The 138,514-nt window shown below is 41.2% G+C and overlaps 5 protein-coding genes across 6 annotated transcripts; 2 read left to right on the forward strand and 3 right to left on the reverse strand.

Annotated features, from left to right (window-relative positions):
- Positions 1 to 223: 223 nt before the first annotated feature.
- LOC121192928 (low-density lipoprotein receptor-related protein 8-like) lies at positions 224 to 69,884 on the reverse strand. The gene is made up of 18 exons (XM_041054947.1): positions 69,818 to 69,884; positions 68,965 to 69,081; positions 42,868 to 42,990; positions 32,084 to 32,212; positions 23,785 to 24,174; positions 21,628 to 21,750; positions 19,941 to 20,063; positions 16,423 to 16,542; positions 15,694 to 15,819; positions 12,263 to 12,434; positions 10,848 to 11,075; positions 8,757 to 8,875; positions 8,123 to 8,262; positions 5,291 to 5,432; positions 4,350 to 4,502; positions 2,884 to 3,174; positions 1,829 to 1,897; positions 224 to 564 (listed from the first exon to the last, which is right to left on the reverse strand). The coding sequence occupies exons 1-18, from the start codon at positions 69,882 to 69,884 to the stop codon at positions 224 to 226; spliced, it is 2,973 nt and encodes a 990-aa protein (XP_040910881.1).
- Positions 69,885 to 79,019: 9,135 nt separating this feature from the next.
- Positions 79,020 to 79,724, forward strand: LOC121193532 (transmembrane protein 125-like). The gene has a single exon (XM_041055880.1). It carries the CDS (start codon positions 79,020 to 79,022, stop codon positions 79,722 to 79,724), a length of 705 nt encoding a protein of 234 aa, XP_040911814.1.
- A 1,363-nt stretch (positions 79,725 to 81,087) lies between these two features.
- On the reverse strand, positions 81,088 to 81,435 carry LOC121193709 (leucine-rich repeat-containing protein 19-like). Its single transcript, XM_041056154.1, has one exon. The coding sequence runs from the start codon at positions 81,433 to 81,435 to the stop codon at positions 81,088 to 81,090; it is 348 nt and encodes a 115-aa protein (XP_040912088.1).
- A 7,236-nt stretch (positions 81,436 to 88,671) lies between these two features.
- LOC121193422 (protein shisa-like-2A) lies at positions 88,672 to 93,603 on the reverse strand. Its single transcript, XM_041055701.1, has 3 exons — positions 93,422 to 93,603; positions 91,624 to 91,760; positions 88,672 to 88,856 (listed from the first exon to the last, which is right to left on the reverse strand). Exons 1-3 carry the CDS (start codon positions 93,601 to 93,603, stop codon positions 88,672 to 88,674), a joined length of 504 nt encoding a protein of 167 aa, XP_040911635.1.
- Positions 93,604 to 107,094: 13,491 nt separating this feature from the next.
- On the forward strand, positions 107,095 to 134,004 carry slc1a7a (solute carrier family 1 member 7a). Of its 2 annotated transcripts, XM_041054678.1 has the most exons (11): positions 107,095 to 107,235; positions 114,465 to 114,544; positions 123,792 to 124,007; positions 127,406 to 127,448; positions 127,970 to 128,201; positions 128,519 to 128,618; positions 129,581 to 129,814; positions 131,050 to 131,244; positions 132,900 to 133,034; positions 133,220 to 133,319; positions 133,738 to 134,004. In XM_041054678.1, exons 1-11 carry the CDS (start codon positions 107,095 to 107,097, stop codon positions 134,002 to 134,004), a joined length of 1,743 nt encoding a protein of 580 aa, XP_040910612.1. The 2 variants fall into 2 exon arrangements, with proteins under 2 accessions (XP_040910612.1, XP_040910614.1); XM_041054680.1 differs by lacking the exon at positions 107,095 to 107,235 and having other exon boundaries at positions 114,486 to 114,544; positions 133,220 to 133,325.
- The last annotated feature ends 4,510 nt before the right edge of the window (positions 134,005 to 138,514 follow it).

Raw genomic sequence — 138,514 nt, forward strand, 5'->3', positions numbered from 1 at the left:
AAAAGGTATGAAATTACTTTTAAATATTAAGAATCATGTTCGTCTTGTTTGATACTGGTTCAAATGGAAATTGGCATAGTACACGGCTGTGAATGGCTGCATGTAACACGTGATGATATGTTGTTTGTCCCTTCAGCAAATTCAGTCCCAAGTCACCCCTGGCCTCACTGTGTGTGCGTGTGCCTGAGCGGCCATCTTCTCCAGGAAGTCGCCCGTCTGTGGGTCACTTCGCAGTGGAGAGCATGGGCTGCTCCGTGTACCAGTGAGTCCCCGGATCGGGCATGCTGCCCCCGAGAGGCAAGGCGATGAACTGCGGGCAAGTCCCACCTCCTGCCCCCACAACTCCCATGCCGACGCCCTGCGGGTAGGGGTGATGGTGCGCGTGGTGTCCCATGCCGTCCGTCCGCCCGATGTGGATCTCGTCCTCCTCGCCTTCACCGGTGGTCTTGCGGTAGACGGGGTTGTCAAAATTCATGCTCTTGGTGGAGTTGCGCCGCCAGTTACGCCAAACCAGGTAGACTCCGGCACAGACGAGGCCGAACACCACTGTGGCAACGATAGGAACTGCATGCGTTTAACACACAGCGGCAGGGAAATGGGAAGGGGGGAGCGTTAACGAGGCATAACGAGTCCATGGCATGAAATGACAGGCACGGAGAGGAGCAACACAGGCATGCGGGGGACAGAGGGGGCAGGGGGCAGCGATACCGAGGTTGTGTGAGTGTGTGTGTGTGTGTCGCTCAGCCAAACGTCGGGTCAAAGTTGGGTCAAACGCCAACAAAAAGGTCTTTAACACAGACAGTAAATCTGCTTTGCAAAGCACCATTAGGAGCCCAGGCTTTGGCGTAAAGCAGTTTTAAACCATCCTAAGGGAGAAAAAATTTTAACTATCACATTACATCACAATCTCCTGGCACCTCACCCTCAGCAAATCTGTCCTTGAATAAGAAATGTAATTTAATAATGCTTTTTTTAAAAATTACTCCAATAAAGGACTAATAAAGCTTTTTTTTGGTCCTGTACTGTCTGTCCAGCTAATGAAGAGCATAATGAGAAGAGTCCATCAGAACCAACTGGCTGAGTCATTTTATTCAGGTTAATTTACTTCAGTATTTTGTATTGGTGTTGCATTAGTTTTGCTTGTGTACGTGTCATAACTGTCTAAGAACAGAAGAAGAGTCTGAAATTGGTTATGGTTCCAAAGCATGACCATCTTTCCTCACAAGAAAATAAATGATCATTTTAACTGAACTGTATTCTTCTTTGAAAGGTGGTTTTGTTTTGACTTTTTGTCTTGGGAATTCAAGTTTAGCCTCAGTCCATTTGCAAAATATCATGCATATAGCTATTGTCCATTTAAGACCTTTAACAGGATTCTCATTTTAAAACAAGTCACCTGGAAACTACAGTGTTTCAGCCAACTAATGTGGCTGATGTTTGCTGAATTCGCAAGCTAGCTACATTTTTAGGGGGAGATCTGCCCCCGTTAACAGTGTTAACTAGAAAAAGTATTGCACTATAGAATAATAAACTACAGAGACACAAAATGTCTCCTGACAAGGAATCCTCTGGCTGTAGCAGAACCCAACACAACAACACAGTGTGAAGTGAATAATGCGGTGTGGCAGAAATGTCAGACGCACGGAAAATGATCCATGGGAAACCTGAGCGAGGAAGACCTGTGGGCCAGGTTTCTCTCATCCTGCCACAGCAGGGTCAGTGTGAATGGACTACAAACAGAGTGGCCATAGGCAGCGGGTAGACAGCGCCTTCACGCAGCCCTGTGAGGCTTTAGTGTGGACAGACGAACACAGACAAGGAAGCTTACCGATGGGGATGACCACTCCCAAAACAGCCACTGTCAAGTTCTCGCCCAGGAGGAAATGCTCACCTCCAGCTGTAGGGAAGGATGAAACGAGAAAGAGGAGTTAGAGCAAGGGGATGAAAACACAGCGGAGCGAGAGAGGGTAAGAGTAGGAAAGTGTACGGGATAGAGAGAAAAAAAATGTGTGAGAAATAGAGTAAGAGATAAGCAGGAAGAGAAAGTCGGCGGAAGAGAAGGGAGATAAAACAGAGAGGAGGGGAGCGAGTGATCATGCATGCGAGGCCGTGAGTGTTTTACAAAGAGAGAGACAGATAGTGAAAAAGAGGTTGGAATAAATATGAAAGAGGGACGGGAAAAAAAAATGATGAGTTGGTTGGCATTTGCCGGAGTGCGACCTTGACACTGCCTCCCGACCTTCTACACTTCATCCATCTCTTGCTCCATCGGGCTCCAGCTCACGCTCATTTAAATACCACACACTTATTAACACTATGCACACTTACACAAGAGCACACATGCCCTCACAAGTCACGCAACACCCGGCAGCCCACACAGAAGTACAATTTATGGAGGGAGCGGAGGCATTTCCTAGGCAACAAGGTATCCATCCATCACTTGTATTAAAGTCGGTCGAGCGTGGTTGTTGGGTCCTGCAGATATCTCAATTTAATGTCATCATTACAGTGAGGGTGAGGTTGTTAGCTACATTACGAGTGTGAGCAGGACGAGAGGATGTGGTACTTGGCAGGAGATATGGGCGCTCAGGTCAAAGTGGCGCTTCATCAGAAGACTGGGCTCCATCTCTTGTTAACTACTGAATGGCCCGCTCTGCCCTTTTCAAGTCATACAGAGGATCTCGGAGGTCATATTAGAAATGTTAATCGCAGAGGGCGGCAGATTTTAAAGTGATAAAATCTTAAAATCTGAATGTACAAATGTGACATCATATCCGTTTTAAAAACTCTAAATGAGACTTATTTTCAGTATGTGTAATAGTATTTTCATCAATTACACAGGCAGACTTGGTTAAAATGATTTTAAATTCACAGTCCACTTACAGTGTTGTGACACGCTGCTATCCCCTGCAGGTGTGGTGGAGATGACCATAGCGGTGGCCGTAGAGTGGGAGCCCAAAGCCTTTGACTCCTGTGAAGACATGGGTTTGAGTGTGGACAGAGGTGTGAGGGGCTCTGGGGAGCCAGAGGGGGCTGTGGTCAAGTGGGGAGTGGCGTCCGCCTGTGATACGCCCCCCGAAGGCAGCAGGAAGTCTTCAGCAACAGTTGCACTGGTGCCAGGAGTAAGCCCAGTGGGAGGTGTGGACGTCGGTGGCATCTCCTTTCTTGGTGCTGCTACGAAGAAAGGAAGAAGGAGACGAAAACTTCAGCTCAAGAAAATGAATTATAAATGCAGTTTCAAGTCTGAAGTATTTCTCTAAACCTTAGCAGTACTTTGAGATTTTGGGAAAAATATTTATTCACGTTCTTAAGTTCAGGGAAAAAAAACATCCTTAGAAATAACCAAAAACATTCACTGCTCAAATGACCTTGTTGGACACAATAATATGAACATTAACTCACAATACAGCAGTGCACTTCATGTCATGCGCTAAATACTTCTAAATGCTTCTAAATGAAGTTTACAATGCTTCTTTCAGTCAAAATATTCTGGTTCCTAACACAACTGATCTTGGGTCTGTTCAAACAGCTGCCCTTTCCCTGACCAGGGTGACAAGACAGCATGAACATCACACAGTCACAGTGTGTAACAGAGCAATGTGAAACAAAGGTGGTATTCATTCCAGAGACCTTGTGTTAGATTGCATTACATTGTATAGTAGTCCATGTTATCGTATTCACCCCCTGTATGTGTTGCTTAGCAACCACCTTTATTAGTTCAACAATGTTTGGAGGGAGCATATCTAATAATTTATTTTCAATAATTACCTTAATCAATATTTATTGATTTATTACGTGTTGTACTGTAATAAAATGCATAAAGTCACTTAGTATAGTCATTTTGAGTTTTTGCTCTTTCAGAACAATATGTAAAAAAAACAGCTAAATGACTTTGTCTCCTTATTAAACATGAACATTATGTTACTTTTACTGAGCTGGTAATAAAACAATATAGCAGACATGTCAGTTTACCATTTCATACATATTAAGGTTCTGCCAGATTAACCTTGAACATAATTCAACTCATTACTGTTTATTTTGTTAATATTCTGTGTGTAGTTCTGTATAATAAAAAAGTTTATTATTTTTATTATAAAACTATCTCCATATTCAGCATTTGTCAGCTCTAGCCTTAAGTCTCTTTTTAATCCAGTAGGCTACTGCCCAAAATCCCTCTAGTTTTCCCTCTGAAAAAAAAAAAGAAAGAAAAAAACAGAAGCAAGTGTTTCCATAAGTGAGGCAAAATCTGATTATCTGCACAGTAAGCACTGTGGCACTCTGCCCAACAAATCCCTTTAGGTGCTATTGATTACTGAATACTCTCTCTTACCACTCATTAACACACTCACCTGGCACACAGGCTCTCATATCGGGCCCCAGGTCCTGTCCATCGGGGCAGGCGCAGGTGTATTTGGGAGAGTGTTCGGTTATCTGTGGAGCCTTAAGACACAAGTACTCACAGCCTCCATTGGCCACGCTGCCCAGATTACAGCTGTCTGGGCCTGGAACCAGTGACAGGGAGAAAGAGAAGCAAGATGAAGAATTACACGGTTATGGTTACATAAATAAGATTATCACTTATTCAGCTTGGGGAGATAGCAGAGAGTCAGAGAGAGACACAAGAAGTTGCTGTACTCCATTGTTCCCCACTGTGAACAATGTTGAATACCCCTTCAGCAAAGCCCATTTCTTTGCGTAAACAAAATCTAAAAGAATACAAAGAATAACATCTGGCAACGTACAGAAACTTGCTGTAAATATTAATCCTCTTCTGTGCTACTGTGCCAGGTACAGCTCCTCTCTGTTCATGCCTTGTTTAAATACAAACTAGGAAAGACAGGAATGTGTGAAGATCAATCTGGAAAGACGGTGATGAAATACAGAGAAAGATTCAAATAAAAATGGGCATGGATTATGCACCGGGAGGTGAGAATAAAAAGGCAGGCGGAGATAGATATGGAAAGTGACACACACACAGAGAAAACACAACCAGCTATCACATTCGTGATTGACTCAAGTCTGGATTGTCCTGTTAGAGAAACCCGGGTTGGTGGCAGGGATTTGACAGACGAGCGAATGTACTGCTGCTCCCACAGCTTTGATCACTCTACTACAGTCACAAGATTCGCCATCATTTATTCATGTGCCTGGGTCGACACAGACCCACGGAGGAAACTTGGTCACAGAGATACGACTCAGCTCGTGCAACCACAGTGAGACGAGGTGCGACGGCTCACGAACAGACCTGCAGACGCACAGACAAAGTCCATCACTCATACTGTACACGCACCTTGTGGCTGCCGGAGTTGGTGGAAGACCACAATGTCGTGGGGGTCGTTGAGGTTTTCAGCCAGCGTGTGGATGTCTTGACCGGTCAGCCTGTTGGCCATGAAGACCGCTGCCCTGTCTCTGTCTGTCCAGTAGATCCGATCCTGAGAAGCAGAGAAAAATGTCTTAACATCAGGAATAAACAACACAAGTTCATCAGGGTTGTGTTGGGCTTGAAACCAAGAGCACATATTGGCAAACAGGAGCTAATCTTTACTTCTTTATTTTTTTACTTGATGTTTGACTTCACGTCTATCGTGGGTTGTATGATGTCACCCTGGCACCTGGGCTGGTGCATCTTTGCTATTTTTAGCCATGCTAACGGCATGGCTCTAGGACTGGCAATGCCGGTCTGTTGGTGACTTAGGTCATCCTCAGATTTTTCAACATTTGTGGTTTTAAGTGGGTCAACAAATGCAGGATGGACTGCTATAAAACTGCCATCATCAGATCTACACTCAGTTCATCCAGCTCCAACTTATCTTTTTCTTCTTTATGGATAAACCGTTGCATTTCTAGCGACAATCCTATCAGCCTCAGCTGTGTTTCCGTGTTTGGAGCTAATTAGCATATGTCAGTGTGCTAACGCACTAAACTAAGAGGGTGAACAAGGGAAACATTACACCTACTTAGAATCAGCATGTTAGCTTTGTCACTGTGAGCATGTTAGTGTGGTGATGTTAGCATTTATCGCAAAACACCACAGTGCCAATGCACAGCCTCACAGAGCTGTTAGCTGGGATGTAGCCTCTTAGGCTTGTTACATCAAGAACCACAACGGAAGTAAGTGATACTGTCAAAGAAACTAAAGTAAAACTAAAACAACACATATTTGATAACATTTTACAGTTAACAGTATAAAAACGTTCAGGATGACAGAAAAAAGGTTGAATGAATCAGAGGAACAATAAAATAAAACATGAGCACAGACGACTGAAAAGAAACGGAGGGACAAACGACCTAAACAGAGAGAGCAGAGAAAGAAGAGCCATGCGGAGGGGAGATTACAGTGGGATAGATGCTGTCAGTACGTGGCTTACAGCATTCACAAGTCTAATTTACTGCAGGAAAAATAATAGAGGGAAAATGAGGGCGAGTGAAATATGCACTGATACATATTTGCTGCCACACAGAGTCTAATTCATTATCTTTTGTAGAAGAGAGAGGATGTTAATTTGGCTTTTGCTGCAAACATTATGAGGGAACGAATGCATCAAGGAAATGCACATGTGGGTTTAGTGACAACTAAGGCAGGTTTTTATTGAGCTGAAGCAGCAGTGCAAGTGTGACAGCACGTGATAAATGGGATAGTCAAATGTTGTAGAGGAAGATTCAATCGATCATTGGTTTTCTTTTTGTAGGTTTTAAGTGTCCGGGATATCCTTTGTGGTTCGTTACAGCGTTAAGGTCTTAATTTATTAAAACATATTATATTTAGATCATAGTACAGTAGCTTAAAGGGAAATTTGAACCATCCTTGTTGTTTATTAATTGATTTGTTTGCTTTGTTTTCCCCTAGTTCACTCCCTCAGCAGTTTCAACAGACAGTTTTAGACAGGAGCTGATTTCTTTTTTTTTTTTTTTTGGTTGCCTTAGAAACTACTAGGCTAATCTCCAGTGAGTGGCGAGACAATACGCCTCACTACACGAGTGTGTACATGTGTGTGTTTGTGTTGAGTCAGTCGTTGAGTCACGTGATGATGTGACACTACAGCTAGCTCCACTCAATAACACTGAGCTGGTGTGTGTGTTCAACTTCCTGAACAAGAAGGTCACCTTGTAGTCACAACAGGGCAGAGAGCAGAGAATCCCCAGATCGATTATGTATTATACCAGACGGGGTTAATCATCACTGCTCTGAGTTACGCTAGTGTTGACTGCAGGATGGACAAACAGTCCAGAGTACAGTAAAACAAGAAATCTCAAGGTTATGCTTTGGACAACTATTTTCATTTGGTTTACAAGGTCAGAAATTATGGGAAAAACAAGAGAAACAAGAGATCTTTACTTGAGAATTTCCATTTTAAGCTATAAGCAGCTCCCGGGCAAGTTTCATGACCCCTGAGCTCACAAATGCTCATGTTTTCAATTATTCATTCTTGTAAATTTGCACTGCTGCTGAATGACATCTGTATCTCTGTTCCCACTGAGACCAGTTCCCCTTGAGAGGAGTTGTCCCAGTGGGGACCACGGCGGTGATGTTATTACCACCCGTGTGAAACTGGCAGGGAGGCTGCTGCAGTGGCAACATCAGGGTCATCCCGGACTAAAGTTTGCAAGCAAAAGGATGCCTGCACACAAGCACAAACAGAGCACAGAGGGAAACGAAGCAGCGGGATTTGCTGGACTGCTTGGCACCAAATCTGATTTAAGCTCTCTGAATGCCCTGACATATCACACACCGGGAAGCTGGCTGATGACCAAAAGCACAGTGTGTGTTTGCGTGTTGCGTTAGGCTGCTCTCTGTTCCGTATAGCTGTCCTCGTTTTAGTATGCTCGGGCTGTCAATCCCACAAGGGAAAACAGACAGCCTAAAGGGACATATACACACACACACACAGACGGAGCATACAATAAATTGAATTCAACAGTCATTACATTCAAATTCCCAGTTACACTGCAGGCCCCTGAGAGGCTAATGAGAGAGATGTAGATATGATGAGTTGTGGGAGGCTGGATGATATCATGGGCAACGGCCCAAAATCCTAGTAGTCTACTGCTGAGTGTTACAACATGAGAGACTGAGATAGAGGCACACACACATACACAAATACACACAAACACACACACAAACCTCAAAAACAGCCAGTGCGTAGGGGTGTCCCAGTCTCTCTGCAGACGACATGTGTGTTCTGCGGTGAGCTCCGTTCAGGTCCACACTGGCAATGAGGTGAAGCTTCGAATCCACCCAGTACAGACGCCTGTTGGCTACATCTGAGACACACACGCACACGCACACGCACACACACACACACACACACACACACACACACACACACACACACACACACACACACACACACACATAGAGATAGGACCTTCCCGGCCTGAGCAGAAATTGATTGTCTTCACGGTAAGCACTCTTGCACTCTGTCCAACAAATCCCTTTAGGTGATATTGATTACATTTTAAAATGTCAGATTCTCACGATTACATCGCGTCAACTTTTCCTGTGTCGATCCATAACTTCTGAAACACGTCAAATATCACTCCAAGGCAAACGTGATAACTCATAAATCCATTATCGCTAAACATCTACCTTTTCTATTTCAGTTCCTTCTGACCTTTACCTTCAGTGAGTTCACTTAGTGCATTAGCTCCTTTCAGGACTGTGATTCAGGCACATTTAGCTAAAAGAGTGTATAACATAGCTCCGTGTAATTCTTCAGGTAAGAGCATGGGTTGAAAAGCAGCTGTTCTCTTCTCACCTAGAGTGATGCCATTGGGCCATTCAATGTTATCAGCCACCAGCACCTGTCGGTCCACTCCATTCATCCCGGCCTTCTCTATCTTGGCTCGAGTGCCCCAGTCTGACCAGTACATAAAGCTGGATCGAACAAAAAACACAAAGGAAACTTTTATTAAATTTACTTAAATTACAGTGCTCATGTAGTGCTGCTGTGCTCAGACAGAGAGGTGAAAATAATAATGTTGTAGTGTACAACATTATTATAGTGTGTGTGTGTGTGTGGTTTTTATTTTATTGTGTTTAACAATGCATTTATTACTCTGGTGACATTGGTCTGCCAACTAGTCGCTGTTGTGTTGGTTTTGCTCTTGAATTTTTTTTTATGATGAAGCTTTGAGTTCTTGTACAGTAGGTCGTGTTCTTTGTTTCAATTCTACCAGCAACCAGCAAAGTTTTTTTTAGGTAAAAGTCAGATTAGCATGACTATCTGCAACACAATGTTTGCACTAGCAAGATGACATAAAGCCATGATGCTAAAAAAAAAAAAAACGCTGGTGCAGCCCATTGTAGGACAATCCTACAGTAGACTGCAAAATACAGAACAGAGAACAAATATTTTTAGAAATGGCAGCTGAAAAGGAAAGAGAGATTTTGGTGTTGTGTTGCAGAGGTAATGCAGTCTGGGATTTAACATCTGGGAACACCACCTGTAAAAGTTGCGGAACTTCCTGCGTTTTATTAAAGAGAGACACAGAAAGGGACAAATTTCTGTTAACAGCTGCTGGTATATAATAAAACCACTTCTGATGACAGAAGTAGAGCCAGAATATTAGATTACTGCAGCAAAGTGGAAGATCTGTAGAAGGTGCCCTTTAAGGGAGCTGTCCGTTCAGCTCCACGAAACCACAGCACCAGTCGACTTATCTCCCGCAGGCTTTCTGCTTCATTTTTCCAGGCATTTTACTACTTGTAGTAGTTTGGTGAATTGTTATTAGGACTGAAGCAGCTTTTTTAAAGCCTTCTGACATGATGGTTTGCATCTTATTACTTCATAATACTTTACTTTTTACATTATTTTTAATGACCACAAAAATCTCCCAGATTGATCTTTTATAACTCCAGGAGGCCTCTGACAGTAATATTTAATGATTTCCTTACAGCTCCTGTCCTTGCTGCTGGAGTATGTGATCACAGTGAAAATATGTTTATTACTTCATTCCTTCCACACAACATTTCAAGCTTATTAGGAGGCAACTTACATTTTCCTGTGCAACTTTTCGCTTTGTGTGAGACAAACAGCCATTTATGCCATAAACAGGAACCTTGCTCATGTTTGTAAATACTCTGCTAAACCAGCCAATAGAAATGTTGTTACTGTATGAGTTCAGTGTAGGTTGAATGGTTATTGGTCAATCAGTCAGAGATCATCGCAGCAAAGTACACAGTGACTTACACATCATTTCCATGTAAACGATTATTGCTAACATCAAGTGAATTTTCCCGCAAAGACAGAACTGTCACTTGGCGTCACAGTAGGCGCTCTGCGTGTGCTGGATTCCCGTCGGGCAGTTGTGTTTGGCTCTGTGATGTGCAGAACATCTCAGTGTGTACATGCCTCTGTTTAGGCTGTGTCCCTGTTTATTTTAGGTGGTTTTTGTGCATGTTTGTTTTCATCTGGGTTTGGATCACCGGAAAACACAAAAGCTGCAGACGCACACGCTGGCACAAATTCATAAAGCTTCCCAGATTAGGAGCGATCATCTAGGACAGAATTTCTAAAAAAAATTATTGAGTCAGGATGCAAAATGGGTCACAGGCTTGTTACTCTGGATTCCCATGTATGGCAACGAGAGTTCTCTTATGTTTGTCATTAGACATGGTCCCAGAAGAGGATTATGTTTATTCAATTTCTGGGTCCCAAGCTGAAATCACTTTATCTGGGGTCATCGACCACCATCTTCAATAGTATAGATGAGGAATAAACAAGCCCAGTACAGTGACTGCCAGCATATTCATATCCAAGCTTGATTTGTAAGCCTGGTTTCAAGGCATTTGACACTGTGTGTCTAAACAAAGAAATACCCTCACACACTCCACGCATCCTTCTTACCCGTGGTGGGGATCCAGCGCTATGGCTCGGGGCTCACTAAGGTCAGTGTTGATGAGGACACGTCTCTTGGTGCCGTCCACTGAGGCCACAGAGATGGATTTGTCTCCAGAGTCGGTCCAGTACAGGTTGTGTTGGAGCCAGTCCAGAGCCAGGCCCACAGGGGTCTGCAGAGACGAATCCACCAGCGGCACCTGCTGGGAGGGGTCACTGGCCTCGTGGATGAAGGCGCTGCAGGGGAAGGAGGAGGCAGTAAAGGGGGGGGGCAGGGAAGAAATAGGAGAGAAGGGGGGAAAGCGAGGGGACATAGATTGTTTTGAGGGGAGGGGAATAAGTAAGCCAGCCATTATTGCAAAATCGATGTGAAGTGGAGGGATGCCGACGGCCTGGTGGGCTCTATTTTGTGATAATGAGTCTCTATAAACTATCCTCCTTATTACATGGCAGCCTACCAAAATCATTGATCATTGTAAAATATTGACTTTAGTGATTTAATTACAAACTTTTCCTTAAAAATAATTAGACTGTAAAAGTAACTATAGAAAAACAACTGCAACCACAGACGTGAAAGCAAATCTAGCGATAGCCACAGGGATAAGGAATGACTGAACAAATGAATGGATGATAACAGAATTAAAAAGCTTTCATATTTGTCTACAGCAAGCAAAGATTAAAGTCTGTTTGCTGCATTAATTTGATCAATTGTAAGTGGATATAAAGTGGATGTATGAACACACAGAGGAAAATCACGGGACAAGTGGATACCATACAGATTATGTACGATCACTGCTGACATGTAAACTAATTCTCCCTCCTCCACTGTGCTGTAAAGCAACGACTGCAGAGCGGAGAGTGGGACTGGTGTATGAGCCGTAGCCTTGGGCCACGCGCCGAGCAGGTTCATCCTGGGGTTAGCGTCCTTCTTAGGTGCACCACTTATGAGAATAGACAAGGCCTCACTCAGGGGTTGCCCTGCGTGCTAATGACTTGGCCCCGGCAGAGGTGTGAGGTGAGGGCCAGGCAGCTGTGCTCCCGAACAGGATTTTCAATTTTAGTTTCCCCAGAGATCTTTTCTCTTAACATCCATTTCATGAAGAGAACACAGTGCTCCAATTAGAATACGCTCCGGGCAGAAAACGTAGTTAGGATAACAATAGGAAGGGTGGAATTCATCTGGAATAACAGCAGGTCCCAGCCATCGACTCAGCTGATTACATTTCAAAAACATTTGTAATTCAAGATACAAGCATTTTGATTGAATTCATACTGAAAATTGAACTGAATTCATATATAGACATAACATTTGTTGCATTCATGGTCCGTGATGCACATTACGACTGTGATCTGCTAACCTCATTTAAAAGACTTGTTATTTTGTGAAAAGGACTGTGTTAAAATCAAAAAAAATTTCCGTTTACCTGTAGATTTTCCGGTGAAAGCGATCGCACCAGAAAACACGGTTGTTGGCCACGTCCAGATCCAGAGCCACTGCATTCTTCTGGGTGGACACCACCTGGCTGTAGTCCCTCTTCACCAGGTCGATGCGTCGGATCTCATGCCGGTTGGTGAACAGTAGGTAAGGGCTCTTCCCTGCACGCAAAGCAAAGGATATTCAGGGCGCCATTTTGGTGATGATGGGCACAAAAGCAAGAAGTCAGGGTCAAAGTGCAGATGAGTGCACGCAGCTACACTTCACAGTGCAGGGCAGTTTGTAAAAGGGGCTGAAGCAGGACGAATACATTGTTAGAAAGAGGAATACATTGGATGCCCAGTCATATCAGCTCTGACAGTTTGATAATGGACCAAAAAAAAAGGTTCAAGCTGGTATCACTTATTATAGAAAAATGCTGTGGTCCAGGAGCTCCACAGATCATCTACGCACAGCACCGCTAATATGATTTAAATTCAGCAGCAAGTGCAGTGTATTAAAATAATTCTAACCTTTATCCAGTGAAATCACGTTCCAAACACATTCTGAGCAAACTGGATTTAGATTGGATAAGACATAATGGCTGTACCAGCACTTGTGTCAATAATTAAGCACAAAGCACAGAGCGCTATTCTGTGGGTAGAGGTAGGACATAAAAAAAAAAAAGAAGACACCAATAAGCCTGAGCCTTCGAGATCGGCTTTTCAGCACAGCATCAAAACGTGCTGGACTCAAGACCGCTAACCCTGATGGGAAAGGCTGCGTGTCAGGGAATGATGTGGACATTCCCCTACAGTAATAACAGCGAGACTTCACCGCTGTGTCAAAAAGCACTGCAGCTGAATGTGCAGCTGCACATTTGTAGCACCAAAGTCAATACTCTGAATGTGATCTTTTAACACAGATTAATAACACAACAAAGCTTGCGTGATACAGCTCAATATCCTCCTCTAACAAGAGTGCAGGGACAATAATCTTTCATTAAAAACTGCTGAATAGTCGGAGTATTGATCAGTGCGTCTGTATGCTTCATTAAGTTGTACGCGCCTTATTATTTTCTCCTTGCAAACATGGATCAGGAGCACCTACGCCTTCGACCGCGCCTCTTTAAGCAGCAAACTGCCATCTTTCACACAGGCAGTGGAACTGAACAGACATGAATGAAAACACACTCACACACAGAAAACGAGTCACTTCCTCTGAGGGCAGATAAACAACCTTGGACAAAGCTAAATCAGACACTTGTCCTCCCCTTATCTTAGCCAGCTGACACAAAACAAGAAGGATCAGTTACTGAGTCCCTGGATGCACACTGTACAAAACTCCACAGAAAAACACAAAAGACAAATTTGTCATCAAAGATGTGACACGACAGTGTGGAGTGATGTCGTCATAGAGACGTGCGCAGACTGAATCGGCTGTGTGATGCTATAATCGCGCTAAAGACTTGACTTTCCATTTCCTTGCACCTCAGCGCCTACACGCCAGTGTGTCCTTGTCTCATTTTGGGTGCATTCACGCCTATTTTTAGAGCCGTTCACTTGTGTTAAGGTCACCCAGGATGCATTTTAATTAGAGTCAGATCTGCACAGGGGCCCTTACACACATTTATATAATCATTTCTCTATATTGATTCTGTTTTAATTCTAACAGGAAAAAGCCAAGCGGGTAACAGACACAGCGTGAGTCTGCAGGGAAGGTTTTATCACTGCAGCTAGCAACTACAGCCCACCTTTGTCTTGTAACATCTATATTGAGCCTATATCTTTCTGACACTGTATGGTAATAGGGTGGCAGCTGCAGCCAGTTATCTCTAGAGGCAGATATGAACATTTCTCATTAATGGCTCGCTTGCCTCAGTTTCCCTTCTGACAGTCTGTGTCGTAGCCTCATTGTAGTATTGTACTCCTGCATGTTCCCTCTTTCTGTCCTTTCCTTCCTCTTGGAGCCCAAAGTCTGAATGATGACAGTACTGTTCAGGACTAAGTGTTCTCCAAAACTGGCCATTACAATGACAACATTTCCAACCCCTCTAAAGCGGCAAATGGTCCCCTGTTGGTTTTATGGGCTGTCACGGCAGCAGCGGTTTTCATTGCCTCAAAACCAAGCGGTGGAACTGCTGCATTCACACTGCAATTCTGCTTTGGCGGCTTCTGACACACAGCCAGACACACACGGTTCTCTCCTGGCTCATGATAAACTGATAGCAAACACACTGGACAGTCATGCACAGAGAAATACACGAGTGCAGACAGAGGCAAGGCAGGGGGGCAGATACAAGCCACACACACACACACATATACAGTGCATGCAAACGCAAACACACACACACACACACACACACACAGACAGACGTGAGTGCTGAGCTTTGATATCAGCTCAGTTTAATTGAGGGAAATAAAATCACAGCGTTTGACAGCCACAGGGACCAAACCACCACATTTCATTTGACTCACTGTTTCCTGCCAATTAAATAATGAACATTTTGGGGGAAATGAAGTGTAAACATATAAACTGGCCTCTCTCTGTAATCCTCTTGCTAATAGCTTTTGGCCATAGATGGAGGTCAAGGAAAAATGAATTGGCCTCTTAGCAGTTCACTTTGTTCTCCACTAGTCTGACAACTGTTGTCAACAAGCCTAACGGGAGACAAGATTAAAGTGATGTAATTAGAGTCCGCCGTGTCTCAGCCAGGTACCCCTGAAGAGTTGATATACCTAATTATAAGTGTTCAGCATGGCTAAACACATCAGTCTGTCACTCATGAAACTGTCTAATGGGATGGGACAGTAGAGGACACGTTTGGCCTGAGAGAAAGTGAGTGGTTGCCTTGGTGATGCTTACGTTTTTTTTTTTTCTTCCTGTTTTTTTTTTTTTTTTTGTGATTCAGCAATTATGTGAAGTACAGAAGAGAGTGCAGAGCAATGATAAGAACCTAACAACAGAAAGATGTTTGTGATTATGAGATGAGGAGGGTTTGACACTGAGGCAGAAAAGCTGCGAGAGAGAGAGAGAGAGAGAGAGAGAGAGAGAGAGAGAGAGAGAGAGAGAGAGAGGAGCTGCACTATGAGGCAGCGCAATATCTGAGAGACTGTCTTGTTATCAACAGCGCAACACAGCTTTTTAAACTTTCAGCGTAGGCGAATTTTTCTAAACAAACCAAGCTTGTTTTTCCAGCAACTTTTTGGGTTAGATTGACTTGTAAACTTCTTAAAAATAAAATAGACAAAACACAGTATTTGTGCACTCATGAAATCATCCACAAAGCTCAGACTTTCAGTAGAGTTTGACTAAACACAGACTTTTATTCTTGCAGTATTCTCGCTTTCAGCTTCAAAATAAGAGCCCCTTACTTCAGCTGTACTATCTCAGCCACCCTGGATGTGATTGCACTGTTGATCATTGATCATTTTAACTCACCCTCTGCTTTGCAGGTCTTAGTCACGGGGTCCATCTCATAACCTTCATAGCATTCGCATTTAAAATCCCCCTTGTAGTTGATGCAGATCTGGCTGCACGCGTCAGGGTTCTCACACTCATCAATGTCTGCAGAAAGAAGTGGGAAGAGAGCTTATCAATCAGCTGACAGAGAGAGACAGAGGCAATCAGAGACAGACAGTGACAGGGAGTGACTAATTCACCCTCCTGAGCTGCAACAGATTCTCGGCAAGTGAACTCTGAACATAACATGAATATTTTACTGCTTTTTCGTAAAAGTAACAGCTATAATGGGCGAGCAAAATCACACATCTGTGGCTGTAAGTGCTGCAGAAACACACACAGATATGTTGTCATCAAGAAGAAGGAAGTCGACCGGGAGACAGGGTGTGTCCCTGTCCACTTCACTGATCTGTTTCCTTCCAGCAGATCTCAGGCTTGTTCCTTGGGTGTGATGAGGAAATGTTAGTGTTAAAAGGATGGGGAAGGGTGTGAAGGACATAGTGTATATGTGTGTGTGAGTGTGTGTGTGTTTGAGTGTGAGAGAGAGCAGTGTGACTGTGCTAGGTTCCCTGTGGGAATGACAGGCTGGGTACATTAAACAAAGACACACACACAGACTCCTACTAGCTTGGTCAGCAGCCAGTCTGCAGCTCTCTTCATTATCTATCCATCTATCTGAAATGTATGTTTTTGTTTTGTTTTTTTTACCTCCGCAAGTCTTTTTGTCCAGCAGCTGGTAGCCGGTGGGGCACTGGCACTCAAAGCCGATTGGTTGGTCCATGCAGACATGAGAGCAGCCGCCATTGTTGATCATACACTCGTTCAGCCCTGGGAAACAAAGGAAAGGAGCCAGCGGTCAAATGCAGCCAATCACAGAAGAGGTGGGGACATTATGGTCGTCCAGTAGGTCGTCTAAAGGTCAATATCTGCTTTAGAAAAGGCCCCCAGCTTCATTTACTGTAAAATGTGAGGGGAGGAACAGTGGGTACGCCTTGTGATCTTTGAAAAAGGTGTTTAAATATGTGTGGCACACAGGTTGGGAAATTGGATATCATACTCATAATCTTCATTTTATCTCAGCTCTTGTGCTCAGCTCTTTTCCATCCTTTTTGAATCCTTATCAGATGCTCTCAAAAGTGGAGAAGGAATCAAAGAGACACCTACATCACACGCGCAGTAAGCTCTTAAACTGAGAATCAGGTCCATCTGCAGGGGTATGAAATATGTGTGTGTAAGAGGGGATTAATGCTGTGAACTGGGATTCTGCGATGTCCCATAAGGATATATCACAGGAGTGAGGATGAGTGAGGATATTTAAATTTAACAGACACACTGAATCGAGGCAAAAGCATCATGAAAATGACAGAAGCTAAAAAAAAAGAAAGGCAACACAAGATGTAAGAGCACATCCACTCTCATTTAAAACTAGGTCAAAGCAGCTCACACAACGTTTGCACACAATAAAGAAAGCAGAAGCATTTATATTTGATTGTGCTACACACAATGGGTTTATGAAACACACGATAGCTCAGAAGTCACGGGCTGAAATTTTAGGGTCACTTTTTCAATCTCCTCCACACACGTGTCCGGTATAGCTTAGGATATAATATCATCACAAACTGGTACATACAGTATTTTTTGTTTCATTTCACTGTTGCAATGAAAGCCATTCTCAGGAGTGTGTATATTTTATTATTTATAAAGCTCTTTGATACACTTTTCTGGAAAAAAAAAATAGAGTAAAAAAAGCCTGTTGTCTGAATGAATCAACGAAGGTAAAGCCAAATGAGTGAAAACTAAGATCAGCGGAAAAAAACACATTCTCTCCAGCTTTTCATTCAGCAGCATACAGGCTTCGCTTTTCACACACAACAATTAAGCATGGCCACATGATGAACAAACTGGAAAGGGGCGATAAAGAGAAAAATGGATTAAACTGCGAGAGAAATCCTATCACTCCTCGATACAACAGTGCTTATTTCTGTCAGTGGTATCCTACCCAATCTAGTGAAACACATTATTGTCAATAGCCAGTGAGCTTTACACCGTCAGTCACTGAGACCAAGGTTACTGTGTGCGTGTGAGTTAGAGAGCGAGCACAGTCGGCCAAAAGCAAAGAGCAGCGTCACTGCATTAAATATATAAACCACAAACAAAACCTTTTGCATATCATCACTTCAGTTTTCACATTTTCACACCTCGTAAATCTGTAATGCTGTGCTTTTGCGGACGTTTGTCTGAGTTTGTGTAATAGTGTGTGTTTGTGTTATAGTGTTAAATAATGAACAGGCCATTATAAATTCTTTAAAAAAAAATCCTTTGTGGAGCTTGCAAAGACTTTTATTTTGAAAGGGTAGCGGCTCACACTTTTTTAGTAGATAAAAATAAAAATATTTTCATACAGCTGTTTTATTTTACAAACTGTATGTGTGCAGTTCTGCTAGCTTCACTTTACTTTGATGATGATGACCAGTCCACCTCACCCACGGAGCATTGAGGAAAGACAACGTAAAATATTTTTTACATAACAATATTCTTTATTTATTGTAGCAATAATAACGACACAGAAAGACTGAAGGTTGATTTTGTGGGAAAATTCTCATCTTTCCTTTGTGGAGGTGCCAGCCGACTCCGAGCGCTGTTAACCGTCGGCACTAAATTCTCATCTCTAATTCTGCTGGATGGGTGACAGCAATCTGCCACTCACAGAAGCTCCCTCTACTTTCTCTCTGTCAGCTCAGAATTAACTGCAGACAGAGGAAAAGCTGTATTTGAGGACTCACTCATTCCTATTTTTTTTTTTTCTTTCCTGAGAAGAGCGGTGTGGACAATCATGACACCCCAGAAGAAGCCCTGCGTGAAAACATGAACTGCTTTTTCCAGACTTCTTCTACAAGGACAGCCATGATTTAGAGGTCACTTCTCCTCTCCCATGGGCAAACAAACGCGATGTCTCTCCTCTCTCTACCCCACCTTCGTCTCTCTTTCTCGCTCATCATGACAACCCATTATGTACTACCTATTTTCAGCTGTTTCTCTGTATGAAAACAGAGAGCGATGGTGCAGTGAATGGTGTGGCGAATCAGTGCCGTGGTAATATGCCATTATTTCTAATGAGATGGGAAACAGAAAAAAACATTTTGCTTGAGCGCAGAGACTAATGGATTGTCTTTATTTTCCCTGATGAGGTTGATGCAGCAAATACAATCACACTGTACATCTATGTTTACGTGTGTTTCAGTGCATTTCTCTATGTGTGGGTTTTTTTTGTGTTTGTGTGTGTGTGTGTTGCAGTTGGGGAACATCTTGTCAGTAAACGGTTGAGCGAGCAGAGCGATGAGCTAGGTGTGTGTGGACACGCTTTTAATGAGCTGAGAACAAGACCTGAGTTGAAGGAGAGAGAGAGAGAGAGAGAGAGAGGAAGAGTGGAGGAGGAAGACGAGGGAGAGAAGGAGGAGAGCTACTCTCTGGAATACCTTTTTCGGTCCTGTAATTTCCGTCCCTGGCAGAGGTCAGTCTACTCTGCCAGCTGTCACTTCTCCCCTCTCAACTTCATGTTCCTCGGAGGAAATGTCATTTTATGAGTACGCGTCTGCTTCTCGCTATCTCTGACGCCAGAAACTTTCTGAGACACATCTTCAACACGGAGGGAAATTAATACTCACACTCCATGTTGTGTTTCTTTAACTGAGACATCACTTTCATTTATTCATGGTCAATAAATAGGTTAAGAGACGAAGATATGTGGAGACAGGAGGAGAGATGGAGAACAGAGAGATTATCGCGGAGCAGGAGAAGCCTTTTTCTACCGTTTGATGGTAATTAGTACATGCAGGCTCTTGTTCCCATCAACAGAAGCTGCTGCTAATTTGAGTGAGCCTCCAAAGCCTTTGAAATGCAAGGTAATAGGAGGGAGGTAGACGTGTTTTGTTATGGCAAACACGATTACGTCGCTACATTAACTGCTGGAATCCCATTTGCAAAAGAGCATATGTATATGCTCTCTCACTGCACGAGGTTTAAAACAAAAGCTCTGCTGACGCACACGTGACAGCTGATTCTGTCATTTCACAGCTGAGCATCTCATACTACTGGGAAACAGGCAGAGCAGACGAAAAGCAATAAACTTTATTTAAGCCAAGGGTGAAAGAGCTTTCGGTAACAGCTGACAGAAGATTACAAGCAAGTAAGTGTGTGCACAAAAAAAAAAATACATGTCCTCTTACCGCACTCTTTCTTGGGCTCATCTGATCGGTCCTTGCAGTCCTTGACAGAGTCGCACACCTTAGAGCTATCAATACACTCTCCGTTCTTACACAGGAACTTCAGCGGTCCCTCACATTTGGTGGCTGTGTCCCAAAAAAAAAAACATAAATAAATAAATAAGAAGCAGGCAACATATCAGCATCTACATCATCAAACTTCATGAGCATTTATTTGCATAAGCTACTGCAAAAGCATTCAGAACGTCATGCATCAAAAAGCGTGTGAAGTGAAATTGAATATCTCCAGTGGTTTTCGCCGAATTACTGAAGCCTCAAATGAAACAAGTGACAGAAAAAAAAAAAAAAAAAAAAAACTTCCCACTCAGATATTCATATCATCCCACATAAAAAAAAGCTTAGTGCAATAAAAACTGAAATTTAATTTGGTCCAGTTTCACAGTGTTAGGGCTTAATTTCCTGCAAAATAATTTGGAACTACGCTGGTAAATTATGCATCACAGTCAGGAGAGGGAGAAGGAATAAAAAGTGGCTTACAAAAAGCACTGGGCTGGATCCACACAACATAACATCAATGGGCATCATAACAAATGATTCAAGAACAATATGTGTGCAGAAAATCCCACGTAGTTTGCTTTAAAGGAAGCTGAAGGGTTATTTTTTCCTATTCATCGATTAGTTAGATGTAGACTCAAAGACCCCAAAAACTTAAATTGAGCACAGACAACAAAGCAGATATAAATATACAAGCATACAAGGTGCTGTATCATGCAATATTAACCATGTTGTTTTTATAAATTCCTTTTAAATATGGCCAAAGATTACAAAGATCAAACAGCTCTTATAGCAGGACAGACATACCTTGGAAACACAAACTCTCTTGTTTAAAACAGGCAAAAAAAAAATCAATGTTTTTATACTAATATTGCATCACATGGCTGTTTTCTTTACTTTTGGTCACATCCGGCAGCTGTTCTTGGCTAAAAATCTACTCTACGCTAACTCCCCAGCATCGAACAACAAGAAGACAAAGCTCGCGGCTAGCTGTTGTGGCTGAGCAGCTAAAGAACCAGGTATTTCCCTCAGGTGTTTGTAAAGACAGAGCTAAAAGAAGAGGGAATTCTGGACTAAAATCATCATCATCACATGGCTGGAAATGAGACTGAATGAATGCTAATGTTGAATGCACCTGCTGGATGCGCAAATAGGCCACTTAAAAAGTGATAATATATCAGTGTTGTTTTCACGGCTTGTTTCCATTGCCCCCAAGTGGCCATAAAGTTAGAATAATAGGACAAAATATAGAGCAAACGAGAAAGCAAACAGAGGGATGTGTTATGTAATATAAGCCATGTTACTCATGTCTTCTCAAATTCCCTTTACAGCCCCAACAAATAGAGCTGGGAGACTTTTTTTGGTCAGCCATATTATACAGATGACACAGGCCCTGTCAGAGAAAATCATCGCTGGCTCTTACAGGACAAAATAATATCAGCAGAGTTACACAGGTAGACATGTACAAAAGGCAGAGACACACCGGATCAAATATAAACACACAGACAAAAGAATGAAACAGGGTAGAAGATTGAAACAGACGCATCCATAAAAGAAGGAGACGGGTGAACAGGCAGAGAGGATCAGACAGATCGGAGCAGCCAGACACGCAGACGGCCATGACAGCCGTACCCACCGTTGACGCAGCCAGATTCGTCGCTGTGGTCAGGACAGTCGTGGACCTTGTTACACTGCTTGGTGCCATGGATGCAGGAACCGTCACCACACTGGAACTCATCGGGACGACACGTCAACAGGGCTGTAAGAGACAAACACACACACACACACAACATTTAAATCCCCTTTAATCCCTACAAGGGGAACACAGCATCCCGTGGTCAAAACCAAGTCAAGACCTTTTGTTGCGTTCGGTTTTTATCAAGTCACTTCACTTTCACCTGTTTAGTAAAGGCAAGAAATCCATTCACAGCCTGTGTCAGATGCAGCCGAGGACAGAGACTGTTAACCTGGGGGCGTATGATAAATGACTTTCAATATAGTAATGCAGCCACACCAAATTTCATTAATATCTGAAGCGCAGAAAAGCTTTTCATCAACAGGGCACAGTATGCTCATATAACTCCTCTCTAAACCACACTAGAAGGCAATATATGTGCCTGAGGGGGATATGATTTAGTGTTATCACAAGATGAGCAGGACACAGGGAACGTAACGGAGACGCTGTAGCCTCGACACACACGTGCACACATGTAAGCACATACATATACACAACGTCATCTTCTCTATATAGTGTTTCTCTCTATCTGGGAGATCAATCTAGAGATCTGACTGGCCAATAACCTACTGCTGCATACAGACATGTGCACATTCAGGTTACCTGGACAAGCAGCAAATTCTGAAATATACTGATGAAACGCAGCAATAGCATTTGCTTTTGGCTGAAGAGTTGGTTGAGAATTGAATTTTTATAGCGTGATCGTCACATAGACATGAAGGTATGAGAATATAGAAAAGGTGGTGAAGGTAGCGTACACATGGCTTCTATAGTAACCTAGTAACTTAATGCAGGGATCCAGTTGGTTAACAAAACATCAATCTCTTGTAAGGGCTGTTTATATGACACCACAGAGTGTGAGCGGTGGGTTTGATGTGTGCACCGCACATCTTGATAATGAATAGTGGGACTATCTGGGCTTCACACTCTGGCTTAGCGAGACAAGAGCTTGGGGGGCTCTACCATCCATGACCAGCTAATAGGAAAACCTGTTTTATCACAAAGCCTCATCTTCACAATGTGTTTATCAACAGAAACACATTCTTTACCCAACACATTTAGAAAAAGAAAAAAGACCGACCCCAACTCCCAGCAGAGTGGAAATGTGCTAAATGACAAAGTAACACCTCAGAAGAGGAAGGAAATATTGTTTGTCGAGATTTTTTTTTTCCCACTCTACAGCCCGAAAGGAAAACAGATCTCTTACCGATGCGCACACTTCCCACGCAAAGATAATGCAAAATAAAACTGACCTCCAGTGTAGCTACTTCTGAATGTGTGGGAATTTGACTGGTCTGCAGTCATCCACCCAACATGACCTGTTAGATTTACAGTAAATGAGATGAAAACCCACTGAAACTGGAACAAAACCACCCCTTGAAAACAAGAACAGAAGGTGGTGTATGTAACCACGGTTCTACGAGGAACCTCCAGCTGGAGTTTATTAATTGTAAACAGAATGTTCCACATGCTAATTGCAGCAGTACGCTGTAGTTTCTCTTTTTGGTTAATACTAATAATATATGTGCAAACAGAAAGAGCAAACAAAATGTTTTTTCTTCTGTTGTTTTCCAGGATCTTCGTCATGCTGTTTCACCGCCACCTGCGGTTTGATTTAATGCTTTGAAACTATAAACAGCTCCTTCATTTTCTTTGAGAACTGCGTTGCTGTGTGATACTGAACATCAACAGCACATTCAAAATACAAGCATTTTTTGTATATATACTGACCTGCTTAGAATTAGTGTGCAGTATGAAATTGGGACACAGTTATAGCCTCCTCATGTAACCATGGTTACAAATGTCAAATTTTATATCGTAATGAAACTATCCCTCAACCCAGTTACATATTCCATATGTGTATAAGCCTTTCAGACACAGCAGCATTTCCTTGTGTCAGTGTAAGCTGAGAACACAGCCTTCTGAATAAATAGAGTTGTACAACAGTGAACATGTATAATGTAGGAGTTCTTTCCAGCTAAAAAAAGAGGGGAGGAGAAAGCTGCACGGGTGAGAACAGTATATGAGGAAAGAAGAGAGGCAGAAAGAGAAACTCACGACAGTCAGACTCGTCAGACTTGTCCTTGCAGTCTGGATCTCCATCACATTTCCAGGTCAGTCGCACGCACTCCCCGTTGGCACATCGAAACTCTCCAGCGGTGCAGTTTGCCCTGCGGTTAGGCAGGTACGGGACCCCGTCCCCGCCGCAGCGCTCTGGCCCCTCATCCGAACTGTCGGAGCAGTCGGGGTCTCCGTCACAGCTCCACATGAGCGGCACGCACTCCGAGGTGTTACAGCGGAGATGGTTGGGCCCGCAGGTGAGAGGGGAGGTGCACTTGAGCTCATCGCTGCCGTCCCCGCAGTCGTCGTCCCCGTCGCATACGTAGACGGTGGCCAAGCACTTGCGGTTGGCACACATGAACTCACCGTCGGGGCAGGCCTTGGCATCTGGGGAACCAACAGACAGAACAAAAACCTTAAAGTTTGAGGAGGCAGGGAAGCTGTAGCATTTACTGCAAATTTACATTTTTGTAAGTTGAAGTTACCTTCGATGACCTAATTGCTGAAAAGCGGGATCTGGTGAACATGATTAAAGGCCTGTACTTTAAAATGAGAAGTTACTCAACCATCATTGCATTTGAGGCAGACTGAAAGTCAATGTTGGCCACCGAGGAAGAGACAGAGAGAGAGAGATGAAGAGGGAGGAGAGGGGATGACGATGGTTATCATCACATGAAGATGGTGAGAGGGTTCCTCTCTCTGCCATCAGCTGGTCTTTCTCTTCCCTCTGGGATGGATCATTAGCACAAATGCCAACATACTATAGGTTACGGTTGACGATAAATGCTATTCTGCCTTACAGAGGCGGAGAGCAGTAACTTGCACTGGCCTCGTTCCTTCCCACATGATTGAAAATGTTTCTAAGCATGGGGGGAAAGTTTGTTCTTTGCCTCTCCTCCTCTCCACAAAGCCGACCTCGAGGCTTCTATAAATCCTTTTCTCTCCCTCTCTCGCTCTCTCGCTCCCTACCTTTTCCAGCTTTCTCTGTCTCTAGTCGTGTCTGGCCAAGAGCACTCAGGCTGTGAGGAGAGTCAGGATTCCCACTGTGAGCCCACAGCAACTCCGAGGCCAGCATAGGGAGAAGCACAATCTGGTATTTACACAGACCACAGGGAGTTCAGCTTCAACGCTGCTGCCTTTGGCTGTCAGGGCTGTTAAGGAAGGGATTCCAGTTTATTTTATTTTATTTTATTTTTTCAAAACACAGAATCCGCACATTATAAAGCCATAGCACATTGTCAGAGACCTGCAGCAGAAAGTTCACATCTCCTAAATATTCAAGTGTTGGTTTGATCCCATACGCACATACTATTAACAGATACTGATACATAGACCAAAACAGGGATATGTATTTAAATACTACAGAACAAACCAGTTTGAGCTTCTCTGAATAGAAATTCAAAGCGCCGCCATTTAAGCATCAGTTAAAAGTGATGACAAGGTGAGTGGTCGTCCCCATCAGGCTGTTTAAACCACGAAAAGCAAACGGGATAAAAACAGCTTGTTGAAAGAAAAAAAGAGAAAATAATTATCATAGTAGGGCGGAAAATCACGATCATTCCCATACACTGAGCTAAACTGGGTGAACATAGCGTGCTAATTACTATCCTATGTAATTATACCATATGTTGATGTCACTATCTGTTTTTTTTTTCTTTTTCTAACATCAGTGTTTAATTAATTCACTTCTACCATCGTGATTGCCAAAGGAGCACGGTGAAAGCAAGTGAAACGAAAAACAAGTGCTGTGGATTCAGTTCAGTGAAAGGGTTTATATTCATTAATATTAAACAAGCTCCATCTGATTCTGATGTGTGTTATAACTACTGTCCCTGTTATGCCCCTACCCTCACTCCATGCTAATTTGGCACTAAATAATTAAGGAGATTCAATAGACATGTACATTATTACACAAGGGGAAGAACCATTAGTAATGTACATGAGTGGCCTGGTTACACTTGAAAGAGAATTTGTTTTCCAGTGGGGGCACTGTGGAAATGAATTTCAAGACATTTTGAGCAACTCTGAGCCCACGGACCGTCCTGCGCATGATGTTGTACAAGTCAGTGGGTTTTAAATGATAAATAAACCGCAGTGGGACACAGCATTTCACTCAGTGGGTTGTTTTGTCAGACCTATTATGCTTTTATTGACATAATTTGTTATGGCTGCTTGAACAAAACCAGGAAAATAACATACTAAAAAAATGGATCTGCACTGTGGCTTCACAAAGTATTCAGACCCCTTCATGTTTTGCACAGAGCTTCAGAAGTCATGTGGGGAGAGATGGGAGAATCTGCTGCACTGCACCTCAGCTCTACTCCATCAATCAGGCCTTTATGGTAGAGTGGCTAGCCTGGCTGATACCGTTCCTATGGTGGTAACGCAGTATAGTGGTGGCAGCATCATGCTACTTGGGAGGGGGGCGTCTCAGTGGCAGGGACAGGGAGAGTGGTGAAGGATTAAATGTAGCCCAATACAAAGAGGTCCTTGAAGAAAACCTGCTTGAGTGGCCCAAAACAACCAGACTGTGATGGAGCATGTTAGCATGTTGACTAGTTATCATTTAGCTCAAAGCACCGCTGTGCCCAAGAAAGGGCCTCACAGAGCCGCTGGCGAGGCTGTGGAGTTTTACTCTTGTTCTTGTAACAGCCAACTAGAGACATATTTCTGAATGAAAACAAAACATTATTCTGACTCAATTTACTTTTGGAATAATGTAACACATTGCACAGGGGGCACACACGAAAGTGATAATACAAAAAGGAATGGGGCACAGCAGACATCTCATTACTGTTGTAGCTATGACTTCTGACTGTGCTGTTTACTTCTTCATTTACTCTAATATAGCCAACCAATGCAACTTTCTGCAACTGTTGATAGACTCACCACTTTTCTGGTCCTCAGTTTTATTTCTAAGCGCGCTTTGACTATTTAGTACCAAAAAGAGTTCAATCAACTTAGAAAATTTCTACAAACGAGATGGCTACTCTGGATCTTTTTGTTATCAAGGCAAACACAACTTTTGTTTGCTAACTATGATGAATCATATATAATTAAACATAAAATATACCATCTATATGCTGAACCTCACCAGGTGGTTTACACTGGTGGCACACAGTCATATACTGCCCCTTACTTTTTAATTTCTTGGGTATGAGGACCTTTTCTTTGACTTCCGCCCATGGTAGTCAGAAGAAGGCACCGTAACCCGGTTTAACTTTTTCTGGCAGCTTTGATGATGAGAGATTGTTGCCAACAGCAACCAGTGGCTCAGATGTAGCGGCAAGAGATGACTGGTTGTTCTACTCAGATTAGCATTTCAGCTGATGACAGTATGCTGTGTGTATGTGTGTGTGTGATGAGTCAGGATGCAGGAAGGAAAAGTGTGAAATATAAGGAAATAGTTTTTTTGCTCAAAAGGAGAAATGAGATGAAAAGAAAGACATGCAGATTGTGTGCAAGCCTGCAAAATACAGCCATTTATTCACAAATTCACAAACCTCCAAGCATATCAGTCACTGCCTGTGCAGCTTAACGTCCTCTCAGCTTTCTCTTAGGTATTCACAGATTTAAACAGAAGGGACAGTCCAGACCTGTCCGCTCTGTGCAGAAAGCTGAGGTCTGCTGCAGCTACAGCCACTGCAGCAAGGTCAATGGAACATACGCACATACACAACATCCACAACAGACAAACCCAGTAAGGTAGACACACACACACACACACACACACACACACAACCACACACACACACGCTGCTGGCCACTTCAGACAGGTCACACGGTCTCACCAGGGTCATACCAAACATACATTTAAAGAGCAAACACAGGTGTAATAGAGTAGAGACAAGTACTCCAGTAACAACCAAGAGAAGATGATGGAGGACATGATGGGAGTCAAAGTGAAGGGAGTGTTTAACCTCCTCTCTGATATCATTACTGACTGAGGAGGTAAGATAATCAAGGGCCAGTGGGAAATGGCAAAGGAGACACAGGATGAGCACTGAGACAAAATGCACACCCTTTAGCTAAATTGAAAACCTGCCCAGAGTTCTATTAAACACATTTTGTCAGTGGAAGCACTGCAGTCCTGTAAAATGGTCCTACGTGAAAGCTTCATCGCTGGGGATCCACAGTATCTGCCAGTTCAGTTTCACCACAGAAACAGGGAAATAACTGTGAGGAGTAACAAAGAAGTAACTGTTTGCCTCATACAATCCAAGTATCGTTAAATATGAATAAAGAAAACAAGCAAAACTAAAACCACACTGGAATATCATATGCACACACCAGGCAGTCAACTCCACCTGACGCTGAGTGCAAATGCAAACATACATGAAAACACACAAATCCAGACTCCTGTGCCCCCGCAGCACATCCCAGCAGACAGCCGTGCTCACGAGAGATGCCCGGCAAGTGAGTGCGCATTAATCTCCACATCGCTGAGGGTTGAGGACACGGTTCAACTTTCTCTCTCTCTCGAGCTGCTGCTTAATGTAATGTTGATCAAGGAAAGCTTCCTCTGGTAAGGGCTAGATTCCACTTAATGCATAATTCAACATGGATGACTCAATTAGCGGGATGCCTCTGCAAGATTTACTTTTTCAAGTTTGCAGGCGGGCTATGCACTCTGTAAATTTCTACTAACAGCAGAGCGCGCCGAGGCTAACGCTCGCGCTCAGTCAGTTTTGGGAGTGCAACCTTCTCTGCTCACGCTCGGGTAAATGCAAGTGGAAGTGTAAAGTGTGTTGAGCACGACTAAGCATGAGCATGCTCGCAAAAGCATGAGTGCGAGAGGCAGCTAAAACAAGACTCACTGTGATGCTTTCACAACTTACAGTTAAACTAAATCCAGTCATTTTAATTCTTTTGGTTTGTTTAGGCTGGTGTGAACACAGATATTTAAACTCTGGTGTGGAACTAACAAGTTGGTGGAAGAGGACCAACTAAACAGTAGTGTGATAGTGGATTTGTGGCATGTGTGAGTCCAAAGGCTAAACTAAATAAATGTATGCATGATAAATGAACAATAAATGGTAATATAGATGGTATATCCATTGCTTTTTTGACGACCGGAGAGAATAAATAAAGCCACAAGGTTCAGTGAGGGGGAGCTTAACTTGATGTGGCAGTCACTGGAATAAACTTTGTCCCGACTTCCCCCCGGTGGGTCCACACGGAGCTGCAGGACACCAGGTCACCAAAACTGTCCAGTAAATTATTTATCAGTCAGTCCGTGTGAATTCATGTCTACAACTCTTGGTTTGCAAATAATAGGTCATATATGAAGCTAGCTGGCTACATGCGCTATGAGATGTTCATTCAAAAACGTGGAGGTGGAAGCGTTTTGTTCACATTCTTTGAACAGCACAATGTGACACCACGCAGAGGCAGTGAGGTGTTATAGGTGTTCAGCACAACTATCTAACAGGAAAACGAGGGGGAAAGTTCGCTGAATCCTTATGACTCTGGCCATTTTTACTCCCATACACATCTGGCCAATCACTTGTGTTGTGTTGACCGTTTCAGGAACGTACTAAAATCAGGAACCTCATCTGGCCTCATCTGAAAGGGGCTTTTCACAGGCTGTCTAAACATGGCGTGTCAGGGATCGTGTACCCACCCTTGCATGGAAGTCTTCATAAAGAGAAAAGGTGAAGATGCCACTGTTTTATCTCAAAAAACGCTGGTTCTGCTGTGAAGGTTTTACTGGACAGGGACAGACACTGTAGTAGAATTTTTTATTTCTTGTTTACACTCGGGGATTCCCCCCTTCAACATTCAATTCTCGGTGGTGCCGCTGTGTTAGCAGACTTTTAATTTATGCTTCATCATTTTGAATTAACTGCGCCTAGACACTGTCACTTGGAACTACATTTCCAGCTGCACAGGCTGGGGTTTGCTGCTGAGCCTTTGCTGGCAGGAGCGAAATGCGATAGTAAACACATACTGTTCTTTAAAAAGCTTGTAGGACTGTAACCTTGTACGACTGCTGCCGCATAATTTTACACATCTTCATCCATTCATCTTCTCCCTCTAAACCCAAACATACAGCAGAGTTAATGCTGCTTTGAAGTCAATTCTCCAGCTGCCCTTGTGCCAACAGCTAGCCCGCAACGAACAGACACAGTGAGACGTACTCAAACCAATTGGTAATTTCCATCACTCCTCCCTCGCCTCGTGTCCTGACTGTAAATGTGAAAGATCTAAAGCCTTCAGTCTGCAGCACTAAAGAGCAATACAGAGCTCAGTGTTTTTGAATAAGGCAATTATAGCAAGTGATGAGTTCTGTTCCGAACTATAACTTCTTTTAGGCTTGCATTCACACAGGTTATGTGTCATTTTACCACACTTTTGACACCACAATAGGTTTACCATTGAGAATGCTGATTTGACAAGTCTGCAAAACATGGATTATGAATAAGGACAATAATTTGACTGTTCACTCAATGGTTTTTTCTTCCGTTTATAGCCAGGAATGGCAGCTATACTACTCTGCTGTCAAAGTGAATGTGTTATGCTCACCTCTTCTTGTAGATCTTTATGAACATCAGCTTTCTGCACAGACATGACCCTTGGTATTAGACATAAATTGCTTGTTGCAAAACTGTCCACTACAAACATCATTCCTTAAGTTAATGGGCTGAAAAACAAACATAACACTGAAGAATCAATGCTCCGTACCTACAGACTAATCTGCAGTGAGGCAGCATTAAAAAAGCTTCTTGCCCTTGATTTAAACATCATCTTTCGGTCTGGCATTGAGCCCAATCAGTCCTCAGATAAACTGGCCAGAGTAGCACTTAATAGACCTAATTTGTGATGCTATCCAGCACTGGGCTGGTGATGGAGTCAGCCTCTTCCTGCTGGTCCACGCTGAGCAGCGTTTACCTCTGAAGGGATTTCGGCCTTTGCCTGGGTGGGCGGCAGCCTGCTGCCCGCACTCGTGTCACCACTGAGAAGCTTAAGGCTGCCGTATCAATACACACATTAGAATGAGAAAAGGATTAGCACAGGCTAGACTGGGTCTCAATGGACAGCGCAGTGAAAAGCCATCTAAGCTAAGAAGGCATTAGATCTAAAGTCGATGGAATCACTACCACTCGCTTTGGCACGAGTGTGTGGGGGCCACTTTAAGACAGGGATTCATTGACAGGCCACTTGCAGGCTGATCTGGCAAAAAGTATCTTTATAGCACAACAAATTAAAAGCACCTGTGTTGTTTGCTTTTCAAGAAGAAGAAGGTAAATATCTATTCAAGGAGACAGTTTCTCTGATTTCTGTTTTAATTTTATGGCAAATTGATTTGGTTTCCTCTCTAAATAAAAACTCTAAAATTGAGTATATTCTTAACAAATAAACATGAATTGCTTAGATGGCAAGCAGTCACAATCTCAACACCCGCCCACACAACACAAACAACTGAAAGGGAGCAGATGCCTGAAAAAAAAACCAACCCAAAAAAAAAAACGAACATCATTTATAGAGGATAATAAGGAGATGGCTTTTTTTCTCTCCCTCTGTGCCGTTGCCGCCACGTGCCATTTTGCACAATCTTCAAAGTCTAAACACCACACCCCCTACAGCTCTGTTGCCTCAGTCAATTTTTCTTGACGTGAAGAGGCAAGGGAGAGGGAGAAAAGAAGGAGCCGATTCTTCACGGCGCCTCAGAAGTAGGGCAAGGATAGTCCCTGCAGGGGTTGGGGCGGGGGGGAGGGCAGCCGCACTGTTGAGTTGTCTGATTGGCTGTGTAGGAGGTGATGTCATTTAGGATGGTTCTAAGGACCCTGCAGTGAAAAGGCTAAAGACTCAAGGTTCAAAATGTGGTGACAGAAGAATCTAAACATCACCTGAAAACTGCAAACATCTGATATTCTCCACCTAAAAAAAAAAAAAAAAAAAATCACTCCCGATCAAAGGGGACCTTGTTGTTGAGTGCAGCTGGCTTAAATCAAAACTCACTTCAAATCCCTCTAATTATACAGAGTGTTCCCCACTGCGCTTTAATGTCTTAAGCCCCTGGATGATAAGTGAGCTCAGAAAGGATGAAGCCCTACAAAATACAAAAAAGTAGGAACGTGATTTCTCCTCATTCTACTGATTTCAAGCCTCGTTAAGTCATTCACCACTGCACATCTGTCACTGACACTGTTGGAAATAAAATACCTGCTTCAAATATGGCTGAAAAAATAGAAGCAAAACCAACAGAAACACTGGTTCATGTACTGTATCTATTCTACTTCCATTACAGAAGAGGACGGATACCCGGCTTTCACGAACTCGAACACGAACTCACCGGAAGCGCAGTCCTCCTCGTCAGCCCCGTTCTCGCAGTCCTTCTCCCCATCACATCTCCATGACAACGAGACACACTTGTTGGTGGATCCCCCACAGTCAAATTTCTCTGGAGGGCATGTCTGTTTGCCTGTGGGTAGAGAGAAAAGAGACAGGGAGATTACTGCACAGGTTTTATGGTCCCATAAAGACAACAACTAAGACACCACTGGACTTGATTTCTGTCGCCCCCTCAATGCAGCTTAAACTCATCCAAAACTCCACCACTCTGGCCAATTGATTTTACTGTCTGGGCTGCCTCTATAGAGACATGCAGTCAGATCATGAAATACAGCAAATGCACAGTTGGCCGTAGAGCAAAAGGCCCCCCTCCCCTCTCCTTTTCCTGCCAATCTGCTGTAGTTGGCACAGGGTGGGTTTGATCCAGATTATAGTACGCTTAATATGAAGCATGTAGTTAATTATACATCTTTGCTTACAGTGTGGCCTTAAGCCTCCCAGAACGAAATCAAAGGGTCAGGCTACACGGCAAATCATTTATCTATCTGACTTTTCATTTTCATATTATATTAAAGAACAATGGTCCCCAACCTTTTTTTTTTTTTTGCCACACACACAATCACAGCACAGTCAAATGAACTCAAACACCACCTCATTGACACCACCTGTCATGTTCCAAATGAGATCTGAATCTAAAAATGATTTTTCATTTAAGTGTCAGTGTTTAGGCATTTGATCATATTTATAGTTGTACTTGTACCGTTTAAAGTAGCTTTTAGCAATTTTTTAAAACCATTTAGCCTTTAGGATTCCTGGAGCAATCTGGTTCAGCCATTTATCCATTTTTGAGTTATATTTTATATATTTTTAGTATTAGCTTTCTTGCTTGCTATCTAGCTTTCACACACTCTAAATTGCAACACGTAGCGTTCAGATTACAGCTGACTCTATGTGGATGATATAGTGTGGTCCAAAAGTCTGAGACCTGACATCTTTTCACATATCACCTACCAACAGCAGAAGTATTTCAATGTTTTTGACATGGGCTCACTGGCACAGCTTTGTTTCAGCTGACAAACAAAGCTTAAGGAGGATCATTTGTTACAAGATGACTGAGAACAACCTCCATAATAGGAACCATTTATGAGGTTAGAACAGAATATCTGATGCTGTCACTTGCAATGTTGGATGTAAACTGAATTGTGGGTAATTGGACACGACAGACAGAAGGTCTGCTAAGCCCTTCTATACAAAGCACATCTGTTCAAATGGAAATACATTCATTAGGATGCTGCACTTAGGCTAAAATTTAATTCCTTTTTATCTAATGTAAATCAAATATGCATAAGGATCTTTAATTGTCATTCCATGACAATGGAATGACAATTAAAGAGCATGTTTAAATTGCAGGGTGCGTTTTAGCTTTGACTTGTGATGCTTTCATCCAGGGTCTAAAAGGTTTTTACGTTAAAGTGTGTGTTCATGTATTCATGTGTAATTGTTTTTTTTCCTTACTTACTATAGTGTAATTCATGTTCTGTGGTCTAAGTGACAGAATCATTTATAAAAACAACCACCCTCAAGTGCTGTGCAGTCATTTAAAGTGATATGGTAAAGAACCTGTTCTCCCATGTCAGAAGAACAATGCTAATTTGCTTTATAAATGAAAGTATATCCTGATTTACATTTTCAACACAAAAACACACTTTTTTAAGATGCCATAAACGTTTAAGATCCTTTAAATTTGATAAACAGTCTGACAGACAAACTATGTAAGAGTTAGAGTTACCTCAAACATATCTTTGGCATTTCTTTTTTCTTTATTTGTTGTTCTGTTGACATTTTGTCATCGTGACATAGTGTAGATGCAGACAGGAAACAAGGCGTGCAATAAAGGTCCCCAGCTGGAACTGAAGCGGTATATGCATTTCAACTGCTAGGCAAAGCAATTTATAATATAAGTGCTATATTATATGTATTTGAACTGAAAAGGAACAAAAGCCAGATGCCATCAAAATTGGAAACGCATGCCTCCCGAATAAACAGCTAAGAGCACTACGTTGCTTTTTGTTTTGTTTTGTTTTACACAAATGAAATGGAAGCGCTAGCCTGGGGTGTCGCTGTGCAGTGTGAAAAGCACAAGATGGGCAGTGACTCCGCTGTCCCGCTTTCACTGGGGAGTTACTTCCATAACTGTGGGGCCACAACAAAGAAGAACACTGTCACACCTTGTGGTCATCTTTGACTGAGATGAGCGACCACAAGGAGTGACAGGACAACCAGTCGTCAAAGGGCAAAGGAACGCAGTGGAAAAGTAGGGTTTGATTCATCGTCCAACATATTTGCCAACACTGTGATAAGATAATACCAACTGATGTATCGGCCTGGCACATAGGTGACATAAGTGAGGTAACCACCTAAGGGTAACACCCATTAGATGCCAACTATTGATGAAAGTTTTTCAGCCCTTCATTGCTAAGTGGGTGTGTTATTGACCCTGCAGCATGGAGAGGGGTGACAGAAGAGATGTGGGAAGAAGAGGCTGGAGAGGCAGCTGGTGCCTGGGGACACCGAGTACTGAGAATGGCTGATGCAGCGGGGCCGTGACCCCACCGGAAAAAAAAAAAAAAAAAAAACCCCAAAACAAAGGACGTGGACTGGCCACTGCAGTGTTCAGAGACTGCTTCTACAGCAGGGAACACCTCAGACTCAGTGAACATTGTATTACTGCACCCTGTCAGCTGAGTGCTGACATCTATTTACAATCATGTTACAGTCCACAAATTGTAGTTCAGGGCAAATTGCAGTATGAGGCCAGTGAACAAAGGCTTACTGTAATTCATGCCATGTCACACGGCATTCTTGACAGTTATACCAGCTAAAATATTGTGCCACAAAACGTCCTGCCGTTACTCTGGTGAGGTTAGTAAAACAGCAGGGCAGTGAGAGATAAGTGGAGTGATCACACAGTTAACTTCTTCCACCTGCCAGCTCCGGCAAGTCATTTCCCTCACGGCTTATATACACGAACAAGTCATTTCTTCTGTTTCTGTTTCATGTGTAAGGAAGATCAGAAAGTGTATTACCAAGGCAAAAAAAAAAAAAACTATCAATTTAAGATGTGTGGCAGTCTTTGATGTCGCTTGCGTCAGTGCTAAATTCTTCATGCACACAACAGACAATTATTCCCTGTGATGCTTTTTTTTTCTCACTGAAAAATTAGTCACTTCTTTCCAGACACGACTGTCAAGCCAGCAAACAAGTTTAATAAAGGAACTAACAGAGGAAACTAAAGACGAGGGAGGAATGATGAGCCGCAATGAAGGATTTCAACTGAGTAATGTCTAAGAATCAAAAGCCCGACTGGCTGGTCAGAGAAGAAGTACAGGAAACATTTTTCTTAGAAATGTCTGAGATGAAAGAGGCGAGGAGGTGGAATCTTTGAAAGAGGAAATAACATGCTGTCTGAATGAATTCAAACCAATGTAGGTCCAAAGAGAACCTGACAGACAACAAGAACCAGACAGACAAAATGAAAGAAAGGGTGACACAGAGAGCAAGAACAGAAAAAAAGAAGGGAGACACATGAAAATAAAGCAAGATACTGTATAAAGGGGAAGGGATGATGAGACAAACTGCTGCATGACCTTTCAGATTCTTATCCTAAAGCAAAATCAAAGCCGTCCATACCAAATGGAAACACATGAAGGAGGAAAGGCAGATGGAAAGCAGACTTGAGCAGAATCTGAATCCACCAGGACGAGGGCGAGCCGTCCTGCATCTTTAAACGGATGACTCTTTAATGAAGCGGGAACGCCGTTCCTCCCAAATCCAAAGCAAACAACCTGTGCGACGAAAAACCGGCGGTACCTCACTGCCTCTAATGACAGCTATTGATTAGTGAGACCTCAGATTTTATCAAGACATGGGCAATGAGGTTTTAGCTTGAGAAGGAGGCAACTTAATAAAAACCAATTACTCCGAGGCAAACTGACTGCCTGGCTGTTGTTTACCATCAGAGTGAAAAATGAGTATTCATCTCCACTGTGGCGTTTTGGCGGGATGATCTGTTTAGAATTCATCACCTTTTACGAGACCCCAGACACGGTCTTCATCTCATCAATGCGACTGTGTAATAGCTTTAATTTTCATTTGATCACCACACTTGACCTTGTTATTGGCGACAGCCTTTTACCCTAAGTTTGGCTTTCAGCGAAAGCTCCAATTTGTCAATCGTCACCGGGCACGGGATATAATACTGTGATAAAGGAAAACCTTAACAAGCGCTGTGGAAAAATGTGTTAAATTGATCTGATGTAATGGACCACAGCTTCATAACAAATGTAACATTACACCACAGCCTGACATGGAAGCAATAATTTGCGACCCATTCAGATAAATTAATGTCTATTTCGCTGCTTCCAGTTGCTAATAGATATCATACAGTGGTGATTCATCCTACAGCCAGTTCATGACAGCTCTTAGATGTGAATCAGTACGCTCAGCATATTCTGACAGCCTGACTTCTCTATATAGCTGGTTCCACTCAGAAACATGTTACACTTTAACACTAAAAGACACATATACTGATGATGTCTCAAGAAACCTAGTTCTGAGCAATCCTGGCCCTCTATTCCCACGGCAAGACTTTGATGTCTGCGTACTACAGGCATGTTCCCAAACACGTACACCTGTGTATGTCAGTATTGGGGTTCTGATGGTGAAGGAGATAAATCGGCTTCTCTGTCTCAGATCTAAAGAAGCACAACACTCTTGATAACATGAGTCATACTCAGATTCATTGCTTCATTAAACCGTGTTAGCGTGGCCATGTCCTCCTCTCTGAATTATAGATCTGGAGCAGCGGCGAGCTCACAAGCTGCTTGCAAAGTACAAGATGGGAAATTGTTATTTTGAGTGCATTAGCAGGTAATGTACTGTGGCATACACCTCTGGTTATTATCAAGCGCTGTACCTGAGCCTCCTGAGTGTGACTTTATTAGCTGAATAAAGCCAGACAAATATATTGGCAGCAATTTGAAATACTTTTTAATGTATTTTGTTTTTAAATCGCAGCAGACAGCAGGCGATGGTTATCACAAGGCCTAAGACATGGACTACCATTCACACTAAACTGCCTGCTAAGCAGAAAATAAATCTGCAACTTTTTTGAAAAATTGTTTAAGTCATTTCACAAGGGGAAAAAAAAAAAACGCATGTCATGTCTAGATTAACTACACTGGTCACAATGCACTATAGGCACTCTAACTGGTAGCTTTGTTAGCCTACATGAATTATAAATAAACAGAATACATAATACATAAAAACCTAGTATTTTCAGCATAACATTTTGAAATATGCCACTTCTGATGTGTTCACGCCGAAAGCCTCAAGCGTTACAGACGAAAGTTGAAGGAGCGTCCAAACGCAGACAGGTTAGCCCGGTGTTTTTAGAAGATATGCCATGTTGGTTGCTGAGCTGTGATATGCAAACTACTGTTTGCAAAGTTTATACTAAACTTTTTGGTCGTCCGTTTTAACGAAATGCAGCCAATCCGACAACTCCTTTGATACAGTGTCAATGGAGCCAACTTATACAAACGTTCAGTAAATGTTTAATAAGTTAGTCTCCATTTGGTTGGATGAGTTCAAAGGTGTGAAAATGAAGACTATGCATAAGAGCCACATAGCAAATATACTATACATGTATTCACTGGTCTCAGTGTGTGTGTGTTTTTCTATGTTGCTGTTGTTCCTCTCATAGCACTTAACAATCCACATCTCCACATGCAAATCCAAAGGATTAAACACACACAGAGCAGTAAAAGGTAACACAGTATGTGTCGCACAAACATCTTAACAATGGAAAACTTCCCCCATCATAAAGTCAATAAAAAGTGAGGCTTTATTATTAAGTCCAAGAGAAAAGGCTCAAGGGGGTTTGAAGCTCAATATCTACAAAGAGGTTTACAGAAGGGCGTTTTCATCAAACCCCTTTCAGAGATATATCTATAATCCACTGCAAATTATACTTAAAAGACCAACTTGAAGGCACAATATGGTGGGTTTAAAAGGAACAGTTCCATCTGTTTGGATATTTCCTATTTTCCAGGGTTATGTCATTGTATAATAAAAGACTTTTCAAGGAAGAGGAAACACTGTGAAGTTTCCCCCACGCCTGTCAGCTCCTAGAAATGAATTTAAAAGCGCAGAGCACAAACTGACATGCAGCACCACTGAGCTGAACTCAGCAATTTTTGTCAGGAAGCATCAAGTAGCTAACATTCACCCTCCTCTCGCCCCCCTCCGGCAACTGAGAGCGCATAAAAATGCCACCGCTTTGGCTGGAGAAGCTGCTGCACAGCTGGCTGCAGTGGCCCAGTTCCTCCTTGATTACACATTAATCTGATACAAAAACTATGAGCTCTGGCACTTCACATGTTTCTCCAAAGAGTCATTCATTTTTCAGCGCACACAAGTAACTCACTCAGTGTGGCCCAAATTTGAATTCTTAATACGGCGGTGTAACGCTACTCCAGCGTGTAATTGAGGATCCACTCAGTGAGCCAGAATGATTGTGGCACAGATGTCTGCAGCGCTCGGTCCAAAATGCCTTAGCCGGGTGCATGTGTGTGTGTGTGTGTGTGCAAATGTGAGTGTGTACTGTATGTCTGTGCACATGTGAAACTGAAATAGACAGAAAGTGCAGTTGGGGGGGGGGGCAAATTGAATGAAACACAAGACGAGGGGTTTTCTGCGTGTGAGAGACAACAGAATGGCTTATCGGGCTTTAGCATAACTGGAGCATGATGCATTAAGATTTACGCTGCGCTATATGTAATTAGCTGCTGTAAAACAGTCGTGCAGTCACTGGTATATATAACGGCAATCTCATCGCAAACTATCACATTAGACACTGGATGAAGTCTGTGTGAAATTTCCGCCCTTCACCTCGCTGCTCAGATGGCAAAACAAGCTCCATTCTAGCAAAGTTTAACTGATCAATGTGAAGCTTGACTGCTTTTGATTTCAAGGTGAACTTTTTGCATGGGACTGGGGTGTAAGGAAACATGCTAATGCTGGTGGCATCTCAGAGTGGATGTGCTCAATTTTCATATCAGAGGTTGTAGTTTTGTTTTTTTGTTTTTTTGCGTCTTCTTCAGAAATCAGAAAGACACGGCACGTAGAGAGGTTTTCTCTGACAGACGCACAGTTCTCATTATAACCAAGTGGCTGCCACAGACAGGTAATCTACCACTGAAACCGGGTTAATGAGACAGAGGACAACAGACACATTCAAGAGTGGGTTGGGTGCTTAAGATAATGCATACATATCTGCACAATGTCCATTCATGAGTCTTTTTTTTTTTTTCCTTCTCTTTTCTCATGCCTGTGATTATGGCACAGTTGGATCCTCTGAAACAGAAACACAGCTGTGATGAAGTGGATCTCATTAGCCATCCCTCTGTTCAGGATACAGCCTCGATGCGACACTTCTCATCCAAACACAGAATCAGCAGGGATACGTGCCGCGGGGTAAGAGGTACCTGTATTATAGTTTGACTTTTAGGAGGAAGAGGACATAAGTGTTTCTGTCCCTGCCTACAGCACAGCAAATAAATGATCAGTCTACACCTGAGAAGATCATTGATTAAGACAAAACCCACCATATTCCTGTCAAACTGCCTCAAAGCGAACTGCTTTCTGTTTGCAGAGCAAAACAGAAACTCCGACAACATTCGTCAGTGTTGGTGTTCAGATATTTTTTTACATTATAACATCATGCGAATACATAAGGGATTTCCATATAAATGGATTTCTTCTCAGCCCAGATCTCTTTCTCTCTTTATTCTGCAGCCAAGAGATGAATCCTCCCTTCATTTATGTTTAATTGGATTTCCAATATAAACTTGTTATCCTTCAGAGATCCCTTCATGTCTCCCTCCTTGCACTCAACTTTCTGGGGGTGACATTAGAAGCTTTGCTTGGCTGCTACATTATTCATCGAACCGACCCACACATCCACAGCCAATAAAATGCAACAAAACTAGAATGAATATCCTCTGAAAGATTCATTTGGCTTTTTCTTGGTTTATTTCCCGCTCGACTGGATGCATTTTAATTCGCTCCCACCATAACTTTCAAAAAGAGTTTAAAGATCAAAGCAGGATGTTGTGGATGGAACAAATAAAATATTAATCTCAAACAGGTAACACATTCAACATCATCATCATCAACCTGCTCTATTGCATCTAAAAACTGACAAGACAATATTATTAAATCATTCTTGTAAACTTCTCTTTTGAGTCCTTCTTCTGTAAGTCATAAATGATTTATTATTTACTGGATTTTGGCTGTTTTTATTTTGTAAAATATTTTCTGGTATGGTGGCACAGCTGATCATCCTGTAGCTATGATATCAGTATTTACATCTCCTCTATTTTGGGGAGGATTTTTCCGTGTTGCCAGTATTACACTATGCTCACCTTTTTAAAAACATTTTTATCTACACTGAAGTATTCTTTGTATCATTGCTGTGATCTCGATTGTCTGTTTTTTTTCCCTACAACTCTTGTTTTTCTCTTGTTTTTGTGGACTTGTGAGACATCATCAGTTATGTCCTAAGTACTGTCTGAAATCAAAGTCCACATTCAGCCAAGTACACACCAAACACCCATTTATAAGGCTTGTGTGAAGGTGTCCCAGCATGCATTTTGCATCAAACAGCAGTGATGGGTGGGGGCAGACAGCCAAATCCACTGCTGTTAAAGCCTTTAAAAACCTGGCTTCAAATCTAACGTTAAATACTCACAGATAAATCGCAACAATAAAAGTAAAAACAAAAACAAAAAAAAGGGCTAAGTGTGATTATGCGGGCGTGGTTTGATCAGATTTGATTGAAAGTAGTGAGAAAACCCATCAGATGTTATCAGACTGGATTCAAATGTTGCCTTTGGTGCATAAAAGTAAATAACATCACATTTTTCTAACTTTTCCTCCACCAGCTGCATATCACAAAAACAGAAATACATTGGTTGAAACAACCAAAGCTGTTGTTGTTTTCTCAAGCAGGAGCATCATCCATAGTAAGGAGCTGTTTGAGAAAAATAAAATGTTTCCAGGGCTTTTAACACAGCTCTTGCTGTGACACAAGATTTTTTGGGGGGGGTAAGAAATTCACAGTTTAGATTTAAACTATGCCGTAGAATACCAAAATAATGCAGACTAGAAAATTTGTTCAGACATTTCTCTTCTCTCTCCTTATCTCAGCAAACCCTGTGGTAAATATCCTGGTGGTGATGATGTCTCTGTAGCATTTTAACCATAAAACATAATTCCTTCTAAAAGACAAGCATAGGTCTCAGAGCCAAAATCTAAATATTTTGAGTTGACCCTCCTGTACCTTACATGTGTAGATCTTACCACACTTAAAATTTTACAAAGACAGTGAGGTTTATAATTTCAGATATTGTGTAATTAACATTTGTCCAAAGAAGACCTGTTAGGGTTGAAACGCCTGTTCAGTGTAGCACATTTTAGGAGCTATATTTCAGTGTGTGGATTATCTCTGCTTTTCAGTGCTTTCAGGTCCGTCTGATATCTGTAACCCCGAGAGAGAAGCGAGCAGCCGGGGGGGGGAGAGAAATTAGCATTTAAGAAAGAAAGAAAACAATTAATAACCCAGTTCAAGCCTCCCACTCAGTGAGTTGTGGAGACGTCAACTTACCTAAAACCCCCCACCCCATCAGGCCCTATGTGTGTGGGTGCACTAGACTGGCATTGGCTAACAGTAAGCCACGCAGAGATCCTCAGCTTTAACAGCTTGGCAGAGAAGTAATCGAGGCCTTTCCTGCACTCGCCATCAGACAGCACTGAGTATTGAAGTGCGTGGGCGAGAGGAGGCAGACGAGGCGGCTGAACTGTCGTCGGAGCTGAGATAATAAGTGAAATTAGGGACCTGAACACAGCTTCTAGGAGAATCAAATTAAATCTTGTCTAAAATGACTGACATGAAAGTGTGACTGGATTTCCAGATGCAACATGTGAAATGCCAACATAATTAGCCGGACACAGCTTTTCCTTCCTTTTTTCTTAGTTTAAAGAGTCTGATTCACTGTTACAGTAGATCCCAGTGTGTCTCTCAGATGCTCCAATAATAATAATAATAATAATAATAATAATAATAATAATAATAATAATAACAAATAAGAAGTCAGACAATCATGCAGGATTTAGTGAAGCTTATTTGGAAGAAACAGTAAAAGCTATATTCAAATCTCACCCAGACATCCTAGTTCAGCTTTGACGTACTATATTTACAATAGTCCCATTCAAATTTTCCTGCGCAATATGGGAATATTACTGATGGCGAGGGTGCACTCACGTTCAGTTTGACCTTCAAATAAAGGTAAAACTATGCTGTGCTTCAGAAGACAAAAGCACAGACTGGAGGATTGTCTGACAAATACAAAATCATAATTTGAGGTTGGAGGATTTTGTTTTTCTTATTTCCTATCCCTGTAATCTTTGTGCTTTATTTTCCCCATTAGCTTCCACAGAGTGGGTGTCGGTCTTACTGAGGTAAACAAAGCAATTTAAAATCACACATCAGTAAAATAAGAAAAAGAAAAACAAGCCAAATAGAAAAATCAGAAAATAGGTGAAGTACATCTTCATATTTCCTGTCCCCTCAGACATTGTTGTACTGTTTCAAGTTATACTGAGAAACTTTAAATATCGTTTTTAAGACGTCCTTGATGTGAGCAGCTGAATGGTTTCACTTACTGCAGGTCTCCTCTGCCTCATCGGAGCCATCGGGACACTCTGGTTCCCCGTCGCAGCGCCACCGTCCTGGCACACACTGACCATTCAAACAGGCGAACTCTGCAGGGGCACAGGTTTTCCTGGCTGCTCAGAGAAAGAGAGAGAGAGAAAAGCACAGACAAGGAATAAGAGAGTGAGAACAGGAAGTTAAAGACAAGGTAAGAGCATGATCAGTCTGAGGTTGGACTTAATCTCTGTCATGGAATTGGTCACATTATCTGAACCCCAGCAATCATCCCTCTCATCAGAAGAGATCAAACTCATCATCTCTCAACATTATTCCTACGCTGCTCTCCCCACTGCTCTCTTTCCTCTGATATCCCTCACTAATTATCTCCACTTTCCCTATTTTCTTGACTCTTATTCATTGTGTTGTCTGCCCTTCCTCCCCCTGTCTGCCTCCCCTCCCTCCATCTGCTAGCCTCCAAAAACAGTCTAATCTCTCCTTCAGGTTTTCCATCACAGAGCAGCGAAATGGATGCTGATTGTCGAACGCCGCCAGCTCGGGGAGGTTAAACCTTTTACCTCACAAACCTATTTGCCGCAGAAAGCTACAAGCCAGCCGGGCTACGGGCTGATAAACATGTCAAGTGTGCTGAGGATTGGAAATCAAAAACATGTCAGGAGGAAAAAAGGCTTGTTTAAGCAATAAGAAGAAACCTGAGAGTGATCAGAACTTTAATGTAACAGCCCAGAGCTTATCACGGCTGCTACCCAAAATCTCTCCGACCTGCTGTGTTCAAAGAGTCGCATAACGCACATACTCCACACACACTCACACACACACACAGAAAAACACAAACTTTCCACCTGAAGCAAGTAGGCTGCAAGCTCGGCCAGAGCACCAGAAGCAGAGGCAGAGGTCAGAGCCATTCAAAGCCTGCTACTCCAGTAGGACCTGCAGTACAGTCTAATAAATCACAGGCTAAAAGCCCCTCAGATGAGCCCACCGGTGTGGTTACACAGCCACAACTGTGCCTAAGCTGGCCCCAACTTGGCTCTGATGCTTCAAATTAGATATAGAGTTTAGAGATGTGCAGGGAGCTTAAGCTTAGCTGAGGGGCTATAAGGAAAGACAGCAAGCAGTGAATTTTCAAGAGTGTTTCTTTGCTGTGCTCAGCTCACACCACTCCAACTACCCTCTCACTACTAACACCAACTCCAACTCTTTTTTTTAACCTTCATTTCAAAGGTAATACAGATCAGGGGTGTCCTCAGTCGGCTAAGACACGTAGTTTTTCCTCATGTCCTACTTTCTACCCCGCGGATAAAGGCTCAGTTTCAGAAGTGGATACAATGAAATCAGGAGTTCTTCGACCAGGAGATAAAAAAAATACTTAACATCACATTTAGTTTCACTGATTCAGACCAGCAGGGTGTTTAAGTTCAAACACGGCATTAGTTTGAGTGTAGTTGAGGAGTTACACTTTAACTTGGTAAAAATGAAGTGCACCATACATCTTTAAACATAAGAGTTAAGACAGGTCCCCTGAGCATGCGTAAGCCGTTCCTCAGTACCTGTTGTCATGGTGAGATGGTTAAAAAGACGGCAGGGATGAATGATGAAAGAGCCAGGGGAAAATCTTCTTCAGTATTTACATCAGGAGCACATTTCCTTTGACAGACTACTTCCCTTTACGTTTGATGACACTGACACGTACACTTGGTATTGTGTTGTGCAGCTGCCATTACGTGGAGTGAACAAGAGCATAAATATGATTTTATGCTGCTTTCAGTACAGAGTGCTGGTATCACTTGGTTGCATGTAAGAGAAGATTGCACATGTAAAGGTGCTGATTTCAGCCACATCTTTTTGCCAGGGTGGAAGTTTTCCAGAAACTTCTGTTAAAACATTTATTTTGAAGATGTCACTTTGACGCCTGGCAAATTATAACAGAACCGTTTGACTTTTTTAAAATATATTTTTTTGCATTTTTTGCTTTTTATTTAGTAGAGACTCAGACAGGATATGCAGGTTAAGAGAGGGAGGGTGAGTCTGATGATGAAAAGTGTCCCAGCCAGAGTCAAACCAGGGTTGTTTTAGTTATATGGTTAACTTTTTTTTGACATTTTAATTAAGAAACAAATTGTGAGATTATTCATGAATAAAAAATAAACCCTGCAACTTGGGTTATTTATGACCATATTCATGTGTGATCCAGCTATCTTCACTTTAGAAAAGACATCCAAGTACAACAGATTGATACATAAATGATTGCTGAATTATTGATGTGGTAACAGACAGACACGAGTTGTGCAGTATGTTACAGTAGGCAGTTCACACATTACAGCATATATTACTTTCTTTTATTCATGAAAAACTCAGTAGAGCTTAATGCTGCACCTGATGAAACATCACTTTTTTAGTTAAGTTGTAGTGAAGTAAGTGGAGACGGTGCAACTGAACAAAGTGGCGAATTAAAACATAGTGGTCTGTATTAACTTTACACTCAAGATCAAACTTTCATTTGGCTGGTGCAACAATAATGTTTAATTTGTGTCTCCACAAAATCAATTATTGTATCAATTGCACTGTCTTTTACTGCCTTCTTTTTGATTGATTCAATTCTGCTGTCTAACCTTTCAGCCTTCGTGGCTGAGCAGTATAATATTTTAAGCAACACAAGCCTCATCTCATCTCTATGATGATACATGGACTTATGCTCTTATACAGCGTTTATCTAGTCCAATCGACCACTCAAACCACTTTATGCTACATTCACCCATTCATACACACACACACACGCATGCACGCACGCACGCACGCACGCACGCACGCACGCACGCACGCACGCACGCACGCACGCACGCACGCACGCACACACACACACACACACACACACACACACACACACACACACACACACACACACACACATTTGTGGTTCTCTTCGACACGTGGACTTGGAGGAGCGGAGCCGGGGATCGAACCACCAACCTTCCAATTAGTGGAAAACCCACTCTACCTGAGCCACAGTCGCCCACATAATGACAGCTTGACAGTAAAGACTCTACTGTGAGGTAATCAAACTGTAAACCTTGAAATGCAGAGAGGACAAAAGTGGGATTATCAAAGTGAGGGGGGGACACGTCGACCATCAATCTCTTTCTCTCTGGCTCTCGTTCAAAATGCATAAAATCCCACTGAAAGGGAACTCTCACATTTACAGCATGGGTCACCTGAGAGTTATCTATGATGTGGTTGTAAGTCTTGTTACTGCAGTCCGGCAGCGACAGCAGCGTAGGATAGCCTGCCACCGAGAAGCACTTAGATTAGAAACCGCTTGTTTCTGATTCTAAATCTTGTTTAATTGCCCCATTCTCAATTATCTCCCGTGTCAGAGTAACAAAGTCAAACCAATAACAGCTCATCTTGGCGTGTTGACGCTATCAAAAGAACTTATGAAATGTCTAATGGCGTCGCTTTAATGGGACACGTGTTTCAGCGGCAAATGTGTTTTCAGCCTGCAACCACAATCAGCGACCCTTGTTACGTTTCACTTCGAAAATGTAAATTAACATTCTTTCTCGCCGTTCTTGCAAAACGTAATGAACTGACCCCATTAAGCTACCGAGACAAACATTCCCTCTCCTCCTTTTGTTCCTTCAAATGTCTGTCTCTCCTTTTTTTTTCTACTTCGTTTCCCTAATACGCAGTCCCTTGTCTAAGTTTGCCACTACAAAAAAAAAAAAAAAAAATTGATTGTTATTTTTCAGCAGCTTAAGTGCCACTTGTGTCCTCATTAGGGAGCTGGAATGTGGGCCTTTGTTAAAGGTGAAGCTGGATGATAGTAGGGCAAATGAAGATTGTGACATCCTTTTAACCAACACCTCCCTGCAGTGTATAAACTCATTAGTGGTGCGCTCACATTTAACAAAATAAAAAAAAAATTTAAAAATAAAATAAAATAACTCTAGTGTTTCCTACAACACTAACACGGGCGTACACGTATTCACATTATGCATGCGTATTTTCAAACACCTATTTATCACTCATGTTAGTAGGTGTGGTGGCAAACTGAGAGTCCCTGAGGTGCACGTTTTAAAGGTACAAAACCTTCCTCAACAGAATAATTACATTCATTAGATCTTCCCTCCAAATCCTCGAAGAAGATACAGTGCATTAAAATTCTTATTCAGGACCAAGTTGAACATTTTAACTTCCCAAATAAACCTTCCGTTCCTATACATCCAAATCCCTGCATGGCTATTATGTAATATGGTGTTGATTAATCTGACCCCAATGAGCTGAACAAAAGGAGAGGTGAGGGCAGTACTGACAACCTAAGGCGCTGCAGCATGTGCTGATTAAGACTGTGCTTAAGACTTTCTTTGATCGCATGACAAAGACCTTGAAAATCTCCGGTCAGATGTGCCCGCGGCGTGCAGTTTCTCTCCGAGAGCCTGAGCTTCTTACCCAATCCAACTGAGCTTGCCAGTCATTTCAGTCAAGGTCTACAGGGTGGCGATGGTTCACTTGGCAATAATTACCCAGGCAATCTCATGCCATCTGCTTGGAATGACTATCTGTTTTAATTAGGAGAGGTTTTAAAATGTTAGGCTTTCGAGGTGGTGGTGGTGGTGGTGGTGGTGGTAGTCGTGGAAGTGGTGGTGGGAAGGACGAGACGAAAGGAAGAAAGCCGAGAAATAACAGACGTGAGTAATAGCAGCAGAGATGGAGAGTGACATACGCTGTAATAATGCTTTATGGAATCCTAATGGAAAGTGTGATACTGAATAAAAACAGGCAATATTACTGTACTGTAGGTGGCAGGGATATCACTTTACTGAACATTAATCCCTGAGACATGCACTGCATACATGAAAGCCCCTCACTCTCTCACACACACATGTACAGTACACAGAGTCTTCTTGTACGATAGACCTTTATGCCGAGACAAAGCTCGCTCAGGTACATCTGAGAAAAACCTAAGAAAAAAAAACAAAAGCAGTAGCAATTCAGTGTCGTGTGTGTCACCTATCATGAGCATTACAAATGGGATGTGACACAGACAGAATGAGGGCCCTGCACAGGGGAGTTCACCCAGCCATGTTATATCTCCTGGAGGAGGTACAGTGGGAAGGAGCTCCACGCTCCGACAACCCCACCTGGAGCCTTCTCCTCTGGGGCTGATGTTGTCAGATTTTCACTGCTTCTACTCCTTTTCATCTTTCTTAAACTCCATTCATGTGGGTGTGCATGGCAGACCTTTCTGCATTATGGGCTCGGTGCTACACGGGGTTGACATGATGAGACAGACAGTGCAGCTCACAGCCGATGTGACTGATATATCACTCATATATCACTTCTCTCTGCAGCTTCAGGTGTGTCAGAGTGTAAAAACTGTAATGAAATCTGTCTTAATCCTTCCTCAGCATTTGCTAAACAACATTTTAAGCCAAGACAGCAGCACAGCTCATGGGACGGCCATGTTGACTGTTTTGTGTTTTAATAATTTCAACTTTTGAGAATAATGTTCTATCTGTCAATCTGGCATGAGCCTCGGTCATCATTTCCGTGGAGAAGAAGCCAGTTAGGGGTGTAAATCAGAGCAGTGGTACATTTAAGCTTGTTGATTGGAAGTTTCCTGCCAAAGTGCACCTAGGGAGTCGTAGTTCACCTCTCCCCTGAATTTTTATGTGCACAGCCTTGTAGCTTTAACTTTTTATCAAAGAACGAGACATACTTGTTAATCATTTATGCCAGTGTTTCTACCTTTGTGTCCACTGAAGTCATAGAAGTGCTCCAACTGCGAGCAACGTTTCACTGTCTATGGGAATTTTACTTCTGGAGCCAGCAGCACTCTGCAAAACTGATAAATTAACTGCTAATTAGCAACTGCTAGCATGCTAACACACAAAACAGACGGTGAACATGGAAAACAATATACCTACTAAACATCAGCATCGTGTTAGCAGGCTGATGTTAGCATTTAGCTAATAGCGCCGCTGTGCAGAAGTAAAGCCTCACAAAGCTACGAGCATGGTTAGACTCTTTCTTCTATTTAGTCAGAGCTTTTAAATAATATAACAAAATAAAGTTGTACTGGTCAAACCTTAGTGTAAGTATATATATTATATATTATACATTATACATTATATATTATATATTATAAATTATTTATTAAATATTAAATATTATATATGTGTGTGTGTGTGTGTGTGTGTGTGTGCGTGCGTGTGTATGTGTATGTGTGTCTGTTTGCGTGAGTGGGGGCTCTACCTGATGCATAGCCTTCAGTCATCCAACACTCACACACACACACACTTCCTAAACTTCTTGAAGGATATTAATGACAGCTCTTTCCATTTGGAGGCCGTGAGAAGCTTAATAGGTAATGCAGTGATAACCACATTCTCCCGGGCATCAGAAGACAAATGGCCTCATTAGCTCAGAGTAAAGTAGGGGAGTGTTGTCGAAGCAGGAAACATAATGTATCCCATTGGCTTAAACTGGCATGCAAATGACTAAACCTTCCAAAATTAATGGGATATCATGGTAGCATACAAAATACAGCATGGCATCAACAAGGCTTCGGACAAGCTGTTCTTGAAATTGCTTTTTCTAATGATTATAGAATTTAATTAGCTTGAGTGTTGAGGTTTGCTAGAAGTGCCAGACACAAAGGCAAAAGTTTTCTATATTGACAAATTGTACTTCTAATATTTCTAATGTGACTATGTTATCATAAACCTCGAAGGTCCATGTAGCTGAATTAAGAAGTGCCCTTAGAGAGAGTAAATAAATTCTCCTGTTGATTTTATCTTTATCTGTACTTTTATCTGTCAATAAAGGAAGTCACTGCTTATTGTCTCCTGTCAGTCAGGCCTGTGTGGAGAGCAGTGAGCCACTGGAACCAACAGGAAGACAAAAAGCCACTTGGGACGGAGCTCTAACTCAGAGCTGGTTGATAGAGTATTGATCTAGAGACACAGAGCCACAGAGTAGTGGCATCTCCAGATTAAATATCGCTCTCTTTCTCTTGTTGTACCTTTTTGCCCTTTTGGACAAATTGAGCAAATCAAATGTTAAAGATAAAGCTAAAAGCATGACATCAGATTGCTTACTGTCCCCTGGGAAAACCAATTTGGGCTGCAAACTTAATCACACGTAGCTGTTTTTCATACCACGGCCGCTTCCTGTTTGTTGGTGAAGTTCTTCCATAGTAAATGGAGGATGATGTGTTATTCTGCATAAATAAAACTGGCATAACTGGAGTCTGTTTGGCCGAAAGATGTTCATGATTCTATCATATTTGATCTGATAGTAAGCAGCTATGAATTCTAAAACAAAGAGATGGGTCTTAATTTGAAATTGGGAAGGAAATGGAAGCAGATGACAAAGATAAAAAAAGAAGACTTCACAAACGGTGTGGGATTTTGACAGGAGACACACTGAACAAAATAAAAGGATATACTGCATATATAGAGAAACTTTATGGGGCCTCCTCCAGTTGGTTGACAATATTGGTTGTTACTAGGCAACGGCTTGTCCCAGTTATTACTTGAGATAAGTTGACACAGTCTCTTAGACCGAAAAGAACAAAACTCTTCTTTAAAAAAAGTGATTTCACCTGAAATATCTAGAACAGATGGTGTTTTTTTTTTAATCTCTGCACTGACGTATTTTGTTGTATGTGTGTGATAAAATAATTGTTTTGGTGTTTTTACACCCACTTACCTCAAATTGCCCTGAGGGATGAATTAAGTATTTTGAATGGAATTTAATTGAAAAGTAGAACTGATGAATGACCTTATTTCCTTATTTCATCACCTGTCATTACGTCGTTCAATATTTCAATCTTAATACCATCAAATCAACACCACTGACGCCTGCTATCATATCTGCATCACAATACATTCAGTATGCCCACGGTGAGGGAGGCGACTTGGTGCTGCTTACTCCCCAGCATTTCTTCTGACCTTGTGTACTGATCAAAGACACACACTGTGCTAATTATAGCCCTCAGCCTGTTAAAAGACATATTTTCTCTTCCCCTGTCAGGTCACATTGGCCCAAACACCTCCTGACCGAGGAGGAGACTGGACAGCCTCAGCTAGCTGTCCCTCTGAGGCAGCCCGAGAGTGATTTATGCTGAAGACGGTTTGGTTCAGCTTGGCTAAAACCCCATGAGAATTACCTCGATGCCTGAAGTATGACAGAGAAATATCAGAGGTACAGGTGGTTGTACACTGAGTCTGTGAGGAGGCAACAGTACAGCACTAAACCACATCGACATTCAGAACAAGTCTTGATTTATCAAGCTGTTTTCAAGCTTCAATGATTTTTTTTTTTTTTTTTTATTGTATTCATGCTTCATTTGATGGTCCACTTCCTATTCATCTGCATGCTCATATGGAGCATGCATGGGGGTGAACCCAAACACACACAGACATGCAAACACACACAAACACACACACACAAAAGATGCACATACCACAGAGCGGTGAAATCAAACTGACAAATATTGCTGAAATAACACATACATCACTGTTTACAAGATAAGCGTGCCACTGCTCTGAATATCAGCAAACACACACACACACACATATCTACCCTTCACTGCATGATGCTTTCTCCATGTGTCTGACCTTCTGCTACACTCCCTTTTTTCCTGTGCTCAGTGGTTTACAGAAGCAAAATATGGTGGATCTACAGCCATATGTCAACGTTTTTTATCCTACAGCCTGGCATCACTGCGACACACTGCACTGTTACACAAACTACAGGCCTGGCCAAAGCTTGAGAGGCCTCTGCGTACTGCAGAGTCACACAGGCTGCAAACTCCCTTTAAATGAAGTCTGGTCGAGTGTGGAAAGGAGGAGATGCAAGCGACTCCTTAAAATGTCCTCATTCTGAGCTTCTGAACAGAACAACAGAAGAACTTCAACTGAAAACACAATGAAGGGCCAGCAAGAGTGTGGTGGCTTTGTGCTCTCTTTACATTCAGCAGGGGCTTCGTTGAAATGCCTGGACATGAATGGAGGCAAATTATCAGTTATGGAAATAAAATGCATGGACCAGACACATTTGACTGTACTAAACGCAGAGGAGGAAGAAATCAAACCCCTCTGAGCTCAGTGACGTGTTTGGTTGCTGCAGCAATGTTTTGGACATCTTGAAGGTCCCTGTGACTCATGATAAGCTGCTGAATGCGAGGATTGTAGTCAGATAATGAACTGACCTACATTAGCTAACAATGCTTACAAGTTGTATTCCACCATAGCAGTGTAGCGTTGTAATGTAAAGTGGTATCCAATTCAGCACGGCATCAGGTTCATCAGCAAAGAATAAGACAGAGAACATGGACATGTGACCTATTTATATCAGATTTATGAATATATATGAACAGAATATTGAAATAGAGATGAGAACAGACAGGGGAGGGTGATTCAGATAATATAAAGCACACTTCAGAATGTACCAAACCTCATTTACAGCTTATAGGTGGTGTTTCTAAAGCAGATTCAGTGATGCAACCTCACTGTAATGTCATCCAATCCTATGTAATTACCGCCTCTGCTGGAAAGTCTAACCTAGATCCAGCCAGGAGTTTCACATCTCAATGTGGAGTTAAAACAACTGTTGTACAGGTGGTTACACAGTTATATTTGGAGGTGCAGGTTCTGCTCTCTGGGGGTGTTTCGGGTAAGAATTCCAGCATCGTGCGGATGATTGATCGGGGGCGCCCAATCAAACCTCACGGGTGTCAGAACAGAGCCTGGCAGACACTTATCACTGAGATACTGAAGGCACAGCTTCAAGAGAAATGCCTCCAGGAACAGACGACAGGAACCACACAGGAGGAATTTGTGGCGGTGGAGGGAGTAAGCTGCACAAGCATCAGAGCAGCAGGTAGGAACTACAGGGACGTGCCTTACATGAACTGCCTTGCTTCACAAATGTACGTAATTTGTGTTTGTTCGAGCAGCTGAGAATCAGCTGATGTGGCGCCAATGCTCTGCCAGACGAGGGCACTGTTTCTGTGATTTTTTTCTGTGAGGATAGTTGTGACTTTGAAAAAAAAAGAGCAGCTGTTACAAGGGGCCAAGCAATTACTGAGCATTTCATTGAGAAACCTGTGCTTGGAGTGAAACGAAGCATTTTGGCAGAGGAATCTAATTATGGCGGCCAGTGGCGGAAGCAGGCAAGGATTTAACAGCAGATGTTTGCAGGAACCAGCCCCTACTGCTGTTTCTAAATCCTTGGCAAGGGTCAGATAGTGTGTACTTTCCCACAGCTGGAGCTAGTGGATGCATTCTCAAATCCTACCTTTATCAGAAAGGAGCCGGAAAACAGAAAACTTCCTACTAAATCTAATCCTGCTCAACAGATGAATGGGCCTCTTGTGGTAAAATAAAATGCTGAAAGCTCATTTTGATGAGAGGCTGATTCTCTAATAAGTTCACACAGAAATCACCAAAAATACTGAGGGAAACTTTACATTTAATGATAACTAAATGTAATAAAGCGCACATCCGTAGCTGGAAACCTTCCAACTGCAGCGCCAACCAAATAAAAGGAGACAAGCTGGTTGGTGCAGTCTGTCACCTGCCCCACAGTTTTGGGTAATGAGGTCTCCCTGGTCTAGAAAAGACAGAGACACAGTTTGAGAACGGGTCCCCTCAACCAAACAGCTGACACATTCACCACTGCTCTTCCCTCCAGAGCCTCGCCTGCACGCTTCAGTGGAAATAACTCCAAATCAACACAGTAGCACAGATGCTCCTTCCTCCTAGCCTCAAACACCACAGTCTGCAGTCTGGACTTTAAACCGAGATCCTGGTGAAGATGACTTTGATATTCTGTAGAGGTTGCACCCTCCTGCTCTGTGTTGTGTGTTATTGAGTCTTGAGGTCTTGTATTTCTCATCACAGTCACAGTGGTCTACCCAGACCTTTCCCTCAGAGATGCATCGATCAGACTCCCAGTTTTTAACCTTTAATGATTCAGGGAAGCTTGACTGCACACACATGATCTTTCTCAGCAATGATCTGCTTCACATTCAAACTATTTACACCACCTTAAACCTGCAGCTATTCAGCAAAAGTACAGTCTTTTAGTATCAGCAGCTCCATTGGCCCAGCTGGGGATTCAGAGGCTTGCTTAAGGCAGATACTCAAAGATATTTGGGGAAAAGAAAGGGAGAGCACTTCACTTTTCCAAATGTAGAGCGCACATCTTCAGTATCTGAAGACAACATCTTTTTACATCTAAATTATTGCTACTCAGATATTACAGTATTAGTGTTGGAGTTACCAAAGGCAGCTTAGATGAAAGCCTACGCTACAAAGATAGTTAGGAAATTAGCAGCGGAGAACATTTCACAGCCTCATAGGAGATCTCACGGGGGAAATATCAGCACTGTGAGTTTACAGTGAAACACACTGCATGTTCACTGAGTAATTAAGTGGGCAAATCCACTCGTGTTTGAGCACACAGTTCAGAAGACTGACTACAAAACATCTTGACTTCAGGGTGACACATACTATCTGAAGGGTGCCTACGCCCCAGCACACACTTACAGCTGTGCTCCTTGCATGTGAACATACATTTATCATTCAGTTCACTCTTATCCAGCGTCACAGCCTTCAACCCTCTTTTCCAGCAATTTGAGAACAAGCACGACTCAGAATTGAGAGTCTTGCGCTGCTGAGCGATCAGATGAATTGGAAATTAACAAGGAGAATCCCAGAGTGATTCCCACTGTCACTTGGACAATTTCGTCTCAGTTTCAATCTAGCTGCACACAGGAGACACTCTTCTTAACAATCATTATCCAGCTGTCAAAAGTAATTATAGCTCCGGGATCAAATGCCGTCACTCACTGTTGAGATGTAACTGACACAGTCCATGATGTCTGCAACAGTGATGGGGCTGGGGGAGGGGGGGCTATTATTTTGAGATGAGTCTGGGAATATTTACCCTTTTTAAACTTAACCCCTTCAAACCAGATAGCTAACCAGTGCAAACCAAGAGTCTATACCCCTGCTACCCAGAACTGCGGGTTCAATTAGGTGTTGAGTGAAACGTTAACATCAGCATGCTAACATGGTGAACAAACATCGACGGCCCACCATTGCCATGTCTTGAGCCACGCTGCTAGCATGGCTAAAATACTGAAATGGTGTAAATGCATCTAACTCTCCAAGATGTAGTCATAATGTTACTCCTCCCAGGTGTAACTAGGTCAGTGAGCAATCTGTGGAACTAGCCACTAACTGAGTCTGTCCCCTGTGGTAACAGCAGCTAAACGATCTGTCCTTCTCCTGTAGTCACACAGAAGGTGTAAGATGCCACCCATTGGACTAGAGTAAGGCCAATCCTGATTTGCAAGTAGCCAGATCGAAAAGTGTTCCCCTGTGTGTTTCCTGTAGCACTGTCCAGCATAACTGGGGTTTGGTCTTACGTTACGAGGGGATTATCTGGTTGGAGTCAGGGCTAAAGTTAGGTTCAGGTCAGAGTGAGGAGAGACACAAATCAATTGCATAGTACTGTGAAGACCAAGACAAATGTAATCTCGCTAATGGAGACGTGCAACTGTGGGTAAAAGAAAGTGGACTTTATAAAAATATGAGACAGAAGTGAAAATGAGGCTTATTATCCATAACAAGAGCTATTTGTCATGGATATTTGGGTCTCTGAGACTTTCTCTGCATTCACACTGCTGATCTTAGACTATATAAATTAATCTATGAAAGTGCTTGCAGGCAACCCGAAGTATGTCATTACATTCCTGTTTCTGAACACAACACAGAAAATAAGATAGTTGATAAAACCCTTCAAGAAGGATTACTTTTGAGTAGTTTTCCATTATTCATCCTGAGCTTACAATAGGTCTGGATTTAAGAATAAATGCTAAAATTGCCTTGCCACTCGAAGTCACAGGCAACCAAATGCATTAGGAGAGCCTACAGCACAGTCACTCCTGTATATGGAAATGTGTGCCACACTGGATTATAGTGTCTGTCTACTAACTGAGGGACTGTAATGGGAATTGGAGGATTAGCCTTTTACCCTGCAAAGAGAATGAGCCACATCTCTCGCTTTTCTGCATCCCTCCTTCCTTCTCTCTTTCTCTCACAAAAACCTAACTCGAATGACACAAAACACAATGCCAGCTGCAGACCAGATTTTCAGAAAGACCCTCACTGGCCTGAAGACTAAGGCATTCAAATTGCTGTGACAAGGCACTGAGAGCAGGATTTTACATTTCCCACTGCAGACGAAAATTAGCATAAGTGTAATACTGCCCGAGGTTAAATTTCTTGTTCTAGAAAATCTGCCCGTAGCAACAAAAGAGCGTAATTAAGACACACTCAGATTTTAGTCCCAGCTGCTGTTTGCCTTTGAACGTAACCCGACAGTTACATGCAAACACAACACACTCACACACACATTCGCCCACTTCTGCAAGAGTGCGAGTAGACATTGTGTTTCTCCCCGCGTTTCACGCTTCAAACTTTGTTTTTGTTTTTGTTTTTTTTTCTTCTTCTCACCCACAAACACAAATAGCACACTGGAGTCAGACAGGAGGAACAGAGTCGCAGACAGGCATTGATGGACTCTGTGAGGGCTGAAATCCTTTAGTGTGGGCCCACCAAATGCTAACTGTAAAAAGGAACCAATCAAGGAGTCCAGCAGCCACCCACCACAGAAGCAGATTACTCAGACCGTGACTAAAGGCTTCCCTCTCACCACCAGAGCAGCTGAACATTAGCAAAGTAGCACAATGTAGCAACTGTACAGGGTGGGGAAAATTATACAAGCTGTGTAATGCTTTAGATTAATGCTGTATATCAATGGATTGAACACACCTGGAAGCCCAAAGGGTCAGAAGAGCTCAGAGTTGTAAATATCTCATGTAAATTATTAATAATCAAATCCAGCCACCACACTTGATTGTCAAAGCACACAGAGCTCCCTCTTTCTTTGCACTGATCTATTTCTCTTTGCATTTCAAGACTATATCTCTATGCATGTGCTGCATATAGAATGAGTAAGAACAAACACCCTGCATCTCCAAGTGAGTGTCTTTGGAAAAATGCTGAAGGTGACACAGCAACTTCGCTCTTTGCTGCAGTTTCCGTCATGCATGTTAAGTTCAGATGGCTCCATTAAAAGCACGGTACATTTGTTACACATCAGAGATGCAGCATTTCGGTTGGCCTCACTTAAACTAATAGGAAAGAAGTGAGGGGCTTCGTTAGCTGTTTTCATAACAGCCTTAATGGGCTCAGGAATATTACAGCCGCATTCGTCTATATTTCCGAGGACCGAAATGTCACAACACAAAACTGATTTAACGCCGTACTGGGCTGACTGATCAAGCAAAGACCTTCACAGGCACTGACTCCAAGCGTTACAGGAAGGCGAGATGGCTTTGGCAGCATAACATTGCCACTGGGTTAAGATTTCTGGAGACTCGTTTGAAAGTATGCATAAGTCTATACCTCAAATCCATGAGTCTGTGCTGCAAGACACAACATTAGTGCTAATACAGGAGCGTTACACCACATTTGTAAGCACAGTTTTTGCAGTCACAACGACATTTCTACAGGCCTTTGGCATAAAACGAATGCAAGCTTGCACGTTCCTGTCAAGATCATGACTTTTTTTTCTTTTTTTTACAATACACAATGTGTGCGCAATAGCAGCTTCCTGTTGCATGAGGCAATTTAATGAAGGTTTTTTTTCTGGGGCATTTTTTGCTGCTATTTCTACCCTGTAATAATATATGTGGTGTCGAGATTCAAAGTAGGCCGTATGCAAAAGTTAGGTTTCTGCTGTGTGGATACAAACAGGCAACATATCTTTTCAGATCACTACAAATGGAAAGATACGAGAGATATCAACTTTAAAGTGGGGTCAGGAGTCGATGCAACACCTGTATATAAAGCAATCTAGTATAGTTATCCTACAAATAGCTTTGTGAAGTTGGATTTGTTTTTTAGTTTTTTTACATAAGGTTTAACTGCAGGTAATTACTGCATGGGTTTTGTAGTGTATTATACATGTGCACACTTTATAGATTCATTAGGTTGAAACTGAACAAGCTATTGTTTTGCCACAAGTGTTTTATTCAAATCCATGAACTGTGTTGTTTTAAATGGCAGTAAAGGAGGCCTGCTCTGCTTTTGACTGATACTTACATATAGAAAATGCACTTCAAACAGCATTGTAAGTAGAGCAGGAAAGCTGCATGTATGCCAGGTGTTCCCAGCTGTCTGGCTGTCTGAAAGGATGAGCAGATGTTCTGCAGTGAGTTCGAGCCTTCCATAAAGATGCTCTGCTTGTCTTCATTCAAACCAATCAGGTGCCATTAGTTTCAACACATTTTTTTTTTTTTGGTTTACTTTGCGGTCTCGTTGCTGTGGTGGCTGCTCCCCCTGTATCCCTGTGGATACTCTCTCTCCGTTCAGTACGTACATGATAACGTCCAGATTGCGCGGCGTGCGGCAGAAAATGCATCCTCAACTTTGACCTTTCTGAAGGAGAGACAACAGGTGATTTTTTTTTTAATGGGCAGTCTTACTGTCTGTCTTATCAGACACACTTTATCTGATCTGCATCACAACAATAACACTACAAAACAACCACTCTAAAATCAATGACACTGCAGCACTCTTCAACCCCCCCACCCCCGCCCCACCACCACTCTCCTTGGCTGGCCTCTACACTCCCTCTTTTTTTCTCTCCTTTTTATTTTTCTCCACTCTCCATCGCTCTTGTTCATCTTCCTCTGGTGATTCATGTCACAAGAGATTACATTATTTCTCGTGCACAATAGGTACACAAAAAAAAACCCAATAGAACAGCACACATTTCGCTGTGTATGTGTGTTTCTGTATATCAAGTAATTCCATTAGTGTCTTTCAGTGTGCAGCCTGCAGTGCGTGTGTGACAGTGCGTGCCCACGCGCACACATATTTGTGCGTGCATGTGAGTGGCCGGTGGCTATGCATTTAAAACATATCTATCTCCAGGCAGAGCTTAGCTGCTGAGCTTTGATCACAATATGCCTCCCCCCAAAGCACAGGAGGTCAGGCACAACTCAAGAGGAACCAGCGGCAAGCAAACATTTCCCACTACCTTTCTTTCCACCAGCGAGATATTTTCTAACAGTTCCAACAAAACTTGTGCTGAAATACCGAGCTACAACTCTGACGTGAACAAACACATCCAGGGTGAGTCTTGAATACGCATAAAATTCTTATGTAGTCGGTGATTTAAATACCTGGTGTGGCTCACCTTTGCTATTCTGAGATCTACTTTTTCCTTGAAGCGGTGAAGAATTTGTTAAAATTACACCGTGGTTAAAGATAAAAAGGTAATTTCATTTCAAATTCAAATTCAAGTTCTAGTAACATCGTTTGGAAAGACTCCGCAATCTGGGTTTTTGTACATTCATATTCTAAACCTAAACTGCGACAAAACCAAGCGTGTTTTGACTAATAATAACATTTTCATTCCCTCTGGTTCATACACCATCCATTTACTGACAAGAAGTCAAAGAAAACTAAAAAAGATTAAATGCTGGCTCCTGTTTTAAAATCCAAAGTTTAGAAGGGTGAAAGTGAAAAAAAAATACACTTTGATATAAAACAGACCTGCAGAGGACTGAAGAAAGTTGCCCTGAAGAAAAGCTCTGTACACCGCACACCACCGCTTAATTGTCTCAGAGTCTGTTATGTTACGTTCCTCCTGTCACATCTTTCTTTGTGCTGATCGACACTGAGCAGAGAGTGAAGCATCATGAGCCTGTAGTCAAGACATCATGTAAAACCAGTGTTCCACTAACTGGAAGGCTGGTTTTGTAGGTAGATCATTTGATAGTTCCCGTCTGGCTGGATGTAAGGCTTCTCACCATTAAAACTCTACTGCTGAGTAAATTAGTCTAAGCCTGATTCTTCTTTGCTATCATTGCTCAGGTAATGCAATGTTTGACGCAATTAAATCCCCATGTAACTTCACTTCGGTTAAGCTCAGAAATTCTGAAATTGCACAGAACACTTATCACATCATTCCTTGACAGGACAGAGAAACCAGTTTCACTTTACTACGACAACGGCTAAAAGCCTTTATAGCAATCAGAACTTCAGCTGATGCCCCATAATGACCAGCTCAGTGAATGGAAAAATACAGAAATACAGAATGACCGTTCATATCTTTCTAAACATTTATTCACAACCACACAGGAATGGGCAGTACCAGGGAGACCCGGGGTGCTCACTGCAGTCATAACACATTGTTATAAAAAAGTGGTTTAATTGGGGTTTTCATGAAATTACACCCAGGGCATGTCAAACAGAGAGCTATTCTGTCCTCCCTGAATAGACCATAACTAGGGGCCGGTGATATGGTCAAATTATTGCTGCCATAGCTATCACAGTATTATCTATTATTGATACAATATGTTAATGGTGTCTAGTGTTTATGTATTTCATACTGTACCATCACAGGTTTTGGTAAAATTCAGCCCACTTTCATTTAACTGTAAACCATTATAACCTGATATGAGGATTTTGGTTAATTGTGATAAAAATCACTTAATCATTTAACATTTGATGGTTCCATCAGTGATTTGATGGTTAAAATGTGGAGGATTTGCTGCTTTTCCTTGTTTGAAATCACTAAGTATATTTCCTTATTCCTGTTTTTAAGAGTATTTTTAATTTGTGCATAAAATAATCAGAGTGGAAAAAAACAATAAAAAAACAGAAATATAACAAAAAATTTTTATGCTTGGCTTGATTGTTTATCTTCATTTAAAATTTGACCTGCACTCTTAATTATGTCTTAATGTGTCCTGTTCTTCTGCAGCAGTTTAATGGCATCGCCATGGATGGAATTCAAATTTGTGCTACATTTGGATAAAAACCTATTGAAAATCAAATATCTTTGGGTTTTAGACTGTTAGTTGGACAGTAAAAGTTTGAAGACCTGACATTTACTCACGGAAATAATCAGCAGATTAACTGATAAAGAAAATAACTTTTAGTTGCAGCACAAAAGAAGTTTATATAGAGGAATGATTAATGATGGTAATATAGAATTATTGAATTTTCCCAGCCCTAACAGCAGCTGCATCGAGTTAATCGCTGTTTCCTACCTTTATCTTTCCACCTCTGTGGACGGTTCCTCTCTAACACTATGGGTCCGACGGCCGCGTCGATGGAGGAGACACATAGGCAGGTGGAATGATTTCAGAGCAGTGACGGCCAGCATGCAAAGCTTTAACACTGTGATGGTGGCCATGTTATGAGTCACTGTGTAGCTGGCCAGGAGAAGGCAAATGTTGCTACTTGTGTGAGTGGAGGTGACACTCATAATTCATACAGCTACACTGAATCATCAATAAAAAAAAAACAGAGAGAGAGATTGAGGGCTTTGGTTGCTGTGTCATAGCCATTTGCTCATCATTTCAATTCTCTACCATGTGTGATGCTGGCGCTTTGTGTTACCCTGGCTTGACTTCAGAGTGGAATAATTTCCTCTGTGGGTCTGTGATGAGTGTGTGTACTCACCCACAAACGGATAAATCAAAATAAAGTGAGAGTCACAGCCAGACTCAGCCAGTCCCAACATCCCCGGAGCTGTCAGCAAAGATTCACAAGCACGCCGGTTGAGTCACATGAAGTGGCATTTTTCACAAAAACTGACTCACAAGTTGCAAAGGGCCACAGTTCCTGCAATGTGTGCCATCATCCTCCCTTGTGGGTCTGTTATTTTTTTTATTTATTTTTTTTTTGTTTTTCCCTGACAGTGATTGTGGATGAAAGGCGCTGTCTGCCTGGACGCCAGTGACCCCCAAGGTCTGGGTTCACGAAGCAGGCAGCCGCTCTCAAACAGCATGTGTCTTATTGATTTTCAAGCTAACCTGGGTTCATTTCACTGCTGCTTCTGAATCACTGGTACAAAAACTACAGCCATGTGTAACAGCATCACTTCATCTGTATCATTTTCATGCAAACTGAAGGGGACGAAATCATTAAAAACACCAACAAGCTTTCACCAAATGTGAGAACACAGTGTCCTGATTCTCGAAGGTTTACACCAATTGTCAGTTGCCGTGAATACGTGAATGAATTAACCGCTTGATGTCCGCAACTTCTATTTTTTTTCCTTGACATTTACTGCAGTGTTTTAAGGAACCTGTTGAGAGGATGCATTTTGCAGCACTAACTGATAACCAGAGAAGCACTAAATATGCAAGAAAGGTAGCAAAAACGGAGACATGAGTGATAAAGTAGTCATGAGGTATCACAGACAGATTTCTTGCATTCAACCTCCTGGGTTCATGACAACTTTCAAACAACATGATTCAAATAAAGTCATGATAAGTTCTTAATCGACTTCAAGACAATTAAAATTTTAGGCCAGAATCCGGTGTTGAAATCACACGGATGATTAGTCCCTTTAAACAACAGTGTTGCACAGACTACAGTTGACACTGTTGTTTTAATACCATGGCAGGATTTCAACGATACAGCTGAAATGAAACAGCATTTTTCATGAGGCAAGACACACTGCTAAGAGTGTCCCCAGAGAAATATCTGCTTTTTATCATTTGAAATGAGCACAGATTTCTAGGAGGGGTGGTGTTAAAAACGGTGCAAACAAATGCTTTCTTTTAGGTGTTGAGCGCTAAAACGTTAGGGTGGAATGGGGGATAAATATATGGCGGATGAGGGCAAGAGGTTGAGGATGAGTGATGTTTTATACCCACACATTAATCTCCCCCTAACCCAACTCTCTCTCACATCCTCTCCCTCTCTCTCTCTCTCTCTCTCTCTCTCTCTCTCTCTCTCTCTCCCTCTCCCACAGCATCTCTGCCTAGCGACACGCACTAATCTGAGATAATAGCTCAATTGGAGCTGCAGACTTCTTAATGATCACTTTGGGCAAGGTGGCTTTGGGACATGCAGACACAGGGCAGTAGGCCAGTAGGGCCAGCAAACAAACACAGCACACACACACACTGTACACTGTACAGACACGCAGTGGACATAAGCTGTTTCAGAGCAATGGCCTTCAACTGTTTTCCTAAACTTGATGCCACATTTACTTTTTAATGGTTAAAGTATCTGCATGTGCTGTTTTATTATTCTAAGAACATCTTGCTTAAAGTCAAACTGGAACTAAAATTCATTTTTACTAGGAAATCAGTACATTAGGGCTGCAACTAATGATTATTTTTTATTACTGGTTACTCTGCCAATTTCTTTTTCCATTAATCAGTTAATTATTTGGTTTGTGAATATAATGAAAAATGCTGTGTTTTGTTTGTTTTTTCCCAACCCAAAGATTCAGTTTACAATTACAGTTTACTTTGATAAAACACAGTAAAGCAGAAAATCTTCTGAATTAAGACACAAGAACCAATGAATGTTTGTTATTTGTTAGAAAAAAAAATTACTTCTTTGATTAACTGATTATCAAAATAGTTGAAAGATTATTTTTTTATGCCTATTCTTTGGTGTTTTGAAGTTTAAGTTGTATTATTTTCTGCAGTGGCAGAGCTTCCTGTGAATTTTCATTCCTGACTTGTCTCTTAAGTGAGTTTTGACAGTCTGGTCATTTGCCATCACCACATAAGGACCCATGAGCCAAAGATCATAATGACTCAAGCACCCTTAGAGAGACTTTAGCTAACGCTAGTTATACACCCTCTGTTCCATAACGTGGGACAAACACAACACTAAGTGTCCAGGAAATGCCGGTGACTCAGTAATAATACAAAAAAGTAATATCTAGTGGGAATCAGTGCAGCTAACATGTTAATCTAACTAGTTTCAACTTTCCAAGCAGAAGGTAATAGTGAAACACAAACTTAATAGCACAATAGGCCCTGCTAAATACTGAATGTTATTATAAAGGACGGATGTCTTACATTGCTAACGGTACACCAACCAAGACTATGCAGGTTTTCTTGGAAAGGGTGAATTAGCTTTTTGTCGTAGGCCATGCACATCTATGAAGTTTTTAAGGGTTAAAAGAGAGGGTTAAAGATTAAAAATGGTTTTACAGTTTCTTGAAAAGTGTAAAAAACTGCTGAAGTATCATTACAGTTTTCATTTCCTCACGTAAAAATATGTAGAGAATTCAAATTCAATTCAGTTCAGCTTTAATGACTTCTTGATGTTCTCACAAGCTTCTTGCTTAACTGCGAAAAGTTACAGATAATATGAATGAGGTCAATTCAACGTATTCAGTTCATAAAGAAGGTTTTCAAAATTCAACCACTTTTGCCATAAAAACATTTGCTTCATCCAGACTATTAAAAAATTGTTACACTAATTAAAGCTCTATCGTGATCGTGTGAACTGTAAGCGAGTGAGTTAACAGAAAATAAATTGACCAAAGACCCGACTGAAAATATGCCTCATTGCTCTGAAGAGATAAAGGCATAATCCTTTCCATGCTGTGTACAGTTGTCAACAGCCGTACAGATTATGGAGAGAATTTGATAAGAACAAAAACCTCCCCGACTCATCCTGCAGGTCAAAATGATTTCTTTCCCCACTTTCTATCACTTCAACTTCACACATTTTTATCCTCTTTGTTGTTCCAGTTCGTCAACAACCCCTCACCTCTCTGCTGTCAAACACATCCCTTCATGCAACACAGACGAGGAGACGCAAAGACTGTGGGGAAACACATGCACACTCCAAGACATGTTTTTAACACCAATAAGTCGAAAGCACTACGGGATGATGGGTCTCTGTCTTTCCCCAATACATCTATGACAAACAGCAGGACACGTTACTGCATTCTTCGCCTGTATTTAAAAGTAGATCTCAGCAGGTGGACCAACTGCTTCTTCCTGTTTAATCAGGGGATGTTACTTTTATAAAATACCATAGCTGGGTAGAGTCCGCCCTGGAAGGAGAACAACAGCTTGCCAGAGCAATAAAAACAGAGCCACCAGTGCCCTGAAAGAAGAGCTGACTGGAAATGTTTGTGCCCCTGTCGCCCATCAGTCCCAACAGAAAGACAGTCAAGATGCTGCAGCAAGTTTCACTGCAGACTCAGGATTTAGTTTTTGGAGGAACCCACTGCCGGCACAAGTGCAAAGAAGTGAAGAGAAAGTCTGATGCAGAGATTGTAGCTATGTTGTAGATGGTATCAGGGCCAAATTGATGTATGTTTTAACAGACACAGGTCACAGGAGACGTGATTGTAAGTGAGCATTACGAGATTTCTGACTGCGAACCCCTTTCTCTTTCTAAAAAAGGAGAAGGTGTTTGAAATATTAAATGCAGAGGATAAGCAACAGATAAGCAACACAAAAAGCAAATCCGATAATGTGAGGCCCACTTGCTTTCAGTTACCCCTGAATAGCCTGTTTCTCAATTTTCTGTGACTGTATTCAAAGCAATAGCTGAAGCATCTTAAAGGACAAAAGACAGGATTTCAAAGTTAAGGCCAGTGAGCAATTGTAACTATTGTCAGGTGATGAAAAAGCACTCAGAAACAAACTGGTGCCTTGCAGTGGCGTAACACATGATCTGCTCTACTCAGAAAGAAGTCTGACGTGAAAAACAACAATAAGGTTGGAAGCAAAAAGTGATTTAAGAGAATCTAATTGATTTACTGACAGAGCAAGAAAGTAGAAACCATATTCTTGAGACAACAACATAAATAAAAGACTGTAAGCTGAGACAAAACCAGCTGAGCTTTAAACACCAGAGACTACAGCATTAAATAAGCATTAATCGAGAGTGCGAAGATACTTTTCACAATTCGGAAACTTTGCTAATGGCGTGTTGGCAGGACTTTGGATACAACACTGCAGCAGAGGAGGCTGCATCCGCTGACAGGCTTTGGAATAAAGAAATAAACAATGACTACAGGAGGTGTGGAGGGGCGCCAACAGTTTCAAAAGTGAGTTTGCCTCTGAAGGAGTTGTGCGGATTTATTAGCTAAAAAAAAAACAAAACAAAAAAAAAAAAAACAACACAAAGGGAGGAGGCCCGCAGTTTGTTGCTGACTCGGCATCAGAGAGGAAAACAAAAGAACACTTTGAGCTCCGCGTGGTGATGTGAAATGCCTCCTTGCAGGTATACATGTTAAATTCATAACACGGATGAAACAGATCGTTATCACATCCAAGGATGAGAAGAAAGCCGAGTGGAGATGCTGGACTTTGAAGGTAACGCAGATGCGATGGAAACTGGGTGATGTTCTGCTATAATCAGGATGAGGATTAAACGGCGGCTCCGTGTCAGAGCTGGCACAAGTCTGACTTTGAGAACTGAAGGCACGATTCTTTTGTTGCCTCCACCGCTGTCAACTCCAGCCGAGGCGAGAGGCGGGGTGGCTTTGCATCTCATCCTCAGCAGAAACGTTATGCAAACGGTAAACAGAATGTACACTTTCTATTGTGTTTCCTGTGGATTCAACTTCGCAATCCTCTGTCAGAAAACTCAGAGCGCAGAGTTCATTGGTATGCTGTCATTTGTGTTTATTGTTTGCACGTATGCATTTATGCCAACGCTCGTCTGGTCCATACTTGTGTCCATGCATACTTATGAGTGCAATTATGCATGTATGAATGTATGGGTGCATGCAGCAAGTGACTGGTCAGTGGGGAATAGAGTTTGGAGGATGGGGGATGGTTGGGGGGGTGGGCTGGTGGGGGATGGGGTTAACGGAAGCAGGGAGGAGGATGGAGGAGGATCATGGTGCATAAAGGGTATGATGCTGGTATGAGCAATAACGGTGCTTTCAGGCCCTCACACATGTTCTGTAAAGCTCAGCTACAAATAAGGTGACACAGGAATGACAAATAAGGAGCTGCAGCAAAGGTTCTTTCCTGTCAGCACAACTCATAACCATGGTCTGCTGCACACATTCAGTCACTGGATGCTCGGGCTTGGCATTGTGCTGCCAAATAATATATTGTGAATACGAGAAGAACAAAAAGTGAGACCATCCGTTCAGCCACTCAGAAACTTAATTTAAAAATGCAACCCACTCCAGTGTCAACAAGAAGCCGCACAGGATTTGCTGCGTGAACTAGCTAAATCCTCACCGTACTCTCCCCCTGTGGGGCATATGTTGTACAAGTTTACACTCCAGTAGCGCTACACCAGCTGACTTTTAGCCTGCATGGATGTAGAAATAGAAAAAGGGTTTAACAACCCCTGAGAACAACTTTAATAGTAACACATTAATTAAATATTGCCAGAGCTGCACAGTGTGCCGGAGGACCTCCTCTCCAAATCAAATAGGGTAACAGTTGAACAACTAATATCCTGATAGCCAATCAGTGGTCCAACGCTGTGAGGATGCCAGTGCAGAGACAGATCTCACTCAAGACGAACCAACCTCATCTTCCCGCCCACGCAGTTACAGCAAGCCATGTAAGGAAGCAAGATGAACGCAGAGTGAAGGCCACTCTCTAATATAATGGCAAGTAATGCTGGACTGTCATAATCATCAAACGGTGGGTTGACAGTAGTCTCAGCTTAAAAGGCTTTCAGGAGGAGCGTTTTCACTCAAACCCTAAATGTGTCAGAAGCTCTGCCTGATGGAAAACACACAGGGGGTAATAAAACCTCACCGACAATTTCCTATTTCATTCATAAAAGAAATACTGTGAAAATAAAGCCTGGCAGAGCGATTTTCTCCAAACATCAGGGGGAATGTGTGTGTGAGAGGCAGTGACACATGAATGTTTTAGGTGCAAAGATGCTCCAAATGACCTGCTTTTTTCTTCCCTTTTTTTGGCATGCCCGAGGACACGTCCTGCTGGTCTCAGAGACAGGGCAACAATGGCAGCACCTCCAGACTAACGCATAAGGTGGCTGTGTAGAGCAGGTTTGTGTGACTGCGAGTTTGTGGGAGACAGAAACAGAAGCAAGCAGAGAGAAAGAATATGAGGAGAAAGAGACAGAGCATGTATGCCCACATGCATGTGTGGGGAGGTGCAGGAATCCCTCCCGAGCCACAATTAACCCAGACACATAAGAGCATAGCTGCATGGAAAACACGCAGAGCTTGGCTTCAGCGTTGGCACAGCTTCACTGGTTTCAGCGCAAGTCGTCTTCCAAAATATAGGCCACTGGCTCGCAGTCAAAAAGGAAACTGGAATTCCACTATTTCTGCGCTGAACAACCCATCCAAAGATACCTGTCAAAGCTTTGCGCAGCAGACCGATGCACCAAGCCCCACGTCTCTCAGCTGGACAGCTTTTTTTTTTTTTTTTTTGAAGGGAATTGGAAAATGGTTCCACCCAATCAACCCTCATTTTAAGAAAACATATTTGTTGAGCTTTCTATATATAAGAACAAAAGGGATGAAATCACCTGCACACACTGGCAGCCTGAGGCACCCACACACACACACACACACACACACACACACACAGGCACATAATCCCCACTCAAAACATGTTTCTATTTGTGCCTCTTTGGAAACTCTCTAAGCTTTCATGTCTCCCTGAAATTAAGGCACCCTTCATGCACAATGAGCAAGAAGAAAAAAAAACAGATAAAATGCTAATAAAATAGCAAATCCACCATTACAAAAAATAATAATATGAAATTACGAGAGGATGGAGACTTAGGGGAGACATGGGTGTATTTTCTGCTTCATAACTGTTAACATTTTGAGAACACACAGCTCATTAAGATGGAGAAGCTTCAATAAACATTCCAGTCATGAACAGACCATTAAGTCAAGCTCTGGGTCGCTGATTGGAGCACTTCCAGGTATTGTCTTCAGATGAGATTAATGATATAACTCTAAATTCGTTTTTTATTTTTTTTTTTAACTTGTAAAACATTTTTCTTTGGTTTAAAAAAAATTGTCAGTGGACTATCTAAGATCAGACACATACACTGGGATGTTTTTATGTTTCATTGTCACACAGTAAATTGTTAGAATTGAGAAGAAAAAAAAGGGGGCGGGGCGGACTGGTGTGGTCTAATAATGAGGTCTTTATGATTCTGATCCATTTTGATTTGGCTCTAACAGGTTATTCCTCTTTACTGCGAGCCTTTCCCACAGCCCTCGCTTGTGTTTATTTCTCCACTGATTTCAGCACTTACGACAGTTTTCTTCGTCACTGTTGTCTGAGCAGTCGTCATCGTCGTCGCACCTCCAGATGGTCGGTATACACCTTTTGTTGTTGCACTGAAACTGTCCATCCTCACACTCATCCGTTGCTGGAAGAAGGAGGAGGGGAAAAAAAAAAAACATAAGAGGGGGAGAACAGAGCCCAGATGGATCAGCAACAAACGGATATATTGGAGTAGTAACCGCAAGTAGTTCAACTGTCATTTGCAAATGAATGCCTAATTGATATTCAGCATTCATTCAGGTCAATTGGCTGAGGCGGAGGAGGAGGAGGAGGAGGGGGGGGGGGCGTCATGGTCTCTGTTTTTCCTTTCAGTTATTGATCTACTTTTTTTTCTAGATAATCAAAAAAAAAAAAAAAACAGAGAGAGAGAGAGAGAGTTCTGAGAAAGGAGGGAAACAGCAGCAGAGGAGGCCCCGTGTCTGCCGGACTTAATTCTCCACAAGACAAAGATTCAGTGTGGGCTACTACAGCTACTACCTACTGATGCAGTATGGATGCTCACAGCCGGGAAACACATGACAGACTCGCAGAGGCTTTTCCCATCCTGGACACACACTAATTCATTAAGGGGCCGAGCTATCACAGGTTTAAAATGAAGTAGGTCTAAGTTATAATTCTGAGTGTTAATGTTAAAGTAATTATGTCTTTTTCTCTCTTGGTGTCAAACGCACCCGCTCGCTGAGGACCGGGAGCGCTTCCAATCTCTCACCTCTACAGTCCAGCATCACACACACACACATATATACACACACTCACCACCATTGAGGCTATATTTTTACTTAAATCATGTCACACACACTGGAAAGAGAGACAACACTGACCTTCCGATAAATGAAGCCTCAGGACTAACAAATGAAAAAATAGCAACGTCCTTATATCCGTCCACATTTCTGGCGGAGGTGATGGAGCTCATTCACATCCACAAAACAAAGCCCGAGAGCCGCTCTTGTAGCGCTGCGACGCCGCTGCCTGCCTCTCCGCTGTGAAACACCCCCTCCCTCCGCCTCACTGGCTGCCCGGAGGTTGACGACACCGAGCAGGGCGGGGACACAGGGACGAATAGAATAGAATAGAACAGAATAGAATAGAATAGAATAGAATAGAATAGAATAGAATAATTGTGGTACTTTATCTTTTTCATATTCTATTGTTTTACTGATAAAATCTCTCCATAAGGTCCATTTAGTGACTGTTATACTGAGCTTTCCTTCAGTATTTTAACAGGATCTAATATGAGCCTGGTTAAAAATAATAATGATGAAAGAAGATACGTTTTCTCTACAATTGTTTAAGTTTTCAAAGTAGCAGAGACAAGAATAGAAAACAAAAGAACTACAACCATAATAAACAGGCAGGCTACAAAAAAAACAAAACAAAAAAAAAAAAAAACAGCACGTGCTGAGCTACTATAAGCAGCGGGGTTACTACAGGACAGAACACCCTCTGACTTAGCCCACAAAGGGCTTAATAATAAATAAGATAACAATATTCAATAACTAACTCTTAAGGCAAGCACTGTCTTGTTTTAATTAAACGTTTCTGGGTTTAAAACTACAAAATTACGATATTCTTTGTTTCGTTTAATTCTCTGCTTAACGGTGATCTCTGTAAGTTTTTGCTATGGCTACATAGCCAACATTAGCATCAACATCCATTTACTTACCAGTTTAGAAAAAAAAACATTGTGGGTTCAGCATCATTGCTTTAGCGCTGCTTCTTCAACCTCTCATGTTGGACAAAGGACAGGACTGACGAATACTGAGTTCAGCTTGGACTGGGTATCTCTTCCTCTCCCAAAGCTGAGATTTGATTGATGCAGTCTTCTCATTTTCTGTCTGTCAGTGAAGAAAATAAACCCAGGGTCAGTTGATATTGAGGTGAATGCAAATGCAGGGTAATCTCATTGTAACATACATGTCAACCACAAACTGATTTGAAAGAAAATAATTTCAGCTTTAATGTCCATCAGTCTGACATTGGATGGACTGAATTAATGTTAGCTCGCTAGCTAGCTAATTTACCCAAGGGAAACTAACCAGCCGGCATCAGGACGGACTGTTTAATGTAGCGCGACCGCACAGGAGATGTTGGTCAGATGATGTCTGGGGATGAATGGCACTGAACTATAAGTAGTCCGCTAGTAAAACTCTGTAGTTACCTGTATCACACTTCGGTGGATTTAGCTGTCTGTCCGGGTTAATGATATCCAAGAAACCGCCGTGTGGAGTCAAGATTTGGTAGTGACGACAGGATAATTGACTCCACCCACACACAGGCAACGACCCCGGTGATCAGGTGGGACAGTCGGTCATCTTGGCGTTGTACAAAATCTTTGCATCACCTTAAACTTACATGTAGCACCAAAATGTATTAAATCCTAACGTATTGATAAAGGTGTTTTCAGTAAATTTGACCAACAAGTCAAGCTGCTGTGAAATTTCATTATGTCACCCAATTGTATGGACTTATAACATAGACAATGGCTGAATTTGTACCACCCTAAAAGATGCAACAGAACTACCAGGGCAGGTGTGGGAGCCCACTGTGTAGAGCTGTTCAAAACTGTGTTTACAACCACACAGTCTTGAGAACGTTTCTAACCAGGCAACATAAATGAAAGCACCTGTGTTCGTTGACACTGGGACTTTAAGGTATTATGAAAGGAGAACATCTTGTTCATCCACATCCCCCACCAAAGAGCTCCTTTCACCGGCATCACCTGTGTCATCTCTGACGCAAAAATGTATAGAGGTGGTTGGTTGATCTCTGTCTTTCTGCCTGTCTCTGTTGGTTTCCACTTACAACAACAGTAAACCATTTTTGAGCTTTAATATCCATCTACCTCTTAAAGGGACAATATGTAAGTATTTTAGTTTAAACCCTCTCTCGATGACATTCCTCCAGTCTTCTGTTAACATACTGGCCTTCTATTTGTTTGGAGTATGAATTTGACAGCTGGCTTATTTAAGTCACCTATAGCAACACATACAAGTATTCCTTTACACCTGCTGGGTGTAGCTCAAGCCAGTGTGCTCATTGTTGTGTTTGTAAAGTGATTGTAATATTGATTTTTTAATACATAACAATAAAGTACATGATATTATAATATGGTACAATAATTTTATTTTGTGGTATCACCTTTTATGGTGATGACAGAAAAACAAGCCAGCTTTTTCTTTCTTCTGCCAGTGTCACTGCCTATGGCAGAATGTTGGTCAGGCTTCACTGTATTGTTAAATGCTCTTCATTTGTCATAGTTAGGGAGACATGACTATAATATTCCCTTAATGTTTCTCTCATGCTTGTCTTTGTTTTTATATCTGTTGACCCGTATCCATTCCCACGGCTGGACTATTTTTGGTATGGAGAAAACAGCTTTTTACCTCCAGTGGTAGCTGGAAAACTTGTTCTCTAGTAAGCTGTGGGGAGTTATTATTTGGTAAATATGTAAGTAATATCAGCTTAGCATTACAAAGGTAGCACTTTTTTTTCTGTTGCTCTTCTGGTGTTTTTGTTTTTTAGTGTACTACTGATACTAATCAAGTCAGAGATAGGGGGGTCCTTGGATTGACTGTGTCTAACCCACTAAGCCAGTGGAATCAATTTTAGAGCATGACAGACAGGTAATAGTGGTACAGTGGAGGGGACCAGCAGGAGCAGATAGGAAGGGTACAGTAGGTCAAGCAATTTGTGTCCCTGTGGTGTTTTAGTGTTTGGTTTGGGGGTAGCGATTTAGAAATACTCTATAAAAAAGCTAACCAGAGGCCTAAGCAGGGTTGTAAACTTAGTAAATCCTTCAAAACATAAACAATAGAAAGAAATAGAGCAGCTGATAGAGAGGAGAGAAAGATACTGGACAACGTGGCTTCAGTGAGGCAGAAACCGGCACTCTTGGCCTCACCTGTTTCAGCATCTGTACAAGTCTCTCATACAGTACTGTATCCTGTTCAACAACGCCATTATTAATATACCCCCTCAGCAATAGTGATATGATTCTCATCTATATGCAAATTATTCAAATGCTAAGGTGAACCGCAGGCTGTACAGTCTCTCAGAAGCAGCAGCAACAGGAAAAGGCCCCCTGTGCCTCTTTCATTAACCAAACTGCAGCACTATTGCTCCTACTAAACACAATGAGGTAATACTCGTCTGCAGATAAAAGTGCACCAGTAGTATTTACAAGGTCTAGTGGCCCAAAGCCAGAGCGAACAAGGCTGTCTTTCAAATCTAGGCCATGACCAGTGCTGACAGCATAATCAGTCATTTTAATGGAGATAAGCTGAAGGATAACTTAATCCCCCTCCCAACCTCAACATATAGTAAACACACAAAGAGACGCTGGCACACACTTACATATATTTACACAAATAATTGTATTCACAGCCAATAAAGTTATAGCACTGAGGAGAAAATCATGGTACTGTAGCTGGGGCCTTGTTGTCATGGTTGCACAGCAACCATCCAGCAAGAATGAGGCAGCAGGAGCAGAGTGAAAGGAAAAAACCCAGTGGTTGTTGAACAGGTGTTGAAATGTGTTACAGCAATTGCTGTCTTGAAATGAATATGTTAGTGATGTCAGCCAATTTGACATTAGCTCGTTCCAGACCTGCCCGTAACAAATTCTGATTTTGAGCTGTGACCGGGGTATTTAGTCATACAGGGAAACATCCCAACACAAACAGTGCCCTAATTTTCTGAAAAACTCTGCATCTCTTCCAGATAAAACCTTCAGTACTGCAAGCTTTAAGGGAAATGACTTGTGAATCACACAGTGATGAGTTTTTAGCTTTAACTTCTACCTTCTAAGGGTGCACGATCCCCATTGTGCAATATAGACTCATTATGTAACAATCTGCTCATAGAAATAGCATACAGACTGTGGGTTTTGTACTTCATAAGGCAATTATAACATGTAAAGTACAGTAGGTGTTATCATCTGGTTTGCTCAAGTAAAAATTAAAGCGATGAATATTGATGTAGCACAAGAAATGTATTTGGTTTTATCTGATTCTCACCCATCAGAGATAACACCCACTAAATTGAGTTTACAGTCAATTTGCTGTGAGGAATGAGTCATGACTAAATAAAAATGCTTTTAGCACACTGAGGATTAAGCAGGAGACAGGGTGCATCTCAGAGAGAGAGAGAGAGAATGTCAAGCAGTTGAAATATAGAAACAGTGGAGAGCAGATTTTGCATACTTAACAGAAGCCACACTTGCTCAGGCTACAGTGCCCAGTCCACTATCCTCTGAAAACCTGGGAGCTGCCCTTGCTTTGTCCCTGCCGTGAGTCTTTCAAATAGGGTCTGCAAGAACCAAAAAATAAAGGCCAAAAAAAAAAAAGGAGGAAGTAAATGTGTTGGTATAAGTTGAAAACCTTGACCCTCTAAAGAAGTAAAAGCTTTCTGACAGACTGTGTACAGGATTATCAGTACTGTTACTGAGATAACGTCATTTCAAGGCACATCTTTAGATGTGTGTCTCTGGCAGAGTGACACCTGGTTTAATACTACGTCTGTGCAGGAGTTCATAATTTTGGGAAGAAGTTGTAGGGAGCACTAAAAAGTTAGGATTGGTAAGATTTGTCTGTGTTTGCACAGTGTGTCCCCTGCTGTCAGGAGCCTGAAAAACTGGCAGCAGATCCCAAATGTTCTACCACATTTTCTCAACATTATAGATTCAGGAGGGCTTTCCATCATCCTCCCATACAGTCATGGAAATTTGCAGTTACTCTTGAATGTGAACAGCATTTCAGTAAATAGTGTGACTTCTACTCTGGACACATTTCTTATTTAATTAACCTTAAGGGGACATTTGCTGAGCATGCATAAAGTTTTTTCCTTCTCTGCTCCACATTCACACGGCTGCAGTAGCTGGCATCAACACTCATTGTCATGGTTCACTTACAGTGTATCTATCCACCGATGGCCTCTGAGCACTGAAGCAATTAGGTTTAAGTACCTTGCTCAAGAAAACCTCAACAGCTGCTGCTGAGAGATGAGAAAGCCACATTTGCTCACTGCTTTCCACCCACCTTTCACCAGCTGGTTGAGGGGAACTGGAACAGCGATGCTGTGGTCACAAGCCCCGTTTGTCTAACTCAGTGGTCTACAGCCGTGAGATTAAGTCCATCCTCTTCGGTTGATGTCGCACCTGTCAGTGAAATCAGCAGCTGGAGAGTCGGGCCGGAATGACAAACTGCTCACTCAAATCTCCCCATTGCACATGCCTGGACACCAGTTTATAAGACTGTGAATCACATACTGATGCAGGTTTGTGGAGGCCGCTGTCTCTGCTCAACACTCTTACAGCCCCCTACTCTAATCTAACCATAACAGACGATCAGTTTTTTAAGACTCCAAGCAGAATTTTATCCCGCCTCCATACGCACAGCACAGCTTCTTAGTTTAAAGCTGAATCTGTAAAAACATATAAATTATTGCTGCACTAAGTTCTTAGATAAGTGACACTGAAATTTACAATTTTGAAGTACTTATACTTTACTTGTCATACAAAACCCATTATCAGCTCATGTGATACAATGATGATAAAGATTTAACTAATCAATAGTATATAAAGTCATTAAAATTAACTTCCAGATCAACCAACTACAACAACAAAATAAAAATGATAGTTTTCTGTACATTTACTTCCACTACATTTAGATGTTCATTTCTCACTTGTGTCAGTGAATTTTTAAATGCAAGACTTTTACTTGGAACTGAGTATTTTACACTGTTACTAAAGTAAAACATTACATGCACCACTGTAACTACAATCATATAGTGTATATTGGTGTATGAGCATCCTGCAAGCTGCTGTCCAAATCTGGAGACTGCTGCCCTCTACAGGTTGATCAACAACAACACCACATATTTTTGCGCAGGAACACAGATGTTGTGCATAACTGGGCTGTTGAGGTATTAGTCTATAGTCTATAGAGAATGAAGAATATCGTTCTGTACAGAACAATATCACACACTGTCTTTTAAAGAATAAGGTACAGTCCCTTAGTATTTTTGACAATTCCGACATTTTCTATATTTCTATATTCAGTATATTTGAAATGACCCAGTGACTATGAGGTTAAAATCCCAGTTTTCCCCATTAAGGAGATTTGAGGGTATATTGTTGTCAAACAGTAGGACAGTGGTTCTGAAAGAATAAACTGTCCAAAACCGTATAGACTGCACACTATATATCATACCAGAATTGTAACTGACTTTAGTTAATAAATAAAAAAGCAGAACATTGTATTGTATGCTTATCATTTATTCACACATCTGTTAATCCAGTTGTCCACCAATTTTCTACACCCAGTTCTGTTTTTTGTTTTTTTCAGAGCCCATTCTAGAGTCTCTCCCAGAGTGCAACAGACGAGTATCTTGTCACCAGGTTACCAAACAGAAAGATGTCAAATACATAATGACCTGTCAGAATCATTTCTACAAATATTGCTGTGTTTTGTCAAAACACCAATACAGTGGTGCAGCAAAGTCACAAAGTGTATATGTCACCTCGTTTTGTTCTTGTCTAATTCTCAGGTTTTTCATTTCTCATGATAACACAGAAACACTTTAGATATATTTAAGACTTTCTGAGATTTGTTTCAGTTCAGTAGAGCTTCAAATGTTCATTTACTGTTGATTCAAAGACTGAACTTTATAATATTGTCCACCAGGGGGAGAGAGAGCATTTTGTGTCCCTGTCTCACCTCTCCTTTGGTAGGGGGGCCAAATGGTCCATCAGAGGTTTCCACAGCATGAACTCATCACTGGTGATGTTGTACTGTGAAATGTTAAGTTTTATCTAAAATATGAAAACAAAGGAGATGGATGCTACAGAGTTTTGTTCAAACATTTTGTATGACTTGTTACTAGACAAGAGATCCAGATGGAGGAAAAAGAGAGGCCAAATGTAAAGCACTTTGGACTTTTGAGTACTATAAACGGAGCCATTTACTGTTGGCCAACATGCCAACTGTTTGTTGCTATCAATTAAAAATTAATTCACAAGCTGTCACAAACATTCTAAATCTGGGGCTATTGAATGACATTTTGTGCCTGTGGAGGAAGACTGATTAGCTACAAACCTAAACCCGAGTGTACTATCTTCTCACATGTCTAGAAAAAACTAGAAAACAAATCCATTTTCTGTAGAAAAGGCATGTGAATGCTGACAGCTGAAATAAATCGCAAAGCAATGCTGGAAATGGATGAAATCTGAACGCTCACACACATTGCACTGTGCACTGAAATTACTGGCACAGTTGGAAGCTTAAGTGTGTTACCTAAAGAAGACAAGAGATGAAACGCATTGAACTGATATATTGCTAGAAGCTGAAATGGCCTTAAAGTGGTGGCAGAAAAATGCTTTGCCTGAAAAGCAGACAGATGAGCTGCGCGTCTTGACACATAAGATGTATTACTTCAGATAACTGAGGGCTGAATAGAAATGTGCAGCCTGCAAAGAAGAGGGCTGTACAGCTTTGCCTTGGAAAAGCTAAAAGACCTGATGTATTGATTATGATCATGTTCATATAAAGAAATTATTCTCTTTTGTTTGTGAAATAGCAACCGAGAAGCAGAGGATGACAACAGAGGTCATGTGACACACTTGCAAGGAACGCAATACAGAACCATTATAAACTAAAGTCACATTTGGTTATTAAAGGCATAATTTGACTTTTTGTTTACTCTTTTTTTTCTTTTTTCTTCTTTTTTTGTGGCTACGGCCACGTTGTGAACCAAGATGTAGTCTATTTGTTTCCTCCATTCCCAGGGTTCATGCTAAGCTAAGTTAATCACCTGCTGGCTTTAGATTCATACTTAAAGGAAGTGAATGAAAGTGATAGATCTTCTCTTCTAAATCTTGGCAAGAAAGCAAATAAATAAATTTCCCAAAACCTGACACTAGTGGCAGAATGTTTTGAAGAAATGTTTTTCAGCGTTGGCAGGTGTGTTACTGGAAGACACAGATCAGCAGGCCTGGTTCAGTGAGCATGTCACTGAGGACATGAAGCTTTCACTGTGGCCAGTCTAAGAGGGCCAGCTCAGTGTGGGAATGACGCTATCCTTGGGATCACAGAAACACTATTATCACTACCCACTGACATCACTCAGCCCTTCACAACAGTAACGCAACACTCCTCCACATCCCACACACACACACACACACACCACTGCTGGCCTTCTGCAGCACAGCCATTGTGCTCATCGGTCAGCCCATTGTCTGTGTGGGGGACATGGTGGACAATGTCGCCAATCTCTGTCCAAACCATGATCCAACACTGCTATTGTGGCCCATCTTTTTCCCGCTTAGCCAGACAAGATGGTGTTCCCGTATGATAAGAGCAGGAGCAAAGAGGGGTTCTGCTGTTCTGCCTGGCACTGGGGTAGAGAATATGACGAGGACACAGACTGTTGATCTGTGACACCAGTGCAGTCACCGTGGTGATGAAGGCTTGGTGAGCAGACATGTGGACGAGCTACGTAAACAAAATCCTGTCAGGATGTCACTTCTTTATTTGCAATGAGGTTTACACTGTGGGAGTCCCTGCTGATGCACTGCTGGACCCTTCAGCTTGAACTCAGGATACTTCTACCATTTTTTTTTTTTTTTTTTTTTTAAGCTGGACTGTTTTAACTCAAGGCGGACATCAACTCATCTACAGAATGAAACAATGTCATCAAACATTTGTGGGATCTTCCAAACTATCTATTGTAATGACCACTTGACTAAGCTTGTCTGATGGGATGCAGATGGATGGACCACAATATGACACTCATTTAACAAAAAGTGAGTAACTCTTTTCATATAAATTGAGATTAAGTACAGGGTGTTTCTGCTGGCAAACAGTCTCATAGTTGTGATAAAAAAAAGTAAAGTAAATGCAAAAATTATCTTTTCTTTTTTAAGATTATTTTATTGAGCATCAAAGTTATCATGTTGTATTCTGATCGTCTACCCAAATTCTGCACATACTTACAAGGACAGTCTGGTTTTGGGCTGGTTAACCTGCCATGACTGAGATGCAGACCTTCTACCACACCATGCGTCGTCCCCCAAGCCTCTACCTGGAGAATACCTTGATGCAGAGACGCATCTTAGAAGACCAGGTGGAGCTGTGGTGGTTCAGAGAGCCACGCCGGTCCTTGCTGTGCTACAGTGCCTCAGTGGCCCTCATACTGGGGCTGGGCCTCGGCGGCGTGGGCCTCCTATCCACCACCACAAGCTTGTCCGGGGAGTGGCGACTCGGGGTGGGCACCACCCTCTGTCTCTTAGCCCTCGCCGTTCTGCTCAAGCAGCTCCTCAGCTCTGCCATCCAGGACATGAACTGCGTACGGAGCCGGCGTCGCATCGACCAGCTGAAGAGCGGCGGGAGGGCTGACCCGGCTCTCATTCTTGCTGTGGGGATAGCAGTGATTCTCTGTGGGTCGGTGCTGCTCTGTGTGGCCTCAATCGGCAGCCAGGGTTATGACAGAAGGGAAATGATGGTGTCTGGTCTGGTGCTGATGGCGGCAGGGACAGGCATGACACTAGCTGTAGTGGGTTACGGTGTGCTGGTCTACCTAAAGAGGCGAAGGGAGCAAAGGAGGAGGAGGAGGATGAGAATGATCAGAGCGAGGAGGTTGGGGAGTCAAGCTGTTCGGGTGTTCAGTGTCTCAGGAGGACAGATGAGCCAAGCCGGGAGGGAGACATCCTCCAGCAGGACCAGCCTGATCTGAATGTGCTAAATGGGCAAGAACATTCAGAAAAAAACTTCAAAGAGTCTGTGAAAGGAAGATGACATGAAATTTGTCAAGTAGATGTAACAAAGTAGAAGAAAGGAGAGTGTATGCAGTTTTGTCAGTACTCCATTTTAAACACAACCCCTCCCCAGTCTTTGTGTTACAAATTATCATAAGACTGAACTTCATCAAAGGAATACCTGCACATAAGTTGTACCAGAGACTTTTACTGTCTGAATCACTATTTTAAATACAAATGAATAGTTATGGTTGAAAATAAACTCAACAAATGTTCACATCAAATCCAAACATTACTGTGTTGAGTGTGAATTCTGTACCACAGGCTCAAAGAACACATTCTCTGGCAAAGTATTCTTTAAAATGGAAGATAATGGAATTTCAATCAGAATGATTTTATTCATGAATCACATGTTCAAATAAAATGATTTCAGACTGTACATTTCTATCTTACATGAATACACTGAAGTTCACTTTTAAGCTTAAATCTGTAACTTTCTGACCACATTCAGACCACAACAAAGACGGCGGGGTGTCGAGGGGTTTCACCTCTTTGTTGTAAATCCACAGACAAAATATCAACCAGCCGCGTAACTTTAATGTGAGTGCTTGACTTACACAAGTGATTGACAGGTGCCATCTCTTTAGCAGCATTTTTGATTTAGCAGATGTTTACCAGATGAAAAATATAAAACAACAGAAGGCAAGGGATGTATATGCGAACATGACATCAGCAGAGTATTGTTACTGCACACTACAATCCAGTGTGCAGATAATCTCTGCTTTTTCCTTCACAACTGCTAAACTATAGAATAACTCAGTGCAGTAACGTTTTTCAAAAAAATCTAAATTTACTTCCACTTTTGTTTGTTTTTTTTCATCATATATATTTTAATCATGTCATAACTTTTAATTTTCTCACTTTGGACCCACAGGCAATTATTATTGCTGCAAATGTGGCTCAATCAGTTTCCATATTTAGTGTATCATACATCGACAGTGCACTTTCAGTTGTTCCAAAATTTGTTTTCTTTTTTTATATTTTCTTTAAGCTTTCCCTTTATTCTTGTGATATTTAAATACTCAACTTTGCCTGTTCTGACCACCAACAATTATTTAAAAGAATCAGTATGAGAATTTGTGAGGGGAACTGCTCACAGCTCATAGACATATACAAGCTGTGATTATGGGTTGCAAGTGGACACTGCTTCATTTCTGAATTCTCACAAGCCAAAAAACAGTTGGGTGCCATTGCTTCAAACTAAAAATCATGATCTCTCTAAAGTGTCATTTCATCTCAGCTGTAAACCAGCTGTTTCTGACGAAGTCTCCATTTATCTAATCACCCTATCGTGAACTGAAGCTCATCGTCGCTGTCTTCTATTCCGTCCTCCTCCTCCTCCTCTCTTTCTCTCTCTTCCCCTGCTTTCTCACTGGTCTGGATATAGTTATCCTCAATGAAGCCGTCATCATCCTCATCCAGCCCGCTCACAGCCCCTCCAACCACCCCCATTCTACCCGACACGCTGCTGGGGAAAGACGCGTCCTCTTGTCCGTACTGGCTGATCCCGTCGGCCTCTTGGAGCAGGGAGTGTCTGTAGCTGGCCAGAAAGCGATGGAAGAGGCGAAACTTGACTGCAACCACAATGAGGAGTGAGATGGTGAGGACTGTGCCAAGTGCCATAGCCATATAGGACCACTCCAGCGACTTTGGGCTCTCATCTACGGTGGCTGCCCCTTGGAAAACAGCAGGAAAATTGCTTTTATTGCATCTCCATGTAACTATAAAGACAACAAAGTCAACAGCAGTGCACTGGAAATGTTTCCTGTAAACGAAGTGTTACAGAGCTCAAAGTTCCCCAGACACACCTGATTGTAAATGCATAGTTAGGTGATGGTAAATTACCCAGCAGAGCTCCTTTTGTTACTTACTTCCAGTTTCAGTACTGTTACTGCTGGTGTGCTCTTCTTCCACTAGAAGATGTCTCTGAGAGACTTTGTGTCCCCCATTAGATATAAAAGCAGGACGTGCCTCTCCAACAAAAGCTCCACAGAGAAAAAACGCCACAAATATGCTGCAGCTCCACCGACCCATCTCTCTTTCTTATAGCAAAACCTGGAAAAAATACAGTCATCAACTGGTTACATTTACAGAGGATCATGAAAAGTACAGAATTTCCTCTTTGTGCTACTGTTACTAACCTCAAACACAAAGAGGGAAAATTGCACAAAAAAGAACAAACTATAAAACATATCTTCTTCCTTTGAGCAACTCGAAGCTTCAGCTGAACTTTACAGTGTATATCTACATACAAGAAGGGCTGTGATTTTGTTTCCCATCTCTTATTGGCATTTCATAATAGGAAGGGATGCATGCACAGCCAGTATGGAGAGAGGGAACATTTACAGCAACCGACAATTCCTCCTCTTCTTCCTTAAATATAATATATGAAATAAAACACCATTAAATAGACTTTTTCTTTTTGCATGAGTTATTTAACTTTTGTTATTTTAATTGCATGTTGCAGATATTACCTGTGCTCTTTTAATTAAACATTTTTTAATGCAGTGGTTTTTTTTGTTTGTTTGTTTTGTTTTTATTTTTTTTTTATTGTGATAACATCACTTTTACCTAAGTAAAGGATCTGAATACTTCATCCACCACCAGCAGCTCTGTGGCACTGTGGTCACATTCATAAACTCTGGAAGTCAGGTGATAATATTTAGGATTCCAAATTAGAGTAAAAGTAAAATTATTGTAATCCATGAGCTAACATGTTCTTCAAGCAGCCAATAAACACCACTCCTGTGGTACTGGAAAAGACATATTAATGAGTAATTTGACATTTAAACTTTGCCATTGGACAGTCATTTTTTTCACACACAAACCCTCACATGACTTGACTTGCCAGGTCTTGAACAATGGTCGTGGTTATAGTCCTGAACTGCTTACTTTAAAAATAACATAGGCACACATACGTTACATACATATAGATAATCCTTAATCCATGCAGCAGATGTGTAATATATCTGTACTGTATATATTTAACTCTACACAGAAGTACACAAGCACACAAGTAATACAAGAAAACGTTCATCAGGTGATGTAGGCCAGCACACAGTAGCTGTGTCTGAAGTCATATGACTACTCAATCTGTGTCACATACATTCCTACAGCCACTGTAATCAAACTGTCAACTTACACACAATACACAACAAGAAACAGAACTGTCTGAAGTGGCTTACCTGTACAAAATAGTATGATGGACAGAGCAGGTGGATCTCTCTTGGTTCTGACTTTTAAACAGTGTTTTTTGTCTTTGACTTCAGCTCCTTCTGAAAAAACAAAGAGACTTACTGGGCAAAGGTTGCAAGACATGTCATAATGTCACCCTTCCTGCACCATGCCCTCAAGACAGAGATGTTAATGAGTAACCACATTAGGTTTATCATTAGTCTTACAAGTGTAGTTCCTTTGTCACTTCCTTCTTCAATGAGGAATTGAAAATAAAATGTTTTTTTTAACGTAAGAATTATAAATAATTCAACTTTGAAAAGGTCATTGATCAATTGTCGGTCCTTGACTGGAAGCAAAGAGAGCCCCCAGTTAGATGGATTGTCATGCGATGTTGCATGTGTGCTCTCAGACCAGATAGTGGCACTGTAATCACATAAGATGTGTGAAACAAAGGCGCTCCACAGAATCTGCATGCTGTATGTGCATGGAGGGCATACAGTATGTGTCCATTTAATTTTAATTTTAATTAATTTATTATTATTTATTGATTGATTGATTTTGCAAAGGATCAGTGTGGCAAAAACTCTGGGTTTACAGTGTTTCAGTGTTTACTTCTCCCAACCCAATGTGAGCCACTTCCTGCTAAATCACCGGGTGTCTAATCAATGGTGCTGAGAGGAGGGCAGGCTGAAAATCAGTGAAATGATTCCAGGCGGACCCCGTCTCATTTATTATTAATGCACAATATACCATGATTTCTATGCCTGCGGAGCTTAAAGTACGTTTGATAATTAATGTAAATGTAAACATAATTATTTGTGTATGGTTGTTTAGTCCCAGTTTTCTATTAACTTAATCAGGGGTAATTGCAGCTATGAAGTCTTTAATGTCAGTGTTTTTAAAAATGATTTATAATGCCTTACTGCTCTGTGTGCTAACCCATCAAGAGGCCATCCATTGCTTGTAAAAAGAAATTTAGATTCACTTTCTAGTTTACATACTTTATAGTCTGCTGAAAGATGGTTTAGCTGTTTTTAAGTCATTCTTTCCTTTATGATTTTCTTTTCTTTAAACACACATCTGCCAGTGAGATTAGATTTTAATGCATTAGATCTTCATATCCGGTTACATACATTAGATCTCATCAGAATCTCTGTTGAAAGATTTTGAATTGAATTTGCAGCAGAAATGGGGAAAGGCGTTAATTCACCTGGTTTAAATGAGAGCTAGTACTGAATGAAATGACCTGCTGAAATGGATAACTGCTAAAAACACACCTGTTCACCATAGTCCACTCTCTGTCATCTGCCACCTGCTGTGATACCCCTGTATGACGGTCTAGTTTCTCTGGTGGTTCCTGTGTCCCATTATGTTTTTCATGTCTTTTATCCATAATCTTTACTTTTGACCTTCAGTCCAGAGAGGGAGCAATCAAATCACATTTGTTGCATAATGGACAGTTTTGACAAGCTCATACTGGGTACAGTCCAGTGCCACCATCACAATAAAATAGCTATAAAAAGCTTAAATACAGCTATAAATGCTGTGCACGTTCTGCACATGTCCGTCATCCGTCTAATACGTCAACACAGCTTATTGAAATGTAGATGTCTCCTTAGAATCTATTGAAGCAGAATAGATGCTAAATTAAGTTTCTACAGGTCAAGTTGTTCTGTATTCCAGGGACATATTTCTTACCCACTGTGCAGAGAGACCAGGAGAGGAGATCCATTCAATTTTAATCCACAATGCTTTTTCTCATTATGCTCACTGTAGGAGCAGGAGCTGAGCAAAATGGCTTTTTTGTAAATAAACCTCTAATGTTCTAAAAAAATTGTTTATGAGAGCTGTTGGATTTTTCATGTCAAGGATCTACATTAAATTCTTTATCTTTGACCTAAGAAAATAGGGTTATGAAAAAGGTTGTCTAAAGCGTAGAACTGTACAATGATGAGAGTAGGTTTGATTCCACTGTCTTCCCCTTTCACTGTGACCAGCTACCGCGTGCATTTTCAGAAATGCTCCTGTTGGCTTTCCAAGATGCCGACTCTTTACAGAGGAAGGTTAAGAACCCCACAAACAGTGAAAGCTTTGAACTGAAAGACTTTAAATCTCGCTGAACCATCTCATCTTTTTTTTTCTTTCATACTCTTCGACCAGCAAAGTGGCTTTAAAGCAAGGGGAAACAGAGGAAGAGCCCTCATGACCAGAGGTGCTCAGCTGGATGTGTTTAATACAAACACAGCAAACATCAGGTTGGCACTGGAGCTGCTCATCAAACGGTATCTCTGAAAAAGACATGTCTCTAAGAAACCTTCAGATAAACCAACAAAAAAAGACCAATTGCACAACCTGGAGACACTCGTAAAAGTTCAAAGCAGTTCATCTTTACATGGCTCAGAAGACAAGAGCAGTTAGGGTCAAGCAGCAGGTGGTTGGCAACAGGCAGGGAGAAAAACCAGGCAAAAGGCAATATCCAAAAACAGGTAGGTGGTTGAAAACTGGAAGGCAAAAACATGATCACAGCTGGAAAGCTTAGATGTAGAAAGCACAACAGACAATCGGGCAGAGAATGAGTGGAAATGGGTCTGTATATATACCGGGAACAGATTAGTGAATGAGGAACAGGTGAGTGGGGAAGAGTCAGGTGGCTGAAAGGTGGGAAGGGCTCGGGTTAGTGCAGGGAAGAAAGGAGTGGCAGTGTCTAAAATGACCTGACAAAGGAATATTCACTCTTTCAATGCACCATGCTGTTGAAATCAAACTTATCTGAAAGTACACAATGTGTTTATTTTATTGATACAACATCAGTATTTTCTGATGTAAAACATCCAGACTGGATTACTGATTGTGACGTTTTGTTTTCTGGCCTGCCACATGCCGGTACTAAAAGTCTTCAAATGGTTCAGAACGCTGCAGCTCGCCGAGAAAATTTAACCACAATTCACCAATTATAGATTCCACTCACTGGCTCCCTGTCCTTGTCAGACCGGGCTTTAAGGTGTTAGTTTTCATGATGACACACATAATCCTAAATGGACAGGCCCCTTTATACCAGTCTGATCTCCTTAAACCTTATTTTCCATCCCATGCTCTTTCTTCTTTAAAAAAAGGAGGCAGCAGAGCTTTTTTCCATTGTGTAAATGACTTCACTTTAAGTCATAATTACCTTATTTTATAATTTAATAGCCATTATCAGTTTTCCATGAAGAGATCATCTATGCATGTACAGTACGTGCATCAAAATCCAGTTTGAACTTTACCACAATTCACAATGTCAGTATTGTGAGTTGTAGCTTGTTTGTTGCTTCTCCATCATGGCATCTGGCCAGTATAGTCAATCACTGAAATGGACGAGTCAATGCATAATAATCATCCTTTGATCCAGAATTTACTGATGCTCTTTCAAGAACTGTGAATAAATCACAGTGTATATTCATGGAATGCATTTAAAACACGCCACCGTCATATATGGGGGCATCATATGAAAATAAACTGAATCCTTATTGTTGTTTTTCCTCTTTGATTCTTTGAAATGTACATGTATGATTCTGTTCACACCTTTGTGCATGTGTATCAACATATGCATGAGTAGAAAACATTCCTCCAAACATTTAGACAAATATGACCAAGTGACAGTTTGTAAACTTTTATACGGTAACTTGTACATCTATGAACATACTGTTAAATGAGGCAGACAGTTGACAAGGGAGCACAGGTGTTGTCAGTTTCCATGTAACAAATACATACGTGAAATTTAATCACAATCGCTTGACATAATTTGCGTGATTTTGTAAACACTTAAGCTACACTCGAAGTTACAAAAAACAAGGGCACTTGAGAGTTTTCACAGAAATGCAGTTCTCTTGTGTTTGTAATAGCTAAAAGGCTGGTGTAACATGTTCTGTCTCTGTAAGTTATGCACTACCATCCTGCCATTTTAAGTGTTTTGATCTGAAGTATCAATCAAAATGTACAGTAAAACTGATAAGACAAATTCAGTCGACCACTCCTTCCTTATGAAAATGAACTAAGGACAGACTTCCTGGTTGATTAATGTAGAATCCTTGAGTAAAAGAGACTGACAAAGAAGTATCTTAGCTCTATGGCACAGTGGTCAGAAAGCTTTGTATGTGTCCTGAATAACTTCCATCTTTATACCATATCTATATATTGAATCTGGTCTGTAAAGGACAGGAAAAGAAGTCCATTTGATAAAAATAAAGCTCTCTGACATCAAACTTGTTAGCTTGTTACCTGTTATTCTGCTTTTTTGTGGGACAGTTTTTACTCCGACAGAGGAGGTTAAATAAAAGCTTCTGACGTGACACAGCTCATAAGCTTTGATAGCCTCTTCTCTTTGGGACACTGGTTCTCACTGGTCAAAATTTATCAGAGCTGATGTGTACACAGAACATCTGAGTAGATTAATTTCACAGATCCTCAAATGGATCCTCTGATTGCAAGAAATCTATTGAAATGAATTTACTGCCAGATTTCAGATTTTGCTGTTTTAAATCCTGGTGTTTTCAGGCTTTTAGTTCAGCCCTGAAGATGAATTAAGCTTGAATTAGCTGACTGACACCTGCTGTTTCATTCATGCTTCAGTTTCACTGCTTCAAGATCGTGTGGCTGTCAGCTGACCTATAACTTCCAGCCATATTCATGCAAGTGCACAGTTATACCATTATAACTTTACTCTCCTCACTTTACTCCAGTCATACCAAAGCTGCCTGCTGCCACAGAGGCCAAACCTCCCCATCCACCTCCTTATGTGATTTTTTTTTTTTTGGTATCAATTTAACAAAAATGTAATGTTAATGAATATGTTAGTTAAAGGGAGATTAGGTCTCCAGTAGACAGGATGCAAACCTCAGTCCCCAGTATCAGACTCAGTCAGTCAGCCTCCCATCATTCACTTGGATGGTCACAAGAGGCTGCTTGTCAGGCAAACATAAACATAATTTCAATAATTTGAACAAACAAATGACAGATTTTTTTGCCAGGACAGTCTCATCACATTTCAGAGCCTCCTCACATATCGCTCAGTCCCTGAGTAAAATGTAGAAGATGTAACTACAAGTACAGCATTGGTGTCCAGGTTGAGCTGTTGTCATGGTGTAGTTAAGTTTTTTGTTGTTGTCATTTGCCTCATCCTGAGCATCTTTGTCTAGATCCATGTGAAACCGTGCATCCTGAAAGTACGTTGGACCACAACACTGGACCTGCATCCCTTGTTGCCCTTGCATATGCCTTAATGATTGAACAATTATTAATCAGTCTTTGGCTTTAATGAAGCCAATTATATGCGTTCACGTCCAAGAAGGTGGAGGATAATTAATTTCAGTTCACACGCTCCCAATTACTGCTGCTCAGTGCTGGAACACTTGGTTATACAGCCACGAGAAGGAAAGAAATTTAGTGTGTGAATGAAATTCATGAAGGCGTGAGATATCAGAGCCCTCATAGTGTGTGATTGTGTGGTCTACACCACTCGGAGTGGTTCTTTTTTCAAAATCATTTAATATTTACCACTAAACCACCAAGACTGCACATCTTATTACGTTAACCTCTGTCCCTCCCAGGGTCAAAGCCATCCACTGGCAGCACAGTCTGCTTCCAGATTCACCGGCTCTCTGGACTTCTGGACAGCCAGTTCTGTTTTTAAACGAGAAGTCTCTGAGCAGCCTACGAGGGGCTTTCCACTTTCACGCTGGTGACTGTGGCTGGGAAACATCTCTGGAACAGGCGCTCAGGGTCTGGCGGCTGGTTATCACAGTCCAGCTTCCTGCTCATGAAGTTCTTTCTGAATCCCTGCGGACCAGATGCACAGGTCGCTCTCGCATGGCTGGATCCTTCACTGGGATCTCCCTCTGAAAAGCATTCAGAAAATTCCACAAAATTCAAATTTCAAAAATCACCAAACACCTGAAACAGAGCAACATGTATTCATCTCATGCCTCATTCCAACTTTGGGGAAAGGAATCATATCTTCTACCAGACTCCTTGGCCTGAATACGTGGCTGACATCAGCTTACCTCATGCATGGGATCAAGTTTATTGGCAATTTCAGTATCTTTTGGAACTGACACATCACCAGATCCAGACTACTAAATGCCAGCCTATGTCTTGCTCCTGGGATGCCATACCCATACAAGAATGTGTGGATAAGGACAAGGACAATGCACACAGGCTGGCAGCCTGTATTCCCTACCCCCAGCCACCTCACTCATCTGACCTTCTGCTCCACATCACGCAAGGCATTCACAGGATGTCTCCGTCTCAAGGGGACCAACAACCTCCCCCCAAGCAGCCGTGCTGATGCTCAGTGATGAGCTATTGAACTACTGAAGATGACACAGACCCCCTGGCACTTCCTTAAACATACCGGTGATCTTAAAACAGCAGGTGGCATGGTCAAAAACACCTGGTATCCTGGTACCTGTCTCAGTAATCGTGTCTATAGTCAGCCACAACCAGCGTCCTCTCCTGTCACATAATTCCTACAGCTGAAATTGGATTTTTTTTGGTTAATGATCTGATAAATGAAAATAACTTGCACTGTAAGTTTCTATTAGCAACACTGATAGAGGCTTGTGCTTCAAACTATAATTTTTATCAGTCAGTCAGACAAAACAGGAAAGGAGGAGGGATTAAGCCATTTTCTCTACGGAGTTTTATGTGAAATTGCAGTGACCTGGGTGATTTTACATCATCTGAATATCTTGCTCTTGAGCCTGAAGCAGAATTATCAGTGCTCATCATTAGGCCACCAAAATATTCATCACTATCGCTACAGGAATTCTGATCTCAGTATCAGTAGATATGACAGATTCATTCTGAATGAAGATCTGAATATTCATATTAATATAAAAAGAATGACACCAAGCTGTGGAGCTTGTGAATTTACTGGGCAGCTTTGAACTCACCCAGCATGTAAATGAAGCTGCTCATCAGCATGGTAACACTCTAGACTTTGTAATAACAACAGGGTTAAACACTGATAGTTTTAAACACCTGATTTCTTAATGGAGCAGGAGCACAGTTCTCTAGTATCATGAGCTAATTTCAGCCATAAGGTTTGTGACAGCCCTTTAAATGACATGCTTGAATTTTTCAACAATACACTGTCACCTGCTTTAAATACTACTGCTCCACTAAAGGTTAAGAGGAGGTCGACTGACAGAACCTCTCCATGGCTAAACAATTACAGTGTTAATGAGATTTTGACAATCTGTCAGAATGGAGGAAAAGAATCCATGACCATAACAAAGCCACACGTCTGTAAAGAAAGGATTACAACTCTAAAACATTGTTCTCCGCTATTGACCCATTGCTTAATACTACCCCCACCCTGCAGTTTTCTGCATCAAAATGTGAACAATTGGCCCTTCAATAACAAAATAACTTCAATTAGATCCTGTACTTCTGTTCATGTAAACACAGAGGACCTCAGTGAACCCTGTAAAAGAGACGCAATCATGGGAAAATTCACTTTAACTGAGCTTTGCAAGACTGTCAATGAGTGTACCTCCTCCACTTCATGCATTGACCCTGTGTCTACAGCATGTTCAGGCTGGTTCAACAGTTTTTCAAGTCATGTCCTAAAGACTAATAAATACAATCCATTCAAACTGGCAACTTCCCAGACGCCTTCAAAGCAGCTGTTGTAAAACACATACTGAAGTAACCCAGCATAGATAATAATGCACAAACCAGTTTGTAAGCCAATATCAATACTCAGCTCTGATGAAAATAAGGTCTCAGCTCTTGTCCCCTCAGACTTAAGAGCAGCATTTGACACAATTGACCGTGATATCCTAATCAATCGTGTTGAAAAGCTGGCTGCTCACTCCGACTGTGTGTTAAACAGGTTCTCAGTCATCCAGGCCATGGTATTGACCTGGATGACTGAGAATCTTCACAAACACATTAGTCCAGTTTTAGTTGCTCTGCACTGGCTTCCTATAACATTTAGAATTGATTTTAAGGTCGTCCTCCTTATATACGAAGCCCTTAATGGGCTAGGACCAAGCTATATTGCTTAACTATTTGCCTTCACGATACCTACGGTCATCTGCTGATGGTTCCCAGCAGCAGCCAATAGAAAATTGGGAATGCAAAAGTTATGGACCACATACTAAAAACTTTTATCTCTTCACTTTATCTTTTAACTAGCTCTGACTTTCCTGATGCAGGCCTGAAATTCTTTTTTTCTTCTTTGCTTCGTTCACTGCTGCACATCTTGTACAAAATGTATTTTCACTCAACTTTATGCCTTCCGTGTATTCTTAATTTTTAACTTTGAATTCAATGGGGTTTTTTTCCATCTTAAGTAATGCAATCTATATATTCTATTTTCTTATTTATTTTTAGCTTAATTTTATCATTACTACTGTTGGCATTCCAAAGGTACCCTACAAATAAAGTATCAAATGGAATATAAACGAGGTATCTGCACACATACGAAACAAAAAAGAAAAATGGCTAATTTAAAGCAATCAAGGGTAATTTATTGCAGAGGTTTTCTCTGAACTGAAGAGCACCTCACAACTGAAGTAATTCCAATTATCATACTGTACTTAAGAGAGCCTATACACACACACACACACACACACATACACACACACACACACTAACCTGGTACTCTGAGGGGTAGGCCGTTGTCAAGACGACTGGGTTTGGTGGCGATGAAGAGGTAGCAGAGGACACATACGGTGATGAGGAAGGCAAGGAGGACCACCGCTGCAATGGACAGACCAACCAGAGCGCCGATACTGAGAGGAGGAGGAAATGAGAGGAGACAGCAGTAAGGACACACAATCATGAAATGAAGAAGGGAAAAAAATACTGAATGATAGAACATCAAATATGGAAAGATAAATAATATACAAAGCTGCTGAAGTAATTAACTTTCTTAATGATTATCAGTAGATGATCCACGATGATCCACCATATCCAGATGGGGAATCTGGACATGGTGATGAAGGAAAAATCCAAATAAATGAGAAGAGACACGTAGTGAATGCGGATGCTTCCGCACAGGTGCACTGCATGGTACAACCAATTAACATCCTGTCCTGCTCTGTGACATGTATAAAAGTGTCGAGCAACTGACTCTGATTTTGTATCAAGATAGAAAGAGGAAAAGATCTAAGAGACTTTGACGGAGGATGTATTGTTGGAGCATAGATGGCAGGAGCTTCAGTCACAAAGACTGTTCAGCTGGTCAATAGGAACAGTAACTAAAGTGACATCTGTACTTAGACCTATGGGAAAGACATCAGTACACAGGGTCAGAAATTGTGGTCGACAGCTCACATTTGATGACAGTGATGCTCATGCACTAATGTGATAGGCGAGGAAAAACAGAAGAGCAGCTCTTCCTCAGGTGGCTGAGAATGTCAATGTCAGGACGTGATTAGATTGAGTCAGTGAGAGCAGTCTGTTAACAGTTACATAGTAAGGGATGCAGAGCAGAAACCCCTCAGTACAAACATGAATGAACATCTGAGAGTTCGGTGATGAAGAAACCAGAGACACTGGTCTACAGAGGTGAGGAACACAGTGCTATGGTCGGATGAGTCATCCTTCACCATATTCTCCACCAGTGGGGGAGTTCAGGTGTGGCCTGAATGCCTGACCCCCACAGTGAGGGGATCCAGAGGCTCTGTTATGCTGTGGGGGGCATTTTGCTGTCATGGTTTGGGTCCACTTGTCCCCCTTAGATGGAGGAGTCACTGCAGATCCATACAAAGTTATTCTAGTGATCACCTTTAACCTGTGATGAAACATTTCCAACATGATGGGAGTGGTCTGTTCCAGGACAACACCTCCATCCATGGGACAGGAGGGGTCACTGACAGGTTTGATGAGTATGAAAATGATTTCAGTCACATGCTATGACCTTCACAGGCACCAGATCGTAACACAATTGAACACCTGTGGGAGATTTTGGAAGGATGTGTTAGACAGTGCTCTCCATCACCACCATCAAAACACCTGATGAGGGAATAGCTTTTGGAAGAATGGTGTTCATCCCTCAGGTAGAGTCCAGAGACTTGTTGCCAAGGTGCACTGAAGCTGTTCTGGTGGTACGTGGTGACCCAACACTTTACTAAGACACTCACTGGTTTTTCCTTTAATCTGTCAACTCTCTGTGTCTGTGAGTGCAGGTGTAAATCAGGTACTGCTCCCTTAATTTGTGAACAGACAAAAACAGCAACTAAAAAGCTGCATTCTTAAGAAAATCTTTCATTTGCCTTCTGATTAGCTGCTCAGTTGAGCACAGGAGAATATGGTTGCATGATCTACAATATCCTCATTCAAATAACTGACAAAATACGTAGAACACATTAAAAAAATAAATAAATAAAATAAGGAAAGATAATCATTACCAGTACTGTGGGAAAAATACTTTTTGCCATAGTCCCCTTACCTCAGCCACCACATGTATCCGTACTCATAGGGGAAAAAACTGTTGGGATCATCACAGCAATATTTAACATCATTAAATCCACAGCAGTAAACAGCGGCAGCGGCATTTCCCGGTCTGGGGCAGGAGAAACCGTGCACTAACACACCGTCAGTGCTGTAGTAACTGCTGCATTCAGCGCTCATGGTGCAGCGGTGAGAGAAAGAAAGAAAGACAGACAGGCAAAAAAATAAAAAACAAAACAAAACAAGAAAAAACCCACTATGAACCGCGGATTAAAGTGAAGACGAGGATTCCAGCATCCTCAGACAGTGAGATGTGCGCTCTGATGTTAGACCCGGGGCAGAGCGCGTCTCTGCATCAGCTGCGTGGATGAACACGCAGGGAGACGGAGGTGGAAAACTTTGAGTCTGCAGAAAACTGGAGCGCTCTCTCTCTCTCTCTCTCTCTCTCTCTCTCTCTCTCTCTCTCTCTCTCTCTCTCCTTAATCACACACACTCATACTTATCTGTTTACTTAATCTGCATTAGGCTGCAACTTTTAACATACAACAGCGCATCTCATCACTTATTATTCCCTGGAAGTCTGTGATTAGGATTATTAGGTCTAAAAGTTGAGCCCAGATCTAAAATAATATGTGAATCTCTGATGAATTTGAATTTCTCAGTTTATATTGTATTTGAATATTGTTGAAGTGAACCAGTTCATTAAAACAGTGGTGGATGTGATGCCCAGGTGCTTTCTCCGTCACAGTATCTGCAGTAGATAACGGGCAGCTACACTGGATATCTGTAGGTTACAGTCTGCTGTTATCTAATTCCACTGCTGTAAATGCAGACCACCTTTCACTCTTTTTTTTTCAGAGTTGCTGCAACCCAGAGGACCACACACTGTGGTAATTATAGGAGCTGCACCATGGTTTACATAATACTAACGCTTGACCTACTGTGAGGTACAAATCCTCTATGGTGAAAACAGAGAAGGTGCATGTGACTTGACCCTCGTCCCTCGGAAATTTATCACAATGGAACAAAAAAGTGAGACCCATGGCATGAACATTACATGTAGTACAACTCATTGTATATCAGTACTGGCACAGAACAATGGTAATTCATTTGTTTCCAAAGTCTCAGTTAAATATAGAGTAAACAAATGATATTTGTTATACTGAATGACTGAACAATAGCAGTCTCAGACAGAGGTTTGTGACCTCATATAATTCCCAGCACCTTTAATCAATAGAGCATTTATTGCAGTTCAGTGACCTTTAAGCTACTGATGATGAAAGAAACATTTTTATTTTAAGGACGGTTCAACTAATGTTCTACACTGTGTCAATTACTAGTTTAAAAATGGTATTAGCTACAGTCAAAATATAAAATGTAAATACTGAAATTTTACCTGCTTTATACATTTGGTGTGTCAACAGTAGTAAAGGGGAAAACACTCTGGGTCCCTCACTCATTGGTGAGTAAGTTCAGTGTGTAGCTAAGTCATATGTTTCCTTCTTTTAGGAATAATGTGGTTGTCCTCAGTGAAAAGATTTGTAGAAAAAACAGTCGCCCTCATTTCATTAGTCTTAGGAAATGCAATATTCATATGTAGAACATAGGTAACTATTACACATTGCTTTTATTTTGAAGGCAAACTGTGCTCCTGGCAAAGTGAGTTTGACTTTCACCCCATTTATTATCCACCATTTTAATTGAGTATGTGAATTCTGAGTGTGTAAACTATATGATGCCCTCAAAAAAGGAGTGTCCGTACATTCCTTTCTGTTAGCAATTCCAAAAATCCTAAGCAGCGCATTTTGTGCAAAAATTACCATTGTGTGTCTCTACCACTGAGAGGGATGATCCAAAATGACTCCACATGTAGTGAGGGGAACTTTAACATATGGTAGACATCCATCATTCAAGGTGATTCAAATCAAATGTGATGGGGATACTGCTGTACTGTCAATTTACAGTATACACAAAGCTGTTATGAAAGAAATAATAAATGTACTGTTATTTTTCTTAATTAGATGTCTTCTCTGGGTTTAACTGACATCTCCCCCACTCTCCTATTACACTCTGATATAAAGAGGCACTTTTCACTCACTCTGAGTACATGGAGTTTCAACTTGAACTTGGAAAGAGTCTGACCCACCAGAGTTACTGAAAACCTGCGTGTCTGTCAAATAAAACTACAATTTTGTTGGTTGCAACTACCCAGGAGTTTGTGAAGAGCAGAACAGGAGCAAAAAAGGAGACTGATTAATGGACTTAGGTTCGTGAGATGAGCAGAAACATGACTCCAGATGCTGCTGCTGTGTATCTGCTGGATGCGTTAATAGCTAGTTGTTTGTTGACATTTTAGCCATATTAACTTCATGAGGTTATAATGTGTCAGTGTTGTGTCGTGTTGCAGCCTGTTGCACTGCCCCAAGTGGCCAAAAACAGTAAATGCTGCTTTAATCAATAGCACCTGGGTATTTTTTCATATCACCTTTAATGAAAACGGAAACTGTAAAATCATCCATGTATTTGCCACAGCCAGAAGCCACTAGTGTCTCTTGGCAGATCACACAAACATAAACAAATAGACATATGAATTCAGTTTTCAGGGCAGATGCTCCAATGTTTGCTTGGCTTTAAAAAAAACAAAACAAACTAAACAGACAAAACAACTGGCATGCTCTTACTGAAGTCTGTGATGTTTTATTGGACAATGTCCAGTGACATAAAAGCTCCATTTGGTTGAAACGTCATCTTTTCTCTCATTCAGCAGACCCACAGGCTCAGTATGACTCATTCAGTTTCTCAGTTTTATACTGAAATAACTCTGCTGCAGAGGGATATTTTCATTTACAATTCTGTGTATAATCATACTTATTACAATTATTTTTAAGGCATTTTTGCTCCATTACAATTTCCAAAGTGGAGAGAAGTAGTTGAATTTGAACAGAGTTGATTGCGTGACGTGAGCGCTACACACTACATTTAGACCTCTACATATCACAGCTTGAGCTACTGAGACACAACTGTCCAGTCTTTGTTTAAATGACGAGAGTGGATTAAATGATTCTCAGTGTAAAGAAGCATATTTTTTAAATCACACCAGCTACATAAAATCATTAGTGCTTTGGAATGTAGAATTCTTTCATTATTATCCACAAATCTGTCAAAAAAACAAATAGTGGAAAACCTTGCCAGTATTTCCAGTTTCTAGGCTCTGTTTACTGATTGTATTGTAATAAGGTCAACAGAATCACTGCACCTGAATGAAAAAGCTTATTACTGAAAAATGTTTACACATCAGCTCCTACCGTCAAATGCAAAGCAAAGGCAAAGCAAGGAAAACCCCTGAAGATTTCCTCTTGAATAGGATAAAGGTTACTACTCTCAAGTGTACTTCAAGCCCAAATAGATTGAAACATCATCAGAGCAGCACAAGGTTGGGGTATATTTGGTTTGAACATTACTGGGAAAACATTGTTTTCAAAGACAAATGTTGTAAAAAGCTGCCTTTAATGAAGGTTACATTTTGTCAGTACTACAGGGTTTTCAGAACAAAAATGTAGTGGTTAATTGGTGTGTGTGTGTGTGTGTGTGTACTTGTTGGTACTTGTGGGCTGAGGTTCAGCAGACACTGAGCAACAATAGCTTTCATCTGAAGTCGTGTTATACCTGCCTAATCTAGATTCTTTCTCTGCTAAATGCTATAGTCACTAAGTCACTAGGTAGTTTCTAACTTTGCTACCTTGCCTGTCTTATGGTTCTTAAGAGATCACCAGATAACACTTGGGTTTTAGAGTTTTGTTTTGTTTTTTTGCAGGAAAGATCTGCTTGAAATAGGTTTGAAGAGAGCACTGACGGTGAACAAAAACATTTGTGGGTCCTAAAACCAAAACAGGGAGCTAAAAGAGGCTAAACGTAACCTAACCCAAAGCTGAGGAGAACTGCGGAGTTGAGTGAACATTCTCTGTTGGTTTGTCACCACAAGCGACTCCTTTAATGTTATATTTAGTGATTTCATCCATTGTTAATATAAAAACATTGATTAGAGCATCTTTACAGTTTACAAATTAAACAAAAGATAAAACAGTTCCTCAACATCTTAAAATTTGTAATTTAATATGATTGTGTATGACGTATTGTAACCATCTAAGAAGATTAAAAGACATCTGGTACCTATTAACAAATGACATAGTCTGAAAGTTTGCCACTGTTGAGGTCCAAGGATTTATTTGTAATTTTCATCCATTTCTGATAAATGTCATCCAAGAAAATGTCACATCTTATATGTTGTATCAAAAGACGGGGATTAAATGTGCTGAGGCGCTGTGCCTTCCTTTAATGTAGTCACCATACAAGCTTGTCCCTATCAGAAATGCAAATTTAGCCAATGTATAGTGCTGACGCAATTTAGACGTGACTTTTACATAAATATATTCTCAAATGTAGAGTAGCTTTTTCTTTTTTTTTTTCTTTTGAGAACTGCACTGAAGCGCATGTTACTTGAGTGATTAAAACAGTGACAAACAAGAGGGGATAAAGCAAAGTACAATCAAAGGTACTGGGCAAACAAGCTCATATGATTTTTTTCATAATTTAGACCCGTGATTGACTGAATGAGTACTAGCATATTATTGCTAATGCGTGAACTTTTTTAATCAAACACAAAAACATTCATTTCTTTGGTTTTCGGGTTTTCTGCTGCTAGGATGATGAGCATACATTTTCAAAATAGGATTCAAACAAAAGAAAAACTGGTATGAAGCATGAAAGTGAGAGATTCACATAGTTCTTCCATGTGAGGGACATTGTCGGTGTGAAAGATAATTATTTCCATGATAGGCAGTGAAGGGCAAATTAATGGATGTGGAGATATCTAATGAGACCACTCTGCTGCAGGATCAAGGGCTCTCACTACAGTAACAAGGCACAGGGGAACATCCTTTGATGTGATTCAGCCATTACCATGAAAAAAGTGTGGATCAATCAAATTCCTCATATTCTCAGTGATGAGCGTTAACCCTGCTCTGCACATCAGTGGACAAACAGTCAAGTGGAAATACCATCACAGGTGAGAAATGTCACGTGATCCCTGTGTGAAGGAAGTCTGGGTAAGTAGTAAGTAAATACTGTGATCCTTTCAAATGAAGACAGACAGGAAAAGACTGTAACAATGAAATAATAAATCCCACTGACAGCAGAAACTGGAAACTGAAGATAGTGGGTTGTGGCTGGTTATACAAACAGAAGGCTTCAGTAGAGACTGTTCCAAAGGTGCTGTCAGAAAGGAAGATTAATAACACTCAGTTTTGCAAAGTGTTATTCAGAAAGAACAATAGCTCCTGCAATGCAGAGACAATGTTTTCCATCATTAAATGCAAAAAAAGTGCTGCAGGAATAATCTGTATTTCTGAACATAAATTGGAAAAGTGGCAGAGAGACAGGAAAAGATCACTGAGCTCTCTTTCCTTGCCTGTCAGTTACACAGGCCAATATCAGCCAGCACTACATTACTCTAGTACACTGATTTAGTTTGATGAGGACGGGACGAGCTGCACCACCACAGACCAACAGGCAGCAGCTACATTCAACCTTGCTCTCAGTTCAGAATGTAAAGCACCCAGATCTGCTATATTTTACACTCAGATGACATGTAGTGGAATATGTTGAGGCACACAGCAGATGACCTGTGGATGCTGAACACGCCTGCTCGGTCGAAATGAATGAGTAGCACACCAGGCCTGACTGCTCGCTCTAATCTCAGATTATCTCTGCCAGTCCAATCCAGAAACAGGGAAAAAAAATTGGCAGAAGAAAGGGGATTATTTGACAGTGGTGGGGGATTGTGGAGAGGCCGTGGCGGTTAGAACACACACCTACTAGTTCATAAACATGACTCACGCAGACACCCTCACAAACGCAAACACAAATAGAAATACACAGATTACAGTAAGAAACATGAACATAAATCCAGCTTCAATTGCACTGTACGTTTCAGACTGAGATCCGTGCGTTCATCACTTGTCAACGAGAAAAGCAAACGATTACAGCACTGACACCACCCCTGCCACCAACACCCCCGTCCCCCACACCCACCCCCCTTCTCCATCCACCTCCTCCCTCCTCTACCTCTTCCTCCCATCCATCTCTCCTCCCCTGTCAGCCAGCAGGCAACCGCTGGTAAACATCCTCCATCACTGCGCTCTGATAAATGACAGATAATACTGACCACCCCTGTGCACACTGCATGCTGCATGGCAACAATCGCCGCGATGCTGCAAATCCCTGCACCCCCGATACACAGTATGTGCACTACTTCTCTGTATTACCTTTAACAGCGTGATTACCATAAAATGCAATAGAGATTCAGAGAGGTGCAGCATACGTCTGCACTGTAAGAGGTTTAATGTTTCAGTTAGAAGATAGAAGTTCACACATCTGCACACTTTCATCCATTCAAGTCTCTTTATAATGCAGAAAATAAAAAAATGAAAGAAGATATCTCTAGAGGGATTTTTACACCTGTCAGTCTTCACAAATTAACAACTCCATTGCATACCTTGGGAGAAAACGTTAAGTATACAGTATAAAGTTAAGCATATGTCATACGTTGGAAGTGTAAAGTCATCTGATCATTTTGGAAGCAAATACATTCGGCTCCTGCTTTACATTTACTTTACTTAATCTAAGGTTGTTCACAAGTAATTCACAGAATTAGTGTGAAAGCAGTTATGGTCTGCTGCTGTTTTACCTGATGAAAGCACAGTTAAAGACTGTAGCTTTGTTAGTGAAGTCGTTACCTTCAGAGCTCGGCATGTGTTTTGTTAATCCAGGTGTCAGAACAGAGTCAGAGTTTTTTTTTCTAATAGCTCTGCTTTTCGCACTATACATGTCAGCAAGAAAACCCTTTGACGGTCCATGACAGAGCTTGAGAGAGTGCATGCTTCCATTTCGTCATCCTCTAGCAATTGCAAAACACTGAGCCTAGCAACTGAAATCAATTGTTCTTCAATGAATTTTCTGACATCGAGCTAAAGGGCACAATAACACAAGGGATCCATCCTTCAATATCCACCCTACTATCCTTTGTATCCATTTGTGCCTTGCAAACTCCTCTTTTAGCATTTTGATTTTGTGTTAGGTCCCTATGTCCCCTGGCTTATCACAGACCTGCTGTGGAAACTGCAGTACATGAGCTGTGGTGCTCAAGGCAAGCATGTTGCATAGCCTTTTCCGTATGTATGACTAAATTAGCCTGTGGCTTTTTTTAAAATGACACTTTCTGCAGGTGACACAACTGGCATTAGCAATTACAGTTTCACTCTGCAGTGGATTCTGCATGCTTGGCATTCCCGATGGATGGCACGTAAACACAGAATGTGTTTTTCTTGAACCCACACACCAAAGTGCCACATTGGTCATGGAGAATCCTATCTTTGGTCTCGTTTTCTCTCTGAAACACACATACAGCTATAAAATAATCCCACTGGAGGTTGAGATGGCCATTTAGGATACCAGTTGTTCCTCCTTATAAACAAAGTTTTATCAAAATACGTGTTTTCAACATCCAGGACCTTAACTTACAGATTCCTGTTTCAAACACCATATGTTCCAGAGAACATACAAAAACCATCTTTATTCATTTTCTATGTCTTACATGTGTTATGACACTGGAATTGAATAATCACAAATACTAAGGCAAAAAAATGTAAGTGCCCTTGTACTTTTCCATTGGCACTTTGTATCCCCAATAACCATACATCAAGCATTTTTATTTATTTATTTCTTTATTTATTTTTACAGCCTCCTGGCTACCCCATGTGCCATTTTTGTCCTCCAAAATGACCAAAATAAGCTAGCAAGCCTTGTTTTAGTCTTAATATCTTCATGTCTATTAGTTGTAGAGACATCAGATACTGGCAAAAATCCATAAAAGGATTCTATTCTATTTGCTGAAAAATACTGATTCATTGATTTATACAAGCCCTGCAATTGACTGGCCAGGGTGTACCCTGCCTCTTGCCCATAGTCAGCTGGGACCACAAAGTTTGAGGTGGCTAAGAATAGTACTTGTCAATATACTGATTTTAAATTCAAATTTAAATTTCAAATTTGAGGCCTTTTTGGAGCTAAAAAAATGAAATAATATCAAGGTCTGAAAAAAATAAAAAAAATTTGTACAGAAATATTTTTACAGGCTTTGGTTTTGGGATCCATTCATGAATTAGACAAAGTCTGAACAGGCGGTGCTGCGACTACCTTATCTGATTTGACACGGTATGACCCCATACGTCTTTAGCTGGAGTCAGTCAGGGATTACGCAGCAGCCTCACAGCAGATGTGGCATCTGGGATTACAATTAGAGTAATATCATCCATCATGTGAAAGCTTGTTATGTTAACATAACAGGAGAGCCTCCGATTTCTCCATGTGTCACACTTGGGGCATTGTTGTTAATGGAAATTAAATAAGCTGTTTGCATTGTGCAAGACTTCAGTGTAATGTAAGAACGTTGACTGTGAATGCAATCCAGCCAACGATGATGGCTCCTACAAAATGAATAGATGTATATAAACATAATTTCTATGAGACAGGGTTATCAATTTCTCTCTATCCAGTACAACCTCTCCTTTGCTTCATGTTTTGCCTCTTCTACAGGCTGTAACAGGAAACTTTCTGTATTCTGAATTGATCATCACTGAGCAGGTCAAGGACATGCACTTGAGGGAATTGCTGTTCTTTACAACAGACTGCTTTTATCGTATATACAACTAACCTGCAACAGCAAATACATTTAAGAGGACACATGATGCTGACAAGTTTTTGGTTTTTTTACCCTAATTTTATGGTCATGTTTATGCTCAGCACTTTGTTAAGCTTAAGGAGTGATCATGGATTTGATTTAATACAAATGCCACAGCAAGTCAGTGTGTTTGCTTTATAAACAAACCAAAACCACAATCCTTCCCTCACTTTAACCAAAGTCCTTTTGTTGCCTTAAAGGAACAAAATCAGGACTCAAGATGTGAATCCCAGATTTTGGTGCAGAGGCTGTGTAATCTGTACACGGACCAGCCACCCTGCAACTTCTGTGTGATACACAGATATAGAACTTCCTTTTATTGAAAAACAGTGTGTTAGGTTTGGGTTAGGTCAGAGTGTTTTTTAGAGGACCCAGAAGCAGACCACAGGCTGATGGCAGGGAAAAGGTAGATTTAATGAGGATAAACATAAAGCGAGTCCAAAAACTTTTAGGACTGACAGAAGTGGAGGCAGAACGGTGTAGCAGGCAGGTTACTGGCTGGTGGAGCTGTCCTGAACACTGGACGGTTTCACTGAAGGTAGGACAAGCCAGCGTCGAAGTGAAGCCCTGTTCCGGCTTAAAAAGAGTGATGACAGGAAATGAGGTGCAGGTGTGTCAACCTCCAGCCAGCAGGAAAACACGCCTCTTTACTCAAAAAGGAGGGAACCTCCCACAGGAGGCAGAGGGAAAAAACACCAAACCACAAGCACACAAACAGTCCAAACCCCATATACATAACACAGTGGTTTCTATGAACATAATCTACTGTATGACGGCATTTATAGTCACAATATAAGTGGGGAAACTAATTTGTACTGTATAAACATGTTTTTTAGGAGACAGTGTTGTTTTTTATATACACAGATGGTCTCCATTAGACATGGAGCCCACATCATGAAATATATGTTTACAGGATGCACTGTGCATTAGGTTCTTTAAGGAGACACCTCTAGGAGGCTATTCTTGGAGCTGTTTTTTTTTTTATATATAGCATGCTGTACAAGTGAGCAGAAGCTTTAAATAAGGCATTAGCTTGCTGAAGGCTTTTTGCTCTGTAGACATTTAATTGATGTTTGTTGAGCTCTAAGCCCGTAGGGACCAAAAGGAGGCTACTGGTTTCATAAATTATGCCTTGTTGAAAGAATTTAAAAGCACATCCTTTACCTTCAGTGTTTTGGTTTGTTCAATGGGAAGTCACAGGATGAAGACAAGTCATCATCTAATTCAGATTAGAACCAGTGCATGTTTAATACTGTAATATTTTTGCAGAAAGAAGAAATTAAACCTTATCACCTGACAACACAAACGAAACATGATTTCTCAAACTCATATCATTACATCATAATATTGGTTCAGTCATCCCTCAACACTGCACTGCAAATTTGCAAAAGTGTCATTCCAGATGACAGCTCTTAAACACACTGATCATTGACTGATGTTTTCAGATCAATATTAACCTTCTTTGAATCCATGTTTTAATTAAATTGCTTTTGGCTCTGCTTAAGCCATAATTTGCTGGCTAGTTAATCATCTAGCTTTCTTCAGCAGATGAAATCTCTTAGCGACACCAAATTCGTCAGAACTGTCGGTGGAACCACAAATGAGTTAGTGGTTCATTTCTTTAGCCATTACTTTATGTTTCAGTGGAAAATCTGCCGCTGTTATCTCTGCAAACTGCACGTGTATCTCTGCAAACAGCTGTTTCGGGGCACATGTGAATTTTTTATCAGGAAAGAACAAAACTCTCTGTGGTTTCATAAATCCTTGATCCTTGATGAAAGATTTTTATCTCACGAATCAATACACCTAACATCATAACACAACTTTCTTTGTTCAACCTGTTTCCAAGTGAGTTCTCTGTGGAATTTATACACAGTAGATAAGAATACACACACACGCTCATTATGCTTTAATTGTAATCTTCTAATCTTAAACACAAAGAAAGGGCAAAAGGGTCGCCTTGTTTTTTATACACAGGAAACAAAGCCATGTTTCCTGTGACATGTTCCATAATTGGACTGTCCATGTACAGAACTCGCACACAGCTTGTTAAAGGACAAATATTTCACCTTTTCGCCATGACACAATACTGATAGAAGATTTCCTTTTATGATAAAAGCAAAACAGGCTTTTCCTCAAGAAGAAAGAGAAATTAAAAAAGAACATTTGAGGAAAAAGATACAAAACTGTCATGATATGTCCCTCTGAGTGACTGGACTCTTTTATGTTTGTGCTCCCTGTCTTTCTGATCGTCTCCCTCTCCCCTATTAGTTTCACCTGTTCCCAATTACCCTTCCCTGCTTTGTGTGTGTAGCCTCTGGGTTGCCCTCACTCTTTGTCAGTTTTTCTGCTTTGTTCCTGTGTATGGTCTCTTCTGTTCCCTATGCCCTTAATCCCATGTTAGTTCCTGAGTTTTCATGTGTGCCTGTTGTTTGTTCCTGATTATCTACCTGCCATCTTGGAAGGTTATCTTCCAGTAAAAGTTACATTTCTTAATTAAAAGCAAATTCATGGCTTCACACTGCCGGTGTGTTTGTGTCCACCTTTGCCTGTGCTGCTTCCAGCAGCCATAACAAAAATAGGAGAAAGGAACAGCAAAACAATTCCACCATTAATTGTTTCTTGATGGAATTGCCTGTCATATAGTGTTTCCTACATTCATTGAATCCAGCTGTGTCCTGTAGTGATAGCCTCGTGCACATGGCAGCGCAGACCTCATGGGATTCAGGGTCACGGTTGTAATTGGGGTTCTCAAGGATAAATTTAGTTGTATTCACTCCAAACACAGCATGTTTATCTCCCTACTTTCAGGAGGGCTTCATAGCATATTTAAAAGTTTCCATTTTTATGGACAGTGTGCAAAGTGTGCAGAGAGTGGTGGGAAATGATTCCATTAAATGCCTTCATTTAATGTGGTAATATTTATTTATATGTAAAATAACTGACATCAATCAGAGCTCTTCACAACTCTCAGTTTTCTTAAAGCTTGATTTAATTTATCTTTGTCTTTGCGCCTATTTGATTCCTATTTCTTTAATACAGAACATAAAAATTTGAGTAGTCACAAAGGAATGAGAGAGGAACTAATCACGGACAACCTATAATCAATGGATTGTTATTGAGCAATTCCTGAATAATTCTGAATCAAGGACTATAGAGTGGATAAGGATGCATTAGGAGTCATTAGGTAATGATTAGTTCTGAGTATCTGTGAAGTAAGGGCTCAGGGTTGACTTGGCTCCTTGGCGTACCTTCAGAATACCCTGATTGTATATGAGGCCATTGTTATCAGCATGTAATTGAAGCTGACAGCCCATCTTCTCTGTATCCATCCCTCCTTATTGCTCAAATCCCTTTTTGATCTCCTTTAGTCTTTAGTCTTTGGTCTGTACATTATATCATTCAGGTAATGGGAGAATTGGAGATTTCACAGTAATGCACCACTCCACACTATACTATACTAAACTAGAGACCATCTTGCAATGAGATCACAGCAGCCGCTACGCCTGTCAACGTGTTGACCTTCCAACCCATGAGTGAGCCAAACCACACCCATCTTCGAATTCAGTCTTCCTTTTGATCACAGCTACACACCTGTAAAGTCTTGTGGCTGCATCAAGCACTATCTCAGTGACAAAAGCTGTCCAAAGAGAGAAAGACAGATGCCAAAATACTCAAAACCAACTCTAAAGCCAAGTACTCAAAAACTGCAGCACCCCCTGTTGTTCATGGCTGGTAAATGTTGAAAGCCTTATCATTTAAAGTGAAATTCACATTACTATGATGCAAGAAATACTAAATACATCATTGCTGATAAATGTACTATCACTGTGACCTCCATCATCCGTAGTTTTGCTGCCTTAAACTTTATCTCCTCATCACCTCAGTGCCTGTTACACTTCCACAATTAAGGCTACATGAATGTATATATGGCATTTATTAGTTTTTTAAAACAGCAATTCAACTCAGGAAGGATAGTTGTGATATAATGATGGATATAATGAGGGCTGCCCTGTTGGCATGTTTTTTTTTGTTTGTTTGCTCGTCATTGGCCTGTGAACTTATCTGTAATTTTACCTTCAGGTTTTGTCTTTCTCACTATGTTCAATCATCTGCACTGTACCTCTGCAAAACATAACAACTCACCAGGACTGTTAGGCCCTATTTTTTGTTTTGTTCTGCTATTTACCTCATGTCACTTGTGCAGTTTTTTGTTCTTTCCTTTTTTTTGGTCTGGAACAATCCACTGTCCAATTGTTCAGAGAGCTCTCTAATCCAGCCTTAGATCTGAGTCGTGCAGCGCGGCCTAATAGGATCTTGGTATTAACCCTGATGACAATACTACCAGCTGTCGCAGAGCCCCCTGTTGGACACCAGGAGGAATGTAGGGGGGGAGGCGGCGTTGGGGGGGCGGCAGAGAGACAGGGAGGGAGGTGACTGGCAGAGAGACAGAGACAGAGAGTGCGTGATGCTCTTAGTCTGGTGGAATAACCAAGGAAGCAGGTCAGAGGAGAAACACAGAAACTCCTGAAGTGCTTTATTTTTGAACGACTACCTCTTTCATTTTACTTTTCACCCCTTCCATTTACCATATCCCTACTTTCATTTTCCTTTCTTTAATCTTTTTCTTACTTGGTTGTTTCTCCCCTCACAATCCTATCTTCTTCTTCATGACTCTGCATCCGTCCGTCCTGCTTCACCTCCTGCAATCCACAGTCTGCTAATTCTTCAGACAGCGTGGTGGCGGCTGTTGGCGCTGTGGTGGTTCTATATGGCTGAATAGGTGGTAAAAGGGGTGTTTTTATCTGAGGGGGGGTTGCGAACTTGCAGTCAGGACCGAGACAAGCAGCAGGAGGAGGAGACAGTGGAGGAGGATGGCGGTGGCTCTGGATGAAGTGTGGGGTCGGGTGAAGAATGTCTGCAAGCAGAACGGACTGCTCATCCTGTCTGTGCTGGCCGTGGTCATTGGCTGCCTGCTGGGCTTCTTCCTCAGAGGCAAGCAGCTCTCCGAGCAGGTCAGTTGGTTGAAACGCCCCAACACCCCCCACCCCCCACCCCCCAGCCCCCAACAACCCCCCTACCACCCCCAAACACACATTACCCACCTGCCTGCGCCCCCCCCCCCCCCCAAGTATCTGAGTGTTACCCCCCGTCTCCTTCTTAAATGCCAAGATGGATTCAGACTCCACACACAAGTCCTAATACAGGAGATTACCCAATTCCCTGTTCCCTGCGTCTGCCTCTTTACATCCACTCCATGTGCAACACACCAATCGTTTCAATATCACACACAAGAAGATGTAGTAGTATCTCTGTGAGGCCATTGTGTTGATTCACATTCATTCCCTGGAGGCTTAGACATAACCCAACCTTTACCCTCACCTTAACCTGGTCATCATTCTAACTTTCACATTATTTTTATAAAGCATCATCTGAGCCCATCAAATTCTGTCAAAATATAGTTTCCATCAGCCACACTAGGAGCATTAAAGTGAACGATGGGGCGATTGTAATTGTAATGAACATTGGATTGTGCTCCGGACAGAATGAGGAAAGGACTGCGTTGTTGGCTGTTTATTTTCACATAAGTAACTTCATCTTTACTGCTCCCAGTTGGATGGCGAAAGAGAGTCAAAAAATACCACACTGAGAAGCCTCCAGGGTCTGCTGTCTTTCATGAGAGAATAAGAGAAAAAAAATGCTACATGAAAGTGGTTAGCTAGAACAGCACGAAACTTCAGACTCATCCAAAAACTCGTTTATCTGCTACAACGTGCACATGGTAATGGCTCCCCGAGACATCCCCGAGAACAAAGCGAGAGGTTTGTTCCTGCTTTTTTTAAACTGTGAAACGGTGTCTCATCAGCCGCTCAGATTGCCTATAGGATCTCAGCTGGACTCAGTGCATCCGTGGAAAGGGATTGGCAGTGGGGAGATTAGTTGTCGATCACTCACAGAGGCATCAAGTCAACAACATACCATTCGTGTTCACTTATATAATTCACACAAGACTGAAAGTGAAGTGGAATTAAATTGTTGAAATTCAGGAAAATGCTGAGAAAATGCTGCTCTCAGGATGTATAAGTGGGGTAACATTTCTGCAGGCAACTGCATGATTACTCCTCCAACCGTTTTGGTTTGATAATGGCTTATTTGTCAATGGGAGAAAGAAATTTAAAAGGAGATTGTTCGGTTAATTCTAAGTTTTAAGTGTTGAGAAAGTGTCTGTCAAACTAAATTTGACATAAAAGCTAAGAAGCTATCATGAAAAGGGTTCCTGAAATAGAACAGAAAAATGTAATGGATTTGAAACTGGATGATGATATTTTCCTCACTGGAGGCTGTGGGTGTATGTGTGCTTTTGTATGTACAATGTCAGCCTTGTACGTATTGCCAAATAATGTTTGAGCACGTCACATGAATATCAAGTAAGTGACAAGGGAACTTCAGATGTGTGGGTTGTTTTAAGCCATGTGTTGCGTAAGATAACAGTAACAATCGCTTTATGTGGCGCATACATCTCCTTTAAGAGGAGTCACCGTGCCTGTGAGTAAACTCGTAATTATACAAGTGGAAAATCCTAGTCGCTAACAGTTGCTGATGGAGCTCACAGCACGGAGTCAGCACTGTGAACAAAAGGGTAAATCACTATATCCGCCCACATGGTCTGATTAAGATTCTGCAGGTTATATGTGCAGATGCACGTGTTACCCGCAGATGCAATTCTCTTTGAGTCAAATTTGAAATAAGTGCTTGAAAATGCATGTCCATTCACCTATCGTTATATTTACTGTAACTGGCGTCTGTTCAGGGTCAAGCAGGAGCCACTGGGCTGAATTCATCCCACTGAACAGGCCTCATCCTCTGAGCATCATCAATGTTTGTTCAGACTTTCCATGTAACAGTTGTTGGGACAGTTCTGTCTGTACCAAAGTTGTGGACTAACCACTCCAACATTGCTATTCACATAGTGTATGGTTGCTGGCGTTGCTAAAAACACAACTTGTCCCTCCTAATCAATGTATGATCTTTGACATGAAAATAATGCAACTGAATGCTGCAGAAGAAATGTAGTAAGTGGACCTTGAGTTAAGAATTTTAGTCATACTACATTTTCCAAAAAGGAACCTTCAGCTTGAGTGTATGATCTGACTTGATTCTATGTTGCTTCAAATGTCAAACATTACATTAACAAACTAATTTATACTGTGATGTAAAAACAAATATACAGACAGAACTAAATTATTTAGATTTATGGTGGAAAAACACACAAAATGGCTCAAGTTTCTTTGGGTGACTGAGGGTTGAAGTGGCAACAAATATTGGGAAAACACAGATTAGGGAGAATGTTTTTTTTTTTTTATGGAGAAACAAAGCTTATTTCTGTGTCTCTGTCACAAACACAGAAAAATGGGACTGTGGTCAGCAGGCTAGACAATCTGTCCACTTTGAGCCTGCCAGGATGGTTTTTATTCCCTCAACAAGGAAAAAAAAGAGGCGTGTTAGCCACCTAAGAAGTGCCACTCAACATTTCTGAGCACTCTGACACTGAGGTGAACAGTTTATGTTGAGTGAAGAATGTCTACACTGGGCAGCTCTATTTTTTTTTTAATGCCTTCGTGCAAACTAACAGCTGGAGGCGTTATGTTTTCATGTTGTCCGTATGTACATACATTTGTATGCAACTTGACTGGTTGGCAGAGACATACAACAGTGAGGCAGTAATTCCAGTTTAAATTACAGATCATACATGGGGAGGATTTCAATCCCTTGAAAAGAGCAGAATAATTCAATTGTACGTGGAAGCATTCTGTTGTTCCATCTTTTTTTTTTTTTCTGTTGCACTGGGAAAAGGGTTTTCAGTTTTTAGCACAGTGAAGAGCACGGTGGTGGATTAAACTGTGACTGTGTGGCAGCTGGCAGCTACAGCTGGCAGGTGAAGGTGAAGACAAAGGTGAGGACAGTCAGGCTCACACTGCATTCATGAATGCAAGGTGAAAGCAAGAGTTTAGAGGCACTTGTATTTAGACTGTATTTTCTATTTAAAGCAATGACAAACAGAAATGTCTAAAAGTAAATTAGAGCACATTGTCCAAACACAGCACAAGAGTATTCAAGGATGTATTATTTGTTAGATAACCAGTGTCCCTGCTGCTCTACCACCCCAAAGTATATTTTTCAGTCTGTTTCTACTATACAGTCACAGTTCAGTACAGCTGCAGGTCATAAAATGACCCCAGAATTTGTTGGTCATAAAGCCATCAGTGTCTCAAACATCACTTCATGCATTTCTATATGTCTTTTTGTACACAAATGGCATATAGTGTGCATGTAGCAGAAACAGTATGTGTGTTTGTTCCACTGTTAGCAGATGCCAGGACTCAGAGGCAGTTACTTGTGTTTGTCCTTGATGCACACAGACAGCACAACCCCCCCACCCACGTACATACATACACACACTAAATGCTGTGTTCACAGAATGAGATAACACACAAGACATACAAATGTATCTCCACCCCACACACACACACCCACATGCACACACACACCCCCACATGCACACACACACACACTATTTAGCCTAAAAGCTCTCTCACTCCAAAACCGAAGCAAAAAGCTTTTATTGCTCCATCATCTCACTGCACAGATGTTCTGTACTTAAAGTTCATTTTTTCATTTCCAACTCTTCACTTTTGTTTTGTTTTTCCACTGGCTTTTCCCCCTCATGGCTGACTCTCATCATAATATGATGAGCGTTTTGTTTAGGTTTTTAAATTGTTTATCATTAACAGCAAACTTTGCATCCACTCTTTACCATGACTCTTTACCACAAAAAGCCAGACCAGTCTCTCTTGCTTTTTGTGTTGGGCGTGTTGATGAGAGTGGTGAGAGAGAACCAAAACACAAATGTTATGGACCTGAAAACAAAAACAATGAGCTAAAAGAAGCTAAAAGGCTCCATAGAGCTGAGAGGAACGATGAAGTCCAGGACTGTTCTCCTATGGGTCATGTGTGCCAGCATCTTATTACGACCCAAAGTTACATTTTATAACAAACAAGTACACATTTTAACTCAAACCTCCATCTTTGCCAAACCTTTTTTGTGTCTAAATCTAACCAAACCATTCCACAACCTGAAGTGCATGTTTATTGTTGTTGTCATGGCAACAGAGGTCTGGTACGTCTGCCACTAGTAATGCTCACGTGGGTCATATCTGAGTGTAGGGACATGTGACCTATATGGTTGTTTAGGTTGGAGAACATATTGGATGCTGCACACGTCTTTTACAACAATTCTCTGCATCCACTCACCTTTGACAGGCTAGATACAGTATGAGATTTGTTCATATTGTTCTTCTGCCTGCATTCTGGAAATAGGTTTCCTTGTTTCCTCCCATCTGGGCATGACCTGGGATGAATCCTGATCAGTTGCCGAGACCACCTGAGGTGGTGTCTTTAAATGCAAAGGAGTATCAGTTCTACTTCAAGATCCCTCCACCTCTGTACCTTGTCTCAAAAGGGTGAAACCAGTCAGCCTACAAAAGGAAACTCATTTTGACTCTTTTGTCCTTAGAGTATGGAAGTTGTGTAAAGCCTTCTCTGGCTCCAGACAGAGAAACATGAAGTCTGATAAATTGTGGCATCACATAAGTCAGCTGAACTCTATAAGTAAGAAAATGAAAAGAAATCTGGAGCTGTGGAGTTAGAAAGAAGTGAGCTTATCAGGCCTTTGTAATTCCTGAGGCTACTGCGTTAACACAACCAAACCTGTCAGCTGTTAGGTTGCATTGTGGGTTATGTAGTCACCAGGTTCAGACAAGGAAGAAGGAATGCATGGACTAAAGAAGAAGGTATCTTTGGCTCTGTTTGAATTGTCATACTTTTTGTAATTCTCCATCACGAGTTACACAGTGTTAAAGTACAATGCTAAATCACTGCTCTTTTAACCAGACAATCCAGTTCTTTCTGTCACAACTGAACAGGGTTTGAACCCAAAAGCACAACTCAAACGAGTAAGATCAAAAATAATGTCTTTATTTAACAAAGTAACATAATAATGACCCAATAGGGGAAAAATGCAAGGAAACAAAGTATGAAAGAAGAACACAAAATCACTCTGTCAATGAAAAAAGAAAAAACAAACTTAAATCAAAGGCAAGGCAACACAGCAATAATCAGAACGACCAAAATACAAAAGAACACAAAAACCTGACATGGAGATCAATCACAAGGAATAGGTGCTGGTTCACTCAACAAAAGACAAGTCAAACTGGCACAGAACAAACGGAGACGCAGACAATATATAGACACAAAGTAATGGGGAACAGGTGGAAACAATTAGGGCGGGGAAAACAATCACACTGGCGGGAAACAAGAGGAAGGGCAAGCAACCTGAAACAAGAGGAGACAAAATTTCCAAATAAAAGCAGAACTCACAAGACCACATGAACACAAGATTAAACATAACAGAGCATTTCTTCCTGACTATGACACTTTCTATTTTGTTTAAAATGTTGTACATAAACTGAAACCAAGGGCAGCCTGCAGAGTAGGAAATTAATGCAAAAAGCCAAATGATGGAAAACAATGGTAAATATATATGAGTTGTATGTGATGGTCCTAAGTTGCACTAATTAAGGCAGATAATAGAATGAATCAGCATCTAATCCTTTTCAGTATAAGAATGAGATTACAGCTTAATTGTTACCTGTATCTGTGACTTTACCAGATAGCTCTCCTGTTAAATCAAGAGTGATATTATACATAACTAAGTCTATGGGTATTGCACAACATTCATGAATATGTGTCATGAATAATTTTTAAAAAAAGGGTCACAAGATGGAAACATGATAAAATCATTCAGTGTATGTGTGTGAACTCAGGCATACATATGGATGAGGACGCATATGTATCATTCAATATAATGAACAAGTCTTTGTTGTGGAGAATAACATCCACCATTTCTAATCAAACACACACATGCAGCTGTGCATCTGATAGTATGACTGCTTTTGTGAATGTGTAAATGTAATGATATAATCTGAATACAGGGTGCTCTTATTTTTAACCACAGTTAAATAATGTAATTTAAGTAGTTAAATAATATTTGACATCGTGTCCAGTTCAAAGGCAGAGAGCTGCTCTGGCTCTAATTACAGTGCATTTGAACAGACTTCCTAAATGATAGGTATTTATTTTTATTTGTGCCAGTGATTAGCTCCATCTGATATTTTAATAGGCCTCTACTGCTGGTCAGTATTCACATAATGAACATTAAATTAAGGAGAAGGCAGCAGCACAATGGAGTGAACCACATACAAAATATTGACTTCTAACTCACGATCGAACACGGGTGAATAATAAAGGTCACAGGTGTGACAAAACTGAGAGGACTTAAAGCTGAAGAAGTCTTATAAGAAAGCGTTAATGTTGAAGAATTACTTGAAGAGAAAAGATAGGAATGCACTCTTTGGCAGCAAGTACTGCAAACAATTAATTGCTGGCCCCATTTTTCTTTATTTATTTTTTCTAATTTTTTTTTTTTAGTCACACTGTCAATATGGTTGTAAGGGTGGAAGTGCTGGGGTGTCAGTCAAGTCAGATCACCACTTCAAGACTGAAGTATTTCACTGCACAGATTGTCATGATACTTGTATTCACGTTCATGTCATTAGGGCTAATTAGCAAATGTTAGCTTGGTAACACAGTAAAATAATACGGTAAACATGGTAAACAAACCTGAGCACTGCCTCTGGGACCATGTTAGAATGCTGAAGTTAGCATTTACCTAGATACCAAAAGCACAGCCTCACGGAGATCCTAGCATGGCTGTAGACTTTTAGTCTTGTAAACACTGAATGTCATTTATTCACTTGCTGCAAGGCAACAGGCATTATTGACAGGAAACTGAAAAAGGAAACGTTTTAGGTTTTTTATATATAGGCCTATAAAGAGGAGAAACTGACCTCTTCTCGGGCCACCTCTGGGAAACTATGAGAGAAAAAAAAAAACATTAAAGCTAAAGACAGCTTGAGTCTCTGAACTTTCCACTGGACCAGCAGGAGTTGGTGTCAGATGACCTGAGAGGTCTGGATGGTTCACAGCTTTTCAGAAAGCCTAACCTTTTTTTTTTTTTTTAGAAAGGCTAGTCATGCTTTATGTAAGTGGAATATCAGCAAAATGTAATTTGCTTGTATTTGTATTTTGTGTAATAAACAGTGTGTTTTTCTCGTTCTACTCGCAGGAGGTGAAGTACTTCCAGTTTCCCGGAGAGCTCCTAATGAGGATGTTGAAAATGCTAATTTTGCCCCTTGTCGTATCCAGGTAAGAGCAACACAGCAACACACACACAGACACACACACACAGACACACACACACAGACACACACACACACACATACACACTCACACATAAACACACACAAACACCTACTTGACCTATGTGCCAAATGCCAAACCAGATGAAAGACATAACTGTTTGGGTGGATGTTGATATTCAGTATAGGGACGTGCCTGAGAAAGAGCCAGGTTTCAATAACGAATTACAAAGAGGAACCCCCCCCCCCCCCCCACCATATATTTGCTTTCATATTTTTATCATAATCACCTGTTGGTTTTATGTCCTGTAGTTTTGGTGTATTGTTTTATCTATGCTGAAAAGGACTGAATCAAATTAAACTGAACTGACCTGAACTGAACTGAACTGTAAAGAGCAGACGTGTAGTCACAGGGAGAACATCACTGTCACTGCAGTCATTCTTCTCCACCTCCACACATATAGAGTGAGTTTTGCTGCCATGTGGTGTGATATAATTTCGCAGGGAGCACACTGTTGCCTCTGGCAGTGTTTAATATTACTTTGAAAATATACCATCTGAGAAATCAGGGCTGCTGACCCCCACATGCCTCACCTCTTCTTTTAGAATTGATGAAACATAAAATTTGACCAGCCTGGGAGCTATTTGAATGTTCTGCTGAGAACATGAGGGCTGCATCAGAATGAGGTGTTTGAATGGGCTTCGTAGCAGATCCAGGGAGGAATGATTTATCCTCAGTTACCTCTACATGGTCATATGGAAAAGTGGCTCTGCACAGAAGAGAGAATAGCTATTTTTCACTGAATGAAATAAATGAAAACACCTAGATACCATTAAAAAATACCAGTGTATCTCACACCTACAGGTCCATTTAGTTGTTTGTTGTGGCTGCATCTGTGTCATGCATATTCTGCTTTGAATTACCTTCTTTCATTTTGCCTTTTAACCCCTCTCCGATCCACCATCAGCTGTCCTCAGAGACCACCTGTTTGTTGTCTGCTGTCAATAACTGGCAAAATATAGAAAACATCATCCTGGAGTCAATGGTGTGGCTTTACCTTTAGTTGGCTATGTAAATGTTAATCAGCCTGCACACGCACCTTTGACAAAGATGAAGCCATGAGTTCAGACTCTGGAATTTAGGAAATTACATTCTTATCTGTGTAGCACCACAAACCTCTTTATAAAAGACATGAAGAGGCTTTAAGACAAAATATAAAAGGATTTAAAAGAATAATATTAAACAGAAGATACAAATAAGCTAAAAATGAATAAAACAAATTAAACAGGAGAATAGGATTAACAATGCAGTTACAGTGCAGCATGAGATATGGATGAACAGTCCCAAGTTTACTTTAATGAAAGGCGGTTACAGACAGAAATATTTTAAGTCTCGTTTAAAAAGAACAGAGAGTTGGAGCAGTTTTTCTGGGGAGATTATGGATTTTTCCAGTAATTTTTTTTTTTTTAAATCTCACGGTTCCACCTCCAATTTAAATTTAAAGTCATGTAGTTTCTCTACAGCATCATACGTTTTTTATGAAGAGCCTACGGGAACTGTCACTCTGTTACTCTGATGAAAAGTAAGACCTCAATGAGACTGCACCCAATTATGTGTTTTTCTTTTTCTTTTTTTTTTTTAAACGTAAAGGATTAAAGAGTAATGTTTATATGGAAGCAAACCTGTTGCCCTTTTACAGTAGTGGCTGCATTCTTAGAAGCACACAGGGTGCCAGATTCTCTAGTTTGACTATTTTAGGCCCAAAGCTTTTAGTTGCCTGCCTGAGGTCAGTGATGTCCAACACACACACACACACACACACACACACACACACACACACACACACACAAAAAAAAAACAACTCCCAAAACAAATCATACAAACGCACCGGTTACATGCAGGGTGCTTTGTGCAATAAGCTACTTACAATCTATGCAACAGCAAAGACTGGATGAGAAGTTAATCCTCCCTGCCTCTCTCTGTCTGTCCCCATCTCCTGTCTGTATCTCTGTCAGTGTTTCCATGGCTTTCTCTTGCATATTTCTCTTTCCTTATTTTTCTGTGTGTGTTACGCACAAGGCAAAGTGCAGTAAAAGTATGCGTTGGTGCATTTATGCGTGCTCATGGTCCAGTCCCCCAGTTCCACAGATTCAGAGCAGGAGATCACTTCAGTTCAGGTTTGCCTGCCAAACGTGAGGCACGTGAGGGCAAGAGATGTTAATTACATCTAATCTGAAACAGTGCATGCAGGCAGGGGGCCAGACGCAGTTCAACAAACTACTTCAGAACACGGGAATGTAAAAAGCAATCAGGGCAAGCATTCAACACTCTGTGCATGGGCTCAGGCTGCTGGAGCTCCTGTTGAGTCTGCAACACACTCAATGTTCCTGGTGCCTGCCTGTGACTCGATGGAGGCGATAATGGATAATTGATTAATTGCTTAGATGTTTTGCAGAATATCTACATATCTTTGCAACCTGCTGCAGACATACACCCCAGCCACAGACACAAAGACAGTCAGTCAGTTGATATCCTGCTTTTCTGTCTCTCTCTCTGTCTTCCTCCCATGATCATTGATGACAGCAGAGTATATCTAGACTAGGATGCACAGACCGGCTGGCTGACATGGCGCATGGCACACTAGGGCTTATCTAGGGGTGAATATCCGTCCCAGCTCTATAGCCTGCCTGTTCCCATTTTTTTTTCCCTTCGAGGGCCATCTGCGCACCAGCCAAAGCGGAAACCAGATTATCCCATGAACGCGTCATGCAGAATAAATGGCCACTCCACTTACTGCCTCCTTATGTTCCACATTTCTTTTATTTGGGGGATTGTGATTAAAATGAAGAATTGAATAGAACTAGATTTTGAAAAAAGAATTGTATGTCTATATAGTCTATATATTTCTAGTTAAAGACAGCATTACCATTTTGATAAAGCCCTTGGAAGCTTTTATTCACCAGTGCTTTGGCTGAGATCTGAAGGTCAAAGGTGAAGAGCAGTTTTAATGATATGCTGCATCCACACAAACATGGTCGATCCAAACCGTGCTCAGAGCGCTGACTGTTGCATTTGTGTGAAATAAGTGAAATAAGTCTTCCTAGTCCACAATGACAAACAATGCTGTGATATGGACGCCTGTTTCCAGGGTTGTATTTCACATATGTCCGTTTGACCTTTCCCTGTGCAGCTTTAAGCTGAAATAACTGTCACTGAGAGACGGCTCTGAGTGGGTGTGCCCTCCAGGTTGTTCAGCCATGTGCATCCTTGGTTAATCATTTCCTCATTCTCATAAACAGACTGAAAATGTAATACTTGATAGAGAACCCTAAATATGGTGCACAGCATCTCCTGTAGATTAAAAAATTGGTTTGTGCATCTTAAACATTCAAGACTATTTTGTCCCTCTTGGAGCAACATGTATTTCCCATGAGTTCTTAACTGGTCACCCTGTTCTGACTTTCACATCATCCCCACTGTGTTTGGATTTCAGATTAAAGGAACACGTGTGGAAGACGGTGTGTAAAGCAATATTTGCCCTTCACAGTGAGATTTTTCTTGCCACTGCTTGATTTCGGCCCTCACATAGGAGCAGAATGATCGATCACCCAGCTAGGCTTGGTGGCTAAATAATTCCTTTTGACTAAAATAAGAAAATAGAGATAAAATGAGCTGCCAAAATGTTCTTGACATAAGAGAATAAAGAGCAAAAGACAACTCAAATTTAAGTCCTTGTACCATTTTCCCAGATCTCAGGGTGACTGATGGCACTATGTTATGCAGGTTATAATTTGCACATCAATCTCCATCTTGATACAGTCTAATTTGTTTTTGCTGGTTGACAGATACCACAAAAGGGCCTGAGTTCATTTTAACTCAGTATTATAGAAATTTCATCAGGTATGGCATCATTTACAATGTCTAATCAATTTCTGAGTGGCAGTCCACATTTATAAACTGCACTGCTCATTAGAGAGTATACAACATTAGAGAATAAATATTCCAGTAAGATCTTGTTAAAAGGAAGACATGTGCAACAACAATGTCTCCAACTCAAATCAAACATTTGCACATTTAGATTTCATTGGATTAGTGTATCTTGTCTTGTGCTGTGAGTGTGTGAGTCAGTCTGAGGCCTGGTTAATGAAGTTAATTCATTCAAATGGACTGGCTTTGACTAGAGAATTTCTTTAACTCATGGCTGGATTTTCATATTTATGCATATTGTTTGTTTTTTCTGCCCTTTTCCAGACCAAGCATCTGACACCAGTGTGTGCTCAATATTATTGGTCAGCTTAGCAGGTCAAGCAGTAGAGACAAGAGGTTGATAAAGAGAATTGGTTCTCTTAATCTCAGCACACAGAGAGAGATAAACACACACTGGTGTGCAACAGGGCAGTGAGCGATTTCTCTTCCTGTCTTATCCCAAAGCACTGCACTGACACATGCTAAGAGCACAAAACTCATCTGAGAAACCATTCATTCATGAAATCAATTTTCTTTATTAATTTCTTAAATCATAATGTCTGTTTTAGTGCTCAGGGGTTTTCAGCAGGCAAAGGTTTCACTTTAATATGTTCCCTGTTTCCTCTTCCCACCTCTCTACACGAGATTTACAGTACACAACTAATAACATGTAATGACATCAACCAGCCCTGACCTTCATTTGAACTGGTAGCACTATTTACGCAGACACCCACTTATATTGACTTTCTTGCAGTGAGGGTCCAGTGCTATTGTCAGCAGGATGACAAGTGTGCCATTGAGAACTGTCTGCAAATACTGGGATCCATTGAGTCGACTGGACTCATTGAGGACAGGAACTGACATGCAGCTAATTTCCCAAAAGAGCTACCATGACCTATTTCCACACAAACAAATATCCGCCATATGAATGCTCAGTGAGTCGACGACGTTCCTGGTCTGCTAACACTACTTCTCAAGGTTGTTTTGATTCGTGGACAGGCAGAGGATTGATTTGAAAAGGCCTTGAAAGGAAAGTTCTTCATAGAGCAAGGGAAGGACCCCTTATTTCCTAGTCAATGTATTTCATTTATTATTCATTCTATGTCACAGCAACTTTAAAGAAATGTCCTGAATTACTAAAATATGTTCACTATCAGTTGTCAGAGCTGTTGTGAGCTTCTCGATTTGAACTTTTCATTTCACACCTATAGTATGTTTAATTATAAAGCTGCTGCTAGAGTGTGACATCTAGAGACAAAAAATAATCCTGTAAGACCAAAGACTGAAAATGCCATCAAGCAGAACACTGATGTTGTCTATACTGATCTGAGCTGCTGAAACAAAAGCCACAGCGTCACTGCTACATGCCACGGATGTCATGTACAACCCCTCTCCAAGGAGCCTCGGCCTTCTCTTTTTCATCTGGACGTGGGATTACTGTAATGCTCTTGCTCAGCGAAGGTGCAGCAGGGAGGACTGTAAGCCCCATATGGTCCAAAAATCTTGTGGCAGATCTTCTATACGTGTTCTCGAAACGTCACGATCAAAGCAGCCACACATGACAGGCGACACACGGTAATCCAACCTTGGCTCAGATATCAGAGAGAAGGACAAGAGATCTCAGTGTCTGATATTCGTGTTCAGTATCAGAGTCACGTTATGTCATGTCATGTCATGTCATGTCATGTCATGTCATCATCTGCCGCTTATCTGGAGAATCAGAGTCCGGATATTCAATTTCCTGTCAAAAAAAAGAAGAGACATAACGGCTGAAGTGCACAAAAGGTCGAGTTTCACTGGTTCCCATCCTGGGGGCCAGGACCAACAAGGGGTCCCAAGAAAAATTTGACAGGTCACAAGATGATTAAAGGGACAGAAACAAGTGTGTAGACATGGCTTAATTTGAAAGCTACTATATACTTTACATGACTACGTGTATGCGTCACTCATCGTGATGCACCCAGAGAGAAATTATCACTTGACTTTGCAGTTCCTCTCAGCTCCTCTGAGCATTTTAGAGTTTACTCTTTTGGTTCAATCCCACCACTCTCACAGAGTCATTTTCGGTTGTGGTACCACTGGCTACATAGTACATTTATTGCAGAATTGTACTTTTCACAAGGCATTTATGCACTAATCTATCCATTGTATCAGACTTTGATATTACTTCTGGAGACAGTTTTATCCAATAAATTCTAAATGTTGCACTGATCGTCCGGTGGGAGGTGTGTTGGAACAACACTGTATTTCCAGGCGACATTATAAAGTAGATTATCTTTCCTGTCCTGTTGTCAGTTCATACAGACAATGTGCATGATCATATTTTATCCATCAGTCAGTGGGTGTGATTCAAAACAAAACACTCTTATGAATATTCATGTCTTTCCTCACCTTCACCTTTGTTGATCCCACGCAGTGGAATAAAATACACAACACAAAATTACCAACAGTGCTCATCTGCCTAAAGTAGAGACAACCAATTAAACGTAAAAACGTCTTAATAATCTGCTGCAAATGAAGCAAAGGATTTGAATAACATGGCCTGAGACAGCAGAAAAGTTTGTCAGTTTAATAAAGTTGACAGTTAAATGAAATAGTCAGGTTCCTCCCTGTTGTAACCACGAATCACTGTCTCTTTTCTGATGTTTTTAATCACTTCACTCTGAAGTTTTCATCAATTTCACAGCTGCTGCCCCCCCTACAGCACATATGTGATCTTATTATCAGATTTAAATGCACAGCATCGGGAGGAGGAGAAGGTCATGAGGTAAATCCCTGGAACAACAAATGTAATTTTTTTTCCCTCTTTGATCTCCTGGCTGCAGTTTCTAGTTTCCCAAAGAGCTGCAGCTGAAAAAAAAAAAACAAAACAAAAAAACATCGATGTCAACTTTGCACCAAACATCTGGACATACAGTGCAGCACAATTCATTTGAAACAGTGTGTCTGCCATTTCCCAGAAGACTAATGTGTTGTTTGTTGTACTGTCAGTCCACCTCGGCATGACTTATCACGTTCTGATTTTCCTGCCGGAGGTCATCTAATCCTTGACCAGTGTAGGACAAGCCCCTTAGTTATCACTGCTGCAGCTGCACTTGGTATCCAATGTATCAAAGGAGGCGGGGTGGGGTTTATTCACACACGCTGTGCATCTTTCTGTGAATGTCACATCACAACACTCAGTTTAAGCAGCAAGCAAACAGACACAGGCGGAGCACCTTTGGCTGTGAATTTTGAGAGCTTTTCTGGTTAATAGATGAGGAACAACATTGTGGATAGTATAATTATAACCTGCACATCAGTCCATTTGCTGCAGCCTGTAGTATCTGTGACATGAATGCAGATCATGATGGTTCGGGATTCACACTCTGTGCTATTTGGCTTCATACTTACTGGCTCCATAATGATCTTATGTATGCACACTAATGCATCTAATCTGAGTGTTTCATACGCCACAAGCTGCAGTTTAATGCTAACTGCATCCAAATCACAATCCCACACTCATGGGACAATGTTCAGGTCTCAGGGTTTAAGCAGCTGACCTTTTAACACTTCACTTTCTTCTTTTTTGTTTTGAAACGTCTTTATCAAGAATATACATCATTCTTTAGAGATTTGCAAGGACAAGATGTCAGCAAAGCTGAAGGCACAATACAGCTGCAGTGGTATTTGGGGTCAAAATGTCCAGATATTGAAAAACAATGGAAAGCTTTCAAGAAAGCAAAGGTAAAGGTCAGTACTTGAGGGAGGCAATACAAGGCAACACTGTGAGTGAAGATTGAAGAAGTGAATAGAGAGCTTTTTAAAAGCAACAAGTGGAGGCAATTTCGTCAGTTTGCTTTGCTTAAATTACTACAGGTATTATTTAGCTATACCCCTGTCAGAATGGGGCTTCACCTTTTTCCATGAGAGGGAGAAGCAGCAGCAATCATAATAGAAAATGTGATACAGTGAAATCAGCTATTACTTGACAGTGAACCAGATGTGACCAAGTTGCCAAATTCAGGTTAATTTCGTTGGATTTTACAAAATATCTAACAGCCCTTTAATGTGTTGTTACTTGGTAGCTTATGGTGATAGTTACAGTGTGTTGGTACTGCTGTGTAACTGAGTCAGTTCACTGGCTGATGCTGCTGTTACACCATGTTTCAGCATTTTCCATCATCCTGTAACTGCCACCTGTGGCTTCATGTCAGATTATACTCTCAGACTGGCTGAAAAATAAGATTACACACTTTTCAAAGGTGTAAACATTGAAAAAAGGGTTAGTATGTAACATGACAGTGGGAAACCTCCGGGAGATGGAAACTTTCTGTCAAACATTTCAGAGATGATAAAGGAAGAAATGGCAGGATGAGAAGGAGAACAGACGGTGAAAGACTCAGCAGCTCCATCCAAAACACTTGCCAAGTCAAGCCAGATTACACTTTGAACAGGGAGAAAATCTTGTCACCGCAGGTCGAGAGACAGAGTGAAGAGCTCTCCAACTCTCTCTCTCCTCCTACTTTCACTGGCTTCACCCTCCCGCTGTGCCATCATTTCAGCATCTTCCCACACTTACCGCAAATGACATCTGCCTGCATTGTATAACATTTCATATGTACCAGCTGCAAATGCTGCAAACAGTGTTAAACAAAAAAAGCTTTTTTTTTTTAATCTTTTTTATTCTTTTCTTTCTTTTTTTTTTGAAATTTGCAGTGAATATCACCATGTCAGTGCAGTGAAAATGAATATCTGGACATGAGCACCGTTCACAGCTGCCCATTTAAATGCAAATTACAATCTTCTCCTCAGAATGTTTATGATTACTGTTGTTTATTCCCCTCACCCAGGTAGAAGAGGGAGGGGGAACAAAGCTCTGTATGGCCACTTACATTTCACAAGAAAAAGAAGAGTAGCAAATGACAGAGAGACAGACAGATTCATTTCATAGGAGATTTGGTTCATACATGCACAAAGCAAAATATATCCTAAACTGTCAGAATTTCAAGCAAGCTCAGGAAGCTATAACTCAGTTAAATATTTATTACCTGCTGCTTAAACTGTGTAATTTATAACCACTCATTTCTATGCACGATAAATGTTCTGAGTGCGAATCCACAAACTGAGTTAGCTGAACATCTGCAACAGCATGCCAATGAGATAATCTTTTGTCTTCACTTAGTCTCCCTCTGCAGGGAAACTGAAATTCAGTGCTTCTCAGTTTCAGTAACTTTTGTCCCCCTGTCTGTCTTTGTGTCTCCCTTTCTGTGTCTGTCTCTGTGTGTCTCCACTTTCTGTTCATCAGCTTGATGTCAGGTCTGGCAGCCCTCGATGCCAAGTGCTCCAGCCGACTGGGCATCATGACCATCTCCTACTATCTCTGGACCACCTTTGTTGCCGTGGTAGTGGGCATCGTCATGGTGTACATCATCCATCCAGGTGGAGCTGCTCAGAAGGAGGACTCTGAGGACAGCAAGAAGCCGATGACCAGCTCTGCTGACGCTCTGCTGGATCTCATTCGGTAAGAGGCCATCATGTTTCTCCTTTAATGCACTCGGTGTCGGTCAGCTCAGAGGAAACTGTTATCATCCTCGTGGAAAAGTGGCCCAGGTGTGAGGTGCATGAGCATTGTCACGACACTGCACACACAGATAAAGAGGACAACACAGGGAGTCAGACATGTACGTGACTGGAATGCAGATGCAGTGCATTCATGAGAATCCATTGAATGCTTGTTCAAAACTAACAGACTATGAAATATAGAAAACTATTTCAGTTTCAAATATCAGTGGTTCCCATAGTGGGTGCTGCAGAACTGTGAAGTACCTTTCACAACAGATGGACAATGTTGCATGATAATCTACATCTTTTACAGTTTTACCACATTTATATAAGCTATGTGTTTTATAGGCCCATTCCATTACATACAACATACCAAAACACAGGCAATAAACACTGAAATCTCCTTTGTAAAATATGTTAAGAGCACCATTATGCTAGTGTTTTTCACTCAGTATTGATGTCAGTTTATATATTTTGATTAACTGAATTCTCACAGGTAACAAATATGCATGCTGCATTTTTAGCTGGAAAGGTTGCACATGTATGAGTGTTGCACGAGTACTGTGTGGGCACTGGGGGAGGGGAAGGGACGTCAACATGGAAGAACGTTAGGGAGCCACTGTCATATATGGTGGCTTCATCCTTTGGATTACATTGTCTTTATCTTGTGTCTGTCTGAGATTGACTTTATATTCTAAAATGTTGGAAGAACAAGTGCTCTCTGGAAATATCCTGTCATAAAGCCTCTGTACTTGGAAGAAGGGTAGAGGTCTCTTGTGTGTTTTTATCGTGTTAAAAAAACAACATCTAATCTTAATAAAACCATACAAGATAATAGTTCTTTTGAGTTTGCTTTGTATTTTCTGAATTTGCAAACAAAATAACAAATATTGACTACAGCACAAATGGAAGTAGACTAAATGGAAAAATTTAGTTTAGAAGCACTGAGAGTGAATATAATTTTTGCTTCTAACCTGGCGACGAGTAAGAGAGAGAGAGAGCAATGTGCAAACTTTATGTCATTGTTTGAGTTGTAGCACAGCACCTTCATTTAAAGCTATTTTATAATACATCTGAGATCTATACTTGATCTATACGTGCCCTGCGCGCGATTTCACGAGGTCCTAAGTGAGGGAAAAGCTTGAGGACAGAGTGTAAAGCCCGGAGCCTCATGTGCCAGTGGGTTGTTGTGCTAAGCTAATTAGCGCTGCTGAAGGATAGAGGTGGCGTGTTAGAGGTGAACCTGGGTCAGCCTCACACTAAGAAACATGACGGTGAGGCCCTGAGTGCCACTGTGTCAGTGTGACAGTCGGTCAGTGGGCTAAAGTCAGCGGCTTGTACAGGCAGAGAGCTGCTGAGGTATCAACAGAATATTTTACGTTTCTGATGCTATTTTATCACAAATGCACAGTGACCTGTAGAAAACTGCACATAAACTGCCAATTTTGTGTTTTTAATTTAAAAATAATTTACACTTTGTCATTTAAAAGTATTGTTTTCATATTTATTTGAACCTGGTATAATTTTTAATGTACATGAGAGTTTCAATAACAAAATCAAATCATAGTGGAAATAAATAAGTCCATAAAAATGGAGTAATAAACTGGCCAAGCCTTTGAAATCCAACTAGCAGTGGTGAAGCTCTGCTGTCGTTCACGGGATCTCAGTGCTTGTGTTTGTGTGCATGTGTGTGTGAGTGTGTGTTTGTGTGTTTTACAGAGCACAGCTGTGCTTTGGATTTATCTCACAAAGCTTCTTTACAGCCTTCATCTATCATGCAGGCATACTATATCTGTACACTCACATGACTGTCTGCAGTCATGTGTGTCGTTGTGTGTGACTGCGTGTGATAAGTATGTATAATTCCATTGTCCAGCGTCTTTGAGCACCCGGAAAAGCGCTATACAAATTCGATGTATTATTATTATTATAATGAGCACAGTATGTATAAATATGTGCATACTTGGATTTAGCACTGGAGTCAGAGTGATTCATTAGCCTGCTTTGCTCTGTCTTAGATACTGGGCAGGCTGCTGAATGGCTAACTGGTCAGATGCACACAGAATACTCACTATAGTTCACTGAGTTTCACCATTATGTCAATGTATATCTCTGCCATATGTTTCTTTAACATCATTCTGTTTTAAGCTGTAAAATACAATATGCTGTTTAATCTCTCTGCATCTGAAATGTGCTCTTTGAATTCTGACTGTGATTTGAGCTCTGATTTAACATGGGATTTACACGCTGCTCTAACGCAGAGATGACTTGGACGTGATTGACAGACACTTCTCAGCCTCCCCGGTCAGGAATGCTGCATAACGTGCCTCATTTGCATGTTGTGGTTAAAAGGCATCACATGGCCTTCCTGTTTTGGATTTGGTCAGTCCATTGAAAGTATTGATTATGAGTCTAAATTGAAAACTCAGACTCAATCAATTGATAAACAGATCAGATCAAATGTGGTAACATAGAAATAAAATACTACACTCCCACAATATTTATGGTAACATCTAAAAAAAAAAAAATTACAAATAGATTGCTCAACTTAAAAATGTGTTGCGTTGACTTAAAAAGAAAATTTAATTTCAGATGGTTTAATGGAATTATATTGATACAACTTGATATAATAGTTTCCTACTACTCCTAGCAGCATAACAAATGATTAAAGTCACTTCCCTTTTGTCTATGAAATGATCGTTCCAGCATCATCAGTTCATGCTGTTGACCTTTTCCTCTGCCATGTGACAGCACTACAAGTCCATGTCTTTAACACAATAACGCACAATAACCCCTAATCCTAACCTCGTTTAATTACCTGAACTGCATAAAAGCTTCTTAGAAAATCACTGAACTGTGTGAGAATTAAATTATAGTAATTTCAGTATAAGCATCTCCATGTATCAGAGCATCAGAGCTGTACATGAGGAGAATCAAAACCTGTTAAAAAGGGAACATCATTTCCACAGAAGAGATGCAGATTCGTCAAATGACAAAGTCGCTCATATTTTGCAAATCCACTGTTGTCTTGCAGGGTACCTTGTGACCATGAACATATGGCATCTGGTGTGTGGGTTTGTGAAGACATCAATAATTTCAAAGCCAATTTAAATCCAAGAGAAATACAGAAAAAACAGCTTTATTTACATTGAATGATGCATTACATCAAAACAGTTGAGTGTCAATTGTACTTTTATTCAAAGTTGTGCTTTGCACTGTGTTCCTGTGAATGTGAAGGACATTTCTAACATCAGTTCTACCTTGAAAATACAGATTCATGTATTATATGTATTATTTTTTACAATATGGTCACATCTGCCATCAGCCTTTAACATTTCTCAAAATGTTCTTCCACAGCAACATGTTTCCAGCCAACCTCGTTCAAGCTACATTTCAACAGGTAAGCTGACACGATGAAGGCAAAGAAGAATATGTTCAAACCACAGACAAGCAGCACCAGTATTTTGAAGGTTAAAGCAGTACTTTTTTGTAAATGTGCTGCTTTCTTGCTGTTTTCTTTCTTGCTGAGAGTTAAGTGTGGATTGATATCACTTTCATGTCTGTAAGCTAAATACAAAGAGACAGCAGCCGGTTGGCTTCTCCTGCTTCTGCTAGAGTATAGAAAAGTAAATATGTGGCCTGTACCATCTATGTAGTGCTTCCTCTTGTCTTAATCAGAAAACACCATAGAAACAGCTGAAGATGTTGGAATTATAAAATAACACACTGTGTACTGTGGACATTGTCAGCTCACTACTGTAATGGGATTCTTCTGTTTAAATGTTAACACCCCTGATATGAGACCACACATACATCGTTATCATAAGAGAATCTGCTGCTTTGAACATCTATGGTGCCGGTTTCGTGTAACGTTTAATATGCTGACGTGAAGGCCTGGGCTCTGTTTTCATTTTTTTAAAGTATCGAACCCAGAGAGTCCCAGAACTCATCCCCAAACCAACAGTGGCTCAGCTCCTGGATGAGACCACCACGCGTAGAGTCTATATCTACGGCATCCAGGATGACAACGGCACAGATGTCCAGAACTTCTCCCTGGACCTCACACCGCCGCCTGACGTCATCATGAAGACATCACCTGGGACCAGCGAAGGCATGAATGTGCTGGGAATTGTTATTTTCTCTGCAACCATGGGTGAGTGGTTGGCATGGATCCTGATTCACAGTATCAGAGTAACATGCACAATGCACATACACAAACATGTATAACTGCATGTCTTGGCACACCCACATCTTTGCATAATTTGGCTTAAAATGTGTTTTGCTCCCATGAGGAAAGCAGGGAACAAAGAAATGACGTTATTTGCATTGATTTACATTTGTTGAGTGCATCATTGTAAGTGTATGATTGATGGCTTTACCTATTTACACATGCACAGTTTACTGGGTGGTACAACGTGTTTTTCAATCAGCTGATAGATGGAACGTGTGGTGTTTTTTTCTTCAATCCAGGAATAATGTTGGGAAGAATGGGACCCAATGGCAGTGCTTTGGTCAACTTCTGCCAAAGTTTGAATGAGGCAGTTTTGAAGATTGTTGCCATTGTCATCTGGTAAGAGTTGTAAACACCATCAAAATAAAGTAACAGTCTGTGAGCAGCTTTGCTGATACTGGTAATAATGATCAGGTTTTTAGCTGAAACAGCATTAGGAAGTTCTCATTTTTAGCCAAGCTAGCTGCTTCGCTGTGTGTCTGGAAATGGTGGTCTGTCAGTGAGTCCACCACTTTGGTCCAGATGAAAATAGATTGACAACTATTGTATTGATTGTTCTGAAACTTTGTCCAGACATTTGTGGTCCCCAGAGGATGAATCCTCATGACTTTGGTGATTCTCTGACTTTTTCTTTAGAGTCACCATGAGGTTGACATTTTTTGTTTTTGGTGAAATGTCTCAGCAACTATTTGATGAATCACAAGGAAATTTGGAACAGACATAAAATGGCTTCATAAATGGCTGAGTTGACAACATAAAGTGAAAATGTCACAACCGGGCAGCCAGGAACATGAGGGAAGAGGACCCAAATGCTGAAACCCCAAGATAAACATATGACAGCACTAAGAGTCTTTCATTAAACTGGGGAACACAAGGCACAGGTACATGAACAAACACCAGGAGTTGACTCAGGGAGGCAAGGTAGAAGCACACAGAGACTTATATGGACAAGGTAATGGGCAGCAGGTGACACAAATTAGGACAGGACAGACAATCACAAAAGGAGGGAAACCAGACAAAGACAGGAAGTAGAACAAGACCAGATACACTAGGGACAAGACTTCACAATAAAACAGGAAATGGACCACCAAAACTGAAGAGACAAAAAACAAGAATAACTTGACTTAACAAAACAGGAACTACTAACAGAACTTACACTAAAGCAGGGACCAAAAAGGGGATGTAAAGGGTTCAGAAAACAAGTCATGACAAAAATAACATTTTGGTAAAAGCTTATCTTGTAGCTGATACCCTGAATTAATGTTTTAACTTCTTTCCCTCCTCCCTTCTTTCCCTCCAAGGTATTTCCCCTTTGGTATTGTGTTCCTGGTTGCCGGAAAAATCTTGGAGATGGACGACCCTTCAGCCATGGGAAAGAAGCTGGGCTTTTATGCCATCACAGTGGTAATGGGCTTGGTGTTGCACGGTCTGTTCATACTTCCAGCCATGTACTTCTTCATCACTAAGAAGAGCCCCATCGTTTACATCAGAGGCATTCTGCAGGCCCTGCTCATCTCCTTGGCCACCTCGTCCAGGTAAACATGCAAAATCTGACTTTCCACAATTAAACAATCCAATTACAATGGATTTACATTTACTTATATTTATATTCATTTCCAAATTTGGGGACTATGAATCTATATTTTCGTCAGGACTCAACAGGTAGTGGCAAATAAACCAGCTTAATTAAGTTCCCTACATTTTGCTTTGTTTATTTCCAGGTGTAAGATTAAAAAATATAGTGATTACATGTGGTCACTTGAGACTCTTATGGGATCCCTCAAGGAGCACATGAATGAAAGCTGTTCTGAGAATAAAATGATGATGTTCCCATCATGATGTTTACCAGAACAAGTTGCAAATAATAATAATAATGAACTTCAATTTATTGTTCACCCAAAATAACAACCAACTAGTAGAGTGCTGAGGTCAGAGCAAATGCACTATTATACTATGTTGCGAGTGTACATGGAGCAGATAATGGAATTGCCCTTGAATGAAATGGATGTTTATGGGGTTTCACTATGACCCTTTCAACCCTGTTTTCCACCTCAAGGCTTTTATGTTTTGATTAGAAATATATTGATCAACAGCGCTGTGCCTTGTAGCCTATCAAAGTGTTGAACAGCGTTATTCAGTATGTTGACTGTTAGTCCCTACCTTCTTGACACCTCCTCTTCAAATGCTCTCTTTTTGGTGTTTTTTAATTGATTGTGCTGTTACAGCCTTAAATTGCTAATTGAGATGTAGAACAAAACAAAAAAAAATAATATTTTTGCAGCATTTAGGTCTCAATTAACAAACCTAGCTCACATTTTGAAAACCATAAACAAAGCAAATGTTTAGCAGATTTTTCACAGCATCACAAAAAATGTACCTATATATGCATACATAATGAGCGCTTGTGCATCCATTTTGTGGAATTTATTAGGATATTTAATTTAAATGCAAATCAACCCCAAGACAAGCAATTATCCCCCATCAAAACACTAAACTGTGTCTGTTTACTTCAGTGCTTTCTGGAATTGTGAAAATGTGAAAAGCATTTTAGTCGCACACCTTGAGTTTGGTTTTTGGTTTTCACAGTGAAATCAATCAAGTAAATAAATACACTGAGAAATGGATAAACACCAATTACGGGCAGTTTTAGAGCCCTTTGGGTGTTTCATGACTTTGTCACAGAGGCAAAAATTGAGAAGTTCCCCACAGAGAAACTAACTACTATGAATAGTGCAACATATAATGTTATCATTATCTTCTCCTGCTGCAGCTCTGCCACTCTGCCTATCACCTTCAAGTGCCTCCTCGAAAACAACCACATCGATAGACGCATCATCCGCTTTGTGCTGCCTGTCGGGGCCACCATCAACATGGACGGCACTGCACTCTACGAGGCCGTGGCAGCCATCTTCATCGCCCAAGTGAATAATTATGAGCTTGACTTTGGACAGATCATCACAATCAGGTAAGACCAGTTAAATTTAGACTGGAGCAGACTTTTGATGTAAAAATGGCTCTGTCCAAAGGTAACAGAGAAAAGCCGTCTTCCAGCATCAGTAAAGCTCACTAATCAGCACAATGCATACTACTAACAAGTTAAAGTGCTGGTAGGTGGATTTCGTTACCTTTGGACAAACCCCAGACTAGTTCTTTCCCCGTTTCCAGTCTCTGTGCCAAGCTAAGCTAACAGGCCGCTGGATGTAGCTTCATATTCACAGACAGGAGATTGCTGTCAGTTTTCTCAAACAACTCTTTGCAAGAAAGTTAATAAATGCATTTTCGCAATTGTCAGACTTTTCGTCTGTTCACAGTTATTTGGGCTGTTTTTTACATGAATAGCAATTGTTGCAAATGAGGAAAAACCTTCACATAATGTGACAAAATGGGCAAATTTCATTTGGGTCAAAAAAATGGTGCTGTGTTGTTTTGAGTGCAATATGTGAATTAATCTAACGTCACACATTAAATTTAATTCTGAATTAATAAAAAATATTATGGGATTTACTAGAGACACATATATGTAAATGTCACACAGATTACACCTCATATGAGCTTCTTAGTCTGATCTGATTTCTGCTAAATCAGTCTGGAAGCCCCAGGGACACAGACAGACACACAGGCAGACAGACTGACAGGCAGACAAAAACAACAACAACAACAACAGCCCCCATCCCGCCAGTACGGCCACCCTTTAACTTTCAACCACAGGTCAACAAGCCCACCCAAGTCTAGAAAAAATTTGATGACATTTCCTATTGTAATAACATTAAGCGGACCTCTCCTCATGGCTGCAGTCTGCCCATTCCCTCATAATCCCTTGGCGGTAAAACCCATATGACCTGTATTACTCATCTCCCGTGTCACGCCAGAATTATAATAATTTTTTTCCCTCTCTGCATCCTGTTCCCGTGCCTGTTGGCTGCTGACCGTGGAGTTGCTCCATCTGCATGCTGCCCACCACCCCCCACCCCAACCCCCATTAAAAAAAAAAAAAAGTCTTAATACAATGTAAAAATACAAATAGAAGTCCTGCAATTAAAATTTTAATTAAGTAAAAGTGCAGCAGTATCAAGCATGCATTATGCTTAGTAGCTCCTTTCAGAGTGTTAGTTTATAATACACTGCGTATTATATTTTTGGATTAGCATTTTAGCAGTATTTTAATGTAACAGGCTCAAAACACTTGCGACACAGCCAAAAGGAAACCATCTAATTTTGGGGAAAAAAAGGACCCCGAATAATAATTTTATAACATTATGAGCTATAGAACAATTTTCCATAATTGTTCTGTAGCTCATATAGCCTTTCTAAACCCCATCCCTAAACAGTGTCAGACCATAGCCGGAATGAATTAAACTGAATGAATTTTCTATCTGCTCTAACATAAGTTACAAACACTAGCATGACACACTTACACACTCAAATATAGCGAAGGGGAAGTGTAAAGTAGCTTAAAATGGAAGTACTCAAAATTGTACTCAAGTGAGCACAGTCATGCAGTTCTACCCCTCCCAAACTAATTTCATCCTTCCCTCAGAGAGATCCCACACGCCTCTGATGAAGACTTGTTCCCATATGTTATAAAATAAACACACCCCGCTCCTCTGTCTGTTCTCCCAGCATCACTGCCACTGCAGCCAGCATCGGTGCAGCAGGAATCCCACAGGCTGGACTCGTAACCATGGTGATCGTGCTGACCTCCGTGGGTCTGCCCACCGATGACATCACTCTCATCATCGCCGTTGACTGGGCGTTGTAAGTAAGAGTTAATCTTTCCACATCTAAACATCTGAGACACCAATTCAGGAAATGGTTGTGACATTTCAAGATCTTCCGGTAAAGTTTAAGTATCTTACCCCAGAGTTTGTGTATACAGAAATGGCACCAGGCACCATACTTTATATGAATTTATGTGAATTACCTCTGGTTTTGTCATCCAGGGATCGATTCAGGACCATGGTCAATGTGATGGGTGACGCCCTGGCCACAGGGATCATGGCTCACATCTGCAGAAAAGATTTTGTCAAAGAGGGGGAGCAGGTGAGAGCATCACAGGCCAAATCAATGGAATCTGAGGCTGCAGTTCATTCATTGATTGTCTTCTTAAGGTTATCTCAGCTTATGTACACAAATATTGAAAGATAGAGAGGTGGTATGTGAATGAAGAGTGCAATGTAATCTTGCTTTGTACAGTATGTAGAAGGGCATGTCAGTAGGCTATACAGCAGTTTTAAAGGAAGAGTTTCACATTTTGGGACATGCCTTTATTTGCTTTCTTATTTTGAATTGTGGAGGGAGCCAGGAGAGCCATTAATCAACCTTGGATAATAGCTTTTTGTATACAGCACACATTTGTAATTTTGAACATCTGTCTCTGGTTTCATAGCACTCTTGAGCATTACCTTCTTAATTAAGTCACTAAGATTCTCTTCTTCTTCCTCTTCATTGCATCCACCAGGTGCCTCTGATCTGTGAGACTAAACCTATGATTAGCATCCAGCAGATGATGACCTACCAAAACCAGAAGAACGGCTGCTACCAGCCACCCCCACCGGGCAGCAAACAGGACCACCTCTCCCCGGACGTGGCTCGGCTGATCCAGCTTGAGGAGGGGATTCGGCCGATAGAGAAGAAGAAGCACGCTCACTCCTCTCATCACAAGAGAGAGCACAGGGACAAAGACCACTGTTCCATTGATATGAACGGGCTGGAGACTAATGTATAAAAGCAGATGCCCCCCCCCCCCCAACAGCTACAGGCACATCCACAGCTACAGGGCCAACAGGAGAGGAAGACAAATTAAAGAGCTGAGGTGACTAAGTTCACATGTTTTTCTCCTCCGAGAAGGAGAACAGCCCAGAGCGGATGAATGCAGGAAAAAAAAGACAATTTTTTCTACATAACCTAAATGATGACCCACAATTGATTGTGTATGTTTATGAGTGTACATATTTATCAGATGTATTATTCGGTACCAGGAGTGACAGTGTGCTGCTCTGGCTGAAACACTTTAAACCAATCAGTGAGTCAGCCCATCTCAAAGGAGCGGAAAAGAAGAACGCAATAGCTAATGTCAGATTTAATTAAAGGAACCTACCCCTCCGTGGACTGTGTAAAAAAAAAAAAAACCCACAAAACATTCACTCATATCTCTTTTTATTCAGTCTGGTTTGATATGTTTTTACCATTTTATTGATTGGAATTTTTTATTTTTTTGGTGATTATGTTCTCTATAATCAAACCTAGGCAAAATGTTGCCTGTTTGGAGTGTTTTTCCAATAGAGCCACTAACTCAATAAAGCGCACATCAAAGAGACAAAATGGGACAAAACAAGATAATTAAACTATAATGAGAAACCTTCATTTGAACACACATACGCAAATGTGTGGTTCATATTTGAGAAACAAACCTCTCAGATTTTTAGGGAATGAAATTAGATTCATTGCAATTTCCCAGATTTACGCAGCAACACCTTTCCTTACACTTGTCTTCACTGCCTTGTTGTCCTGAAAGTAGGTACTCTGCCTCATACCTGCAGCACTGTATAGCCACTGCCAGAATCAAGGCACAGGGATGATGAAGATCAAAATGAAAATGAAGACAAGTGTTTGCCCTTGTGTTGAAGTCATGTCCAGTTGTCTTTGCACCCCATTGTATTCCCTCTTTGCCTTAAACGACCAAAGGAGAAGCACACGGGACCAGAACGCTAAGAAATGTAGGCTGAAACAGGTGAGACAAAACAACACAAGACGACAATAACAGGTCACACTCTGAACTCTGTCCATATGTATGTGATATATGCTGTACATGTATGTATTTCAAAAGTTTAAAAAATGTAGATTTTACTACCATGTCAGTATGTTTCAAAAGCTGCCATACTGTATTTGTAAAGACAAATGTTTTACTGTAGTCTAAAATTTATAAAAATGTACCAACTCTGTAAAAAAGAAAACATTCAGAAATGAGAAAATATATCAAAAATATACAAATAGCATACTGTTTGAGTAATTTTTTAATGGTTTTATGACATGAGATTTGAATTACTTGAACTGCAAATGCAGTAAAAGTTCAAGTATATGACCTTTCAGGGAATAAAAACTGCAAAGTGAATAAATATTTAACGCTTAATTTAGAAATCTGAAGTGAAGTGGCATTTCCTCTCTTAAAGGGACACAGAAAATGCAGCTGTTTATTTATTCACCTGAACTAATGTCCAATTCAAACTTTAATAAACCACAATGCAAACCTAAGCCAACTGAGGGGTTAAATGTGTAAAGAGAGGAGATTTAAAAGATTACCGCTGAGGACTGGGTCCATCCAAGTCATGTACCTTCGGGAGCACGAATGTCTAAATGTGGCTCTGGTAAATTGTCCATGTTGATTTGCCCTATCGCACTTACATCCACTCTAAAGATGACTTTATCAGTAAGTGATTTCAAGACTTTTGTACGCCAAAAATCTTTCCTCACTAGTCGTTTGTCCAAAAAAAAGAAAAAAATATAGTCTATTTTTGTCCTATTCAAGATACTTGTAAGTATATTTATTTTGCAGGTATCACATATTTTACATTTGCAGATTTTAACATGTTTATAATAAGGGCATTCAATAAAAAAAAAAAAAAAACTAAACAGAAATGCACTTACAAAAGCCCACAAAAGCAAATATATAATATATATATAGTCTTCTGACTGCACCAAACACATCAAGTTACATAAATACCAAGGTCACAGGCCGATAGAATGGGCTTGGCTTTGAGGTACTCTATAAGATGTAATTTCACTAGTTCCTCTGCTGATTTAAAGAGAAAGCTTTGAGCAGGAGCAACAGGAGCAGCCTTGGAACAAGACTGGGTTATAAATGTCAGAGAAACACCATCACCAAGGCAACCCCAGAGAACAAATTACAGGAATTGCGTGCACAGTGTCCAGAGTGTAGAAGTCTGTAAAAGAAAGCTTTACCTGTTTTATTCAAGGTGACCACATCTGTAAAGGTACATAAATAATCCCTGACATTTCTCCCATGTATGCGTGAAAAGAAGACAGCATTTTTTTTTTTTTTTAATATCTACTTATTTATTTGGTAACTTTAACTATCAGTGAAGCTAGACAGCACAGACATGTCTAGTTCCTCAACAGTTTTTTGAGTCTCATAAAGAAAGATTTCATTTTGCTGGTCACAGAATGTGAGCCCACTCTAGAGTCCAATATGCACACAAACTTTATATTTTAAAATATTGTGAGAAAATAGGATGAATTTCAGTCATAATCAAAGTATCCCAATATCAAGTGAACATAATAGTGTGTGTTTTAGAGGAGCGGGATGCATGATAAGTCTTACATTATAGCATTTATCACATAAACAATAACATGATATAGACTGGAAATCACCATCTTGTAAAAAAAAAACATTTAAGCATTAAATGTTGTGTGTTTTGTGTGTTGTGTGTTTTTGCAAATTCAAAGCTGAACACATGAGCAATAAAATACACATGTTCAATTCAGTTCAGTGGTATAACCAGCGCTAATGTCCTTAATGTGACTCATTTTTTAATTTTAAAGATGCCTCAAAAAGGCAAGGTCATTTGCAACTAGCTGTCTTTACAAGTGCCAGAGAAGTTTAAAAAAACGGTCTGGAAAGTATTGAATTATATTGTTGTTAAAGGCTGAAGTGATGATAAAACTCATAAGACAGAGAAAATATATCATACAGCTCCCCTGTGGTTCTGTATAAATATTATGCTATTTGATAGAAGACAGAACATGTATTTGTTTAATGATTTAAATTAAACTTCGTCTCCTCGGTCTATGCAGCCAGCTCCGTACACTGACTTGTGTTTACTGTATGTCTATATGCCTCTCTGCACCAGAGTGTCAGTCACCTACAACTGTCATGTTTGCAGATGCAGGACATATTTTCTCAGAAGTAGTTATAGGCAGGTCATCCACCGAGCCAATGTCAAAGACCAGGCCTTTGCAGAACAGATGGGTCTTATTCAAATGCACTGTGTCCAATACATACTTTGATTTTACTTTCTAGGAAAACTTTGAGCAAAAGTTTCTATTCAAGCGCAGACTAAGCTTCTAAAGTTGACTTGAGGTGAACCAAGCCTGGAAATCCTCAGCTAACACCACTTTGCCTCATCCCACCCCTTCACACAGCGCTTGTTGCAGTGTATCTGCAAGACCCATTATCCCACTGCTAATGGTCAGTGAGACAGGCAGGACACCATGCAGCCTGTGCAACCACTGAATATTACCATTTGGCCAGCCGGCCACCTGGCACACGGACAGGATGGGGTCGGGGGGGGGGGGGCCTGAAGGGAGTTGGCCGGATAGGAGCAATTATGAACACAGGCTGGATCTGGCAGGAGGTGCACAGTGGTGGGTGGGTGTGAGTGAGGCCAACAGGGAGAGGTCTGGGGATGAAGTGTGAAAATAATAAATGGACAAATGGAGAATGAGGGAAGTGGGGCACAAAAACAGAGATAACTGATATCCCTTTGTTTGAATTCTAACCAGTGAAAATTAGAGAACTGTGCTGTAGTTATGAGCCTGAGGCTGTAGTGCAGAGGTGTCCAAACTGTTCCACAAAGGGCTGTGTGGCTGCAGGTCTTTGTTTCAACCAAGCAGCAGCACACCAGACTTCACTCATTTAATCAAGTGATCCTCAGACAGTCAATTGGTCAAACTGCGTGCTCTTGATTGGTTGCAACAAACACCTGCAGCCACACGGTCCTTTGTGGGACAGTTTGGACACCTCTGCTGTAGTGGATGGGTATATGCATGAGTAATGCAATACCACGTTTAAACAGCAATGACGCTGTCATGTGCAGTATTTTCTTTTAAATCTGGTTTTTGGAAATGGTTAATCCAAACAGAAGTATGACAGACTTTTTCCAAATAACTAAACCTGGTGAAGTCTCAAAAATGTTAAACCAGCAGGTCAATGATTTAGTTTTCTCTTCAAGATTTCTTGATAAACCCTGAAATGACCCTCACACTACTTTACCCTTGTGAAAATCTAAAAAGAATTCTGGAGCAAAACAAGACACAACTAAAGTTTCCAGTAACATTACAGTGTAAATATTTTAGAGCTAAGTCAGTCACCTAACTCCCATGGAATTAATAACGTAGAATATGTACGGCATCGATGCAGCATTGATATCTGGCATCTAGGCTCCAACGTTGTCACTCCACACAAGGAAATATCAAACTCAGCCCAGCAGAGAGTTTTG

This window comes from Toxotes jaculatrix, chromosome 14 (genome assembly GCF_017976425.1).
Source record: "Toxotes jaculatrix isolate fToxJac2 chromosome 14, fToxJac2.pri, whole genome shotgun sequence".
In the NCBI taxonomy this organism is placed as follows: Eukaryota; Metazoa; Chordata; class Actinopteri; family Toxotidae; genus Toxotes; species Toxotes jaculatrix.

Coding starts and splice junctions, on each gene's coding strand:
- LOC121193532 (XM_041055880.1), top strand. CDS start 79,020: ATGACTGAGATGCAGACCTTCTACCACACCATGCGTCGTCCCCCAAGC.
- slc1a7a (XM_041054678.1), top strand. CDS start 107,095: ATGGCGGTGGCTCTGGATGAAGTGTGGGGTCGGGTGAAGAATGTCTGC. Junction 107,236..114,464: donor GCAAGCAGCTCTCCGAGCAG/GTCAGTTGGTTG, acceptor TTCTACTCGCAG/GAGGTGAAGTACTTCCAGTT. Junction 128,619..129,580: donor ATTGTTGCCATTGTCATCTG/GTAAGAGTTGTA, acceptor TTTCCCTCCAAG/GTATTTCCCCTTTGGTATTG.
- LOC121193422 (XM_041055701.1), bottom strand. CDS start 93,603: ATGAGCGCTGAATGCAGCAGTTACTACAGCACTGACGGTGTGTTAGTG. Junction 91,761..93,421: donor GGATACATGTGGTGGCTGAG/GTAAGGGGACTA, acceptor TCCTCCTCTCAG/TATCGGCGCTCTGGTTGGTC. Junction 88,857..91,623: donor CCTACCCCTCAGAGTACCAG/GTTAGTGTGTGT, acceptor AATGCTTTTCAG/AGGGAGATCCCAGTGAAGGA.
- LOC121192928 (XM_041054947.1), bottom strand. CDS start 69,884: ATGTGGACGGATATAAGGACGTTGCTATTTTTTCATTTGTTAGTCCTG. Junction 16,543..19,940: donor TGAGCCCAAGAAAGAGTGCG/GTAAGAGGACAT, acceptor TTTGTTTCCCAG/GGCTGAACGAGTGTATGATC. Junction 8,263..8,756: donor GCCCAATGGCATCACTCTAG/GTGAGAAGAGAA, acceptor TGTGTGTCTCAG/ATGTAGCCAACAGGCGTCTG.
- LOC121193709 (XM_041056154.1), bottom strand. CDS start 81,435: ATGGCTATGGCACTTGGCACAGTCCTCACCATCTCACTCCTCATTGTG.